The 143,763-nt window shown below is 38.8% G+C and overlaps 10 protein-coding genes and 2 pseudogenes across 15 annotated transcripts; 6 read left to right on the top strand and 6 right to left on the bottom strand.

The window, feature by feature from the left end:
* Positions 1-4,604: 4,604 nt before the first annotated feature.
* On the bottom strand, positions 4,605-6,173 carry LOC117288864 (UDP-GlcNAc:betaGal beta-1,3-N-acetylglucosaminyltransferase 9-like). Its single transcript, XM_033769719.1, has one exon. It carries the CDS (start codon positions 6,171-6,173, stop codon positions 4,605-4,607), a length of 1,569 nt encoding a protein of 522 aa, XP_033625610.1.
* A 3,392-nt stretch (positions 6,174-9,565) lies between these two features.
* Positions 9,566-17,426, top strand: LOC117288863 (alkaline phosphatase-like). The gene is made up of 9 exons (XM_033769718.1): positions 9,566-9,790; positions 10,631-10,805; positions 11,363-11,535; positions 12,179-12,386; positions 13,056-13,196; positions 14,182-14,373; positions 15,241-15,378; positions 16,575-16,876; positions 17,307-17,426. The coding sequence occupies exons 1-9, from the start codon at positions 9,677-9,679 to the stop codon at positions 17,424-17,426; spliced, it is 1,563 nt and encodes a 520-aa protein (XP_033625609.1). The 5' UTR covers positions 9,566-9,676.
* Positions 17,427-18,523: 1,097 nt separating this feature from the next.
* Positions 18,524-27,628, top strand: LOC117289337 (neurotrypsin-like). The gene is made up of 7 exons (XM_033770417.1): positions 18,524-19,614; positions 21,160-21,495; positions 21,639-21,793; positions 23,103-23,286; positions 24,391-24,564; positions 25,659-25,823; positions 27,031-27,628. The coding sequence occupies exons 1-7, from the start codon at positions 19,467-19,469 to the stop codon at positions 27,561-27,563; spliced, it is 1,695 nt and encodes a 564-aa protein (XP_033626308.1). The 5' UTR covers positions 18,524-19,466; the 3' UTR covers positions 27,564-27,628.
* Positions 27,629-28,884: 1,256 nt separating this feature from the next.
* On the bottom strand, positions 28,885-37,435 carry LOC117289589 (phosphatidylinositol glycan anchor biosynthesis class U protein-like). The gene is made up of 11 exons (XM_033770783.1): positions 37,306-37,435; positions 36,450-36,514; positions 35,923-36,057; positions 35,447-35,550; positions 34,652-34,752; positions 34,235-34,338; positions 33,466-33,626; positions 32,184-32,327; positions 31,476-31,600; positions 30,447-30,589; positions 28,885-30,123 (listed from the first exon to the last, which is right to left on the bottom strand). The coding sequence occupies exons 1-11, from the start codon at positions 37,433-37,435 to the stop codon at positions 30,010-30,012; spliced, it is 1,326 nt and encodes a 441-aa protein (XP_033626674.1). The 3' UTR covers positions 28,885-30,009.
* A 249-nt stretch (positions 37,436-37,684) lies between these two features.
* On the top strand, positions 37,685-42,563 carry LOC117288754. Its single transcript, XM_033769583.1, has 2 exons — positions 37,685-37,863; positions 42,253-42,563. Exons 1-2 carry the CDS (start codon positions 37,827-37,829, stop codon positions 42,540-42,542), a joined length of 327 nt encoding a protein of 108 aa, XP_033625474.1. The 5' UTR covers positions 37,685-37,826; the 3' UTR covers positions 42,543-42,563.
* Positions 42,564-43,505: 942 nt separating this feature from the next.
* On the bottom strand, positions 43,506-48,043 carry LOC117288862 (annotated as a pseudogene).
* A 5,047-nt stretch (positions 48,044-53,090) lies between these two features.
* LOC117288861 lies at positions 53,091-58,639 on the bottom strand (annotated as a pseudogene).
* A 305-nt stretch (positions 58,640-58,944) lies between these two features.
* On the top strand, positions 58,945-69,805 carry LOC117289468. Of its 2 annotated transcripts, XM_033770605.1 has the most exons (5): positions 58,945-59,068; positions 65,879-65,919; positions 66,674-66,876; positions 68,239-68,432; positions 69,394-69,805. In XM_033770605.1, exons 1-5 carry the CDS (start codon positions 58,962-58,964, stop codon positions 69,659-69,661), a joined length of 813 nt encoding a protein of 270 aa, XP_033626496.1. In that variant the 5' UTR covers positions 58,945-58,961; the 3' UTR covers positions 69,662-69,805. The 2 variants fall into 2 exon arrangements, with proteins under 2 accessions (XP_033626496.1, XP_033626497.1); XM_033770606.1 differs by lacking the exon at positions 65,879-65,919.
* Positions 69,806-69,986: 181 nt separating this feature from the next.
* On the bottom strand, positions 69,987-78,307 carry LOC117289770 (cytochrome P450 2J6-like). The gene is made up of 6 exons (XM_033771036.1): positions 78,245-78,307; positions 75,212-75,532; positions 73,786-73,931; positions 72,183-72,990; positions 71,442-71,599; positions 69,987-70,657 (listed from the first exon to the last, which is right to left on the bottom strand). The coding sequence occupies exons 2-6, from the start codon at positions 75,436-75,438 to the stop codon at positions 70,467-70,469; spliced, it is 1,530 nt and encodes a 509-aa protein (XP_033626927.1). The 5' UTR covers positions 75,439-75,532; positions 78,245-78,307; the 3' UTR covers positions 69,987-70,466.
* LOC117289771 (centrosomal protein of 290 kDa-like) lies at positions 75,787-81,052 on the top strand. The gene is made up of 7 exons (XM_033771037.1): positions 75,787-75,902; positions 76,609-76,748; positions 78,258-78,374; positions 78,871-78,961; positions 79,582-79,726; positions 80,166-80,245; positions 80,343-81,052. Exons 1-7 carry the CDS (start codon positions 75,870-75,872, stop codon positions 80,514-80,516), a joined length of 780 nt encoding a protein of 259 aa, XP_033626928.1. The 5' UTR covers positions 75,787-75,869; the 3' UTR covers positions 80,517-81,052.
* Positions 81,053-81,661: 609 nt separating this feature from the next.
* On the bottom strand, positions 81,662-93,863 carry LOC117289615 (ER degradation-enhancing alpha-mannosidase-like protein 2). The gene is made up of 10 exons (XM_033770819.1): positions 93,696-93,863; positions 92,564-92,674; positions 90,973-91,118; positions 90,341-90,466; positions 88,675-88,886; positions 87,742-87,883; positions 86,651-86,775; positions 85,392-85,536; positions 84,607-84,728; positions 81,662-83,540 (listed from the first exon to the last, which is right to left on the bottom strand). The coding sequence occupies exons 1-10, from the start codon at positions 93,800-93,802 to the stop codon at positions 83,112-83,114; spliced, it is 1,665 nt and encodes a 554-aa protein (XP_033626710.1). The 5' UTR covers positions 93,803-93,863; the 3' UTR covers positions 81,662-83,111.
* Positions 93,864-94,027: 164 nt separating this feature from the next.
* On the top strand, positions 94,028-143,034 carry LOC117288859 (protein NDRG3-like). Of its 5 annotated transcripts, none has more exons than XM_033769715.1 (13): positions 94,028-94,091; positions 108,262-108,535; positions 109,200-109,299; positions 110,313-110,433; positions 118,327-118,389; positions 123,691-123,751; positions 124,573-124,659; positions 125,213-125,290; positions 128,473-128,576; positions 129,626-129,743; positions 130,242-130,377; positions 132,079-132,084; positions 136,255-137,155. In XM_033769715.1, exons 2-13 carry the CDS (start codon positions 108,302-108,304, stop codon positions 136,353-136,355), a joined length of 1,209 nt encoding a protein of 402 aa, XP_033625606.1. In that variant the 5' UTR covers positions 94,028-94,091; positions 108,262-108,301; the 3' UTR covers positions 136,356-137,155. The 5 variants fall into 5 exon arrangements, with proteins under 5 accessions (XP_033625606.1, XP_033625604.1, XP_033625605.1 ...); XM_033769713.1 differs by lacking the exon at positions 94,028-94,091 and adding an exon at positions 106,955-107,414; XM_033769716.1 differs by lacking the exons at positions 94,028-94,091; positions 136,255-137,155 and adding exons at positions 106,958-107,414; positions 142,907-143,034.
* Positions 143,035-143,763: the final 729 nt, after the last annotated feature.

The following is a 143,763-nucleotide window of genomic DNA, read 5'->3' as shown; positions in this document are numbered from 1 at the left end:
ATAAATTCATCCCCACCCTCTTTCAACTCAGTAAGGTTTGTATTCTTCAAAACAATTTGATGTTATACGAGTGCTCTCATGTTAAAGCAATCGCACAACATCGATAAATAGTATTGTCCAAAGGCCCACACTTCTTGTATCACAACTTATATATAAAATAACAAACATGTGAAATTTAGGCTCAATCGGTCATCTTAGACGGGAGAAAATAACGGGAAAACCCACCCTTGTTTCCGCACGTGATGCCGTGTCATGACATGTGTTTAAGATAAATCCGCTATTCTCGATATCGAGAATTGATAACTGTTTTAATGAAAAAGTAAAGCATATCATGGAATATATTTCAAGGGAAGTCTTTCACCATTACCTTCTGTAAACCCTGTAAGTTATTTGTAAATCTTTGAACATTTAATTTTTGTTCTGTTCAGAAAGTGTCCAATGGCTTTAAAGGTACTAGACACTATTGGTAATCACTCAAAATAATTGTTAGCATAAAAACTTACTTGGTATCGAACAATGCCATGGGGAGCTGTCGATAGTATAAACATTGTGAGAAAGGGCTTCCTTTGAAAGTAACGTAGTCTTTGAGAAAGAGGTTATTTCTCACAGAAATATTAAAGACTTCAGGCCTGAAGCCTTTAATTATGCATCTGAAAGCACACAAGTGGCTGCCACAAGGGTGACTTATGTTCTCTTGCAACCTTGATGACCAATCAAGTCCAAATTTTCACAGATTTATTTTTTAGGTATTTTGGGATACATCAAGTGGAAATACTGGTCTTTGACAATTACCAAACGTGACCGTGTTCAGTGCCTTTAGAAGAAGTGTTGTAGTATTTGTGCTCAGTACTCGTACTGATTTCTATTCTTACCCGTCCTATGCATAGATCTATCTTAAACTTTCCACTGCTTTCCATCCTTTGTCCTTTTGCATTACCGTCATTAGGTGAACCCATTCTTGCATACATTTAGAGGATTTTACATCTAATTCAGATGTTTAATTCTCTAGTGATTTTATAATTGATTATGGGGAAATTTTCAGCCTTCGTTTATTGACAATTCTTTTTTTCCTTTCTCCCACAGGCACAAAGAAACATACTCAGTGTACTGGCAAGCAGAATGTATGAAGGAATTGATGGCAGAAAAATAATGAATTCAAGACTTGTCCAAATTTGTAGCTACTTTTTTACTCTGCACCCCATGTCCACAGTCACTGCATTTCAGTCCTGTCCATTGCACATGTAAGTAACTAGTAACAACGTGTGGGCAACACCCATAGTTCATTTCATACCAATCTCATATAATTGAGGAATGGAGACATTGTTTTTGACTTTAAAAACATGTGTTATTGGAATTTATCCTGTAATAAGAATATTGGATTTCTTTCAAAAATATCAAGTATACATGTAATTAAACACTTTTAAATTGCTGCTCTGAAAAACCGATAAAGCTTCATTGAATTAATTTATTGTAAAATTGGTTTAATTTTTTGTTTATTTCTCTGAGATATTTCCATGATACAGTTTAGTGTTATTTTTTCTATTTTGCAGAAGATAAGTTATTTGTAGAATTTTATTTAGGGTTACACTAGGAAATGTTTTTTGAGTGCAGTGCATTTATGAAACTACAGATAAAGACATATTTATTAGTTGATATTATCAGCTAGTAAGAGCCTTTTATTCTGTACTTTTGGTTTGAGAAATCAGGGGAAATTTGTTTCTTGTATAAATTGTTTGATAAAGAAGATATGGGGCGTCTTAGAGGGCACTATGGTTAGGGAACACAAGTGAAGTTATCTTTTCATAAAAACTCTCACTGGGTCAGTGGTGCTCTCTTTTGCAGACTTTACAGAACTGCGTAAGCCTCCTTGAGGTATGGCGGACGTGATAGGAGTGTACCGTTTGGTTTGGGTGTATACACACAAATTTACCCAAAACCTTATAGTGTTGTAGCATTGTGTCCGCCATGAGGTATGGCGGACGTGATAGGAGTGTACTGTTTGGTTTGGGTGTATACACACAAATTTACCCAAAACCTTATAGTGTTGTAGCATTGTGTCCGCCATGAGGTATGGCGGACATGATAGGAGTGTACTGTTTGGTTTGGGTGTATACAATGTACACACAAATTTACCCAAAACCTTATAGTGTTGTAGCATTGTGTCCGCCATATCTCAAAAAGGCTTATTGTGAGAGAATCAAAGCCATTGGTAAAGGCCATTATGAAAAACCCATGAAAAGCCCATTTTGGGGCATCGGGGCCATATCTATAATTACAACAAAACAAACATAATAACTACACAACTGCACTGACCTTACAATTTCTCAACATATTCCATATATTAAAGGTTCTGAAACACTTGAAATTTATGAAAATCATGATACAAATCAATATATTTCACGACGATTTGTTTCTTTAGAGTGTGCTACATGTAGGCTTATTTATTCAAACGCCTTTGTTTTAAACTCTTTTACTGCATTGATGATCGCTTTAAATCTTGTTGAAATATTGTCTCTTTTAAAACATATCTTTTTTTCCGTTACTTTACCTTTGTGTCATATAGTTAATGTAAATATTGAATCTATGCAAGAGTTTTAACATTTAAACATTGGTTTGGAAGTTTGTTTTGGTGAGTGCCGAAGTACATATGTAACCATTCTCCATTGTCGGCCACTTACACAGATGATCTTCCTGGCAAGGGAACTTGGCAAACTCACACAAGGGGATGTAAACGCCAAGCTATAGCAACAGCAAAACTTTAAAAGGACACGTTTTTGACTCCATAAAATTTTCCACCGTGTTAGTGCGCACAGAAAAAGGAAAACCAAGCAGTTTCAGGGCATGTTTGTGTGGATCATTATATTCTACTTTTAAAACACCTTCCTAACCATATTGATTTTATGTCAAACGGTTTCAAACGCTTCTTATGGACCAACTCAACCGATCCAAGGCAACGTGTCCCTTTAAGAGAACATAAATACAAGTGTAGTTAAGCTATGTTGTATGTACCTCTGGACGTATTATCCGACATGCTGAGATCATGATGTAATTAACTGCTGGGTGGTGACATTAATAGAAGTTGTCAACATTCTAAAATAACTAATCTCGGAGTAAGATGTCTTCCCAATATTTATCATCTTTAGATGTCGACATCATGAAAGTTTAGTTACATGTGGACTTAATTTCAGAGAAAAATTTATTCAGAATGATGACCTCCTGAACGAGGATGCCGACTTCCCGAGATGATTCATCTTGTGATACTAACATCCTTATTTGTTTTTCTCGAGAACCCGAGATAAATTATCTTGGGAAGACATCATCCCATCATCAGGATGTTGTCATCCGGAGATAAACTGTATCTGAAAGACGACCTTCTTTCAAGAAGTCGTCATCCCGAGATTTAATCACCTCATGATGGCATCATCTTAACATATGATGGCATCAGGGCCCAATTTCATAGAGCTGCTAAGCACAAAAATTGCTTATCATGAAATTTCTTCCTTGGTTAAAACAGGATCACCAACCAAATTTCCAATTGATGCATATTGCTTGTTGGAATTCAGCTGCTGTTTGCTCATCCTGAAAATCATGTGGAAATTTAGTTGGTAATCCTGTTTTTATCGAGGCAGAAAAATCATGCTAAGCAAATTTTTGTGCTTCCGCAGCTCTTTGAAATTGGGCCCTGCCTGTAATAAATTATCTCAGAATCTCAAAAGATGAATGGCACTGACAGAGCTCCGTAGCTTGTTTGCTGTTGTGTTAAATCCCACTTCATAGTTGAGAGTCACAAATTTAGTTTTTGCTAAGCTAAAATGTCATAACTTATTTTGAGTAGTTCCCCTTAAATGGTAATGAAACGACATTCAAGATTGTCCATTTATTTGGTTATTCTTAAAATGTTATCTGTATGGTGTCAATTATAGTTTCATTCAGTTTTGTGAAGTGTAGATTATTTGTGAGAGAATTAATAAATGTATTATACAAAAAGACACACATGCTCAGAGTTTGTTGAAACTTAATAGTATGTGTTCATTTCGATTTGTCAATGGGATCCTTTCAGGGACGATAGAGGGCAGCAGACTTACCGGGTAAATCCATTGTTCTCAGAATTATGCGCATGTTCAGAACTACGTAAACAATGGAAATTTACCCGGTATGTCTGCTGCCACCTAGCGTTGGAAAGTCTCCTATTGATTTCATTAAAAACATTCGGACAACATTCTCGCGAATTTCAGACTTTAATATTGTGACTTTTGTTTTACACAATTACACCCTAGAAAAATCCTCAACATTTTATTTAAAACAAGTTTCCGGGACAACCTGACCCAGAAATTGACCAGCCTCCCCGAAATGTGTTCCCGTTGGCTTTTAGAACGTGTCCATTCTTACGGACGCGTATTGCCGCCACATGAATACAAATCTCTATCGTATTGTGTATGTACATAATAACTTATTATGTACGAACATAATAATTCCAAACTAGCCGTGTACGTACACGATAAGAGATTTTGTTATTTATGTGGCAGCAATACGCTACTAACAGTATTCTACATGTTTTTTTTTGTTGGATAAAAAATAAAGAACCTCATAAAATGTTTATTGTTTTATGATTGCTGCCACTGCTTCCACAATATTCGACTTTGTTTCGGTGTTAGTCCATCCAACACGTAGTACGAGCGAAGGTGGAAAAACACCTTAGATTGGTTCACAATAACATCACCTTCAAATATCCCGTCTCCTTTAAAATAATAAAAGTTGCGAATATCACGCGGGATAATTCCTATTTGCTTGAGTAAGATGCCAACGAAGACGTCTTCCCATGGGAAGAGTTTGGTCAGGAGAGATTGGAGATAAAGTCTATTCACCACGTCGGAGGACATGATGTACCCGAGACCTATGCAATAATCCGGGTAGGTCGACGGCGCGTAGATGTCGCCCGGGACGTAGAATTTCTCGGAGGGATCTCGCACGACCGGGAAGGCCTTTGCCAAGCGGCCGGCGATGTAAGCGTGCTGGGGCTCTTTGTGCAGGAACGCCAGTAGCCTGGGCATGTTTATGATCATGTCATCGTCGGTCTTCATGACGAAACGGGCGGTTTGGCAGTGCCGACTAGCCCACTTGAGTCCCATCACGGTCTTGAGGGTCAGGTTCAGATAGGTGTCCAGAAACTCCTCTACTATGATGTCATTGTGGTCGTTAACCTCCTTCTGTAAGCTCTCGCTGAGTTGTTGCCCACCATTGCTCTCCAATGATGTCACGCCGAGTAGGAACAGAACGCGTACGACCGGCATCGGTAGGGTGGGTTTGACGCTCCCGCGAGCCCCCCACGTCTCCCGGATGACATCACGCCTCTCGGAGTGGTCCGGGTGAGACGTGACGAGCACCAACAGATCAACCCGTTTATCGCGTCGCCCGCCGGTCGTGCAAATGTTGAAGCTAGGGTTGACCAAGTATCTGTAGTTGTGGACATCTCTGAAGGCTACCCAGCGTGTGTTGTTCATGATGCCAGGTTTCGGAGAATGCCGTGCTTTCAAGACTGGTTTCTTGGCAATTGACTCCACACGGTGTTTTCTGTTGTATATCGGTTTGCTCAGTTCGGGTGGTGCTTCGGGTATCTTAGGGTCTTCCTCGTTAAACACACTCTGTCTATCAACACCATGTTCCCTTTTGACTCCAGCCCTATCTTGCCCGGACGCGTCTGATGTGAAGTTCTCCCTCCTCATAAACACAGCTTGCGCAGTCAGCATGCCCATTGACCCGTTTTTAAACCTATCGAAACAAACTTTGGAGAGTCCATTTTGTGTCTTGTTGTATCTGCAAGATAATCTATATTGCACATGCTTGTATTTCTCCTTCAGTGCGAGTATGTACTCCTGAGGAGATTTGGTGGCGTGACGAGTTTTTCTGTCCGCCTTTTTGAAAATTTGATCGTCATCTGGTTTGGTTTTATGTGAAGAGAGCAGAATTCCCTCGCTGTATTGCGTATGGTTGTCAAATAGACCCTTTGATTTGGTAGTATAGTACGAATGACCCTTGACCTTAGCAGGAATCCCCAGAGAGTGTGAACTTGGTGATGTTTTATTGAGGCTGGAGACCACAAAATACAGTTGGACGGTCACAGTGAACGTCAGTACCATCAGAGTGACGCCACGTCTACGCCTTGATATTACCATTACCAGTTTTTTTTAACTGCTGTTGCATTCGTGGATTTTAAGAAAAAACATTTGGTCCAAGAAATGAACTTCAACGACGAGTCATAATGGTATTTGAAAACTGGTGTTAACTTTGAGCGTAGGTGTTAAAAATGATGGGCCCGAACTCGGGTGCAGGCTACCCATTTTACGTCTGTGCAAACTTGTGCAGTCATTGACTTTCGAAGTGGTATACATTTTGCTGGATCTGGAAAAAGAACACACGGGAACTTATTTTAAGTGTGAGCAGTTTACGCCGGGGCAAACCTAACTACAAGTTACTAAACACAACTTTTAAGACACTATTGGTTATTACGTCAATTAACTGTTAGCTCAAAAACTTACTTGCGGGGTATTACGAGCGATGAAGAGCTGTTGATAGTTTGAGACGTTGTGAAAATCGGTTCCCTCTTAAGTGACGTAGTTTTGGAGAAAGAGGTAATTTCTCATTTTAAATAATAAAATACTTCTGCAGCCGTTTTATTATGCATCCGATGACAGCAACCAAAGTAATGCAACAAGCGTGTTTTGCCTTCATTGTGATACTCTTGCAAATTCGATGATGACCGATTGAGCCCAAATTTCCACATTTTGCTATGCATATGTTGGAATACACCTAGTGAGAATACTGTTTTATTTTACAGTTACCAAACATCTCTCGTCGAAGTCAACTCACCCTAGTGGTATCTCCAAGTTCATCTCCATATCTTGGTCTTTCCCCGAAGCATCCGCTGGTAGCCTTGATCTGCCATGTTTAGAAACAAACTCTCTTCACTGCTGAATATTGACCAACATAGCTCATCCACTAATTTGGGTGAAGCATCACACACGGTATTGTATTTCGATATAAGGTAGTCGATTATCAGCCATTGTGATGTGGGTGATCGATCCCATCCCTCACAAACTAGGGGTAATTTCGATTGTTCGATACTTATGTTGTACATCGTAAATAATTTGGACTTAAACCATTGTGCTCCATTGTTTCTTTGTGGTAGATGCCCCCAAGGGTGGGACAGTGATGGGAGGGAGGAAGAGTGGGAAAATACGACAACTTCAACATCCGGACGCGGACAATAGTATCTTCATCTGTCTTTATTCTATTTTTAGACAGCTACCACCGTTCGGCCCCTTTGAACATCAGTTCTTTCTAGTTCGTTAGCTCAGTTCACTATTTACTTTTTTTTTACTGGGAACATTTTCATGTATGTTTATGACCCGAAAATAAGCTGAACACAAGATATTTCATGCCACAAAAAGCTTTGACCAGTTTTGTCTATCTTTCCGCCATTTTGGTGTCATAATATGAGATTGTGGAGTTATTGCTTGCGTACTATGCTATAGTGGCTTGAAATTGGGTTCATATCCTTTTGTTGCAGGAAATCCTTCTAACAAGAACTTTTTATGTATTCTATCATTATTGTATCCATCCTATAATAATATTTAAGAGACAGATTCTCATGACGTCATCACTGAAAGTACGATCTTGGTTTTTCCGTTTTCAAAAATTAGATTTTCGTTATGTCACTGGTGTGGGCACTTTTGCGCTTAATGGCGATATGCGTGCGATTTATTACGACAGATGCCCCAGATGCCCCAACCACCTTTTGCTTGGCTTGGCAAAAGTATTTTCTGTTAGAGAAACTGGGGCCAGGATGATAGAACACCGCAGTCTGACGTAACTCTTTGGGGCTCGTGAGTAACGCCAGAGACCGGCCTTCATCAAGTGGTTGAACCGCTGGGTGCGTTAGTGGCGATCGTAACCAATATGTTTTGGATTGGACACTGCTTAGATGAAATAAAAACATGTCTTGGCTACGACTGCCAAAACGAACCCCTTGGGCTTGCACGGCAATAACTGTATTAAGAAATTAGCCAAATGAGTTGGCCAGTTTCCGCCAACATACACATCGCAAACTATGCACGAGAGCTTCAATGAAGACTTCTAACCATTCATAGCATAGATGTTGGAAATACGTCACTTCGGTCTCATCCAATAAAACCACCTAGTTTGTCAGGCCGGTACCCCTGTTTGTATCGTAATGGACAGTGAACATTTCTGACATACACAGGCCGCATGGATGTGACGTCAGTGTGCAAGGGACATCCAATCTTCAAAATGGTTCGCTCCCGACCTCCCCGTTTATCCGGATTAAGATAATGAAAGAAAATGTAAAGATAATTTTGTTTACTCATAAAACAAAAAGCTCGGTCATTCAAAATGGCGACTGCAGTGTGCATTATAGTTTCTGTGTTGTTGATGGTAGCTATGCTGAGTGCAGGACAAGGTATTGGTGTAACATGTTGTTTTCCTTTAATAGTTTTGCATCAAGGGATCACGAATAACATTAAGGTTTTTTTTTTAGCATTACACCGATGTGTTTAAAAGCACCGTATTCTCAGTACTAAGTTGATTTCATGTGTTATGATCGTGATAGCAACCTGTTACCAGCGTCTCTGTTTGGTAGTGCAATAAATAATTGTGCTTCATTTATTTCACTGTTGTGTTTCAAATACAAATCCTGTACCATACCTCGATATGTAATCGTAAAAGTGTAGTGTGACTGGTGGGTGCAACAGATCATTTGGGTGTGACACTGACTGTGCACACCAAGGTGCACCGATGTCTGTAGTCTGGTCGCCTCAGTCAAGGGGAAGGGATGATATAGGGGCGACGGGACATACATGTTTAAGGCATAGGTTCCCATACATTGAGATTCATTTTGCGAAATGAATAGGTGACTTAACAGTATTCAACTGTTGTTTTGACGGTCTGAATTCATTTTATTACGCCCGTCGACGACCAAGTTATCTCGAAAGCATATACTATTTTGTATGGTTGGCGGTTGGGGGTGTGGCTATGAAGTTGCGTATGGCTCTCCACATAAAGAAGGGGGAAGGAGTTAGCTTGCTTTCCTTCCTTTCTACCTTTCATAATTGAAGATAGTCGCACTGCCAGACACACCGGGGGGAACCCATTCTCTTTGAGATAGGGTGGGGGTGTATACTGAAGTATTCTACGAGCGTTGATGACCAACAGTTTTTATAACAACACACGGGACCCACAGCTTTACGTCCCATCCGAAGGACGATTGCTAAAGGACAATAGTGTCACGACCGGGACTCGAACCCATACTTTGCTGATCAGAGTACATCAGTGCGCGAGTCGTGCTCTTAACCGCTCGACCACACGACGCTTCCATAAATGCAATTTGTTTCTGGAAAATAGCAATCATATAGTTATATCCATTCAAGCCACAGGTGTCAGTTGTTAAATAACTTTCACCAGGTGTTAGTGCAAATTTACCTAATGGACGTCCTGACGTCCTGACGTCACTCTGACAAAACGTACCGTGATTGTCATTTGAAATGCAGAGCCAGACTATTGGAACCAACAGGCGAGGGAGACGTTACAGAAAGCACTGAATGCCGCATCACAACACAATGAGAACATCGCACAGAATGTCATTCTGTTCTTAGGGGACGGGATGAGCATACCAACGGTGACGAGTACCAGGATATACAAGGGTCAGAGAGAGGGGAAGACTGGGGAAGAGTCAACGCTAGTCTATGAGGAATTCCCACATGTGGCTCTTTCAAAGGTAGAATGAAAAGTGTTATTATTATATCATAGGCCTACGCTTTTGTTAAAATGCTGTCTACATACGGTAGTTAAGGGTGCGAATGGACTTTGTTTTCAAATCCTTTTGGATGATGGAATTGCATTTGTATATCCAATACGAGGGTAATGAATCGTTAGAACGCCAAATGCAATAAACTACATAATAAAAACCTGCAAAACCCAGGTATTATAATAATAATAATAATAATAATAATAATAATAATAAAGTCTTATAATATAAGCGCACGTATCTACAAAACAAGGTACTCAAGGCGCTGAGTATATACAAACTTTCAGAAATATAGGTTATTGCAGTGATGAATGCTGAGACCATATCATTTAGCACCTCATAAGGGTTTACAAGGTGCTACGGTGCATACAGCAGCCACAGCCAGGATTAGCGGGGCGAACCCCTTCTATTTTCGATAAGTGTACTGTTATTTTTTACATGCGTTACACAACACATTGGACCAACGGCTTAACGTCCCATCCCCAACCGATGGACAAAGCATGCACAAGTGTCACGGCTGGGGATTCGAACCCACACTCTGTTTATCAGAAACACCAGAGTTTGAATTCGGTGCCTTTAACCGCTCGGCCGCGACACTTCTACGTTATGTGTCGTCTTACCAAAATTTACACCGTGCCGGTGTTAAAATAACACTGCCAACACAAATACAATGGTGTTTTTTGACACCCTTTGATGTTAATTTTCATTCTCTCTCGGTATGTGATTTTTGTTTGCAGTGGATGCCTATATATCGACATAAGATGCATAATGTACATCTGACTCTCATTTTATCGTATGCACTTGTAATAGACATACAACACAGATTACCAGGTTCCCGACTCAGCAGGCACTGCTACAGCCTTCCTCGCTGGTGTCAAGACGAAACGAGGCCTTGTTGGTCTCGATGATCGAGCCATACGGGGCGATTGCGCCTCTGCCCAGGGCCACGAAGTGCCCTCAATTGTGAAGATGGCTAAAGAAGCGGGTAATGTCAAAATACTTTTTTTCAATCTGTAAAAGAAAAAAGTAGTCAAATGTAACAAGTATATATTTATCATTCAAATGATATACTATAATTATGTGTGCCCCCCCCCCCCCCAGATGTAGCTTGGTGTGCTTTCTGAAGTCTGTTATAATATTGACTGATTTGTTCAATTTATTTAGATAAAGGTACAGCAAGAACATGCCAAAAATACATACACAACAACATGAGAAAATACAGTGAAACAAGATAGACCAAAATAGAACACAAAATAGAAATACTGCAGAAAATTAAAAGAGTAACCCCCAAAACGCAAATATATCAGTTTTTCTATCGGGGTCCTCTCTAATGAATATTTGAGTGTGAAATTACCCTTTTCGAAAAAAAAAAAACCTGTATGTTACTTCAGAAGGAGCCGTTTCTCGCAATGTTTTATCATATCAACAGCTTCCCACTGCTTGTTACCAAGTAAGTTGATAATGTTAACAATTATTCTTTGTAATTACCAATAGTGTCCATCCAGTGCCTTTAATATAGGTCTCTCATGATTTTCGCTATAGGATTCGCCGTTGGTGTAGTCACTAATACAAGACTTACCCACGCCACACCCGCTGCAGCCTATGCGAACTCACCAAGCAGAGATTGGCAATCAGATCTAGATATACCCGAAGCACAGAAGCCCTTTGGATGCAAAGACATCGCACTGCAGTTTCTTGAAAACTTCGAAATCGATGTAAGAAGAGTATTATGTTTGCTTCGTTGTTGATATCCCCTCCTGAGCTCAAAAACTCGCTAAACACAGAAAAGTATGCTTATCAAAATCAGGATACCACCCCAAATTACCTGAAGTTTGCATTGCTGTTGCTCCATGCTGTGGCTGGTGCCCGTTTCAAATTTTGCTTAGCAAAGAGATTTGTCAAGCAGTATTTTCTGCTGAACAGCTTTATAAAATTTGGCCCTGGACATTCTTATGGCCGTTACGTGGTAGACCTACACATCCATTAATTGTTTTATAAAATGTTTTTACCCTTTCAGTCCTCTTTACAGTACTCTGGAAATTGGTGTGCCCTCACAAACTCAGCCAATCGGATCCATTGGGTCCTGCTAATGTTGTTAAAATATTAACGGGGTCCAGTATTCCATTGTGTAAAATACCCCACAAGGACACCCCGAAAGCTCATCCACACCAACATGGCTCTGTGTTGTAGACTCAGTGGACTTCCTTTGCTATATTTTGTGCCCAGGTAATGGTTAAAAAGCAGGACAGGAAGTCACCCCGAATTACGAAAATCTACTCCGCGGTAAGGCAAGACATTGACAGTCCTCTAAAGAACAAAATGTATTACTCACCTCTATCTCTTTCTTTTTGAGAAAAGGTTGCTATGGGAGGAGGACGATCAAGCTTCATGCCGACGTCCAAAACAGACTACGGAGGAAATCCACTTCTTAGAGGCATCAGACAAGACGGTCGTAATCTTATAGACGAGTGGCGGCTAGCCAGGGCTAAGCTTGGAAGGGCTGACTTTGTCTGGAACAAGGAACAGTTCGACAACATCGATCCCAACAGTACGGACTACATACTCGGTGAGTATTCAAAGCCCGGTTCATACTTCCTGTGAATGCGATTCGAACTTCGACGTCACAAATTCGCAACGAATACTTCGCTTCAGTTGAATTGCGGATAAAGACAGGGGACCAGTCTACCATAGCCGCACTTCCGAGGTGTTGGTGGACCTCCCACAACACGATAAGCAGCCGGTAATATTCTGCTACTGACAAAGGAAGACAACTTTGTGCCTTAAAGAATAGCGTAGCCCGAGCCATCCGCCCTACTGGTGGCACACGACGAACTTATTTATGTGTGTACATTTTAAGTTATTCACATGGCGCAGTCTTAAGTTAACAAACTGCGCCCAGACGTGGAAAAAAGGAAAAGGAACATGCAGAAGTGGGGGTACTCCGAAGCTGTTGCAGACTGTGAGTGCGGACAAGGGACCCCAGACTGTGGCTATCCTGGTCGCCGTTTATATCAGCAAGATCACGGGCCTCGAAGTGTGACGTCAAAAGTCCAGTGTGGCTTGCTGCATATAACACCTGCACCATGGAGGACCTTGCAGAGAACAAAATGACAATTGACTCCAAGTTGCCCAACATTGGCGAGACAGTTGTGTGATGACAATGTTGATGATCGTAAGGTAGATTTTGTTTTCAAAGGTTATAAACTTGAAATGTCATCCCACTTTATGATTACAGGGCTCTTTAACTACGAACACATGAACTACGAGGCGCTAAGAGATGCTGGTCCTGAAGGTGAACCGAGCATTATTGAGATGACTGAGAAGGCAATCAATTTACTGCGGAGGAAGAAAGACAGATTCTTCCTTCTTGTAGAGGGTAAATAAGTGGGCTTAATGAAAGGGAAGATACACGTTTGGTAATTACTTAAAACAAACATGACTTGGTAACGAGTAATGGGGAGAGGTTGATGGTATAAACATTGTGAGAAACGGCTCCCTCTGAAGTAGCATAGATTTTGAGAAAGAGGTTATTCCTCACTAAAATATTAAAAGACTTTGAGCCAGAAGTCTTTTATTCTTATCTGAAAGCACACAAGCTCGTCAAACAAGGGTGTTTTTTCTCTCATCATTTTCTCGCAACTTCGATGACCAATTTAGCTAAACTTTTCACTAGGTTTGTTATTTTATGCTTATGTTGGGATACACCGAGTGAGAAGATTGGTCTTTGACAATTACCAAACGTGTACCTTCCCATTAAAGAGGTTTTAGTACCTTTTGTAGATCAAAGTTTAGTCCAGGACATGAATCCCAACACTTTAAGTGAAGATGTCTGTAAAACAAACTTACCCACAGCTGCATTAGTCGTCAAGTTTTTGATAAAAAAAGGTGAAACTCACAGAGCAATGTTTTTAGGACAGACGCACCGTAAATCCATTGCACATGCTGAAATAATTTGTGTGCAGTTTCTATTGTTTAACTCTTTGTCAAGTAATTTCTGAAGGGAAGCTTTCTACCATTGTTTAGGTTAGATCTGTGGTCGTTTTTTTTTTCTCGTTTTTTAAATTTTCTTACCAAAGGTACCCAAACCCTTTATTTTGTATTATACAATAACATTAACCCGTGTTCAATTCGTATAAATTTACATTATTATCCCCGATCATGGGATTCATTTAGACCTTTTACATTAGATTGAAAACAATTACATACAAACATAAAGTTTCCAAAGTTGGACTGCCGTTTTTGAAATATATTGCTGAAAATACAGCGGGGTTTTATGCCCACCCGTAATTAAGAACACCATGCAAACCACTGCAAAATTTCCCGCATTTGTTTTAAAAGTGACTTATTTTGTTGCCATGCAGGTGGCAGAATTGACATGGCGCATCACACAACCCGCGCAGGTCTCGCCCTGTCAGAATCCCTAGCCCTGGAACAAGCTGTCGCTAAGGCCATTGAGATGACAGACGACCAGGACACACTGATTATTGTCACATCTGATCACAGTCACACGATGTACATGGCCGGCTACCCAAGCAGAGGAAATCCGATCCTAGGTGAGAAACCTGATGCCTCCACCAGAGCTTAATTTCATAAAGCTGTTTAGCAGAAAACGCAGCTTGACAAATGTCTTTGCTATAATATGCAAAAACAGTCCTGGTAAATTGTTTCTGTTTGAATAGCAATACTTTTCTGTGCTCAGCAAGTTTTATGTTCTTGTTCTTTTGAGAACTTGTCATGCTATATAGGCCCTTTATTAAAGTATCTATATATATATTTACCAATAATATCTTCCTGCCTCTGAAGAAGGTCCGGTTTGGATCGAAAGCTAAAGCCATCTACCCTACTCACTATATTAACCATTAAACCAATAGATAGACGTCTGATCAGTGTGCTCTGATTGTCTTCAGGAGGAGAAAGAGCATACTGATCGTTGAGTCTTTATAACTACCGGTTCTTCTCCGTTTTATAAAGCTCTTTTGGTCTTGTTTGTGTTGCAGAGTTCTTGTTAAATGCTGTTTTTGTTTAGTCCAAGTGTGTACATGCGTTTGTGTTCCTTTTTGTGTGTGCTGGTGTGGTGTGTGTTTTGCCAAAGGTGTGTGGTTGCTGTTTAATTTTATTCCCCTTTTTGCTTGTGTATTTTATATAAAACATTTTTTGTATATTAATTGTTGTTCTCTTAATGATGTCCTTTTAATCTTTTTAAAATATTGTATCATAGTTGAAATTCAGTTTTTATGCTGTGATGGCTATTGTCAATAAACCTTTTATCTATCTATCTATCTATCTAGAACCGACACTACTCAGAAATATATAATTCAGATGGTGTTACCGCATAGTTTATACTCCCACCATGCAAAGTTTCAAATCCTGTAGGCAATACTTACCTATAAATTGACTTTTTTTAAATTAATTGTTTTCAGGAATAAATGACAAAGACTTGGGACTAGACCAGCTCCCATACACAACCCTTGGCTACGCAAATGGCCCGACTGCTGCCCTCTTGGCGTCGTCATTCTCTGAAACGGGCAAACGACCTGACATCACATCTGATGACACTGGTAGGTTTATTAGACGTCCAGCAGTAGTCGTAGCCGTGAGCCATAGCCGCCGAGTCGGATTGTATAACACGAGTTGCCATGACGCGCAAATTGATTGACGTGTTTGCAAATAATGGTTATATACGTTTTACATTTACTTTCGAATTAAGCGTTAGAAACTTGAAGGATATATAGTATGTTTTTTAATAAACATTTCACTATGTGCTTGATTTTTTTTTTTTTTAAATGAGATATCTCCTAAGATCACAAGGCCAGACGTGTTCTTCAATGTGATGGCTACACTTAAAGGCAGTGGACACTAATGGTAATTGTCAAAGACTAGTCTTCACAGTTGGTGTATCTCAACATATGCATAAAATAACAAACCTGTGAAAATTTGAGCTCAATCGGTCATCGAACTTGCGAGATAATAATGAGAAAAAAAATACCCTTGTCACACGAAGTTGTGTGCGTTTAGATAGTTGATTTCGAGACCTCAAGTTCTAAACTTGAGGTCTCGAAACCCACTTCGTGGAAAATTACTTCATTCTTGAAAACTATGGCACTTCAGAGGGAGCCATTTCTCACAATGTTTTATACCATCAACCTCTCCCCATTACTCGTCACAAAGAAAGGTTTTACGCTAATAATTATTTTGAGTAATTACCAATAGTGTCCACTGCCTTTAACTGATTTGGGCTGTTGACAAAATCCAACTACCACCAGGGACAGGTTTTCCCCCTTTATTACAGGACGAGTACCCCCATTTTAGGCAAGTTTGTGATGTATCATCCACTATACTACAGGAGCCTGGCTGCTGGTAGAGCAGAATGCACCACCTTCCCACCTTTAGTTTATATACGAAGCAATTATGGTTATTAAGCGCCTTGCTCAAGGGCACAAAGTGTCATGATCAGGATTCGAACCCATACTCTACTGCTGGCAACACCAGGGCCAAATTTCATAGAGCTGCTTAAGCACACACAAGTAGATAAGCACAAACAAATTATGCTTAGCACAATAATCTTACCAGTGAGTCAAACAAAAATTTCACATGCACAATTGTGACTGGTATCCTGCTCATTTTTGTCCAGCAGAAAAATGCTTAAAGCACTATTCTTTGCTTATTGCAACCCTATGAAATTTGGCCCACAGCTTCAATTATTTGAGCTTGCTTTATTTTTCAAGAGCCATGTTTCCATGTTCCACTTCTACAGAAGATCCACAGTACACCCGGCAGTCCCTCGTCCCCATGCTGAGCGAAACGCACGCCGGGGACGACGTTGCCATCTTCGCCAAGGGCCCCATGTCGCATCTCTTTCACTCAGTGCACGAGCAGAACTACATCATGCACGTCATGCAATATGCGGCTTGTATCGGAGACTACACAACCCAATGCCACACACGGAGAGGGACAACTACGACTGGTAGTGAGGCTACACTTACCGATGAACAGGGGGAGCCAGTGACGTCAGAAATCACGAGTCCCTTCTTGTCAACGGTTGATGTGGATGATGACGTTATAAACGGAGCGCCGTTACAATTATTTTCTGTCTCGTTGATTTTTGCAATGCAAATATTGTGCATAAAACTAGTTCAACATGTATATTAGATTTACAGAGAGTGATTGAACAAACATTTACGAATACATATACACAGGAGCGACATCGGAGTCAGTGACGTCAGAAATCATGATTCCCTTGTCGACGGTTGACATGGGTGATGATGTTTTAAACGGAGCGCGTGAGTGCGCCATTTTCTGTCTTGTTGATTTTTTTTAACGCAATTATGCATAACACTTTGTTCAACATGTTCATTAGACTTGCAGAGTGCTTGATCAAACATTTGCCAATAACACAGAAGCGACATCGAAGTCGGGAACTGATGAAGGGACCTCCCGGGGCCTTTTTAGACCAGTAGGTGTATTGTATACGTTATTGTATTATCAGGCAAGCATGCTGATCGAAGAAAACGATCAGAGTGTTCCGTTGTCCCAGGGAATTCTGTTCGCCGTAGATTCGTCCCCTATTAATTTTTATGGGAAACAAATATGGGCTGGAGGAGGATGATTCAAAAGAGGGCGCTATCAGAAGAAGGTTGTACACAGTTTGTGATATGGGGGTGGCGAGGGGGGGGGGGGGGCACACAAAATCCCGGGGGAAGGGGGGGGGGGGGGACACCGTCCGGACGCGTCCCAACCTTGTCACAACTGTAGTTTAGACATGTCCCATTGAGTTCTACAATACAGGCTATATATTACTGGATATCGTTATTCACTCTGAATTTGTATCTTTTTTTTTTAAGAATAAGAAAGAACTTATTGGTAAAATGTATGGCAACTAAAGAAAATTGATGATGCTACTCATGTTGCTTCAAAAGCCCCCCCCCCCGTGTTTTATAGCCCCAACCCCTCCCCTCCCTCGTAATTCTGGTGGTCTCTTCACCCTTTATTTTAAGAGCTTTATAAAATGGTGTAGGCCTACATTATTATTATTATGCAAATTTGTGCATTACTAATTGTAGACAGCAAATATATAAATAATAAACATTTCCGTAGCAACTTGCATCTCTTAAATTGTTTGAGGTTAAAGGAACTGGACACTATTAGTACTTACTCAAAACACATTACTAAAAAAAGGGTGTTTTTTTCTTTCATTATTCTCTTTCAACTTAGATGACCAATTGAGTCAAAATTTTCACAGGTTTGTTATTTTATGCATATGTCGGGATACACCATTGAGTGAGAATACTGGTCTTCGGTATGTTAGTATTAATCCTAGCGTTTCGTGAAACCGGCTGCTGTGCTCATTCAGTGGTCCCGCCACTGTATGTTGCCACCATTTTATCCCTTACCAAAAGTCAATATAAAGCTTTGTACAGCTTGGTGACGCAACGGGTTTACAAAGGGCCGGACTGATATCGACCTAGCTTATAGCCTTTTCGTCAAGGCCTTCATAATAAGCCGCAACTGGACCACACGCGCGCGAGTCGAGTGGCGAACCCAGTCACTTGGGAAAGAGGCTCTATTAACCCCTTGACAAAAGGCTACACCCAGCTTATGGCGGGTATCCACATTACAAAAAGTAGATACCTGAAAGGATTCCCCACGACAAAAGACCCATTCAAGCATGACGCTAAACAACTTGGAAACGGTATACAACTCGTCGGCCATGATTGTTAAAACACAACGTACGGTTGGTCTAGATGGAAAACATCAATAAAGCAAAATGCATTAGCCGAATTTGTTTACTACGGATGATTTGTTTGAACGTTCGTTTGAACAACTGAAGATACATTTCATGGATATTTAATGGAATAATGGAGCTATGACGGAACAAACTAAAAATTGAATTTTGTATCAGTAAACGTTTTTGTTTGTGCTCTAAAATGTGACCGACTTATAAGTAGGTAACACGAATGAGGTGTTCCGTCTGTGTGAAGCAAATGTTTATTACCAACGTGCTTGAGTGACTGCAATGGGTTCGACACAGCCACAGTTAATAACACCAAGTACGAGAGCTTAACCATACACGGAGGAAATTCACCTGAATAATGGAGTTGCAACTTTCTACATTGGCCGATATTTAGCTCCATGTTCAACATTTGTAATTTGACGAGTCTTGGGAACATAAATGACAGGATGTGCATAGGCATTGGAGATGACACACAGACGAAAGCAACACTCTGAGATGAGCTAGCGCAGTGAAGGAATTTGAACATTCAAATATTAAATACTGCTATTTTTAGCAATTGACCCATATTTTTGCTCCATGTTCAACATTTCTAATTTTACGAATCTTTGAAAGACAATGAAAAGACGTTTCGTGCAATGACATTGAAAATGACACACGCAACACCCTGAGATGAGCTAGCGCAGTGAAGGAATTTGAACATTCCTCCAAATAATAGTACTATTTTTAGCCATTGACCCATATTTTCTCCATGTTCAACGTGTCTAATTTGACGAATCTTTGGAAGACAATGACAAGACGTTTTATAGTGCAACGGCATTGAAAATGACACACAGACGAAAGCAACAGTCTGAGATGGGCTAGCGCAGTGACGGAATTTGAACAGTTCCTCCAAATAATAGTACTATTTGTATCATCATGATTCTGGCGGGATTCCTTCATGGTTGGACGTTCCCACCTCGATTAAAATTTAGACATGGATATGTGACGGTTCTTCTTGCCATATTCTTCAAAAATGTTGACATGTATTCATCTGATTATTCATCGAGTGTCGTCAATGGAGACGGTAAGGACCAAGGGCCAAATTTAATTTCTTAAAGCTGAAAATACTGATTGACAAATTTCGTTGCTGAGCAAAATATAATAGTTGGGCACCAGTCACAACAATGTCAACTTAAAGTAGTCTTGCCTCTGGTATCCGATAACACAATATACTGCATATACTTATTGGTTTGCGCTAAAATGTGTGTTAAATTTGCATCGGGGATATGATCCTCAAAACCGATGTATCGCGATGTGTACAAAGCACTGTCAGTATAACTTTCTCCAAGTTCTGCGGGGAAAAAAACTCACAGATATAATTTACTCGAATCCCACCGAGTGTGTAATGTATGCTCAAAATACCTCCATGATATAACAAAGAGGATTGTATTTAGTGACCTCGGGGGGGGGGGACTTTGGGGACGGGAGGGGTTGTCTGTTTTGTAGGGCGGGCTGGGCGTGATGGAGTGTGACGTATATGCCCCATTGCTCAGTGAAAGCTCAGTGTATTAGAGTTAAAACAAAAAAACAATAACAAATTGCGTGAAGTTAAACCGGCACAGAGTTGAACCCCTTTCCGATTAACTCACCACAAAGAGCACCACGTCAAAGCTTTGAATCTTCTCTAAAAAATTGTCACAGTTATGAAAAAAAACACACAATTCATCTGAAACACTGAATCTATTAGGAAGGTTTAATCAACCGTTTTTGATTAACTGCTTCTCGATACTATTTGTATTCATTATACTGACCACATTATCAGGTAACATTTTTAATCAATCGCACTATAAAATTAATTCGTCATTCGTGCTTATAATTATTGGTCAAAGTGAATAACCTTGCCCAGGTATTTGACTTAGTGCAGTTGTATGCTCGGTGGCTAATTTATACTTTGCAGTGAATTTGAAGAGTCTTGAGTTTTGTAGTTTGTCTTGCCTGGTCTATAAAGACTTCACAATTAAGATAACTAGAGCTCCGTTTTTTCCGTATCGGTTCTCCCGTCTATTAGATCAGAAAGTTGACACTTCTCACAACAAATAATTATACCATATATAAAATCGTAATAATCATGCCATCGAAATTCGGCTATGACATTGGTATCTCCGCTGTTTTGGTGATGCATTAATACCACCAAGAGATCTATATGTTGATATCATGTAACAAGTTCAGATAAACTGTGTTTCTATAATGATCATAATAATGTCATCTGTGTCAACCAAGCGCAAGAAATGGTGGTTTTCAGAAGAATCAGTGATGAGATGGGTTTCAACGTTTCGAACTGTCGGGAGAATGTCTGTCACTCGTAGGTTCACGTAGGTATAGGGTCCCCTCCGTGCAGAGCTTTAACATTTTTTGTTTTTTCCTTCGTTATTCAGACCTTCGAAAGGTTTAAGTACGTATATTTATCGCTTTCCTTCATTTTCAGACCTTCACAAGGTGTTTCAAAGTATGTTGTATAATTATAGTATATGCCTACTCTTTCCTTTGAAGAGATTCAACAAAAATCGTTCAAGTACGTGATACGATTTTCTTTATTTTTACGTAATACGATTTCCTTTATCATTTTCAGACCTCTATGCCGTCAGGTTAGTAGACGGTTCCACAATCTACGAAGGGCGAGTAGAAATCAACAGAAACGGCGTCTGGGGACGAGTCTGCGATTCACTGTGGGACATCAACGATGCCTACGTCGTCTGTCGTCTGCTCGGCTACGGCACGGCAAAGAACGCCACGGTCGGGGTTCACTTTCCCCCTGGGTCGGGGGAGTACTGGTTGGACAATGTGTGGTGTGGAGGATGGGAGTCGAGGCTGTCAGACTGCGCCTTTGACGGGTGGGGAGTGATCAGCGGATGCGGAGATGGGAACTCTGCTGCTGGGGTGATATGCCAGGCCTACGAACCGACAGGTATGTTGTGAAATGGATGTACAAAACATGTAGTTCATAATGTGGGCCTATCATGGCGATTGCTACAATTTTAAAGTCTGCTAATTTTTCTTTGAGAAAATAGTGACGGATCTTTTTTAACATTTTGAAACTAAAAATTACAGATGCGGTTACAATACGCCTTTCTGGAAGTTCCTATTCATTTGAGGGGCGTGTCTCGCTCTTTAAAAGTGGGGCGTGGGGTACAATATGCAAAGACAACTGGGATCTGGAAGAGGCACAGGTGGCATGCTTACAGCTTGGATTTGAAGGAGCTCAGGTAGTGATGCAATAATGTACATGTATCTATACCTATTTGTTTGTTATATTATTTTAAAGTTGGCTTTCCATTTCTTTTGTATGTGGGTCATTCCATGTCAGACCAACACACTTTTTTACCTCATGTCTTCTGATTTTGATAAAAATTGCTGTGCTTGTGGTCCTAATGAGCAATGAATGCACACCAATTTTTAGCCCGATCCGACTTACCATGTTGTCGGGGCAGAAACCACTCAAATCTGACATTTTTAGGGTAAAATACCACCTTTTTTGGTAAAAATATGTTACATCCATGTCAATTTTCATCACATAAACTATAGAAGTTGAGATGTCGTAGCTTTTGTGTCTAAACCGGACCTTTTTCAGAGGCATAAACAAGCACACACATAAACCTATCCATTTACATTATCAAAAGGAGGAGCAAAGGATTAAAGGCAGTGGACACTATTGGCAATTACTCAAAATAATTATTAGCATAAAACCTTTCTTGGTGACGAGTAATGGGGCGAGGTTGATGGTAAAACACATTGTGAGAAACAGCACCCTCTGAAGTGCCACAGTTTTCGAGAAAGAAGTAATTTTCCACAAATTTGATTTTGAGACCTCAGATTTAGAACTCGAAATCAACCATCTAAACGCACACAACTTCGTGTGACAAGGTTTTTTTTCTTCTTTCATTATTATCTCGCAAGTTCGATGACCGATTGAGCTTAAATTTTAACAGGTTTGTTATTTTATGCATATGTTGAGATACACCAACTGTGAATGCTAGTTTTTGACAATTACCAATAGTGTCCACTGCCTTCAAGAGGGTATCCATAAAAACAAGCGGGGAATCATAGAGGATGTATTTGCTAACAACCTCTTGGTGTCAGCCTTTTTCATGTTCTAATTTTTACTCGATGTCATTTCGTTATGGCTGGAACACGATTTCCTTCTTTGTTTCGGAAATTGTTTGCATTGTTAAGTTTTTTTGCATGTATAATTTGTTACAAGTTTTAATATTTAATGCTATTAACATTGTTGTTTATAACACTCTAGTAATTTAGCCAGTGGCCACGACTGGGCCTGTAAATAAACCAATGCCAACATATATCTATCCGTAAAACCTACCGTCGCTGAACCTCGTGAGCAGCGTCCGCCTTGACTCATAAAATTTGAGATTGGCGGGATAAAATAGGCTCGGATTGGGTCCAATTTTAAATGACATTTTCCTCACTGTCGTTTAAGAAACACTAAACATAAAAACAGTCGGTTCATCGTATCCAATGTGGATTTCTCTAAATTCGTCTTATGGGTGTATTTTGCAGTTGGCCGTCGATGCTAAGATCTGGTCAAGCGGGTCCCACAATAATCCCGTCTATCTGGCGGGTTTGCACTGCCAAGGGACTGAAACAAATCTAGCACAGTGTGCACGTGACGACTGGACGGATGATAGATGTAGCGGTTACCATGGTGATGCTGGAGTGATCTGCGAATCAGAGAATACTCCTGGTAGGTATTCGAATCCCGGTATGTGTAGGTTCGAATCCTGGTATGGATGTAGTGAACATCAGCATTTCCTTAAACAGTGGTTCTATCACCATATGGAACAGTTTAATATTATACATTTAGCGGTGTTTTTATAAAAAAAAATCACTTCATCCATCAACCTTGATAAAACAAATCACCTGAAGGAGACAAAAATAACAAACTTTTATTTACCAAACGTTAAAGACATTGGACACTATTGGTAATTGTCAAAGACTAGCCTTCACAGTTGGTGTATCTCACAACGGGAGCCGTTTCTCACAATGTTTGATACTATCAACCTCTCCCCATTACTCGTTACCAAGTAAGGTGTTATGCTAACAATTATTTTGAGTAATTACCAATAGTGTCCACTGCCTTTAAAGTGGACAGAATTTCTTTGAGGGTTTAATTTCACAGAGCTGCGCAAGCAATAAACAGTACCGGTAGTACTTTAAAGACACTGGTCACGTTTGGTAATTGTCAAAAACCAGATACATGTATTCTCCTTGGTGTATCCCAACATAACAAGTCTGTGAAAATGTTGACTCAATTGGTCATCGCCATCTCTCCATTGCTCGTTAATACCAAGTAAGTTTTTATGCTAACAATTATGTTGAGTATTTACCAATAGTGTCCAGTGCCTTTAATAGTACAGGGAAATAGCTTTACTGTCATGAACAAAGCAGGTATGGTATTCTTCCTACTTTTTAGTAGATTTCCGATTTGTTTGCCCTTGGGAAAAGTTTGTAAAATTGTGATGAAACAGCCTGGAAAGTCTTAATAGAGCCTACACTCTTGTACATGTAGGTCAGGCCTTGAACTCAATCAAATAGGAGACTTTCCAACGCTAGGTGGCAGCAGACATACCGGGTAAATTTCCATTGTTTACGTAGTTCTGAACATGCGCATAATTCTGAGAACAGTGGATTTACCCGGTAAGTCTGCTGCCCTCTATCGTCCCAGAAAGTCTCCCATTGTCTTGTTTTTTCAATGAATCATTATCATGACAAAGATATGTTTGACTCATTAAAAACAAAACAACAAAACAAAAAACGAAACAAAAAACATCTTTCGATGACATTTCAGCGGAGGGTGACCTAAGGCTAGCCGGGAGTTCGACCTCGGGAGCCGGCCGTTTGGAGGTCTACCATCACGGAATCTGGGGGACAATCTGTGACGACAACTGGACGGACAATGAAGCCAGGGTGGCTTGCAGGCAGCTAGGATATGATGGTGTCACTTCCACATTTGATTATACGGGTGAGTGGCGAATTACACGCCTGTTTATTTTATTGATATCAGATAGCAGAACCATATGCAAAACAATACAGAAACTTCTAACTATCGTTGGAAAATTGGCAAGCAGTATGTATGTTGACGTATAAATATAAATCTTTGTTCCTTTGAGAAACTTTACGTCTTGCTTTAATATTTCACTACAGCGGTCGAGTAGACTTTTCGGAATTCGGGAGACTAGTTAGTTCTGAAATAAACTACATGTACACAATGTGTACTGCTTTTTAACTATACCTAGGCGGAACGAAATGAAAAGGGGCCAATTTCATGGCTCTGCTTACCGTAAGCACAGAATCGGCGCTTACGGAAGCAGGGAATTCTGTGCTTACGGCAAGCGTATTTCACTGGTTAGCGGCGAATTTGGGCTTCTGCGCGTGCGTACTTCACACGTTACTAGGCATTCTACGCTTACAAGGCTAGCGCAGAAATTCGGCGCTTGCACGTAAGCGGGGAATCGGGGAAGCGCTCTACCAGAAGCAATGCAAACTCACTGTTAACTGCCGTGCAGCCATTATAGGGATCACAGCCAAATTACGATACGAACTTGGAAGCGGCAGCCAGGGGATCACCGTTAAAGGGATGCGACTCTTTATTTCAGATACCAAATTGTTTAAGACAGTCACTGGACACTTGGTAATTGTCACTGACTAGTCTTCTCACGTGGTGTGCCTCAAAGTATGTATCAAATAACAAACCTGTGAAAATTTGAGCTCAATTGGTCGTCCAAGTTGCGAGATAATATATGAAAAAAAAAACACCCTTCTCTTGTCAAGTTGTCACCCAAGGTTGTGTGCGTTTAGATGGTTGATTTCGAGACCTCCAAATCTAATTCTGATGTATCGATCAAACTCGTGGAAAAATACTCCTTTCTCGAAACTACGTTACTTCAGAGGGAGCCGTTTCTCGCGATGTTTTATACTATCAACCTCTTCCCATTGCTTGCTGTACCAAGTAAGGTTTTATGCTAATAATTATTTTGAGTAACTACCAACAGTGTCCACTGCCTTTAACCATGTCCATTTACACACATCTTTCTGTGTTTGTTTCATCCACATCAGATTACGGACGGAGCACGTCCAGCATTCTTCTTGACAACCTGTTTTGTACTGGGCGGGAAGCAAGACTATCCCAGTGTCCACACAACGGCTGGGGAGAGCACAACTGCAACCATTTAGAAGATGTTGCCATCGCATGCAAGACATCTAATGATGAGGATCAGAATGGTAAGAATTACGTCGTCACTTACGTCATCAAATACTTGTACACTTGATTTTTTTAGTTTGCCATGATAATGCTAAATGTACTGAATAATCTGGGTTATACAAAAAGGATCCACTTACACATTGTAGAGTTAACCTTCTTAGGAAAGCCCGTTAGTGCCATATTTTGTTTTTGAATGTAATAATTTATATTTTCGATTCATTTATTTATATTTCCAAATCGGGTATTTGTTTTTATTTTCAATGCAGCTAGATATATTTTCAAGAGCAGTTAAATTAACTTTCAGGAAATTATGGAAACAAGTTTGGGTCGCGGTCCTTATTAGTACAATCAAATACAGACCTAAAAGTGACCCCGTTTCACAAAGGCCGTAGGATGTGCAAACTATTTTAAGTAACTTTTGGCTCTGCATTTACTTATTTGGCGAGTGCATTCAATTATGTTTATAATGCATTTTATTTTGTTTTCAATGCATTTATTTCTGTTTCCAATGCATTTATTTAAATTTTCCACGGCATGTACAAGGCATTTATTTATATTTCCAGTGAATTTAACTATAATATTTAAATTCACTTATTTAATTTTTCATTGCTTTTATTTATTTTACCAATGCATTTATTTACATTTCCAATGCATTTATTTATTCTCTCATTGTATTTATTTGTATTTCCAATGCATTTATGAAAATTTTAATAGCATAAGTATGTTTATGATTTCAATGCATTTATTTATATTTTCAAATTAATTTATTTAAATTTTCATTGCATTTATATATACATATCCAATTGCCTTTTTAAATATTTATCTCAAATATATTTTGCTTGCAGTTTACCTTGCAACAAAATATAGTTTTTGTTAACTTTCTGAACACTCGGGAAATATCTCCCCTGTCACGTGGTCCTCCCTATAATCGTCTCACTATGCATCCGCTAGTTTAATTTCTTTAAAATTAGTTCATTTGATCTAGATACTTTTTTATTTTGCAATGACAAACCACATTTATTTAAATTGCCAGTTTTTGTTAATTTTCTGAACAGAAAACATCTCCCCTTCGATGTGAGTACTGTGGTCATTCTTACCGTCTCACTATGTATCCGCTAGTTTAAATTCTTTAGAATTAGTTCTTTGATGTGTATATTTTCGATTTTGCAACAACAAGCCATAGTAAGTTAAATTGATTCCCTGTGTTTCGTCAACTTTCTGAATCAGGAAACATCTCCCCTTCGATGAGTACAACCATAGGAGCCATCATAACATGCCTCGTGGTCATCCTATTCGTTTCACTATGCATCCGCTACCTCCACCAACGCCAAAAAGCATCCCACGCTGCCCGACAAACAAACCGAATCGCCAACGCCGACTCCGAGACCACCCCGAGCCCGCCACTCTACCCCCGGGCCAACTCCGGTCTCTTTATAGTCAACGGGATCCCCATCGACCCCAACCTCCCGCCCCGTGATCTGGAGCCTCCGGACTACAGCAGCGGGCAGTGGAAGCCTGCCGGGGTACCCCACGAGCCGCCCCCGTCCTATGAGGTGACAGTCGCCCACTACCCCGACGCTAGAACTGAAGGGGTGTCATCGCCTCGGCCTCCGGAGTATACCGATGTTTCCCGAACGAACAATTTAATAATAAGTACGAGTCGGCAGAGTGACTATCCTAATTATACAGATCCAGCAGATCTACCTGGCTACATTGGTACTGAAACGCCACCAAGTAGCCCACTGCCACCTGCAGAATAAAGACTGTGGACACTATTGGTAATTGTCAAAGACCAGTCTTCTCACTTGCTGTGTTTTCAACATTATGCATAAAATAACAAACCTGTGAAAATTTGAATTCAATTGGTTGTCGAAGTTGCGAGATAACTATGAAAGAAAAACACCATTGTCACAGGAAGTTGTGCGCTTTCATATATTTGAATTCTAAATTTGAGGTCTCGATATCAAATTCTTGGAAAATTACTTTTTCAAACACTGCAAACATTGTTGACATTTTTTGTTTTTATTTGTTTGACTAGCTGTACATCTTGTAAATTTTAGGGTTTTTGAGTTAAACAATCATTTGTAGGCGAATAATATTGTATATAATTTTTTATTCAAAAGAAAGTTTTCTCAAATATTTGATAAAAATCCCCACAGGGTCGTTTTGCACAATTCAACTTATACCAACGAATTCTTGTATGAAAAGTATTAAATATCAAACAAAAGGTTCTTGATTGTTGGCCTTTCCTTCTAGGAAGTCCAGCCTAGTCCTAACACATGGGTAATGAACAAAATACGCTCAATCTTGCATATGAATTTAGTGTGACATTACTTCTTTACAAGTGGTTTATGGTCTTTCGTTTCAAGCAATACTAACAGGCAATCTCCAATAAGAGAAAATCCATGCACACTTAAGTTTTCTCCATTTTCTTGTGGATACATGTAGTAATTAACAGCTAGAACATTTTGTTCATTTGGTGACACGGTTGGCTTGTAAGTAAAGGGCTCGATTTTCGCCATGGCCATATGTGAGTTGAGTTGTGCAATGGGTCTCTGCTGTGCCACAAGGGTTTTCCAGACTATCCGGTTTTTCGCCCTCTGGAAAAATCAAACACTTTCTATCTTGGCTGTGCTGCATGGTCGTAATGGGTTGATGTGGCTGGCAGCCAAAGGCGCCCTTGCATGCTTGCTTCTCGAACACGCTGTAGACGCGTCCTTCGCAATTCAGCTCTTAGCTGCGAGTGAGGATGATTAGCCCCCCGAATTATTATTATAAGATTGTCTCTTGTGCACACAGTGCAGTAGTCTAAGAGGGTGCTCTAAAGCGGTTTACAACGAGTGCAGTACACTATCCACTATCAATCTCTGACGCCTGGGGCCTAGACCACAGCACTGTGTGCAAAAGAAACACTATGGCAGTACAAGAGAGAATCTCTAGCTGTAAACTACTAGTATCCCACAAATTTGAGAAAACTGAAATGTGTTTGCCTCCTAGTTGCCAGGAAAATGAAAACAATGGATAACTTTCCGTATTGCGCCACCACTTTTTCACTCATTTTTACAAAAGGGGGATATCTCATTGAGGTAAATTAGATACTTTATTATTTCATATCGAATGAAAAAGTGGTGGCGCCATACGGAAACTTTTCCGAAACAATTGCCCCATGTGACAAAACCTTTAAACAATTTTTAGATGAAAAACGTCATCAAGTCTTTCTATAATAATCATATCATACTTCCATAACTAATATTGGTAAAGCACATTCCCTGTTAGTTGCTACTGCACAATTTTTTTTCTTCAAATATCATACAAACTGTGTCAGAAATACTACAAACTCTTTACAAGAAAATCCGTAACTTTATACAAAAAAAACGTGTACACTAAGTTGAGAGTACCATTGCAGGTGGCCCTGGCAGCCTTACACTTTCGTATACAGTGACGCCCTGGATATCAGGGTACATTTCTGGGGCGGACAATTTTCAAATCTTACCTGCAAGAAGACACTAATTTCAAGAGATTCACATTCCATCTGCGGTGGGTTTTGGTTTTATATTTTCTTCACAAATTTCGTCATTTTCGTGAAATAATGCAGCTCCCAGTGTAAACAATTCCCGTTTATGATCGTATTCTCACAGTCTGCCGTGCGTACGCACAGGGCGCAGACTTGCGTTGCGTTTGCCTGTTAACACTGTGCAGTCAGTTAGAGATAGTGACCGAGAATTAAATGAGTCTTTCATCTTGCGTCTTGGACACGAATGTATACGCATACGCACAGCAGCATACAACACTGTGAGAGTACGATCAAAACAGGAATTTTTTTATGTTGGGAGCTGCATTATATCACAAAAAATTGTGGATTTGTGAGGATTGTATGACGACCCAAACCCACCGCAGAAATAATGTATGCTACCATGGAATGTGAATCTGTTGAAATAAGTGGCTTCTTGCAAGTAAGATTTGAGTTATGAAGCTTTGAAAATTGTCCGCCCCAGAAAAAGGCCCTAATAGTTAGGACTCTGTATCTGTGCACAGAGGAAGAGTCCTATATAGGGCTACATTGCAGGAAACATTTACAGGCATAGCCAATTTATTTGTTTTACATGCCTCGTTGAGCACTAGCTCCTTATCCACATCAAGTCTACAAGGTGCAACATCAAACCATCAGCTACCTGAGACCATATCAAAAGCTGTAGGCAACACAGTTCACTTTAGGGCTACTTCTTTTAGTTTACCATTGTTGTCTACTGGTTTCATGCCATGAACCAGAGCAAACTCCCTCTTGAGGAATGCAAATAGCACATCAGTCAGCAGAAATATCTGTGTGATATGAGGAACAAATAGAAACATAGACAATAAGAAATGGCACAGTTTACAGATCAAGTGGAAAGGTTGGGTACAATACGGTACGGCAATAGTACGTTGGGCTGGGAGAACCTTTAAAGAACCTTTAAAGAACTTGTCAGATTTGAACAGTCTCCCAAATTCTGAGGCAGTATAATTTGATGTCAAGTCAAGCTCTAAATTTTTTTTTTTAGTTCCACACACCTTGCATGAAAAATACAGTGCCTTTTGATACACCCCTTAAGAGTGTGATAAAGCACTATAAGAACCGAGTAGTACGGTATTATTATTGTTATCACCTGAGCAGTGTTGTACACCAGGGTGAAGGCAAAGAAGAAATTGGCATTGGCGCTCCCTGAGTAGATCCAAAGCTGCCATAGAATAGGTGCCAAGATGGATGACAAGATGAACATCACACCGACGACCAAGCTATTACGAAGATCTGAAAGACAATTATATATTTAAAGGCACTGGACACTATTGGTAATTACTCAAATGATTGTTAACATAAAAAATTACTTGGTAACGAGCAATGGAGAGCTGTTGATAGTATAAAACATTGTGAGAAACGGCCTCCCTCTGAAGTTACATTGTTTATGAGAAAGAGGTATTTACTCATTCAAATATTAAAAGACTTCAGGCATGAAGGCTTTAATTAGGCATCTGAAAGCACACAATTTGGTGCAATAAGGGTTTTTTTTCCCCCATTATTTTGTTTGCAATTCGGATGAATAATTTAGTAAAAATTTGTTTAGTTGTGCATATGTTGGGATACACCAAGTGAGAATACTGGTCTTTGACAACAAAGGTGTCCAGTGCCTCTAAGGGTGTGTTTACTGCCTCTAAGGGTGGGTTTCTCCCTATGGTAACATTGGTAAGTTTGCGATAATAGCGTAATAATGTTTGAAACCAAGAATTTAAGGGGCTAAAACCTAGCATTACCTGGTAATCAGTCAGCTATTTTGCATGTATATTGGCAGCACCCACAATGCATTTGTATCAGTAACAACCCAACATGTTGCCTTAAAATTACCTTTGTGAAAGTTCAAGTTATGGATGAAATCATGTTCGGGAAATCACTTCAAACTGTGTATGCTTAACTAAAATTTAATTTCTGTGTCCAACAGCCGATTTCACAAAACACTAGGGTTAATCCTATCTTGAGTTAGGATGAGTAACTCCTCCTAACTTAGGACGGGTTCAATGTATCCCAACGTCCAAGGATACAAAACTGTACTTGTTCTAAGTCCTCAGATAGTTAGGAAAAGTTTGGTGAAATCAACAGAGGACTTGTAAGTAATCGTTTATTAGAGTAGTGCAGAACTCACAGCTGAATGAGTGATACCAAACAGGTAGGAGGGCAAGGTAGACGGACGTATCTCCATAGGCTGGATAGGACTTGAAGATAGCTATAATAGCACACTGAATGTACATCACAAACAACGGATGCTTCCTACGTGTAAAAAGAGAACAACAATTAATACCAACACAGTTAAACATTTCAATTGTTTTAATTTGGACAAGCACAAAGAGTAGGGCCCAATTTCATGGCTCTACTTACCGCCGAATTCTGCGCTTACGATCACGATTCCTTGCTTACATGCAAGTGCCGATTTTCGCTGCACTAGCCTTGTAAGCAGAGAATGCCTAGTAACACCGAGTACGCACGCTAACCCGTGAAATACGCTTGCCGTAAGCACAGAATTCCCTGCTTCCGTAAGCGCCTATTCTGTGCTTACTGTAAGCAGAGCCATGAAATTGGGCCCGAATTTAAATCTCATTTGTATTTATGGGTAAGAATTCTTCAATATTCAAGAGGATTGAAGGAGATTTTTCAGACATTTGAATTAAAACACAAGACCTGTACTTGTGCAGTCATGAGTTTTCCAGCCCATTGCTAAAATCACTGACCATGGGCCTGGTGTCCAGTGTAAATGTTGAGCCCTGGTAATGCAAAGAATGAGAAACTCATAATATGGAAGTTTTGGAGGCAAGTTGGAGTATGCAACTATAGATATTGGAAAGGACGTCGTTACCATAGCTTGATTACTAGCGGTGCAGTGTAGATGAAGACATTGATTTGATAAACCCACAAGAAGAAATGACGAAAGTGTTCAAACATCTCCGTGAAGAAATACCAGAAGAGTCCCATGTTTGGCGTCAGATTCGGTACGGTCAATCTATGAACAAATAAAAACCTCCACATTAGGAAAGTACTGTATGCTAGAGCGCCTTGAGCGTCACTGAGTGTTGGATATGCGCACTGTACCAGAAGTATTACCACTGGCCTTGGTAACCCTATAAAAGTTTCAAATAAGATTTGCAAAATGCAAATGGCCTTGCCCTCACTTAGATGAAATTCTAGTCCTGCCACATTCTAAAACATTTAAAGCCATTGGACACTTTCGGTTCAGAAAAAAAAAAAAAAAAAAGTTCACAGATTTACAAATTACTTACAGGGTTTACAGAAGGTAATGGTGAAAGACTTCTCTTGAAATATTATTCCATGAAATGCTTTACTTTTTGAGAAAAACATCAAAACAATATCAATTCTAGATATAGAAAATTACAGATTTATTTTAAACACATGTCATGACACGGCGAAACGTGCGGAAACAAGGGTGGGTTTTCCCGTTATTTTCTCCCGACTCCGATGACCGATTGAGCCTAAATTTTCACAGGTTTGTTATTTTATATAGAAGTTGTGATACACGAAGTGTGGGCCTTGGACAATACTGTTTACCCAAAGTGTCCAATGGCTTTAATCTTCGTACAAACTCTATTTCAGATTTTTTTTTATATTATTTTTTTTGACAATGATTGGCTCAAACAGTTGGATCAGATTAAATTTCTCAGCATTATAAAGAAAATGTTGAGAAAATCACTAGACTGGTTCTCTATTGACAGGTATTGGTTTATACAAATGTACGTCGGTTTTAACTGCGAAACTCCAGAACCACCAAGGCCATGTGAAATGATGCGAGGTCAAAAGGTGATTATGGACGATTTCTGGAGTAATTCACAAGCCGCGAAGTGTGTGTCAGATGTTCAGGCTGGAGAATCACATACTCAGGATCAAAACTGGTCCCTAGAGGGCGCTATTTGAACTCATGTAAGTGCCCTACTCAACAAAAAGCGTTATTACAAAGAAGAGATTTTCACCAGATGTGGGGAGGCAGGTCTATGGACCACAGTAATTATTTGGCTTTTGTTTCTCCTAGCCCATCTGGAAGTATTTTTTTGTATGGTCATGTATTGTTGAAATGGCTAGATAAATAATAATAATAATAATAATAATAATAATTTTCAGATACTTACATACAGCCATAAGTTGAAATGAGGTAGTCCCATGAATCCAGCATGAGGAAAGATATTCCATGCAAGCAACCCAGCCAACCAACAAACATAGCAGCTATGGTAGCATGGGAGCGCAGAGCAGATGAACTATAGTAAGATATATTGGAAGCTGCTATTCCTTCCTGCAAAATAAAACATAAACAATAATAATAACAACAAAATAAGATATTTAGTAAAAGAATGCTCTGAACAATGGATAGCGCATGTTTTCAACAGAGAACAACAAGAAAACCAAACAAGATAAGGTTTAGAAAGGAAAGTACTAAAAGTCAACAAGTTTGTTAAAAAACAAACAGAAAGGCACTGGTATTGACAGTACCGGTACTTTTAAGAATTTTCCTTTTTTTATTTTTGAAAACTGTGGGGCATTCTGGACCAAAATTTGTCATACATGGCCGAGCATGTTGAATTTGAATCAAGGTCTTCGGACTGTTTTCACTTGGTGTTTATCTCAGTTTTAAAAGCCCTACTGTTCAATCCGGAGCATTCCATATGCTTTTCTCGTGATGTTTTTTTTTTTTTTTTGTCATTTAAAAATTTGTGTTTGCGTATCGGCTTACTACGAAGCAATTCTTGTTAGGACCTACAGTCCTCATTCCTCCAGATTCAGACAACTCCCTGAAGATTTTGGTCAGCAAGTCATTCATTTGTGTTTTAAGAGGTAGAAGCATTTATGAGGTGCTTCCCCATTGGACCCAAGCCCTAGAAAGCGACTTAGAAAAGATCTCACCTTTACGATGAACAAATGCATACAACAAGGCACAATCATCATAGCTGGGTAGAGAGATTGATATGTTGCTGCTGCTAAGGCCAGCGTGGCAGCAACCCTGTACCCTGTACAACAGTGGGAAATAAGAAAGTTACTCCAGAGCTATTCCAGGGTTAATTGAGCCAGTTGCAACAACTTGCGAAAAGAAGCCATTTTGTGTACAACTAAACGCGAATACTGGGTGCCAGACTAGTCTGCCCAGTTGGTTGTGCTGCATTTTAAGCAGGGGGGGGGGGAATGGGTTTGTAAGTGGTTGGTGGTCATGCTTTTATTTTTGAAGGGAGATGCTTAAGAGGGGGGCACCATCCTCCATGTTCTTGGTAGTAATCACGATTACGATCGTTCACTACATCAGATCGAAATTCACGTCAACTTTACCATTTGAAGTGAAAAAAAAGACTGCAGCTACTGCCAGATGTGTGACTACCAGCGTTGACTGTCCCACACAGGTGACTATAGTGTATGGATTCAACAGGTAACTACAAAGAAACAGAGTACAACAATAGTTCTTTGAAAATCAACTATAATACATAACATTTTAAACCCTCCTACTATCCAAGTTTCTCGGTGACTGGTGCCCCACTCAATCTTTGCTTAGCCAAGAAGTATTTTCTGCTTACCGCATTATGGAATTGTACCCCGCTCAGCTGCTAAATGCAACTGAATTTGAGCCACTGTTGGAAGAGATATTAGGTTTACGACCTCTGTCAATTTCTGCTGTGGCAATGTGTGGCACTGATCAACCAAACAAACAAATACAATGACAGGAACGTATTGCATAGGTTTATACTTCGCCGTTGCAGGCAATGTGAGATTGTGAGGCATTATGGAGTATGCACCTGTTCATTTGTCTGTCAACCTGAACAAGCTCACTTTTTTGACACCCATTAGGATGCTACATCTTTCTATGTAAACGTTTCTATAACATTGCACTGTAAATGTTACCTATGAAACTAATAGTTTAAAAAACGTGATACAGACTTCAGTCAATGCAAGGTGTGTCAATCCAACTTAATAAGTGGTTAGACTAGCAACAGAGTGCAGAATTGCAGAATTGGAAACCTTTTCAGAGCCAACACTACTCACAAGATATGTACACATGTTGCTACCACAGACCTCGACTAATGGTTAGATATTGCTATATACAAAATGAATACGGCTTAGAATACTTACATAGAAACAACCAGCCTCGGCAAGTCAAACACATCTGATCTTTTGATGAGTAGTTTGTCAACATCTTTTGCATATTTCTTGCTTTCCTTTGACTGATTCACCAGCTGTGGAATAATGAATCAAAGTTGGCAACTAGTAACAGTTTGTAGAATTTTAAACTTTGCATGGTGAAAGTATCTAACTAAGAGAGATTTGAAGAAACACGAAGTGAATATCTCTTTTGAGTAGTGTTAGTTCTGAAAAAAATAAAACGGTGGTTAACAACTCAACGTTTCGATCAGCTCTAATCATCTTGAGGAGAAATGTTGAGTCGTTAACCACTAGTTCTTCTCAGAACCACCACAGCTCATAAAAGAGATTTATAACATAGCGCCTCTGCAAACCTCACTCGATACCTGGACTTAATTGGTGACTGTGCAAACATCAAATCTTATGAGGAAGAAAAATTCATGGAGGTAGAAATAAAAGAAACTTACAAGATACTTGAGGCAGTTTCCTGCACTCTTGTACAGTATCCATGCTGTAACAAGATCCAATGACACAAACACCACAGGAACAAGCCAGGAAGCTGCAGACAGCACTTGGTGGAAGAAGTACAGCACAAGTGGCGTCTGAAACATATACAACAAGTTTTAGACAAACTTTGCGAGAGATTTTGTAAAAAAAAAAAAAAACGATACTATTTTCCATTTTTTTCATGAATGACTACACTTTGATTCTATAAGTATGTAATTGTCTTTCAGAAGAGTAGATCAATTCCCTTCATCAAATAATAATATAAAAAAAACATAGGAACTATTATAACTAGTTGCGATAACGTAACCCTCCTCCCGCCATCGGGAGGAGGGTTTACGTTATCTCAACTATATAATCACAATCTGTGGAAGTTTTCTCAAGTTCACGCTCAGGAGGTAGGAATTCTTTTTATGTTTTATTATGTTGAATAAAATAAAATAAATTGTAAAGTAAAAAAACTTCTTCCTTAATTTTGCTACTAACTTACCTCATGAAAGACATCACCAGAATAAGGAGAAACTCCATTTTGCAGCAGTGTTATTCCTTCGATCACTTTTAAAATTAAAGGTAAACAAAGTACAAAAACCCATAAATATTTTTAATTAAGCATAAGTTTGTGTTTCAAGGAAAGATCAGTAAGTTTAACTTCTTTATTGGAACATCTTGTACTTTTGTGGGAAGGGGTGGCGGTGGTAACCACTGACCACAAGATCAAGTCGGGGGTCAAGAAAAAAAATCCTCTGATTGAACCGTGAAGGTACAAATAGATTGAACCACTCATTTGCTTATTTCTCTTGATCACATTCTTTCACAAGGGTAGTAAGGGTTAAGGAGATCTCCTGCCCCCCTGCCATATGACACACCACATACATGCAATTGCACAGATTAACCAAAAATCTACGAACAACTTTGTGATTCATCGACGACACTTTTTTACTCACCTCGTTTTTACAAATAGATAGAACAGGGAATGCCAATTGTGATGTGGTGTGGATAGGGAATGGGAAACAAAATCAACCCCCCCAAAAAAAAAAAAAAAATAATAAATAAATAAATAAATAGTAATACATTAATTTCTTCAAAATCAATCATTGTCATTGTGATCTAGACCCAGTTAACTCAACTGGGGCGAGCTGTATTCCTCGATTAATAATAGGGAAATAATAAAAAACGGCACTTGGTTTGGCTTTGGTTATACACCCTCCCCTTTTCCCCGCCCCCTCCGTTTGTTGTGCGCTTTGCCTTGGTAATTGGTTTGGTTGGTTGGTGTCGACGCTACGATACAATCGAGACATCGTTTAAATGTAGTTTTTGAAAAAAAAATAGTTAAATAAACAGCATACCTGACTTCCATGATGTAAGAGGTGTTGAGATTTCTACTCTGTCTTTCAACCAAGTCGATATCGAAGAGTTAAAAAGGAAAAATCTTACAATAACGCCGAGAAAAATAGTAAACAGCATGGGCGCCGCCATTTTGAAAGCCGACCAGCATTTGTGTACACCGTTGAAATAAAAAGAATACAAAATTAAGTATTTTGCATAAACAAATTTGAAATAAATGTTTTGAAACTGATCATAATACTTTTTAATGTAATGTATTAAAATATGTACATTAAAACAAAGAACAAAGGATTATTATAAAGATTTACTTTGACAGAGGATATTGTATAGTCTGGTGCATTTTAAAGAACCATGCCTAGACTTCACCAATCCTTCCAAAAACAAAACATCAACACGTGTTTTGCGTGAAACCGGTCCGGTGTTTTTAAAAAACGGAGGAGCCGAAACTGAAGCATGTCGGTTGATGTCGAGAAAGATCAAAGAGTTAGCAATTTAAGATTTCTTTGGGCAGCTGGGATTTTGTATGCAGAGACAAATCCCCAACTTTCAAAGCACTTCATGTAAGTTGGATAGTGTAGAGTTGTTTTGTTTAAACAAATTGGTTGTAGTTTTCAATTCATGAATTGGTTGTAAAAAAATGTAAACTTGTTATGAGTTCTAGTTGGATATTGGTTAAGTGATGTTTTTTAAACGTGACTTCCGTTTGTGTGGCATACAAAGGTAGTATGATAAGTTGCAGTTACCTTGCCATCCAATAATTAATACTTTAAATGTGTGTGTACAGCCTAACAAACTTGTCCCTTGTCCTCATCATGGAAATGTGGTTGTCCTTTCTTTTATTTAGGTTCTCTGCTAAAATTATTCAGATAGAGCAGATGAAAACGCTATTTATTGTTCGTTTTTTTCCTTCAACGACAGATCTGCTTTTCTTATCCTTAAACCTGCTTGTGTCTACTTCAGTTCAGTGTTGTTCATTTAATGTATGCTTTGAGGTTGCTTATGTTGAGATGTTCCGTCCCAACTTCCTAATCGTCCAACTTGAGTGTTAAAGTTGGGGCGTCCCAACTAGTGGACGATTATCAAGTTGGGGGGGGGGAGGGGCAGAACATCGATATTCAGTTTGCGGTAACAAGATCGTGTGAACAACTTGATTGCCGTGTACAATAGATGTTTATCTTTGGGAAGTGGGAACTAGGTCATGTTTGTTATTCTACTACCACGGAATTCAGGAGACTACTTAGCTTAGTTCTGAAAAGAACTGTCTTGCTTATGTTCCTATTGGGTCGCCAATTTCCCCAGAAGCGAACATCTGTTATGGAAGATTTTGATCAGAAACCCCATGTGAAATGAGAAATCCCTTTGTTCCATGAAGAAAACTATTGCTGTGTACATCAAAATGGAGGTAGCTGTGTATGTACGCTTACCCCGACCTGTTTAAAACAGTACAAATTTGGGTCGGCCTCAGGTCGACCTTGAGTCAACAAAAACAATCGGCGATTGGCTTTTTAGGATCACAATGCGCCTGAGCTAAGACCATCGGGAATAATCTGAAACAGTCGCCGCTCGAAAAAAATCAAGAGTCGCAAGAGTAGACAATTTCAACTTGTACGACGTGACCCCGACGGTCGGGAACCAATCGCACGATTTCTCAGTTGTTGTGACCTGAGCATAGTCTGCGCGAATTCGGGTCATCTCGTACCCAAGTCAACTCGTACCCAAGTCAACTCGTACCCAAGTCAACTCGTACCTAAGTCAACTTGTACCCGAGTCAACTCGTACCTGAGTCAACTCGTACCCAAGTCAACTCGCACCAAAATAAATGTTTACAATTTTTTTTAGCTATTCATTGTTACAATGATTTTGTTTTCTTGGTTTGTTTTCATGTTGCAGTTTTTTTTTACTTAGGCCCTACGGTGGGGAAAATTAATCAGAGAACTTTTTTTTAATATAGGCTTGTTAGAATGATTTTTTGGGGGTTTTTTATTCGGAAAAAGATTATAAGAATTTACGCAAAGTGTTTAGGTTGGAAAAAGTGGAACAGTATATTTGTTAAAATGTACTTGTTATCGGAAAACGATAATCAGAACATAACGCAAATGAATGAATTGAATGAATTCTTACCATGAAATTTTCTTTTGGGAACACTTTAACAGGAAAAACACCAAGGTAAGGTAAACATGAAGGGTTACGTTTTATACATAGTATATTTTTTCATTGAAAATAATTGGTCTCATGAACATGGAGGTCGAAATATACGAAGAACTAGTATGCATCTGATCTGCTCAACGCCTTTCACGGCGACCCTTCAACACGGGAATTTAAAAGAAACCACAATGGATCTTAATGAATATCCTAGCGGAAAAAAGGCAGAAATGAGATGAACAAACATTATTAAAAACGAAATTCGTGAGATTATTATTAATAAAAAAGCTCCATATGATGGTAGAACATCATTTTATTTCCTATCGCTTACAAAATCACGCCGCACGGAAATTCTCCGTTTCGGCATACAACGTACGTTGTACGGTACGAGTTGACTTGGGTACGAGTTGACCTGGGTACGAGTTGACCTAGGTACGAGTTAACTTTGGTACGAGTTGACTTGAGTACAATATTTTGGGTACGAGTTGACTTGGGTACGAGTTGACTTGGGTACGAGTTGACCTGTTTCGGTCTGCGCGTTGCCGACGGTTGCCGGCGCAAGAAAATCGTGAGTCGAAGCGAGGCTTTAGAACTCCCCCTTCCACTTCGTAATTATCTACTTCCATAGGAAAGTATCTTCTTTCACGTGCATTGTTGCCACCCACAAACAATAGATACAACTTATTATCTTCACATACAAATTCCAATTGAGCGCAGCAAAACACATGTTGTTTTTAGCAAAAGAAATTTGATGAAATTATAGGATATTTTCCTAAGTTTGACAATTGAATGTAAAGACACTGGACACTATTGGTAATTACTCAAAATTATTGTTAGCATAAAACGTACTTGGTAACGAGCAACGGAGAGTTGTTCCGTTGCTCGTCTGAAGAAACGTAGTTTTTGAGATAGAAGTATTTTTCTCACTACATTTGATTTGAATGTGAGACCCCAGCTGAGGTCTCGAATTCAAGCATCTGAAAGAAAGCACACACTTTGTGCGACAAGGGTGTTTTTTCTTTCGTTAATCTCTCGTTATTTTCTCTCAACGTCGACGACAAATTTAGTGCAAATTTGCACAGGTTTGTTATTTGTATGCATGATGTTAGAGTGAGAAGACTGGTCTTTGACAATTACCAAAGGTGTTCAATGCCTATAAGTTTGTCTGGTTATGACGTTTCCACCAAATGTGTTCAACAGGCAATATGAACATGTGAAACATAGAAAATCGTAAACTCTACGGAAATAGAGTAGTTTACGGCTGGCAACTATAACTTAATCTCTTCTCTTCTAAGAATATACGTTGATTCTTTCTTGTGTTTAGAATGATGATAGAATTATCATGTTTTTTTGTGGACCACAAGCCATACAGTTGGTCCTTTCTCTGTAATGCACAAAATATCTACTTTTCCCCTTCTATTCCCCATGCAAGATGCAATCCCGCGGACCTGCTCATTCATCGGGCCGGTCCCTGTTTCTCAGAAACCTTTGTGTATCTAATTACCAAGCATCTCAGATAGCGCCTGTGTTTCGCACTGCATAAGAAAGGCGTTAATTCGTCGGCAGTTCAAAGCCACTAACGCCCGCTACCAGCTTGTCTTTGAAGTTACGGCTTTCTATGGCTGAAAAGAACTGCGTTGCGCTGTGCGTGGATGTATGGGTATGCCCACCAAATCAGTTTGTACCATCTCAATCGGTATCACTTGCCTCAGGAAATCATCCAGGAAAAGACACCAATTTCTAACTCTCTTGTGTACGGTACGTCATGGCTCTGTTTTCTCCTGTCAAAGAAGGTTTTACCATGAGCCCGTTAAAAGATGGCCCTGTCAGAGCCCTGTTTTCACCGATCAAAGAAGGTTTTACCATGAGTCCTTTAACGAAGAAATTGACTTGGACTGGCTCTTCGAAAGCGACGATACCAGCAGCCCGAGCCCTTCATCCGACCTTGACTGGCTCTTCCAAAGCGACGATGACAGCATCCCGACTCTTACGGTTAACCATGGAGGTAGATTACCTCCATGGGTTAACAGACCAGCGAAACAATATCCTTGCGACTGCAGACACAAGTGGTGTGCTAAGCAGTGGTCCATCACCACGTGGGATACCGTCGATGCTAACTCGAAAGCGTCCTACAGGCGAGGGTTACTCTTATCAAGATTTCCAGAGATTCTGCCGGAAATCCAGAAATATGTGAGGTATTGCATTGAGAGAAGGCGCGATAGTCATATGAACTGGCTGGTCGACATCTGCGGTGCTACTGTTGGGAAGGTTCGACAGCATCTGATCGAGTCCGTCGAAGGCCTGCGAGAGGTTGCGCCTAAACTAGGTAATATCATCATTAGTTTTAGTTTGTGTTGTTATGATAAAAGGACTGAATTATGAAATGTAATAGGCCCTAATAATACGAAATTAATAAACATGCTGCAGTTGAACAGTAAACGTGGATTCTGTCTGAAATGTCAAATTATTTGGAGTCTACATGTATAACGATGTCGGTCACTTCGTACCCAAGTCACCTCCTACCCAAATTGTCGTACCCAAGTCACTTCGTACCCAAGTCATTTCGTACCCGAGTCACTTCGTACGTACCCCAATTGTCTGACTCTGGCAGAAGTGGCCGGCCTTCATTATTTTCTGTCATGTTCTTCATTCATTCTATGTGGATAACATAACAAGCATACACTGCCAGCAACTGTTTTGATAGAAGAAAACAATTCTGTAATGTTCCTTTCAGTACTTTTTTTTGTATAGATTCGCTAATAATTTGCTCATGCTCATCACATTTTTTATATATCATCTTGTTGAAGCTATTACTACAGTTCGCAAATGGATGCATCTACTGTGGGACCTCGAGCCAACCCACTGCCCCAGACATGTTTCAGCAACCAGGAACCCTAAGAAGGCGGATAAGTGCGTCTTCCACGAAGAAGAGGTCCACCTACCAGCTCCTTTCACCTTCTCCGGAGTTCACTTGCTCCCGTCGGTCCGTGTACCGAAGAGACCCACTCGGCGGAGTATCAGGAGGTTCTTCAGGCACCCTTCTTATCGGCGTCTACTCTTCCCTACCCTTGGGACGCAGTGTTTGACGCCCATGTAAAGAACCTTCAGTCTGCCCATCGAAAACACTTGCATGTCGTAACGGCACAGCCCGAGATTTTGCCAGTTGGAAAACTATGGAGAGCCATAAATGCAAAACAAAAACAGATTCCGGCGAAGTATTTAGTAATGCCACACAACTATTCTAAAATTGAATTCGTTGAACAGTGCACTAAATCGGTAATTTTGCAGAAAATTTTGAATGAAGTCACAATATCTGTCAACACATATCTACATGTATATAGATTCGTACAACTTCTTGCAATCGTTTATATTATTGTTAATAACACCGTTTGATAAAAAAAAGTATATGTATCCACCTTGAAGAATTTAGTATTTATTTTACTGAGAACTTGAGATAGTAACTGTATAGTTGAAATGGTAAATAAGTTTGTAAATAGTAAATGGAAACTTCTCTATACGTAATTTATTTAAGAATATTGATTGTTTTCGTTGGGTCCTGCGTCAGCATAGACTCCTAGTTGTACTTCCCAAAAATAGACCAGGGCCAAATTTCAAAGAGCTGCTAAGCACAACAATTTGCTTAGCATGACATTTCTTCTTTGATAACACAAGATTACCAAAATTACATAAGCTTGTTACTGTTATTCAGCTGTTGTTTGCTTATCCTGAAAATGTTGTCTCCCGATGTGGCGAACTGTACACAAACTTCTTCTGGGAGCGCCCTCTTTTGAACCGTCTTCCTGGGACACCAGAACCGGCTCAATTCTGACCATTGATAGCTTTTTTATTTAGAGGGTAAAATGTAAAGTCTCATTATGGGGTTTAGTGAAACAGTTTCAGGAAGATTATCGATTGATTGTTGCTAGGCGTGCCCTGTTCGTTCTATTGTGGAGGAAATGTTACGGGTCCACCCGCCGAACCCATTGTCTCGAAATTGAGCTTCAATAATGTGAAACAACAATAGAGCATCTTGATGTCGTATCCATTTCAAACTGATTTTCTATGGGATAACCCGCGGTACAGCAGCCTGTTCATAATGCCAACATTTTGGTATGATAAAAGCTACTACATGTATAACAAAGCCTAATGTGAAGTTGAAGTTAAAAGTATCAAATTGTTTTACCAAAGACCCCAATGTTTGTACATGTATATAGGCACTGAAGTTTTGTGGGAAAATATATAATAAATTACCAACGTATGAAGTAGATCGTTAACCTGTGTCCGAATGATTGTTTAGGTGATGTTTCTACATGTCCGTGTATTTACTTTTTACTCGCTTCACTTCAGAACACCATCGATCATGCGGGGCGGGTTGGAATTGCATGACATGTCGATTGTCATCATTTTCTTGCTTGAAAGTTGTGTCTAATAAAAGACTCCGGTAGTATACCAAGGTATACTGCGGAACTCTGCGGTACCTTTAAAAGAGACACTTGCCTTGGATCTGGGCCCAATTTCATGGCTCTGCTTACCGCCGAATTCTGCGCTTACGATCACGATTCCCCGCTTATACGTGCAAGCGCCGAATTTATGCGCTAGCCTTGTAAGCGTAGAATGCCTAGTAACGTGGAGTAACGTTGAAATGAGGTAGTCCCATGAATCCAGCATGAGGAAAGATATTCCATGCAAGCAACCCAGCCAACCAACAAACATAGCAGCTATGGTAGCATGGGAGCGCAGAGCAGATGAACTATAGTAAGATATATTGGAAGCTGCTATTCCTTCCTGCAAAATAAAACATAAACAATAATAATAACAACAAAATAAGATATTTAGTAAAAGAATGCTCTGAACAATGGATAGCGCATGTTTTCAACAGAGAACAACAAGAAAACCAAACAAGATAAGGTTTAGAAAGGAAAGTACTAAAAGTCAACAAGTTTGTTAAAAAACAAACAGAAAGGCACTGGTATTGACAGTACCGGTACTTTTAAGAATTTTCCTTTTTTTATTTTTGAAAACTGTGGGGCATTCTGGACCAAAATTTGTCATACATGGCCGAGCATGTTGAATTTGAATCAAGGTCTTCGGACTGTTTTCACTTGGTGTTTATCTCAGTTTTAAAAGCCCTACTGTTCAATCCGGAGCATTCCATATGCTTTTCTCGTGATGTTTTTTTTTTTTTTTTGTCATTTAAAAATTTGTGTTTGCGTATCGGCTTACTACGAAGCAATTCTTGTTAGGACCTACAGTCCTCATTCCTCCAGATTCAGACAACTCCCTGAAGATTTTGGTCAGCAAGTCATTCATTTGTGTTTTAAGAGGTAGAAGCATTTATGAGGTGCTTCCCCATTGGACCCAAGCCCTAGAAAGCGACTTAGAAAAGATCTCACCTTTACGATGAACAAATGCATACAACAAGGCACAATCATCATAGCTGGGTAGAGAGATTGATATGTTGCTGCTGCTAAGGCCAGCGTGGCAGCAACCCTGTACCCTGTACAACAGTGGGAAATAAGAAAGTTACTCCAGAGCTATTCCAGGGTTAATTGAGCCAGTTGCAACAACTTGCGAAAAGAAGCCATTTTGTGTACAACTAAACGCGAATACTGGGTGCCAGACTAGTCTGCCCAGTTGGTTGTGCTGCATTTTAAGCAGGGGGGGGGGGGGGGGAATGGGTTTGTAAGTGGTTGGTGGTCATGCTTTTATTTTTGAAGGGAGATGCTTAAGAGGGGGGCACCATCCTCCATGTTCTTGGTAGTAATCACGATTACGATCGTTCACTACATCAGATCGAAATTCACGTCAACTTTACCATTTGAAGTGAAAAAAAAGACTGCAGCTACTGCCAGATGTGTGACTACCAGCGTTGACTGTCCCACACAGGTGACTATAGTGTATGGATTCAACAGGTAACTACAAAGAAACAGAGTACAACAATAGTTCTTTGAAAATCAACTATAATACATAACATTTTAAACCCTCCTACTATCCAAGTTTCTCGGTGACTGGTGCCCCACTCAATCTTTGCTTAGCCAAGAAGTATTTTCTGCTTACCGCATTATGGAATTGTACCCCGCTCAGCTGCTAAATGCAACTGAATTTGAGCCACTGTTGGAAGAGATATTAGGTTTACGACCTCTGTCAATTTCTGCTGTGGCAATGTGTGGCACTGATCAACCAAACAAACAAATACAATGACAGGAACGTATTGCATAGGTTTATACTTCGCCGTTGCAGGCAATGTGAGATTGTGAGGCATTATGGAGTATGCACCTGTTCATTTGTCTGTCAACCTGAACAAGCTCACTTTTTTGACACCCATTAGGATGCTACATCTTTCTATGTAAACGTTTCTATAACATTGCACTGTAAATGTTACCTATGAAACTAATAGTTTAAAAAACGTGATACAGACTTCAGTCAATGCAAGGTGTGTCAATCCAACTTAATAAGTGGTTAGACTAGCAACAGAGTGCAGAATTGCAGAATTGGAAACCTTTTCAGAGCCAACACTACTCACAAGATATGTACACATGTTGCTACCACAGACCTCGACTAATGGTTAGATATTGCTATATACAAAATGAATACGGCTTAGAATACTTACATAGAAACAACCAGCCTCGGCAAGTCAAACACATCTGATCTTTTGATGAGTAGTTTGTCAACATCTTTTGCATATTTCTTGCTTTCCTTTGACTGATTCACCAGCTGTGGAATAATGAATCAAAGTTGGCAACTAGTAACAGTTTGTAGAATTTTAAACTTTGCATGGTGAAAGTATCTAACTAAGAGAGATTTGAAGAAACACGAAGTGAATATCTCTTTTGAGTAGTGTTAGTTCTGAAAAAAATAAAACGGTGGTTAACAACTCAACGTTTCGATCAGCTCTAATCATCTTGAGGAGAAATGTTGAGTCGTTAACCACTAGTTCTTCTCAGAACCACCACAGCTCATAAAAGAGATTTATAACATAGCGCCTCTGCAAACCTCACTCGATACCTGGACTTAATTGGTGACTGTGCAAACATCAAATCTTATGAGGAAGAAAAATTCATGGAGGTAGAAATAAAAGAAACTTACAAGATACTTGAGGCAGTTTCCTGCACTCTTGTACAGTATCCATGCTGTAACAAGATCCAATGACACAACACCACAGGAACAAGCCAGGAAGCTGCAGACAGCACTTGGTGGAAGAAGTACAGCACAAGTGGCGTCTGAAACATATACAACAAGTTTTAGAAAAACTTTGCGAGAGATTTTGTAGAAAAAAAAAAAAAAACGATACTATTTTCCATTTTTTTCATGAATGACTACACTTTGATTCTATAAGTATGTAATTGTCTTTCAGAAGAGTAGATCAATTCCCTTCATCAAATAATAATATAAAAAAAAACATAGGAACTATTATAACTAGTTGCGATAACGTAACCCTCCTCCCGCCATCGGGAGGAGGGTTTACGTTATCTCAACTATATAATCACAATCTGTGAAGTTTTCTCAAGTTCACGCTCAGGAGGTAGGAATTCTTTTTATGTTTTATTATGTTGAATAAAATAAAATAAATTGTAAGTAAAAAAACTTCTTCCTTAATTTTGCTACTAACTTACCTCATGAAAGACATCACCAGAATAAGGAGAAACTCCATTTTGCAGCAGTGTTATTCCTTCGATCACTTTTAAATTAAAGGTAAACAAAGTACAAAAACCCATAATATTTTTAATTAAGCATAAGTTTGTGTTTCAAGGAAAGATCAGTAAGTTTAACTTCTTTATTGGAACATCTTGTACTTTTGTGGGAAGGGGTGGCGGTGGTAAACCACTGACCACAAGATCAAGTCGGGGGTCAAGAAAAAAAATCCTCTGATTGAACCGTGAAGGTACAAATAGATTGAACCACTCATTTGCTTATTTCTCTTGATCACATTCTTTCACAAGGGTAGTAAGGGTTAAGGAGATCTCCTGCCCCCCTGCCATATGACACACCACATACATGCAATTGCACAGATTAACCAAAAATCTACGAACAACTTTGTGATTCATCGACGACACTTTTTTACTCACCTCGTTTTTACAAATAGATAGAACAGGGAATGCCAATTGTGATGTGGTGTGGATAGGGAATGGGAAACAAAATCAACCCCCCCCAAAAAAAAAAAAAAAATAATAAATAAATAAATAAATAGTAATACATTAATTTCTTCAAAATCAATCATTGTCATTGTGATCTAGACCCAGTTAACTCAACTGGGGCGAGCTGTATTCCTCGATTAATAATAGGGAAATAATAAAAAACGGCACTTGGTTTGGCTTTGGTTATACACCCTCCCCTTTTCCCCGCCCCCTCCGTTTGTTGTGCGCTTTGCCTTGGTAATTGGTTTGGTTGGTTGGTGTCGACGCTACGATACAATCGAGACATCGTTTAAATGTAGTTTTTGAAAAAAAATAGTTAATAAACAGCATACCTGACTTCCATGATGTAAGAGGTGTTGAGATTTCTACTCTGTCTTTCAACCAAGTCGATATCGAAGAGTTAAAAAGGAAAAATCTTTACAATAACGCCGAGAAAAATAGTAAACAGCATGGGCGCCGCCATTTTGAAAGCCGACCAGCATTTGTGTACACCGTTGAAATAAAAAGAATACAAAATTAAGTATTTTGCATAAACAAATTTGAAATAAATGTTTTGAAACTGATCATAATACTTTTTAATGTAATGTATTAAAATATGTACATTAAAACAAGAACAAAGGATTATTATAAAGATTTACTTTGACAGAGGATATTGTATAGTCTGGTGCATTTTAAAGAACCATGCCTAGACTTCACCAATCCTTCCAAAACAAAACATCAACACGTGTTTTGCGTGAAACCGGTCCGGTGTTTTTAAAAAACGGAGGAGCCGAAACTGAAGCATGTCGGTTGATGTCGAGAAAGATCAAAGAGTTAGCAATTTAAGATTTCTTTGGGCAGCTGGGATTTTGTATGCAGAGACAAATCCCAACTTTCAAAGCACTTCATGTAAGTTGGATAGTGTAGAGTTGTTTTGTTTAAACAAATTGGTTGTAGTTTTCAATTCATGAATTGGTTGTAAAAAAATGTAAACTTGTTATGAGTTCTAGTTGGATATTGGTTAAGTGATGTTTTTTAAACGTGACTTCCGTTTGTGTGGCATACAAAGGTAGTATGATAAGTTGCAGTTACCTTGCCATCCAATAATTAATACTTTAAATGTGTGTGTACAGCCTAACAAACTTGTCCCTTGTCCTCATCATGGAAATGTGGTTGTCCTTTCTTTTATTTAGGTTCTCTGCTAAAATTATTCAGATAGAGCAGATGAAAACGCTATTTATTGTTCGTTTTTTTCCTTCAACGACAGATCTGCTTTTCTTATCCTTAAACCTGCTTGTGTCTACTTCAGTTCAGTGTTGTTCATTTAATGTATGCTTTGAGGTTGCTTATGTTGAGATGTTCCGTCCCAACTTCCTAATCGTCCAACTTGAGTGTTAAAGTTGGGGCGTCCCAACTAGTGGACGATTATCAAGTTGGGGGGGGGGGGAGGGGCAGAACATCGATATTCAGTTTGCGGTAACAAGATCGTGTGAACAACTTGATTGCCGTGTACAATAGATGTTTATCTTTGGGAAGTGGGAACTAGGTCATGTTTGTTATTCTACTACCACGGAATTCAGGAGACTACTTAGCTTAGTTCTGAAAAGAACTGTCTTGCTTATGTTCCTATTGGGTCGCCAATTTCCCCAGAAGCGAACATCTGTTATGGAAGATTTTGATCAGAAACCCCATGTGAAATGAGAAATCCCTTTGTTCCATGAAGAAAACTATTGCTGTGTACATCAAAATGGAGGTAGCTGTGTATGTACGCTTACCCCGACCTGTTTAAAACAGTACAAATTTGGGTCGGCCTCAGGTCGACCTTGAGTCAACAAAAACAATCGGCGATTGGCTTTTTAGGATCACAATGCGCCTGAGCTAAGACCATCGGGAATAATCTGAAACAGTCGCCGCTCGAAAAAAATCAAGAGTCGCAAGAGTAGACAATTTCAACTTGTACGACGTGACCCCGACGGTCGGGAACCAATCGCACGATTTCTCAGTTGTTGTGACCTGAGCATAGTCTGCGCGAATTCGTGTCATCTCGTACCCAAGTCAACTCGTACCCAAGTCAACTCGTACCCAAGTCAACTCGTACCTAAGTCAACTTGTACCCGAGTCAACTCGTACCTGAGTCAACTCGTACCCAAGTCAACTCGCACCCAAATAAATGTTTACAATTTTTTTTTAGCTATTCATTGTTGCAATGATTTTGTTTTCTTGGTTTTTTTTCATGTTGCAGTTTTTTTTTTACTTAGGCCCTACGGTGGGGAAAATTAATCAGAGAACTTTTTTTTAATATAGGCTTGTTAGAATGATTTTTTGGGGGTTTTTTATTCGGAAAAAGATAATAAGAACTTACGCAAAGTGTTTTGGTTGGAAAAAGTGGAACAGTATATTTGTTAAAATGTACTTGTTATCGGAAAACGATAATCAGAACATAACGCAAATGAATGAATTGAATGAATTCTTACCATGAAATTTTCTTTTGGGAACACTTTAACAGGAAAAACACCAAGGTAAGGTAAACATGAGGGTTACGTTTTATACATAGTATATTGTTTCATTGAAAATAATTGGTCTCATGAACATGGAGGTCGAAATATACGAAGAACTAGTGTGCATCTGATCTGCTCAACTCCTTTCACGGCGACCCTTTAACACGGGAATTTAAAAGAAACCACAATGGAGCTGAATGAATATCCTAGCGGAAAAAAAGGCAGAATTGAGATGAACAAACATTATTAAAAATGAAATTCGTGAGATTATTATTAATAAAAGTGAGCTCCGTATGATGGTAGAACATCATTTTTATTTCCTATCGCTTACAAAATCACGCCGCACGGAAATTCTCCGTTTCGGCATACAACGTACGTTGTACGGTACGAGTTGACTTGGGTACGAGTTGACTTGGGTACGAGTTGACCTGGGTACGAGTTGACCTAGGTACGAGTTGACTTGGGTACAATATTTTGGGTACGAGTTGACTTGGGTACGAGTTGACTTGGGTACTAGTTGACCTGTTTCGGTCTGCGCGTTGCCGACGGTTGCCGGCGCAAGAAAATCGTGAGTCGAAGCGAGGCTTTAGAACTCCCCCTTCCACTTCGTAATTATCTACTTCCATAGGAAAGTATCTTCTTTCACGTGCATTGTTGCCACCCACAAACAATAGATACAACTTATTATCTTCACATACAAATTCCAATTGAGCGCAGCAAAACACATGTTGTTTTTAGCAAAAGAAATTTGATGAAATTATAGGATATTTTCCTAAGTTTGACAATTGAATGTAAAGACACTGGACACTATTGGTAATTACTCAAAATTATTGTTAGCATAAAAACGTACTTGGTAACGAGCAACGGAGAGTTGTTCCGTTGCTCGTCTGAAGAAACGTAGTTTTTGAGATAGAAGTATTTTTCTCCACTACATTTGATTTGAATGTGAGACCCCAGCTGAGGTCTCGAATTCAAGCATCTGAAAGAAAGCACACACTTTGTGCGACAAGGGTGTTTTTTCTTTCGTTAATCTCTCGTTATTTTCTCTCAACGTCGACGACAAATTTAGTGCAAATTTGCACAGGTTTGTTATTTGTATGCATGATGTTAGAGTGAGGAAGACTGGGTCTTGACAATTACCAAAGGTGTTCAATGCCTATAAGTTTGTCTGGTTATGACGTTTCCACCAATGTGTTCAACAGGCAATATGAACATGTGAAACATAGAAAATCGTAAACTCTACGGAAATAGAGTAGTTTACGGCTGGCAACTATAACTTATCTCTTCTCTTCTAAGAATATACGTTGATTCTTTCTTGTGTTTAGAATGATGATAGAATTATCATGTTTTTTTGTGGACCACAAGCCATACAGTTGGTCCTTTCTCTGTAATGCACAAAATATCTACTTTTCCCCTTCTATTCCCCATGCAAGATGCAATCCCGCGGACCTGCTCATTCATCGGGCCGGTCCCTGTTTCTCAGAAACCTTTGTGTATCTAATTACCAAGCATCTCAGATAGCGCCTGTGTTTCGCACTGCATAAGAAAGGCGTTAATTCGTCGGCAGTTCAAAGCCACTAACGCCCGCTACCAGCTTGTCTTTGAAGTTACGGCTTCTATGGCTGAAAAGAACTGCGTTGCGCTGTGCGTGGATGTATGGGTATGCCCACCAAATCAGTTTGTACCATCTCAATCGGTATCACTTGCCTCAGGAAATCATCCAGGAAAAGACACCAATTTCTAACTCTCTTGTGTACGGTACGTCATGGGCTCTGTTTTCTCCTGTCAAAGAAGGTTTTACATGAGCCCGTTAAAAGATGGCCCTGTCAGAGCCCTGTTTTCCACCGATCAAAGAAGGTTTTACCATGAGTCCTTTAAACGAAGAAATTGACTTGGACTGGCTCTTCGAAAGCGACGATACCAGCAGCCCGAGCCCTTCATCCGACCTTGACTGGCTCTTCCAAAGCGACGATGACAGCATCCCGACTCTTACGGTTAACCATGGAGGTAAGATTACCTCCATGGGTTAACAGACCAGCGAAACAATATCCTTGCGACTGCAGACACAAGTGGTGTGCTAAGCAGTGGTCCATCACCACGTGGGATACAGTCGATGCTAACTCGAAAGCGTCCTACAGGCGAGGGTTACTCTTATCAGATTTCCAGAGATTCTGCCGGAAATCCAGAAATATGTGAGGTATTGCATTGAGAGAAGGCGCGATAGTCATATGAACTGGCTGGTCGACATCTGCGGTGCTACTGTTGGGAAGGTTCGACAGCATCTGATCGAGTCCGTCGAAGGCCTGCGAGAGGTTGCGCCTAAACTAGGTAAATATCATCATTAGTTTTAGTTTGTGTTGTTATGATAAAAGGACTGAATTATGAAATGTAATAGGCCCTAATAATACGAAATTAATAAACATGCTGCAGTTGAACAGTAAACGTGGATTCTGTCTGAAATGTCAAATTATTTGGAGTCTACATGTATAACGATGTCGGTCACTTCGTACCCAAGTCACCTCCTACCCAAATTGTCGTACCCAAGTCACTTCGTACCCAAGTCATTTCGTACCCGAGTCACTTCGTACGTACCCCAATTGTCTGACTCTGGCAGAAGTGGCCGGCCTTCATTATTTTCTGTCATGTTCTTCATTCATTCTATGTGGATAACATAACAAGCATACACTGCCAGCAACTGTTTTGATAGAAGAAAACAATTCTGTAATGTTCCTTTCAGTACTTTTTTTTGTATAGATTCGCTAATAATTTGCTCATGCTCATCACATTTTTTATATATCATCTTGTTGAAGCTATTACTACAGTTCGCAAATGGATGCATCTACTGTGGGGACCTCGAGCCAACCCACTGCCCCAGACATGTTTCAGCAACCAGGAACCCTAAGAAGGCGGATAAGTGCGTCTTCCACGAAGAAGAGGTCCACCTACCAGCTCCTTTCACCTTCTCCGGAGTTCACTTGCTCCCGTCGGTCCGTGTACCGAAGAGACCCACTCGGCGGAGTATCAGGAGGTTCTTCAGGCACCCTTCTTATCGGCGTCTACTCTCCCTACCCTTGGGACGCAGTGTTTGACGCCCATGTAAAGAACCTTCAGTCTGCCCATCGAAAACACTTGCATGTCGTAACGGCACAGCCCGAGATTTTGCCAGTTGGAAAACTATGGAGAGCCATAAATGCAAACAAAAACAGATTCCGGCGAAGTATTTAGTAATGCCACACAACTATTCTAAAATTGAATTCGTTGAACAGTGCACTAAATCGGTAATTTTGCAGAAAATTTTGAATGAAGTCACAATATCTGTCAACACATATCTACATGTATATAGATTCGTACAACTTCTTGCAATCGTTTATATTATTGTTAATAACACCGTTTGATAAAAAAAAGTATATGTATCCACCTTTGAAGAATTTAGTATTTATTTTACTGAGAACTTGAGATAGTAACTGTATAGTTGAAATGGTAAATAAGTTTGTAAATAGTAAATGGAAACTTCTCTATACGTAATTTATTTAAGAATATTGATTGTTTTCGTTGGGTCCTGCGTCAGCATAGACTCCTAGTTGTACTTCCCAAAAATAGACCAGGGCCAAATTTCAAAGAGCTGCTAAGCACAACAATTTGCTTAGCATGACATTTCTTCTTGGATAACACAAGATTACCAAAATTACATAAGCTTGTTACTGTTATTCAGCTGTTGTTGCTTATCCTGAAAATGTTGTCTCCCGATGTGGCGAACTGTACACAAACTTCTTCTGGGAGCGCCCTCTTTTGAACCGTCTTCCTGGGACACCAGAACCGGCTCAATTCTGACCATTGATAGCTTTTTTATTTAGAGGGTAAAATGTAAAGTCTCATTATGGGGTTTAGTGAACAGTTTCAGGAAGATTATCGATTGATTGTTGCTAGGCGTGCCCTGTTCGTTCTATTGTGGAGGAAATGTTACGGGTCCACCCGCCGAACCCCATTGTCTCGAAATTGAGCTTCAATAATGTGAAACACAATAGAGCATCTTGATGTCGTATCCATTTCAAACTGTTCTATGGGATAACCCGCGGTACAGCAGCCTGTTCATAATGCCAACATTTTGGTATGATAAAAGCTACTACATGTATAACAAAGCCTAATGTGAAGTTGAAGTTAAAAGTATCAAATTGTTTTACCAAGACCCCAATGTTTGTACATGTATATAGGCACTGAAGTTTTGTGGGAAATATATAATAAATTACCAACGTATGAAGTAGATCGTTAACCTGTGTCCGAATGATTGTTTAGGTGATGTTTCTACATGTCCGTGTATTTACTTTTTACTCGCTTCACTTCAGAACACCATCGATCATGCGGGGCGGGTTGGAATTGCATGACATGTCGATTGTCATCATTTTCTTGCTTGAAAGTTGTGTCTAATAAAAGACTCCGGTAGTATACCAAGGTACTGCGGAACTCTGCGGTACCTTTAAAAGAGACACTTGCCTTGGATCTGGGCCCAATTTCATGGCTCTGCTTACCGCCGAATTCTGCGCTTACGATCACGATTCCCCGCTTATACGTGCAAGCGCCGAATTTATGCGCTAGCCTTGTAAGCGTAGAATGCCTAGTAACGTGGAGTAACGTTGAAATGAGGTAGTCCCATGAATCCAGCATGAGGAAAGATATTCCATGCAAGCAACCAGCCAACCAACAAACATAGCAGCTATGGTAGCATGGGAGCGCAGAGCAGATGAACTATAGTAAGATATATTGGAAGCTGCTATTCCTTCCTGCAAATAAAACATAAACAATAATAATAACAACAAAATAAGATATTTAGTAAAAGAATGCTCTGAACAAGGGATAGCGCATGTTTTCAACAGAGAACAACAAGAAAACCAAACAAGATAAGGTTTAGAAAGGAAAGTACTAAAAGTCAACAAGTTTGTTAAAAAACAAACAGAAAGGCACTGGTATTGACAGTACCGGTACTTTTAAGAATTTTCCTTTTTTTATTTTGAAAACTGTGGGGGCATTCTGGACCAAAATTTGTCATACATGGCCGAGCATGTTGAATTTGAATCAAGGTCTTCGGACTGTTTTCACTTGGTGTTTATCTCAGTTTTAAAAGCCCTACTGTTCAATCCGGAGCATTCCATATGCTTTTCTCGTGATGTTTTTTTTTTTTTTTGTCATTTAAAAATTTGTGTTTGCGTATCGGCTTACTACGAAGCAATTCTTGTTAGGACCTACAGTCCTCATTCCTCCAGATTCAGACAACTCCCTGAAGATTTTGGTCAGCAAGTCATTCATTTGTGTTTTAAGAGGGTAGAAGCATTTATGAGGTGCTTCCCCATTGGACCCAAGCCCTAGAAAGCGACTTAGAAAAGATCTCACCTTTACGATGAACAAATGCATACAACAAGGCACAATCATCATAGCTGGGTAGAGAGATTGATATGTTGCTGCTGCTAAGGCCAGCGTGGCAGCAACCCTGTACCCTGTACAACAGTGGGAAATAAGAAAGTTACTCCAGAGCTATTCCAGGGTTAATTGAGCCAGTTGCAACAACTTGCGAAAAGAAGCCATTTTGTGTACAACTAAACGCGAATACTGGGTGCCAGACTAGTCTGCCCAGTTGGTTGTGCTGCATTTTAAGCAGGGGGGGGGGGGGAATGGGTTTGTAAGTGGTTGGTGGTCATGCTTTTATTTTGAAGGGAGATGCTTAAGAGGGGGGCACCATCCTCCATGTTCTTGGTAGTAATCACGATTACGATCGTTCACTACATCAGATCGAAATTCACGTCAACTTTACCATTTGAAGTGAAAAAAAAGACTGCAGCTACTGCCAGATGTGTGACTACCAGCGTTGACTGTCCCACACAGGTGACTATAGTGTATGGATTCAACAGGTAACTACAAAGAAACAGAGTACAACAATAGTTCTTTGAAATCAACTATAATACATAACATTTTAAACCCTCCTACTATCCAAGTTTCTCGGTGACTGGTGCCCCACTCAATCTTTGCTTAGCCAAGAAGTATTTTCTGCTTACCGCATTATGGAATTGTACCCCGCTCAGCTGCTAAATGCAACTGAATTTGAGCCACTGTTGGAAGAGATATTAGGTTTACGACCTCTGTCAATTTCTGCTGTGGCAATGTGTGGCACTGATCAACCAAACAAACAAATACAATGACAGGAACGTATTGCATAGGTTTATACTTCGCCGTTGCAGGCAATGTGAGATTGTGAGGCATTATGGAGTATGCACCTGTTCATTTGTCTGTCAACCTGAACAAGCTCACTTTTTTGACACCCATTAGGATGCTACATCTTTCTATGTAAACGTTTCTATAACATTGCACTGTAAATGTTACCTATGAAACTAATAGTTTAAAAAACGTGATACAGACTTCAGTCAATGCAAGGTGTGTCAATCCAACTTAATAAGTGGTTAGACTAGCAACAGAGTGCAGAATTGCAGAATTGGAAACCTTTTCAGAGCCAACACTACTCACAAGATATGTACACATGTTGCTACCACAGACCTCGACTAATGGTTAGATATTGCTATATACAAAATGAATACGGCTTAGAATACTTACATAGAAACAACCAGCCTCGGCAAGTCAAACACATCTGATCTTTTGATGAGTAGTTTGTCAACATCTTTTGCATATTTCTTGCTTTCCTTTGACTGATTCACCAGCTGTGGAATAATGAATCAAGTTGGCAACTAGTAACAGTTTGTAGAATTTTAAACTTTGCATGGTGAAAGTATCTAACTAAGAGAGATTTGAAGAAACACGAAGTGAATATCTCTTTTGAGTAGTGTTAGTTCTGAAAAAAATAAAACGGTGGTTAACAACTCAACGTTTCGATCAGCTCTAATCATCTTGAGGAGAAATGTTGAGTCGTTAACCACTAGTTCTTCTCAGAACCACCACAGCTCATAAAAGAGATTTATAACATAGCGCCTCTGCAAACCTCACTCGATACCTGGACTTAATTGGTGACTGTGCAAACATCAAATCTTATGAGGAAGAAAAATTCATGGAGGTAGAATAAAAGAAACTTACAAGATACTTGAGGCAGTTTCCTGCACTCTTGTACAGTATCCATGCTGTAACAAGATCCAATGACACAAACACCACAGGAACAAGCCAGGAAGCTGCAGACAGCACTTGGTGGAAGAAGTACAGCACAAGTGGCGTCTGAAACATATACAACAAGTTTTAGACAAACTTTGCGAGAGATTTTGTAAAAAAAAAAAAAAAACGATACTATTTTCCATTTTTTTCATGAATGACTACACTTTGATTCTATAAGTATGTAATTGTCTTTCAGAAGAGTAGATCAATTCCCTTCATCAAATAATAATATAAAAAAAACATAGGAACTATTATAACTAGTTGCGATAACGTAACCCTCCTCCGCCATCGGGAGGAGGGTTTACGTTATCTCAACTATATAATCACAATCTGTGGAAGTTTTCTCAAGTTCACGCTCAGGAGGTAGGAATTCTTTTTATGTTTTATTATGTTGAATAAAATAAAATAAATTGTAAAGTAAAAAAACTTCTTCCTTAATTTTGCTACTAACTTACCTCATGAAAGACATCACCAGAATAAGGAGAAACTCCATTTTGCAGCAGTGTTATTCCTTCGATCACTTTTAAATTAAAGGTAAACAAAGTACAAAAACCCATAAATATTTTTAATTAAGCATAAGTTTGTGTTTCAAGGAAAGATCAGTAAGTTTAACTTCTTTATTGGAACATCTTGTACTTTTGTGGGAAGGGGTGGCGGTGGTAACCACTGACCACAAGATCAAGTCGGGGGTCAAGAAAAAAAATCCTCTGATTGAACCGTGAAGGTACAAATAGATTGAACCACTCATTTGCTTATTTCTCTTGATCACATTCTTTCACAAGGGTAGTAAGGGTTAAGGAGATCTCCTGCCCCCCTGCCATATGACACACCACATACATGCAATTGCACAGATTAACCAAAAATCTACGAACAACTTTGTGATTCATCGACGACACTTTTTTACTCACCTCGTTTTTACAAATAGATAGAACAGGGAATGCCAATTGTGATGTGGTGTGGATAGGGAATGGGAAACAAAATCAACCCCCCCAAAAAAAAAAAAAAAATAATAAATAAATAAATAATAGTAATACATTAATTTCTTCAAAATCAATCATTGTCATTGTGATCTAGACCCAGTTAACTCAACTGGGGCGAGCTGTATTCCTCGATTAATAATAGGGAAATAATAAAAAACGGCACTTGGTTTGGCTTTGGTTATACACCCTCCCCTTTTCCCCGCCCCCTCCGTTTGTTGTGCGCTTTGCCTTGGTAATTGGTTTGGTTGGTTGGTGTCGACGCTACGATACAATCGAGACATCGTTTAAATGTAGTTTTTGAAAAAAAAATAGTTAAATAAACAGCATACCTGACTTCCATGATGTAAGAGGTGTTGAGATTTCTACTCTGTCTTTCAACCAAGTCGATATCGAAGAGTTAAAAAGGAAAAATCTTACAATAACGCCGAGAAAAATAGTAAACAGCATGGGCGCCGCCATTTTGAAAGCCGACCAGCATTTGTGTACACCGTTGAAATAAAAAGAATACAAAATTAAGTATTTTGCATAAACAAATTTGAAATAAATGTTTTGAAACTGATCATAATACTTTTTAATGTAATGTATTAAAATATGTACATTAAAACAAAGAACAAAGGATTATTATAAAGATTTACTTTGACAGAGGATATTGTATAGTCTGGTGCATTTTAAAGAACCATGCCTAGACTTCACCAATCCTTCCAAAAACAAAACATCAACACGTGTTTTGCGTGAAACCGGTCCGGTGTTTTTAAAAAAACGGAGGAGCCGAAACTGAAGCATGTCGGTTGATGTCGAGAAAGATCAAAGAGTTAGCAATTTAAGATTTCTTTGGGCAGCTGGGATTTTGTATGCAGAGACAAATCCCCAACTTTCAAAGCACTTCATGTAAGTTGGATAGTGTAGAGTTGTTTTGTTTAAACAAATTGGTTGTAGTTTTCAATTCATGAATTGGTTGTAAAAAAATGTAAACTTGTTATGAGTTCTAGTTGGATATTGGTTAAGTGATGTTTTTTAAACGTGACTTCCGTTTGTGTGGCATACAAAGGTAGTATGATAAGTTGCAGTTACCTTGCCATCCAATAATTAATACTTTAAATGTGTGTGTACAGCCTAACAAACTTGTCCCTTGTCCTCATCATGGAAATGTGGTTGTCCTTTCTTTTATTTAGGTTCTCTGCTAAAATTATTCAGATAGAGCAGATGAAAACGCTATTTATTGTTCGTTTTTTTCCTTCAACGACAGATCTGCTTTTCTTATCCTTAAACCTGCTTGTGTCTACTTCAGTTCAGTGTTGTTCATTTAATGTATGCTTTGAGGTTGCTTATGTTGAGATGTTCCGTCCCAACTTCCTAATCGTCCAACTTGAGTGTTAAAGTTGGGGCGTCCCAACTAGTGGACGATTATCAAGTTGGGGGGGGGGGGCAGAACATCGATATTCAGTTTGCGGTAACAAGATCGTGTGAACAACTTGATTGCCGTGTACAATAGATGTTTATCTTTGGGAAGTGGGAACTAGGTCATGTTTGTTATTCTACTACCACGGAATTCAGGAGACTACTTAGCTTAGTTCTGAAAAGAACTGTCTTGCTTATGTTCCTATTGGGTCGCCAATTTCCCCAGAAGCGAACATCTGTTATGGAAGATTTTGATCAGAAACCCCATGTGAAATGAGAAATCCCTTTGTTCCATGAAGAAAACTATTGCTGTGTACATCAAAATGGAGGTAGCTGTGTATGTACGCTTACCCCGACCTGTTTAAAACAGTACAAATTTGGGTCGGCCTCAGGTCGACCTTGAGTCAACAAAAACAATCGGCGATTGGCTTTTTAGGATCACAATGCGCCTGAGCTAAGACCATCGGGAATAATCTGAAACAGTCGCCGCTCGAAAAAAATCAAGAGTCGCAAGAGTAGACAATTTCAACTTGTACGACGTGACCCCGACGGTCGGGAACCAATCGCACGATTTCTCAGTTGTTGTGACCTGAGCATAGTCTGCGCGAATTCGGGTCATCTCGTACCCAAGTCAACTCGTACCCAAGTCAACTCGTACCCAAGTCAACTCGTACCTAAGTCAACTTGTACCCGAGTCAACTCGTACCTGAGTCAACTCGTACCCAAGTCAACTCGCACCAAAATAAATGTTTACAATTTTTTTTTAGCTATTCATTGTTACAATGATTTTGTTTTCTTGGTTTGTTTTCATGTTGCAGTTTTTTTTTTACTTAGGCCCTACGGTGGGGAAAATTAATCAGAGAACTTTTTTTTTAATATAGGCTTGTTAGAATGAATTGTTTGGGTTTTTTTATTCGGAAAAAGATAATAAGAACTTACGCAAAGTGTTTAGGTTGGAAAAAGTGGAACAGTATATTTGTTAAAATGTACTTGTTATCGGAAAACGATAATCAGAACATAACGCAAATGAATGAATTGAATGAATTCTTACCATGAAATTTTCTTTTGGGAACACTTTAACAGGAAAAACACCAAGGTAAGGTAAACATGAAGGGTTACGTTTTATACATAGTATATTTTTTCATTGAAAATAATTGGTCTCATGAACATGGAGGTCGAAATATACGAAGAAGTAGGGTGCATCTGATCAGCTCAACGCCTTTCACGGCGACCCTTCAACACGGGAATTTAAAAGAAACCACAATGGATCTTAATGAATATCCTAGCGGAAAAAAGGCAGAAATGAGATGAACAAACATTATTAAAAACGAAATTCGTGAGATTATTATTAATAAAAAAGCTCCATATGATGGTAGAACATCATTTTTATTTCCTATCGCTTACAAAATCACGCCGCACGGAAATTCTCCGTTTCGGCATACAACGTACGTTGTACGGTACGAGTTGACTTGGGTACGAGTTGACCTGGGTACGAGTTGACCTAGGTACGAGTTAACTTTGGTACGAGTTGACTTGAGTACAATATTTTGGGTACGAGTTGACTTGGGTACGAGTTGACTTGGGTACGAGTTGACCTGTTTCGGTCTGCGCGTTGCCGACGGTTGCCGGCGCAAGAAAATCGTGAGTCGAAGCGAGGCTTTAGAACTCCCCCTTCCACTTCGTAATTATCTACTTCCATAGGAAAGTATCTTCTTTCACGTGCATTGTTGCCACCCACAAACAATAGATACAACTTATTATCTTCACATACAAATTCCAATTGAGCGCAGCAAAACACATGTTGTTTTTAGCAAAAGAAATTTGATGAAATTATAGGATATTTTCCTAAGTTTGACAATTGAATGTAAAGACACTGGACACTATTGGTAATTACTCAAAATTATTGTTAGCATAAAAACGTACTTGGTAACGAGCAACGGAGAGTTGTTCCGTTGCTCGTCTGAAGAAACGTAGTTTTTGAGATAGAAGTATTTTTCTCACTACATTTGATTTGAATGTGAGACCCCAGCTGAGGTCTCGAATTCAAGCATCTGAAAGAAAGCACACACTTTGTGCGACAAGGGTGTTTTTTCTTTCGTTAATCTCTCGTTATTTTCTCTCAACGTCGACGACAAATTTAGTGCAAATTTGCACAGGTTTGTTATTTGTATGCATGATGTTAGAGTGAGAAGACTGGTCTTTGACAATTACCAAAGGTGTTCAATGCCTATAAGTTTGTCTGGTTATGACGTTTCCACCAAATGTGTTCAACAGGCAATATGAACATGTGAAACATAGAAAATCGTAAACTCTACGGAAATAGAGTAGTTTACGGCTGGCAACTATAACTTAATCTCTTCTCTTCTAAGAATATACGTTGATTCTTTCTTGTGTTTAGAATGATGATAGAATTATCATGTTTTTTTGTGGACCACAAGCCATACAGTTGGTCCTTTCTCTGTAATGCACAAAATATCTACTTTTCCCCTTCTATTCCCCATGCAAGATGCAATCCCGCGGACCTGCTCATTCATCGGGCCGGTCCCTGTTTCTCAGAAACCTTTGTGTATCTAATTACCAAGCATCTCAGATAGCGCCTGTGTTTCGCACTGCATAAGAAAGGCGTTAATTCGTCGGCAGTTCAAAGCCACTAACGCCCGCTACCAGCTTGTCTTTGAAGTTACGGCTTTCTATGGCTGAAAAGAACTGCGTTGCGCTGTGCGTGGATGTATGGGTATGCCCACCAAATCAGTTTGTACCATCTCAATCGGTATCACTTGCCTCAGGAAATCATCCAGGAAAAGACACCAATTTCTAACTCTCTTGTGTACGGTACGTCATGGCTCTGTTTTCTCCTGTCAAAGAAGGTTTTACCATGAGCCCGTTAAAAGATGGCCCTGTCAGAGCCCTGTTTTCACCGATCAAAGAAGGTTTTACCATGAGTCCTTTAAACGAAGAAATTGACTTGGACTGGCTCTTCGAAAGCGACGATACCAGCAGCCCGAGCCCTTCATCCGACCTTGACTGGCTCTTCCAAAGCGACGATGACAGCATCCCGACTCTTACGGTTAACCATGGAGGTAGATTACCTCCATGGGTTAACAGACCAGCGAAACAATATCCTTGCGACTGCAGACACAAGTGGTGTGCTAAGCAGTGGTCCATCACCACGTGGGATACCGTCGATGCTAACTCGAAAGCGTCCTACAGGCGAGGGTTACTCTTATCAAGATTTCCAGAGATTCTGCCGGAAATCCAGAAATATGTGAGGTATTGCATTGAGAGAAGGCGCGATAGTCATATGAACTGGCTGGTCGACATCTGCGGTGCTACTGTTGGGAAGGTTCGACAGCATCTGATCGAGTCCGTCGAAGGCCTGCGAGAGGTTGCGCCTAAACTAGGTAAATATCATCATTAGTTTTAGTTTGTGTTGTTATGATAAAAGGACTGAATTATGAAATGTAATAGGCCCTAATAATACGAAATTAATAAACATGCTGCAGTTGAACAGTAAACGTGGATTCTGTCTGAAATGTCAAATTATTTGGAGTCTACATGTATAACGATGTCGGTCACTTCGTACCCAAGTCACCTCCTACCCAAATTGTCGTACCCAAGTCACTTCGTACCCAAGTCATTTCGTACCCGAGTCACTTCGTACGTACCCCAATTGTCTGACTCTGGCAGAAGTGGCCGGCCTTCATTATTTTCTGTCATGTTCTTCATTCATTCTATGTGGATAACATAACAAGCATACACTGCCAGCAACTGTTTTGATAGAAGAAAACAATTCTGTAATGTTCCTTTCAGTACTTTTTTTTGTATAGATTCGCTAATAATTTGCTCATGCTCATCACATTTTTTATATATCATCTTGTTGAAGCTATTACTACAGTTCGCAAATGGATGCATCTACTGTGGGACCTCGAGCCAACCCACTGCCCCAGACATGTTTCAGCAACCAGGAACCCTAAGAAGGCGGATAAGTGCGTCTTCCACGAAGAAGAGGTCCACCTACCAGCTCCTTTCACCTTCTCCGGAGTTCACTTGCTCCCGTCGGTCCGTGTACCGAAGAGACCCACTCGGCGGAGTATCAGGAGGTTCTTCAGGCACCCTTCTTATCGGCGTCTACTCTTCCCTACCCTTGGGACGCAGTGTTTGACGCCCATGTAAAGAACCTTCAGTCTGCCCATCGAAAACACTTGCATGTCGTAACGGCACAGCCCGAGATTTTGCCAGTTGGAAAACTATGGAGAGCCATAAATGCAAAACAAAAACAGATTCCGGCGAAGTATTTAGTAATGCCACACAACTATTCTAAAATTGAATTCGTTGAACAGTGCACTAAATCGGTAATTTTGCAGAAAATTTTGAATGAAGTCACAATATCTGTCAACACATATCTACATGTATATAGATTCGTACAACTTCTTGCAATCGTTTATATTATTGTTAATAACACCGTTTGATAAAAAAAAGTATATGTATCCACCTTTGAAGAATTTAGTATTTATTTTACTGAGAACTTGAGATAGTAACTGTATAGTTGAAATGGTAAATAAGTTTGTAAATAGTAAATGGAAACTTCTCTATACGTAATTTATTTAAGAATATTGATTGTTTTCGTTGGGTCCTGCGTCAGCATAGACTCCTAGTTGTACTTCCCAAAAATAGACCAGGGCCAAATTTCAAAGAGCTGCTAAGCACAACAATTTGCTTAGCATGACATTTCTTCTTTGATAACACAAGATTACCAAAATTACATAAGCTTGTTACTGTTATTCAGCTGTTGTTTGCTTATCCTGAAAATGTTGTCTCCCGATGTGGCGAACTGTACACAAACTTCTTCTGGGAGCGCCCTCTTTTGAACCGTCTTCCTGGGACACCAGAACCGGCTCAATTCTGACCATTGATAGCTTTTTTATTTAGAGGGTAAAATGTAAAGTCTCATTATGGGGTTTAGTGAAACAGTTTCAGGAAGATTATCGATTGATTGTTGCTAGGCGTGCCCTGTTCGTTCTATTGTGGAGGAAATGTTACGGGTCCACCCGCCGAACCCATCGTCTCGAAATTGAGCTTCAATAATGTGAAACAACAATAGAGCATCTTGATGTCGTATCCATTTCAAACTGATTTTCTATGGGATAACCCGCGGTACAGCAGCCTGTTCATAATGCCAACATTTTGGTATGATAAAAGCTACTACATGTATAACAAAGCCTAATGTGAAGTTGAAGTTAAAAGTATCAAATTGTTTTACCAAAGACCCCAATGTTTGTACATGTATATAGGCACTGAAGTTTTGTGGGAAAATATATAATAAATTACCAACGTATGAAGTAGATCGTTAACCTGTGTCCGAATGATTGTTTAGGTGATGTTTCTACATGTCCGTGTATTTACTTTTTACTCGCTTCACTTCAGAACACCATCGATCATGCGGGGCGGGTTGGAATTGCATGACATGTCGATTGTCATCATTTTCTTGCTTGAAAGTTGTGTCTAATAAAAGACTCCGGTAGTATACCAAGGTATACTGCGGAACTCTGCGGTACCTTTAAAAGAGACACTTGCCTTGGATCTGGGCCCAATTTCATGGCTCTGCTTACCGCCGAATTATGCGCTTACGATCACGATTCCCCGCTTATACGTGCAAGCGCCGAATTTATGCGCTAGCCTTGTAAGCGTAGAATGCCTAGTAACGTGGAGTACGCACGCGCAGAAGCCAAAATATGCCGCTAACCCGTGAAATAGGCACAGAATTCCCTGCTTCCGTATGCGCCGATTCTGTGCTTACGGTAAGCAGAGTCATGAAATTGGGTACTGATGAGTTAGTCTATGGAACCGTTTGTTATAAAACGATGTTCAGAAAGATGTTTTAAAAGGACCATAAATCGATCCACACAAACATGCTTCGATATTGCGTGTTTAACCGTTTTCCTTTCATTTTGCGAACTAACACGGTCGGTCATTTTGTTTGACTCCACAACACAACATAGTGTGCCGTGTTAGTTCATGACTAAAAGGGAAAACCGTGCAATTTCGAGGCATTCTGGTGTTGATTCTTATACATATATTCTCCTTTTGATACATCTTTCCAACCATTTGCGTTTTTAAAACGAACGTTTTCAAACGCTTTTCATTAGACCAACTCGCCCGATCCAAGGCAACGTGTTACATTGTATATGGAATGGTTTTACGTTATTTTATGATGTTTGGAGAATATGGTATTGGGGGACGCCGTTTTTTTCAAATGTGAAGTCCTGGCATGACAACGTATCATTTTTCATTATCTTGTAGATCTAAATTTCACGGGTTGTCGTCCATTGGCACACGTATTGGTAAGTTGAAGAGGCTATTCATAATAAGTATAAATGAACACCTTTCCCCTTTTTTTGAAACCAATGAAATCATTGATACACAGTCGATCCTCGTTAATAGCAGGATCGAGTTGGTCTTTGAAAGGCTTATGTAACTATTTGTTATAGAATGCATATGCTTAGAAATATATTTTTAAAGTAGAATATAATGATATACACAAGTATCACTCGAAATTGCGTGGTTTTCCTTTTACTTCGTCGAAAAACACGGTCGGCCATTATGGGAGTCAAATTTTTGACTCTCATTAATGGCCGACCGTGTTAGTTCGAAAAGTAAAAGGAAAACCACGCAATTTCGAGGCAAATGCGTGTGGATCATTGTATTCTACTTTTTAAACATTCCAACCATACTATGCATTTTATAACAAACGGTTACAAACGCTTGTCAAAGACCAACTCAACCGATCCAAGGCAACGTGTTCCTTTAAGTTGTTTTGGAGGAGAAAAGCAACACAAGCAGAAATGAGATTATTTTGTGGTTTCTGAATGCACGTTTTGTGAGCCGAACCGAAGCAGAACCTCTTTTTATGTATTGAGGGTAGTTGCCTGAACAGTAACAAAGCCAATAAGATTGTGAACTTTTATCATTGCATACCTGTACACGCAAATTTTTTCGGCGTCCCTGTAACTCAACTTCTTTCGTTTAGTTTTAAGGCTACATTTTACGATCACGACAAGTTACAAATTAACGTTAACTAATATTTATTCTTAAAAGATGACCAGCCTGCTTCCAGTCTATACTGTCTACATTGTTTCAACCTACTGAGACCCGGTAACCACTACGCCCGAGTGTCACCCAAGTACCACATCACCAACGTTGCTAAACTCGAACGGCAAATTCGTAAGGATGGGTTTAGGCGTGTGAACACCCGAAGAAGAATTCAACTTCAACGATGGCAAAACAGTAGGACGAAATTGGTATGTGTCATTCAAAGGGATGTGAAATTTCAGACTTGTTATCTTATTTAATGTTTTTTAAAGTATACCCGGTAAACAAAGAATGTTGTATTTTTCTTCAAATTAAACGAGACAGGCTCTTTGATCTATTTCTCTAGAACGCTAATCCAAAAGCTCTATAATTCCATAGGTGACCAAAGGTCTAATATTCATCATTTCTTTTTCCTTCTAAGATGTTGATATCAGACTTTTTCATGAGCAATGGCCCTCAACCCTAAATTCAGAAAATAATAACAATCTAGGCATTTATATAGCGTTCTTACACACACACAAAAAGAAAGGTACCACAACGCTTTACAACAAAATAACAAGCAATCAAAAAAATTACAATATAGTGAATTAGCATGACGTATTTGATAAGGAAGAGTGTTCCAAAGGTTTGGTGCTATTGCATAAAAACCTTTGGATGATGAAGTGTATCTGGAAAAAAGGTGTCATCGGTGGTTGGGCATTACCATAATTGAATGAATTTGCCACTTCAAAAACCTTGGACTATAATCAAGCTTTAAAGCCATTGGACCCTTTCGGTTCAGAAAAAAAAAAAAAAAGTTCACAGATTTACAAATAACTTACAGGGTTTACAGAAGGCAATGGTGAAAGACTTCTCTTGAAATATTATTCCATGAAATGCTTTACCTTTTGAGAAAACAGCAAAGCAATATAAATTCCCGTTAACGAGAATTACGGATTTATTTTAAACACATGTCATGACAGGGCGAAACGCGCGGAAACAAGGGTGGGTTTTTCCGTTGTGTTCTCCCGACTCCGATGACCGATTGAGCCTTAATTTTCACAGGTTTGTTATTTGATATAGAAGTTGTGGTACACAAAGTGTGGGCCTTGGACAACACTGTTTACCGAAAGGGTCCAATGGCTTTAAGGAGGCTTATGACTTCAATGCCTTAAAGGCAGTGGACACTATTGGTAATTACTCAAAATAATTATCAGCATAAAACCTCACTTGGTAACGAGTAATGGGGAGAGGTTGATAATATACAACAATGTGAGAAACAGCTCCCTCTGAAGTAACGTAGTTTTCGAGAAAGAATAAATTTTCCACGAATTTGATTTTGAGACCTCAAGTTTAGAATTTGAGGTCTCGAAATCAAGCATCTAAAAGCACACAACTTCGTGTGACAATGGTGTGTTTTTCCTTCATAGTTATCTCGCAACTCCGACGACCATATTGAGATCAAATTTTCACAGGTTTGTTTTTTTATGCATATGTTGAGATACACTAAGTGAGAAGACTGGTCTTAGACAATTACCAATAGTGTCCAGTGTCTTTAAAGAGTTCACTGTAAACTTCTCTTCCCATTCCAGTTGGTTCATTGCAACGATTGCCAGGAACTCGCAAAGATACCATGCAGCAAGCGGCGCACCGTACAACATCAGCCATTAGGTTTTAAGAATCTTGCACGACACCGAGCGAGGCTTGAGGTGGAGCAGGAAAAGTCCAAGACGACAGCCACCGCGGCAGCTACAGTGACACATGGGACTGGGTATCGCTCTGGAAGGTTGGTCCAATCTTTATGCTGGTCATTAAAGGCAGTGGACACTATTGGTAAATGTCCAAGACTAGCCTTCACAGTTGGTGTATCTCATCATATGCATAAAATAACTAACCTGTGGAAATTTGAACTCTATCGGTCATCGAACTTGCGAGATAATAATGAAAGAAAAAACACCCTTGTCACACGAAGTTGTGTGCGTTTAGATGGTTGATTTCGAGACCTCAAGTTCTAAACTTGAGGTCTCGAAATCAAATTCGTGGAAAATTACTTCTTTCTCGAAAACTACTTCACTTCAGAGGGAGCTGTTACTCACAATGTTTTACACCATCAACCTCTCCCCATTACTCGTAATCAAGAAAGGTTTTATGCTGATAATTATTTTGAGTAATTACCAATAGTGTCCACTGCCTTTAAGTACATTTATTCCAGGCATGATTATTCTTCATACTATAGTCCCTTATCGATATTTTGTTGCCATTGGAAGAATCAGACAAATTGTGACTAAAAGCTATAACTTGTCAGTAGGTCAACCATTTACTCCTACCTTTTTTTCCAGGGACCAAAATATCATGCCCGTTTGTCACAAAGCCCATTGGTTATTGACACACTGAGCCTTTTCAGACAGTGACAATGTACATAGCGATGTTTCTTACGGTCTCATAAAATCACTGCATCTGCTACATGGTCAAAATCGTTTCAAGTTTTTAGGTTTTCTTTATAATTTATAGTTTTTTCATTTACTGTGTGCAAGTTTCAAAACATTATGTTCAGACGCGCATTACAAAAAATATACGAATGCATGTTGACGAAGTAAAAAACAAAAAAGGCTCATTGTGTGAATTGCAGAATACATGTATATACCTTTTCCATTAATATCATAACGGGTATGAACAACTTAATTGCGAAATACAGAATAAACATGTGATGCCGTGTATATTGTGTCTCTTTATTTGAACATCTACAGCAAAATGTCTACACAAAGTTTCAGTCGAACACCACAACGCCCGACACCACAACACCCCACACCTCAACTCTCCACACCTCAACACTCCACACCGCGGTTCAATGTCAGCGTCACACCCAGCGGAACTCCGGCGTCGGCCAGAAAGGCGCGAAGCTTACAGAAAAAGGGAAAACACAATCAACTTCAACTTCAGATGATGCTCGCAGGCGCTAAACAGGAGAAAGCTAATGCTAAGTCGAAGTTACAAGATTTTCTTGTGTCACTGTGATTCCAAACAAAAATACAGTTATTTAACACATGTCGTCATTGAACAAATAGTTTTCTAATATCTAGCCTATTAATAGTTAAAGGCAGTGGACACTATTGGTAATTACTCAAAATAATTATTAGCATAAAACCTTTCTTGGTGACGAGTAATTGTTTTTGAGAAAGAAGTAATTTTCTACTAATTTGATTTCAAGACCTCAAGTTTAGAACTTGAGGTCTCGAAATCAACTATCTAAAAGCACACAACTTCGTGTGACAAGTGAGGTTTCTTTCATAGTTATCTCGCAACTCCGACTCAAATATTCACATGTTTGTTATTTTATGCATATATGTTGATACACACCAAGTGGGAAGACTGGTCTTTGACAATTACCAATAGTGTCCACTGTCTTTAACACATGTCATTGAACAAATAGTTTTCTAATATCTAGCCTATAAATAGTTAATACAGCTGTTCTGTTCTCTGATGAGTTAAATGAACAACATTTTCTTCCATGAATCTAAAGAGAGACTGTGCGATATCGAATAAATTATCTTCAAATCAAACAAAGTTCCCAAATTTTGATTTATTTTAAAGTTAATTCCACTGTAAACCACGCCCACTGATTTCCAGAAGCCCATAATAGGAATTGCATTGAGGTACCTTTTCTGTGATATGATTTATACAATCAAAACAGATATGGAAAGCACGTTTATCCAATGAAATCATGGTACTGTGTATACGAAGAAATCACTGGTTTTTGCAAAACTAAAACCTGTCTTTAATATCGTGCGCTGTGATGTAAAAACTGTGAACATGAATATTTTCAAGTCGGTAAATTTCGTTGAACTGCGCACAATTTGAAATCCAACGGCGCCCACGTGCCGCCGGCTATTCCCTTGAATGAGACGGGAGGAGCACCCGGCGGATTCTTGAGAGTGAATTGATGCAACAGGAAGGTGAAGAAGATGAAGAGTTCCATCTTAGCAAGATGTTCACCGAGACAGATGCGGCGACCTGGAGAGAGAGAAGGAAATGCATAGTGTTACAGCTTGATTGACTGCGTAATTAATTCGTGTGTAAGAATTCGTGACGCACCGATGTTAAAGGCAGTTGACACTTGATTATTACTGAAAACAATTATTAGCATAAAACCTTACTTGGTAATGAGTAATGGGGAGAGGTTGGTAGTATAAAACACTGTGTGAAACGGCTCCCTCTGAAATAACGTAGTTTTCGAGCCACGAATTTGATTTCGAGACCTCATAGAATTTGAGATCACGAAATCAAGCCTCTAAAGCACACCACTTCGTGTGACCAGTGTGTTTTTTCTTTCATTTTTATCCCGCAACTTCGACGACCAATTGAGCTCAAGTTTTATAACTTTGGGTTATATTGCAGTGGTTTTTTCAGACGACATTAACGGGCCAAAAGGTGGAGATTAGCTAAAATGTTGGTCTCATAAAAAAACTTTCTGCTTTAGAAGAAGTGCAGATTTAAATTCAATACGTATAGACTTACTGCGCATAAGGCAAAACATGTTCAATATTCATGTAGTTCTTACTGGTATATGGGTGGAGCTATTGTTTGTTAGCCCACAGCCACTGCCGGACCTGTTGTGTTTGATGCCCAAAGTGTGTTTTGAGAGTTGACAGAAAAACCGGTTCTTTTCAGAACCCACCCCATCTCAATTAGAAATTATCACTACATGAAGTAACCGAAAACCTTACAAAGTCATAATTCCACCACGCAAACTTTCAAATCAAAACTTAAATTGTGTTTACATTAATTTGTATTTTACCAATGCCGAACGGAGTGAACTCCCGGGGACAAGAAAAGTTGCCGTCCTTGTCCAGAAATCGCTCCGGTAGAAACTTATCAGGCTGTTCCCATACCAGAGGGTCGTGATGTTGATGCCATAGGTTGGATATGACAATTGTTCCTTTTGGAATGTTAAACCTGCAGAAAAACGGACGGTTAGAGTGTACGTCATGAACATAACGGGACCAAAACTAGACGAAATGTTGAGCAGGCACTATTATAGACATTTATCACGCTGTCTCCATCTTGGTCGTGTTATTACTTCCATCGAACAACAATAATTAAGGCTAATACATGTATTAATAATCATGTTGCAATTATAGGAACCAGACTATTTTGTTCTTTCAGCCTCGGTTTGGTTACATTGGTGTTAATGGGAAAAACAAAATCAAGATGGCTGCACCACCATGATAACTTTAGGTATATTGCCATCAGTCGCACCAATACACGAATGAACAAGAAAAAATTGTTTTGTTGTAACCTAAAAAGTACTTTCGACGTTATTCTCCAAACCTTATAACCTATAGAGATGAATGAAATGGGCACTGGGTCAAGATCTGTGGAGAACACTAAAGCCTCGACTGCTAAAACAATCGAAGAATCTTGCCGCAATAGAAGAATGTTGCTGCACAAAGGGAGAATGCTTTCCGGTCCCGGAAGAATTCGTCCATCCCGGTGTTTCCTTTATAATATTGATTGGATGAAAGTGGTATCATCTTACCCGCTTAGTGTGGTGTCCTCCGATGAATAATGAGGCACAGCGAGCGGCACTATGGTGCTACACCGCTGAATCTCGCACAGAACCGCCTCCGTGTACGGCAGCTTCGGCTTGTCGGTCGTCTTCGGCAATCGATTCCCGAGGGTGACGTCATCCAACTCTTTCTGTACACGGTGTTGTACATCTGGATACGCCATCATGTACAGCATGCTCCATCGTAGAGTAGTGTTCGTAGTCTCACTTCCAGCCACGAAGAGGTCGCCCACTACCGGCCTTAAATTCTCAATCTTGATCGCCCCTGATTCAACTCCTAGACTTTGTTTCGAGTTGATTTCCTTCAGAAACATGTCAATGATATCGCGTGGATTCGCTGCTGAGTCATAGTCTCGATTGTGCTCGTCAATCAGCGATAGCATCTGCTCGACGAGTTCGCTAACCGTGTCCACGTATCTTCTCACAAAGGGTATAACGGTGAGTTTGGAGACTACGGGTGAGAATTCAACGATTCCTCCCGATCTCACACCTTCCATGACGCGCCCGGTACACCTGAGTATATCGCGAAAAGCCGGGTCGTTATACTGAAATCTCTTCCCGAGTACCACCGAGCAAATGATGTTTAAGACGGCGTTACCAAGAAGGTATTTAGGGTCAAACGGAGCTCCTTGCTCCTTCCTCATCTCCGTGATTAAGACGTGGGCTTCGGTGGCGATGTTCTCCTCGAAGCTTCTCTTCCCGACCCCTAGTCCTCTTAGGACTGTGGTGCAAAAGCGACGCAGCTCGGACCAAGTTTTACCGGAAGAAGATATCACTCCTGTTTGGAAGAGGGAAGTTAAAGTGTACCATCTGGGGAAAAAATTACTACTTCTGGTGTAGAACACAAAATAAGCGCATCAAATTTTACATGCTGTGCCGTTATTAATCTGTCAATAATCGGGGCAGGGAATGGTCTATTAAAACTCATTCCATCAAAACCACTCATACAAAGACGCCTTCTAAACCGCCTTGAAGAAGAAGCATCTTTAAACATTTAAAAAGCTGACATCCATTATTTGAAACGACTTTTGCATTATAAACTGTCTATAAAACTGTGATGCAGCACCCCTGCCCCATGTCTACCTTCCTTGTCCCGTCCACCAATTTTTGATGATTTTATTGGAGATACCTCACTTTTGGGGTGACGTCATTGTTTTCGTTCATGCACTGCGGACCATTATTATGTTATTATTGTTTGCAAAGAAAAGTGTGCGTGATTTTCGTCGACTAAAATGAAGACAGAGTGACGAGTGTATAAAGAGATTGCATTATGATGGCCGGCCTTATGCAATAAATGGTGAGTTGAGTGTATGGAAAGTCCAGGCTTATGTTAGATTATAATTTATTATAGACTTTATGCACATGACGTCATTTTAGATGGGCGCCCTCACCTAGAGGTCAAAAGGAGGTTGTTCATTGGTCAATCTTGTGCGTCGCGCGTACAAATCCGTGCGTTTCGATTATTTCGTCACCATTTTCCCACTAAGATGGCCGCTGGGTGACGTCAATGCATAAGGTCTATTGCTGAGCAAAAAATAGTATTGCCGTCAAAGAAATAATTTACATAGCATACCAGATCCAGGGAACATCTCTCCTCTGACGTGAAGTGTTGGTCTGGCGTTGAGCTGGTGCTGGCTAAAGGCCTCCTTTATCGTGTCATAGCCATGCAGAAACACGAACAACTTGCCTGCAATATTGACACTGACGACATTTCCGTAACTGTGCGATAAGACAGATTTGAACAAGATTCAGAGTGACATCTTACAATAATAATGGTTTGACGGAAACATTAATTTCGAATGGACACTATTAATAAAATCACAAATTCGAGGACACAAAAGATGATTTATACAGCAAAGTGACAGATATTAATAAGGAAACAAATTTTATTGACAGGTATAGCGAGAAACAAAATCTGTGAACGGAATAAACATGTCGAGTATTTTAAGGGAGTGCTACGATTTTGTTTGAGCAACGAATACTGTAGATTCAATTAAACTCTATAGGGATGTGGGAACATAGGAATATACAAGTGAGAGGGTTCGTAGACAATCCTAATGGGTTTTTTGTTCGGATATAGTGCAGTCACCCCCGTTTCTGGCCTTGGAACCATGGCAGAAGAACCATCTGAACCTTTATTTCGATGAAGTTTCATTTTCAACGGCCATGCACACAATGGAGCTGTATTTGGGAGCTAAGTTGTTAAGTTTGGGGCCCCAAAGAGGATCACGCGTGGGTTAATGTCCTTCAATTCCGGAGATTGTATCTCCGCTCGGTCACCATTTCACAAAAGAGAAAGCAAACTTTACATGCTGCACTGCCCCGGGGAGGTTATGAGCACCGTTGCAGACAATGAAGCTATGACAATGAGGCACGCAGGCGTTTATACCACCAATTTCTTGTATTTACTTCACTAAAAGAGAATACCGCAAACCCTTCTTGCGCACAAAACAAAAAAATCAAGCCAATGGATCGTTTTGATGTTCCCTTGAAAACATGCAAGGTTCCCAGACTATGTTATGGATAAGTGACATTTTTTGCACAAAATAAAAGGTTGAAATGGAGCAGCTAGCAACGGTGTGTTATGGCCGAGTGTACCAATGCCTTTTTTAATAAGTATTGGTATTATTAATGTGGTATAAGAACTTCTACATCTCGTCTCGCCATTATTTGTTGTATACTGCAGCGGCCATGGCTAGTTATAAAGGATGCACGGTGTCGGTTTCAGACTGAGTAGTCCCTCGAACTCCGAAATCACGCAGAAGAATAGGTAGAGCAAAACAAGTTCACAGAGAATACGATCAACACATGGTGTTACCGCAAACCGACATGGTGGTTTATTTTTTGTTCCAAGAACATTCTAGCTGATAAAAGAATTCCATAATATGACTTTTATAGTAAGGATGTTACCATGTCCCCATGCTTATGGGGTTCGTTCCAGTTTCGGAACAAAATAAATAGAATATGCCTACACACACAATGGTATATAAAATACCTACATTTTTGTCAACCTCGAAAACTCCACCTGTGGCTCTTGTCCCGCCATAGCCATCTGCGGCAGGTAGCCCAGGAGTGGCCATCCAATGGGTCCCGGTGGTAGATTACGTGGTCGGCGAATCATGTAAAATAATACAAGTAAAGTGAATAACCCGATCAGAATCGACTGCAGATTGAGCACGAGAGAGACGTTGGGAATGCTTCCAACCAACTCCATTTTTGTTGTCATACGAGGTTGATCAATGGTGGTGGTCCAGGGTCAGTCACTCAACCTCCCCTCCCTGCAGAAGAGCAAAATTCATTGGTGTGCTTTGTCAGTCTCCCTGCAAACAAAAATATATAATAGTATTATTTTACAGTTATCCTAAACAAAAAACCTGCAAAATATCAATTTATTTGTTTTTGTTTTAAATGATTAATGATTATGATGGTGAATCCACAAAATTAATGGCATGTAGAAAATAATGAGAAAACCCGCACACTCCCAACTGCCTAAACCGAAATTTTGCAGGGAAATAAGCAACAGCGCCCCCTTGTGTTGTGACTGTGCAATTTTAAAGATTGTTTACGGCGGAACTTTCAAAGAACTTGGCAGTTCTTCAACAAACCACACATATTTTGCAGTTTTAAACAACCTCCAGCTAGCTTCAGATACCAAGAATGGACATCCCTCCTGTCCACCACTGTTTCATGGTACGTATTTTTTGGAAATATTTGTCAAAATATAAGCCATGGTTGGGGTTTTAATAATTTTGGTTGGAACGAGTTTCGAAACTCTCACACTATAATAAATTCATCATGATCATGATCATGCATTCATGAATAAACTTTTTGTATTCAACTACATGCTGCATTTTCTGTGCATTTGAAAAATAGGGCACCGGCAATAGTATAATTAGATGTATTTATATTATTAAGAGCCTTATTTCTGTGTTAAGATGTATAAATAACTAGCTATAGGTTGTATCATTGATCGCAGGTTACCGTAAACAAGTGCTGTAAAACTAAAATGCAATCCATCTAAAAAAAAGTGCAAAGAAATTTCTGAATTGAGTTGAAATCCGTGGGCACTCTAGTCTAGCTATAGTCTAGAGTTAACAATTACAATTGTATTCGTATAACTTAGAAGACGGGTATAGGCTACTCCTAGAACTAAGGGGTTCGTTCGGCTACGGTTCGCGGAGACGATAGCCAAACGAACCTCAGTTCTATTACTAGGTAGTAGTAAGGTATAGGCATGCATAGGTCGTCATGGCCTCTGTTAATAAATTTATACTTGTAGGCAGGCCTACCCAAAAGAATTAATCCAGCATTTAATTAAGTTTTCGGTTCTCATTTTCAATAAATACGCAAGGCATAATAACATGTATAATTTTCAACCTTTTCATTGATGATAAAGCTCTCAGCTCAGAATGAGAAAATGATGAAGAAACTCAAGAAACTGAAAAGACGCAACACATCCTTAGAGCTGGAGTTAAGAGATATCAACGAAAGGCTGCAGAGAGAGAAACTTCTGAGAGATCATATCCACAACAGAAGGTAGGCAGGCAAATATTAACAGTTAGTTTCAAGTTGGAGCCGAGACTGAGAGGCAAATATTGGTCTCTGGGGCAATTGTCTGTACAGTAGAATATAGTTATTTTATGATATCTTCCTAAAATTTTGAAAGTTGCGATTAAAGATGTAGTGTTTTCCCCTATGTTTTTCCATTGAAGTGTCATGGCCGAGCGGTTAAGAGCACCAAATTCAAACTCTAGTGTTTCTGATCAGCAGAGTGTGGGTTCAAATTGCCAGTCGTGACACTTAGTGTCCTCAAGGCAAAACACTTACCATTGCTTCGTCCTTCGGATGGGACGTAAAGCCGTAGGTACCATGTGTTTTGTAACGCATGTAAAAAGAACCCAGTGCACTTATCCTGGCTGTGGCTGCTGTATGCTGTAAGTTTGTGTACCTTGTGGTACATGTAGATACGTGTGCTAAATAAGACTTTGATATTATTAGTGGTCCGGCCGCTAGCCAAATGCTAGTTAAAACACCTGAGGACCAGTCCAAGACTCCCCAAGTGGTCTGCAGCAGATTTCACGAAACGCTAGGATTAATCCTAACTCGAGTTAGGAGTTCTAACTCGACAAGTAACTCGTCCTAACTTCGGATGGGGTTAATGTGACCTATGTATTTAGATACGGAACTGAACCCGTCCTAAGTAAGTTAGGAAAAGTTTGGTGAAATTGACGGCAGGCTGGCTAGTTCAGTGTTGAAAGTCATCCAAATATCATTGACTAATGAAAAAGTTTGAACATTTTTTGATATGACAAGCTGGAACTAGTCTGCTAGCCAGTCACTTAAAAATTAAAGGAACACGTTGCCTTGGATCGGACGAGTTGGTCTATAAAAAGCGTTTGAAACCATTTGTTATGAAATGCAAATGGTTAGAAAGAGGTTTTAAAAGTAGAATACAATGATCCACACAAATATGCCTCGAAATTGCGTGGTTTTCATTTGAGACGAGGAGAAAGGAAAACCACGCAATTTCGAGTGATACTTGTGTGGATCATTATATTCTACTTTTAAAATATCTTTCTACCCGTATGCATTTTATAACAAACGGTTACAAACGCTTTTCAAAGACCAACTCGACCGATCCAAGGCAACGTGTTCCTTTCAGGCAAACTCTGAAATAGCATGAAAAAGTCTACACCATGTGTACATGTCAGCCCATACTACTTGACCAAATTTTCCCATGTTTCTCTTAGGGCCAAGTACATCACGCCTGCTACATATTAAAACTTATAGGGCTCATAGCACCTTTTGCTCTAGGGCACTAAACAAAAGGCACTAATTCGTTCAAAACTAAGCAGGTACAATTGTATAGACAAATTAAAATAAGTAACTGAATTGTAACAGTCAAAAGTCATGTAGAGAGATATTGGGGCGTGGAGATCTATAAAATGTTTGTGGAGAAATGTTTTGTCCCCTTTTTGAACCCCCTTTGCAAGTAAGATGTAAATAGTAGAAGGGATGATAACGTACTGTACCCTTGTATTTAAGTGTTGGAGTCCAGACAGATCCACCGGGCTACAGATCGTCTTATTTGAAGCCTTTACAACGCATCCCACCAGCTAATAATAAACAAGACAAGACAGATGAACAGAAGAGAGCTGACAGGTATAAGCTCAGTTTATTTTTGATTCTATTAATTTTATCCACTTTGTTTTCAATAGATCTGGTCTGGTCTTTGACTTTGTGTTCCTCGAAAAAAAAACTTACTGGATACACACAATCCTTTATCCCCAGTGCCCCATTTATTTAATGCATTCAGCTGTACCTTTTCATTAATGAATTTAGGCGTGCCTTGTATGTTTGTTTACTGCAGGTGTTTCCCCTTCATTGTAAAACTTTGTATCTTGTCTCGGATATAAGAACTCGGCCAGCATCCCCACAACTACATATATCCTGCACTCCAGTGTTTTTTTCAATAACATACTTTTGAATGATTCACTGACCAGTGTTAAAACTTTCAGGCTTTTAAATTCCAAACCACAAGGTTAGCTAATACAATAGTTATATGAGTGGTGGAGTGTTTCTTAAAAATGTGAGCCCTGGACAGGTATTGTGTTTTTTTACTAATCTTTTATTTTCTAAAATGATTTATATTATTCAGGTTACTGACAATGCACAACAAATTAATGAAGCGTTATGAGAAAGAATTGAGGACGAATACAGCAAACACAGAGACCATTGCAGCCTTAAATGTAATCCTTCTTAGTTTTTTGTCTTTTAATTCATTTGTTATTTTACTGTCTTTGTGGGTGGGGGGGGGGGGAGGTCAATTTCTAAGCTGCTTACCATTAAACTGAACTGCTAAAGTAGATGAAGAATGAAGGAGAGCTTAAATCAGTTGTGCAAGGCAGAGCTGTGTAGCGCATCAGACTTGAGTTCTGTGTGCAGGTCATCAGGGTATTGGGTTCGAATCCAGGGCCCATTTCAAAGAGCTGCTAAAATTATGCTTCTTAAATAAGGTTACCATCCAATCTACCGTGTCGCATTTACTATTTTGTGACTGGTGCCCTGCTCATTTCTGCTAAGCAGATAATTGTTATGCATTATTTCTGCTTAAGTGCCCCTGTGAAGTTGGGCTCCGCAGCCGATTTCACTAAACTTTACGCAACTGAGTACATGTAAGTCCACTTGTGCAACATTTATATTTAATTGCTTGTTAATTTGTTGTAAAGCGTTGTGGTACCTTTTTTGAGTAAGAACGCTATATAAATGCTTAGATTATTATTATTATTATTATTATTATTAATCTTGAAAATGGCTCACACCATCGCACTCAAACCACACAATGTCCTGACTTCTTTTCTAATTTCAGCTCAGAATTCAAGACTTGGAGAGACAGTTGACACGATCAAGAGAGCAGGTCCAGCGACTGGAAAGGTCCATGACCCCTAGAGGTCACAGGAGGCGTAGCGGAAGGAGCAGGTCGCGCAGCGTCTCTCCGTACATTGACAAACAAGGTAACTGTCTATTATTTCGTAAGGCTTATTTGCATTGGACTTTAAAGAAGGGGCTCCAAGGTCATATTCAGTTTTGTAATTTCATTTAAAGGCAGTGGACACTACTGGTAATTACTCAAAATAATTGTTAGCATAAAACTTACTTGGTAACGAGAAATGGAGAGCTGTTTGTCTTTAATTTGATTTATTCTGGCTGTGCATCTGAGGACTAACCAAAAACCAAATTGAGAGAAGACAAGGAAGGAAGTTTCACTTTTAGATGTGGGAGGAAAACCACAGTGAACTATTCCAGGGAAAAACCCACGCAACCAGATATGAACTGAAAAACCAATCCACATCTGACCCCGGGATGATTCAGACTGGGTTCTATGCAAATCCGACCACTTTTCCCAATAGATACTCTGACGTCTTCTGAATATGTTTTTTTTTCCCCCTCCAGTGCAGCAGTTGAAGAAAGAAAGAGACCAACTCGCAAAAGAAAAGAAGAAACTGAAAAAGGAACTGCGTGGACTTGATGAGGTAAGGTTCTCGATCACGTTCAACATATAACCACATTAATAATAAAATTGGAACGTTGTGAAACTCTGAACTGAGTCAACGCTCTCATTTTTTCTAGGGCTTTTTTGAGGAAATCGAGGACCTGAAATATGCACTTCAGCAGTCTGCCAAACTGAACAAGGAGTACGAGAAAGCACTTAGGAGAACATGTGATCAGTTTGGTGTTCCTTACCCAATGATGGGTACCAATGAGGTGCAGCAGCGTCACAATGCTCGCTCTACCTCAAGATGACGACATAACACCGGGAACTCAATCATGAGGAATAACGACTGAATGATCATTAATATTGTAGGCCTGATTTCTCATGGAGGGAACGGAAGCGATTTCCTCCATGCACTCTGCCCTAAAAACGCTCCAGTAGAAATTAGCAATTTCCTCATACATGTAGGGTGCCCTTTACCGAGGAGAAAATGCCTTGGTGCCCTTGCCCCTTTACAAAAACGAACCATGCAGGCCTGTTATTGCCAACTTGACCTTAATATTCATGGGGTAATGATTGAGCAAAGCACGCAGCCTGTCGATCTAACCGTGGGGATGGGGTTGTGGAGAATAATGTGGCACCCTCTTTCCCAGGATTTGTAATAAATCAGATGGCTGGTTCTAATAGGCAAGCTACAGTATCTTATGAGGTAAAAATGTGGCAAGCTAGTTTGGCCGTTCATGCTTTATAATCAAAGTTGCATCATCAGCTTTAGAATTAGAGGTTCTCCGAAACTAGACAAGTCAACAACAACATTGTTTCACAAAACAGACATCTTTTTATTGAAACTTTGTCTCCTTCTCAAAATACTTTGAGATTTTATTTATTTGTATATAATTTATATTTAACATTAGAAATAAAGTTGGTAAATATTTTCAATAATGTGAGTTGCACTGGTCTTCTTCCTTATTTTCTTTTCTTCATCGGTATTTTGAAGTAAATAAAGGTTATTATTTGACATTTTAAAAATTAACTCCTGTAAAATTGCACCCTCAATAACTTGACCCGTATAGTACTTGAATTCCATGTTGGAGTGAAAGTCAAAGTTAAATTGTTTACAAAATTATTTAAAGTATTTTACTGTTTTTAAAGGCAGTGGACACTACTCAAAATAATCACAAATTAGCATAAAACCTTTCTTGGTGATGAGTAATGGGGAGAGGTTGATGGTATAAAACATTATGGGAAACGGCTCCCTCTGAAGTGCCATAGTTTTCAAGAAAGAAGTAATTTTCCACAAATTTGATTTCAAGACCTCAGATTTAGAACTTGAGGTCTCGAAATCAACCATCTAAACGCACACAACTTCGTGTGACCAGGGTGTTTTCTTCTTTCATTATTATCTCGCAACTTTGATGACCGATTGAGCTCAAATTTTCACAGGTTAGTTATTTTATGCATATGTTGAGATACACAAACTGTGAGGGCTAGTCTTTGACAATTACCAATAGTGTCCAGTGTCTTTAACCAAAGATTTATAATAGAAATAGAGGGGGCACTCTATTTACACACAAACAGCGATGGCCTACGTTGGGCTTAAATCACTATAGGTTAACTACATACAACGTTCCCCTTGCAGAATGTTGGTAGTGTGACCTGCGTTATATAAATGGTCGGCACCATTTTCCCAAGGGCCAAAATTATTCCTGTTGGGCTGCGTCACATGGATTTGTTTGCCCTCTAGTTATATTATAAATAATTGTTTCGGTTTCAAATAAAGTTTGAAAGTTTCTCCAGGCTTGCGAGCTACAGTGATTTATTTAAATCAGGTACAATAAACAATTAGTAGTTACAAATCAAAATCAAAGTCCGATAGCACAAAATTCCATGACAAAATGAAGCATTTTGAGGTTTGATCGTTGAAAGCATTGGTGCACTTGTTCATTTGTTAGGCAGTAGAAATTAATTTAACTAAATTATAGAACTGTTTTGAAGAGATTGTACTAATTTCTCCTTATTTTCACTTAGATTTTTTTTTAAATATTTATTTTAAATGAACATTTCACCACATTATAATTTTGGTGGGAGAGAAACCAGAACAAAGTTGCAAAGCACCCTTCATTTTTTTAAAAGTATTTAAAGAATGGTAAAAGATTAGCTCAAAGAAATCTTAATTTATTGCACAAATACTTTGATCGAAAAAAATTATGTTTTCCACCAAGCATCAAGAGGTGTGCTGATTTTGGTCTCTAAACTTTTGACTTAAGATATCTTGATTCTTTCACTTGACCTTTGTCCGTCGGTAACCAAAACAAGGCTGAGAGCTAAATTCACACAGCAGCAGGAGGGGTCTTGTCAAAATGAATCGAGGACAGGTAGTCGGATAAACAAATTGCTGATGTAAAATATTTGTTGGATTTTCGATCTATGAGAGACGTGGGCTTACTTGCTGTAAGTTACACAGTTCTCCGGTGCACTAAAGACAAGCCCCTTGCCAATGTACCCCTTGGAGTGCTCCTTGGTTTGACTGGCTGATTAAATGATGTATAACAACTGTACAGATTTGGAGCGATCTGGAAGGTTTTGAGGTCATTGCATTTGACAAATAAATGTAGTGATATTTTTAATTGAGACATTTATCGACCCTTGCTTGTTTACCAGTAGATAGTGATCCAGGCACTTTGAACTTCTACCATGTTTTCTCTGAAACCCAATTTCAAACAAGGTGATACAATGTCAGGCAAAATTCTTTGTCTTGGGCTATATATATCCATTGGTTGTCCTGGACTTACTTTGACAAGGTCCCTAAATGGCAAGGATGTCATTTGTAAATGGATCTACGGCTTTGCATGATTGAATAGATAGCAAAGGGATAAATTTTAATTTTTAATTTTGTATGAATGTGATCATGGGTCCATCATCTCCCCCATTAACGACCACCTACTTCCGAAAGATTTCACCGAGCAATTAGCCACCTCAGGTAGTCCTTCAGAGCTCCAATGCACAGCTTTTTTTTCTAAATAATCCGTCACAAATTCAAACTTTTCACGGCGTCCGTGTAAGGCCTCTAGCATTGTCTCTAAAACATTGACGTCTTTTGCCCGGTGGCAGCAGTCCAGAGCTGCCACGTCGATCGGGTGAGCCTCCGTGTTGAAAATATAACCGCCGGCGTTGAGGACACATTCTCCGTGGGGGGTCTTGATGACATCTCCGTGGTTACCGTTGTTATGCAAGAAGTTGTCCTGATCGAACAGGAGGTAGAGGTATTTTGTGGTTTCGGAGAGAAAGAACGACTCCATACGGTTATCGAGCTTGTGATTCCGGACGTCTTTTACCTGCAGCAAACAGTTGTAATAATGAGATTAGAAAAATGAGATTGCAATAGTAATACACTCTTCTAAATATTGGGCATCAGACCAAAATGGCCACATGGTTAATGTATACCTCAGGATTTAAGGCTTTCAGCTGATCAGGGTTGTTTTTAGATACTTACAAAGAACTGTAAAGCACAAAATTGCATTGGCAGCAGGCCTAGAATTAATCCATACCATGGCAATTGCCTGATGCCCTGTGCTCTTGCTGTCGACCCTTAGGTAGGTTCAAGTTATAGAGCTATATATATTGACTAGAGCGCTAACACCCCGATATACACGCACTAAGGTTTTGAAGCCGTGTGGGCGCATCCATGATTATGTACAAACCAATACAAAGCTTGAAATTTTGTACGGCAATTGTACGGCTATTTGCATGATAGTGGGTTTGTTCTTTTATTTGTGTCATCGAACCAAAAAATGCAGCAAATGTAAACGCACAATCCGAGTTGATGAGCGTACAAACTGCGAGCGTCATGTGCGTCATGTTTAAAAGGCGCGTATACTTTTTTTAGTACGTCAATCAAGTCGAACTTACAGTTTTCATAGCGCGGAAGTACGCAAATGGACAGTCGCGTATGTAAGCGCCCACGCCGAATGTAAAAAAAAATCGCGGCAATGTGTGTTCTCCTAAAATTAAGATCGTTCTGTAATCACACAACACATCAAACATGTCTGCGCCCAGGGTGGCTTCAAAACGCAGAGCAAGTTAGCGCTCTAGTCAATATATATAGCTCTATGGTTCAAGTACAAACTTATATTTCCCACATTGAGTGCCCCCTTACCAGAGGAAAAATGCTGTCTACTAAAATTCATTGTAAGATAAATTGTCATAGCGATTTAAATTGTGACATTTTACACTTTACTTAGCAACTAGGGTTGATTTGCAGCTAAGATCAATCTTAGCTTTTTGTGAAATCGGCCCCTGGGCCCAGCTCTTTAGGAAACATTGCCCACCTGAACTCCTCTCTTTTGCTTTGTTGAGTGCAATAGACAACTGAAAAACACAAAGTTTTGGTCTGTTACTTACACTTGTGTATCCACACGGTGTCCAAGCACTTGTCTCTATTGATGTGAGGATGTCTCGTCCAACTTCTAAAAGATATGGATCTTTGGTTGCTTGGTATAGGTACATCACACTCTCTATTAGCTCTGCATTCGAATTCAATAAAGAAAGATGGATAATGATGATCAAAACTAGTTCTTGTATAGCGCAGGTTACAATTATGTACCAATGTGCTTTACATTAGCGCCCAGTGGTTAATGTCACACAGAGAGTTAGGTTAGGACTTGTCCTAGGATATATTAAAAACTTTCCTAAGACGAGTAACACGCCCTAACTCGAGATAAGACTAGTCTTAACTCTTTGTGAACTCCACCCCTGGTCATTGGGTCGATAACATTCCTGTAATCTTTCTCAGCACCCTGGGGAGTACACAACCCCTTGGCTGCCGTGGCTCTCCGAATGCTTTTTCAAACACAATATCAACCCCTAACCTCACAGGTACCTGTACATACCCCTAGGTGAAGAGAAACAATTAAAGCAAAGCATCTTGCTCAAGGACACAAAGATACAAAGAAGATGTGCCTTTGTATGTTCAATAAACAACTCAACTTTAAACTTGTTTCATTCACTCGTATCTCTTGATGCTTAGCCTTCACAACTCTTGAACCAAAGAAGGTATCAACATGGGGTTTGAACAGCATTGAAGCAAAGATTATGCTCTTTTCAAATTTAGAATTGTTTTTAAATTACCTGGGTCGACAAATAATTTACCGTACACATACGTAAGTACACATATTTCCATTTTATACCTGGCCTCAGTGGGTAACCTTCTCTTTTATCGATAGCTTTATTTGTAACAATATTGAAGAACTCCGGAGTGAATCCCAATTGTCGCCACACTTGATGGTAATTATGCAAAGTCTTCATGGCCTCATCTGTTTTCCCTAAAAGGCTCTGTAATCAATCGGAACAAAAGATTTCAACTTTAAGAACATACTTTTAAAATTGTTCAATTGTATACATAACGACTGTCAACGTAGTCACTTATGCTATGGAGCATGTGTACATATTAGATTAGATAGATAACTCTTGAAAGGTGATGGCTCCTCGGCAGCCAAACTAGTCTAGTGGACAAGTTGTGAAAGCAGTCGCACGACAACGGTAAACAGTATTGTCCAAAGGCCCACACTTCGTGTATCACAACTTGTATTTATAAAATAACAAACCTGTGAAAATTTAGGCTCAATCGGTCATCGGAGACGGAAGAAAATAACGGGAAAACTCGCCCTTGTTCTCGTCAGTTTTGCCGCGTCATGACATGTGTTTAAAACAAATCCGTTTTTCTTGATATCGAGAATTGATAATTGTTTTAATGTTTTCTCAAAAAGTATTTTATGGAATATTATTTCAAGGGAAGTTTTTCACCAATACCTTCTGTAAACCCTGTAAGTTATTTGTAAATCTGTGAACTTTTAATTTCTGTTCTGTTCAGAAAGTGTCCAATGGCTTTGAATGTTTGTCGCGTTGATGGTGATCCTTCTCTCTCTCTGTGATTCCAGGGACACTAGTCTATGGGAGAGTAAGTCTGCAGCCACCTACTGTCCCCAAAAGGTCTCTCATCGAACCAGTGATATTTTAAATTCTGAAAACCCTAAAATAGTATTGATAATTAACAATAACTTGGGAGGCTAATCATCCTTAATCGCAGCTAAGAGCTGAATATGCGAAGGACGCGTCTACAACGTGTTCGCGAAGCAGGCATGCAAGGGCGCCTTTGGCAGCCAGCCACATCAACCCATTATGACCACAGAGCACAGCCAGAGATCAAAAAGTGTTTGATTTTTACAGAGGGAGGATACCCGGATGGTCTGGAAAACAATTGTGGCACAGCAGAGAGCCAACGCACAACTCAACTCACATATGGCCCTGACCGGGTATCGAACCAGGGTCACCTTGGTGAGAGGCGAGCGCTTTACACACAAGCCAACCATGAAGGCTAATTGATTATAATTAGCAAACTTTTTCTGAGAGATTTCATTGCATAGTAATAGTTGTATGTTAACGTTACCTGCAAGCCTGGCCAGTAGGCTTCCAGTGACTGGAATACAGGCATCGAGATTTGACCTTTCTTCATGTTGACCCACATGTACCAGTCATCTCGCTTCATGAACTGCTTCGTCAAGTTTTCATACTCTGAAAAAAAAGAGTAGGGGAACACCAACTTTCAAATCTTACAATAAGGCACTTTGCAACATCATTATCCCTGTTCATCAGGCACACATGTAATTAAAGCCATTATACACTTTCGCTACAGAAAAAAAAGAAAAAAGTTCACAGATTTACAAATAATTTACAGGGTTTACAGAAGGTAATGGTAAACGACTTCTCTTGAAATATTATTCCATGAAATGCTTTACTTTTTGAGAAAACATTAAAACAATATCAATTCTTGTTAGCGAGAATTACGGAATTATTTTAAACACATGTCATCACAAGGCGAAACGTGGGGAAACAAGAGTGGGTTTTCCCGTTATTTTCTCCCGACTCCGATGACCTATTGAGCCTAAATTTTCACAGGTTTGTTGTTTTATATATACATGTACCTTGTGATACACGAAGTGTGGGACTTGGACAATACTGTTTACTGAAAGTGTCCAATGGCTTTAAACCAATTCCTCAAACTTTCTCATCTGCCTGGGTGCATATAACCCCAAGCTGCTTAAATGAACCAAGAGGCTATAGGCAGTGGACACTATTGGTAATTACTCAAAATAGTTATTAGCATAAAACCTCACTTGGTAACGAGTAATGGGGAGAGGTTGGTAGTATAAAACATTGTGAGTAACGGCTCCCTCTGAAGTGCCATAGTTTTCGAGAAAGAAGTAATTTTCCACGAATTCGATTTCGAGACCTCAGATTTAGAACTTGAGGTCTCGAAATCAACTGTCTAAACGCACACAACTTCGTGTGACAAGGGTGTTTTTTTCTTTCATTATTATCTCGCAAGTTCGATGACCGATTTAGCTCAAATTTTCACAGGTTTGTTATTGGCTAGTCCCAGGAATCTTGTTTCATATTATAACAAGAGTAGTCTGTTGACATAATAGTAAAAATAATAAGAGAAAGAAGATTTTTTGTAGAAAATACTAAGGAATTTACCCCAAAACATGTCAAGTAATTCTGTATTCCCAAGCAGCAAGCTTCCCTTGACGAGATACTCCAGCAGTGAATCTACCCCTGCACCAATCCCTGAATCCAATGCTGTCCACTTCCTTGTCAAGACATCAATGTGGTTACCAAACTGTGGGGTTAAACAGAAGGTACACGTTTGGTAACAGTAGTAGTTGGCAGACGTCTGTCGCGGACGACAATGTCAAGTTTAGATGTATCCATCAATGACATCTTCCTCTCCCCACTTTGTCAGTTTGTTGGTGATCGTGTCTACAGCATAGACCTCCAGCTGGAGCGGTGGCTAGCCAACTCGGGCCATGACCTAGGGCCAATTTCATAGAGCTGCTTAAGCAGCTTGCTTATTTTACACATGTTACTGGCCAAAATTCCATGCCATATACATTGCTTGTGACTGGTATTTAGCTGTTGTTTACTTAGCATAACAATTGAGTGAAGTCTTGGCTGGTAATTTGATTTTACTAAACAAGGATTTTTTTGCTTAAGCAAAATTTTTGCTTAAGCAGCTCTACGAAATTGGGCCCAGGTGGGGTTGTTGAAGTCTACCAAATCTCTCTTCAAGACATCTTTGAAGCGTAGTTTTGGACGTCCAATGGGTTGGTCTCCATTTTGTTTGGCAACAAGTCTTGCAATTAATAACTATTGGTTAGAAGCCTACAGCAGCTTTCGATTGTATGTATAGCATTTTCAGAAACATTTCACGAACGCAGTCATGTGACTTTGTACAATGTAAGAAGATAACAGTTTTTATGCCCCGAAATTTCAATCTGAAAAGCGTTAACTGCAGTCAACGCTTCTGAAAGAAAAAACATTGGTCCGGATATTTCAAAAATTTAATCAAACAGAATTTTTAGGGGAAATCCCGGCAATAGGTAGTTTAGAAAACAAAAATATTGGACCTACCAGTCCAATATCAGATCGTGATTTCCATATTGCAGTGAGAGCCCGGAGTGCTGTCTGTTCAAATACAGGATCTCCGGTCAGGCGACTTAACGTTCCAAACTCGATGGCGTACGTTCCTACACACGCTGTACACGTGACCGGAGTCTCTCCTGCTGGTACCCCGTGGGCTAAGTTGACTGTACCATAGGGCATACCCGTCGGTGTGTTAAAAGCTGGTAACCAAAATTAAAAAAAAACAGCATAAATTCTTCTATTTATAAATATGTGAGAAATGCGGTAGCGCCATTGTGTAAATCTCTTTTGAGATGTGATGATTCGGAAAAGAACTCGGATGTTTTGATCAGTATGCTCTGATCAGCTTCAGGAGAATGCTGGACTCTGTTGCTAGATGCTGCCTTCTTTTTGTGATTAATTCAATTCAATTCAATTCAATTTTGTTGGTCCTACCATGGAGGAAATTCGTTTTGAATACATGCAATACAGACAAAATTAATAAAGCACAATCATAAATAAACTACTGGAAATACATAATATTAATTAAATATTAAAATCACGGAGTCACTATATTTCTTTCTTTGCAAACCATTAAAGACATTGGACACTTTCGGTAAACAGTATTGTCCAAAGGCCCACATTCGTGTATCACAAATTATATATAAAAATAACAAACCTGTTAAAATTTAGGCTCAATCGGTCATCGGAGTCGCGAGAAAATAACTGGGAAACCCACCCTTGTTTCCGCACGTTTCGCTGTGTCATGATATTGTTTTAATGTTTTCTCAAAAAGTAAAGCATTTCATGGAATAATAGTTCAAGAGAAAACTTTCACCATTACCTTCTGTAAACCCTGTAAGTTATTTGTAAATCTGTGAACTTTTGTTTTTGGTTCTGTTCCGAAAGTGTCCAATGGCTTTAATGAGGCCCGTCTCTTCATGTTCAAAGCAGGCCTGTGGTTGTAAACAAAGTTATGAACTTTAACCCAGTGACTTCACAGGTTGTGTCAATGGTATCTTTTCCTGCCTTTCACCTCTGTGGACCCCGGTTTGAATCCCGCCTCAGATCAGAGCCTTGCATGTGGATCGGGTTTTCAGTCCCAACCAAATTGCTTGAGTTTTCCTCCGTTGGGGTTTTTCTCCCACATCTAAAATTTTACATTTCTTCATGTTTCCTATTCATCCTGTTATTGGCGCTATTATTGTGCTGTTTGTAATCAAAGACAGTGGACACTATTGGTAATTGCCAAAGACTAGTCTCCTCACTTGGTGTATCTAAACATATGCACAAAATAACAAACCTGTGAAAATTTGAGCTCAATTGGTAGTCGAAGTTGCGATATTTGAATGAAATGAAAAACACACTTGTCACACGAAGTTGTGTGCTTTCAGATGCTTGATTTCGAGACCTCAAATTCTAAACTTGAGGTCTCGAAATCAAATTCGTGGAAAATGACTTCTTTCTCAAAAACTATGTCACTTCAGAGGGAGCCGTTTCTCACAATGTTTTATACTATCAACCTCTCCCCATTGCTCGTTACCAAGAGAGGTTTTATGCTGATAATTATTTTGAGTAATTACCAATAGTGTCCACTGCCTTCAAATACAAATAAATAAATATACACAAAAGTGAATTCAAATCCTGCCAACTCTTCGACCAGATTCCTCCCTACCTGGTAGAATTCTCCTGGCTACCTTTTCAGCCATGGCCAGTAGGGGTCCAGTGCAGGGCCAGCCTGGCTCCAGATCTTCACCAGCTCTCTGGGACAATAGGTGCGCAGATAGCAATCCTCCAATAACTATGTAAAAAAGGCGAGAGGTGTCAAAATGACATCAACAGGGCAACACAAGGCATTATTGCCATTATGAAAACTTAGAATTAATGATCATACAAATGTATGGTTAGAAGCCTACAGCAGCTCTCATTGTATACATGCAATTATTTCACTTTGAAGTAATGTAGTTATTTAAAAAATAAAAAGATTTTATGCCCCTAAAAAATGGAATAAAAGAAGTGTAACATTTCTCAAATAACTGTCTATTCCTAGCTGATAAAGAAACAGTTGTTTATTGACGACACAAACCCAGCACATTTTATTTCAAACTAATTTAAACCTCTTTTTGATTTTATTTATCAGGAAGGAAGTTGCCATACAAAATGACATATATCTGGCATTTTAATTTAAAATAATAGTTTTGAAAATTTCACCCCTGTTGGCCTACTTCAGCTTGCACCGATATCCTCATTTAGTAATGCATACAAATATTCACATTCGATCAGCACAGACATTGTTAAATCATTTACCTCTGATATTCGTTTCAAACACAGACACGTTGATGTCTTCAGAGAAATCCAGATGGTTCCCAAGCAGTTTAGAAACTCTCCTGAACTCGCTGTAGTTACCCATGATGGCCAAGGTATCCAAGGCATCAATAAGTGTTAAAGAATAGCTGGAGAAAACAGAAAAATGGGTGTATCATGTAACACCTCTGTGTACAGGGCCCAAATTCGGTAAACAGTATTGTCCAAGTCCCACACTTTGTGTATCCTAACTTAAAATATAATAACAAATCTGTGAAAATTTAGGCTCAATCGGTCATCGGAGTCGGGAGAAAATAACGGGAAAACCCACTCTTGTTTCCGCACGTTTCGCCATGTCATGACATGTGTTTAAAATAAATCCTGGTTCTAGCTATCGAGAATTGATATTGTTTTAACGTTTTCTCAAAAAGTTAAGCATTGCATGAAATAATTTTTCAAGAGAAGTCTTTCACCATTACCTTCTGTAAACCCTGTAAATTATTTGTAAATCTGTGAACTTTTTTTTTTCTGTACCGAAAGTGTACGATGGCTTTAAAAGCAAAAATAATACCACTTAACAATTTTATGCTCAGCAGAAAAGAGCAGGATACCAGACACAAATTGTAAAAGTGACATTTTATTTTGGTTGTTAACCCTGTTCTGGTAAGTTCATTTATTTTGTGCTTAATAAATGTACTTTTTGTGCTCCAGCAGCTCTATGAAATTGGGTCCAGGGCTCGAAATTAACACTGGGTGGTGCAGGCCAAAGGCCAATGTGTTTAGCATCGGGTTAGTAGAAGTATGACTTGACAAGTCCGGCAGTCTTGCGTGATTGAATAATATACCTTTTTTAAATTTTTTAAAATTATTATTGGTTTATTAAAAATCAAACGTAGCAGCCAAAAGGCTGAATTGCATTTAGGTTTACAATATAAAAATACATCCACCTGTCACCTTATATTCAAACAAATTGTATTCAAATGTAAAATATATGATGCTTTGTACAAATGTTTTTCATTTTGATTATGATCTTGTGGAGATTTTTCTTGTCCAGCTAATGTTTTGAGTAACAAGCACTACAGTCTTGAGGATTTCCCCAAACAAATTTGTGCCCTCTCATCATGTTTATACTAATTTGCTAACTTGTTAGAACAAGAACTACAAGTCAAGTATAGGTATAAAGTAGTTATGAAGTCCAAGCGATTTTATCATGATCATAGCGTGGGGTGCGATTTGGTGGTCATAACCACTCACTGTTTCGCTTGAACTTACCATCAGTTATAATAACCACTGGCAAGTGACCGAAACAGTTATTGATTACAACCGCCAAATCGCATCCATGGTTTTGGGAAAACTTACAATCATTTGCGATTTGAACAAACACTGGGACAAAGACTTTTTCACAAGAGAGCTGTTAATTTGGAAAAGCCTAAAGGCGAATTGAAGTCATGACTTATTTTTCAATGCAGAGTAAATAACGATTGTAAAGTTTCCTTTTGTTTGCTTGGAATATCTGTTTATGTGTCCAAGCATCTTGAAACTTCAACGCACGCACCAACACTTTCTTCGTTCTATAGCCATTAAAAAAACTAACCTTCCCCATGAGTCTACCCCGTCGCAGGTCAAAGGTCGAAGTTCATCATAGGGGAAAGCATTGTTTAAATAATTCTCGTAGCCGTGGTAGAACATTGCTCGCACTCTCTCTCTGCACAAAAAGAGCAAACGACACAAACAAAGGAATTACATTAATCCAAAGGATTTCAGGAAAAAAAGCTCCAACTTCACTTGAAATTAGCGGAATGGAATAAAAAAATATAAAAAAATGTAAACAAGAACTCCGACTCGGATTCGAAAAGCTCCTCTCTGTAACTCTGGTTTGGTCATACGAGGATGGATAGTTTCGCTGGGCCAAGCTGTGAGCATGGTGAGTGAACGATAGCGGATAACCATTTACGAGTGCAGTACACTATCTGCTAATATTCACTGACGTCTCTAGCCTTTGTTGTTGGGTCAAGACTTATATCAACAAGTTACAACCATCCATCCGCAGCAAGGTGCCCTCTGTTTTAAATGTTGTACAACTACCGGTAACAAGCTCTATGAAAAGAAAGATGGTGACCATTACTAGTGACCAACATCTATGGATGCTGCTTTAGAGATCATCATTTTGCATGAAAAAGAAAAATCAATTTTAATAAATTAAAAACAAAACAAATGAAAACCTCACTAAAAACCAATGAAAATTCTTCTTTTTAATTTGAGTTAGCCCAGACATTTAAGTTCATAAACTGTCACTCTCTTGTAGATTTAATTGTAAATTGGAGGTTTTTTGTGGTGTCTTGACGTTACTGTTCGTGTTGATGGTGTATTGACGGTAATTAGTGAAGCCCTCACCCTAAAGCCCGGTTTATACTTCCTGCGAATGCGAATACGAAGCGAATGTTGGCGTCACAAATTTGCAACGAATAATTCGCAGCAGTTCAACTTTGCTCAACTCACTTACTTGCGAATATTGCTGCCAAAGGAGGGTTGTGACGTCAAATTCACGTCAAATTTGCTTCGCATTCGCAGGAAGTATGAACCGGGCTTAACACATGCCTAACTACATAATATTATTAATAAACTAATGAAGGACCCAAATAAAAAAATGGTGTAAATTAAAAAGGGATCCTGTAAAAAAAGTAAGTAATGCTGACCCGGGTCCTTCTTCTAACTAAAGTTCTTACCTGTATTGTAATAGTTCATTGTCTGTAAATGTTGCGCACACAACCAGGCCGACACAAACTGTTAGCAATATTTTTACTGGCAAGGCTAATTGAAGCAAATACGCCATAATCTCAGAGACAGTTTCAAATCAAGCTATGTTGTTTATGCGGATTTTTATTGTTTACACGTTAAACAATTATTATAACGTTAAAAAACATTAGTCGGACATCCGAACATGAGTGTCTGTTTTTATATTACTTTTTAGGCAGACGACATAGGATACCAAACAATATTTTAGAGTTCACCTTTCTCTGTAAAAACGCTAGAGGGCGACATTTCCTCCGCCGGTAAACTGACTTGCAGAACTTCACAAAGTGTGCGAGGTGTGTGGCGCAATCAACTAAATTTGTGCATTGGTGAGTCTAAATTTAATGTTTTTATCAATTAATTGATTGGGATGTCGACCTTAAATTGATATATATGATGACATTATGTAACTCTGACTTGAGGTGTAACATTCTTGTTGAAAACTTTAGTTAGTTTGTCTCAAAATCATCATCGTCATTTCATTTTCACCACTCACTGACTGACTCAGTGATCAGTCTCAAAGTCGGTTTGGTGTGTTGTATCATGGAATTCCGTATTATAATTTGTACATCACTCAGACATTGTAAATTGCACTGTAATTCAGTATTTCTCCCACTGGTTTTAGAAAGTCCTTTCGTCATCCAGTCCTAGTGCTGGTGGTACCTAACCTTCCAGTAGGCTCCGCCCACGATGCATGTGTGAGCAAGAACACGTGACGTGGGGTTCTCCAACGCCTTGCTGCACAACTCTGCCACGCGCGGCAAGACACGCGCACGCATGTCGGACCTTATTATTTGTCGAAACCTTCGTTGCGTTGTGATTGGTCAATACGTAAGTCAGAATGGGGCAGAGCTTAACGGATCAGTCTATTGCTGTACAGTGTATCTCCTCCACCATTCATTCAACAAATTCAAAGTCAAAGAAGAGACATTGTTCTGTTTCATCAATTAATTTTTATTCAATCGTGTAAAAAAAAAAACAATGTTTTTCCACAATTAATCATTTTTATCCTGATGCAAATTTAACATCTTTTATAAATCTACTTATAAATAACAGTTAAAATGGGCTGAATACTCACGGAATGTTTGCGCACCTCCATTTTATAAAATTAAAAAGCAATGCGTTTTGCATAGTGGGTATTTTGTCAATGGTCACAGAAGATGACCATTGACAAGTTACCAAAATGTATCCAAATGTATCCACGCTGACATCGTGAACAGACTGCATACCATAGGTTCTAAACTCAACAGTAGAGTCTAACGTTAATTTTGTTATTGATGTTACCTTGGAATTTCAGTTTTTGTTTAGCTTTGTAATTTGTTGATTTTTATATTGTTTTTAAATCAGCCTGTCCTGTAAATAATCAAGTGCTAACTTATTGTGCACTTACTTCAGATTGTGCAAATCCGTAGAATGCACTCATCGTCCAGATCGTCCCACAATTCATCAGACAGGCACAGTTACCTGTTTGACCCTGATAATACTTCAAAACCATGAGTGATGGTTGCATGATTTTGGTACGAAAATAAAGATTGAGTTGGAGTGCAGGAAGTGACTTGAGTAAAGAGTACACTGTTGTCCAGACTTTTCCATGCTGAAAGAAATGGGTGAAATTTAGATAATGCTCAAATTGCGTAACCCTCTGGTCAGGGACAATGTCGGTTATGATCACAACAACTAGAACTACATACAGTATACTAGTTGCGATAACGTAACCCTCCTCCCGACGGCCACCAGGCCGGAGGGTTACGAAAACGGTTAATCTGGTCCAACACATACAATTTCTACAGCTAGTCACCAGATTTGCCCCATTTTTACCACTTTCAAAAATCATGACACAAATTCTGAGGGTACAAACTTAATCCGCAATGTCTAATGCAGCCTGCCATAATACTCAAAACACCATTGAGGAAATATTTCGAAGAAAAATTGACAAAAACTTCCCAGATCCCGGAGCGAATTCCCAGGTTCATATTTTGAACCTGTCGCATCGCTTTGCAAATGCATTATTTTGTTGTTGGGCTAAACCATTCTGTAAAAGGGGTGTTACAATGTTTCAGTGCGTGTGCGCGCTGTCCGTTTGCATTGCACGCCGTTCACTCATAATGGTGCATGCACTGCAGCACTGCAACATTGTAACACCCCTTTTACAGAATGGTTTACCATGATACAGAAACCTTTCCATGAGAAATTTCAGACTTTCATCTGAATTCAGACTTTTTGAGTCTGCCTAATGAAGAAAATCGTTTTGTGTTTTCTTCATTTTTGTAATAAAAAAAAAATACTGCTCTTTTTAAAAATCTATTTACTACATAATATAATATCCTAACATTAGAACTTGGCAATGACGCTAACCCCTGTTCTTTGTTAATATTACGCACTGTACAGTGTATAGTACAATGTAGAAAATGAGTAACAAAATAATGAGAAGGGCTGCTAACAGTTGAATTACAAGTACATGTACAGTAGGCTTGGCAGCAGAAACCTAGCTCAAAATTTTGAAGAAAAACCCTGCAAGTTCAGCTTACGTACAGTAAGGCAATTTTCATGAAATTTACATAAAGTCTGAAATAATTTGTTACAAAAAAACCTGCAGAATTCGGTCGGTAAGGAGAGCCATGAAATTTGGCCCAGTAGATTTCCTCTTTTCCTCCTTGTGTTCTAGTAGAACTTCTACATAGTTTCTCCTGCTCATTTTACATGGAAATGTACATTACATGACACCTGTTAAAAGTTTGTTGAATGTAAAATGGCAATGGAATTCATCTGCATTGTATTCCTGTAAACAATAGGCTCAGTAATAACCTACATTTAGTTTACACATCAACACATTCAGGGTATTGCCCTACCCTAAACACAACTTTAATTCCATGTAAAAAAAGCTCTAAAACAAATATAATGGTGTTCATGTACACAATACCTTATAATAGCAGCCTGGACCATGCATGGACTTTGGATTTGTTTATCATAAACCTCTGCAGTATATAACGGGTTTCACCTTTCACCAGCTTACTGCGCATTGAACCTTGCACACTGACAGTGCTGTGTGTACCAATGTAGGCTTTTTAGGTCACAGATGATGTGCAATTTAGTATGTTACTTTATGGAATTGGCTTGATCCCATGTAGACCATGGGATGGGTATTGAAAAGGGGCCTATTTTGGGGGTTTCGTGGTCCCCATCTCCGGACTGCATGAAATTTGACGCACAAGGGTTTTCAATGGTACTGAATCCGAATTTGGTTGTTGCTAAGCTCTTAAACTGCACAGTTCGTGAACAGACCAATTTTTGGGTCATTTTAGGTCAAAAACAGTATTTTTTGATAACGTCTGTATTCACTGGGACTATTTACCAATCGTTCACGGCAGTGCAAGAACCTTTTCCAAGTGTTTAATGTGAACGATGTAAATTTTCCCCTTTTCTGTCCGATTAACATGCAAGGGCCTACAACAAAAACCCATGATTTTTATTGATTGGACATCAAGTACAATGCCATTTGTTTTTCGTTGCTACGACGTGCATGTGTTACATTTTTATTATCACGCGCGCGGCTGAGTTAGATGTGGGACGCAGACGCACTATTTGTTCGTATTCCACTCGCGCTTGTTTGATAACTTGTAGTTTTGTCGAACGAGCCTGTGAATCGGCATCCTTTTATTCAGGGGTTTGAAGAAATACTCTGTATGTTATAATGGTACAGTGTAGGAACGAAACACGATAATGCTTCGAATGACATCACCCACATCGCAGGCTTCCGAGGATTTGTAGATCACTATTTGTCGCCGTAATTGTTTCTTTTCGGGATTCGGTGCAGGATTTTCGCCAAGCAACAGCAAGTAATGGATTTGCTGTATTTTATTTCTTACCTACATACAAACATTGCGTGGTCCAAAAGTGGGGACTACGGTTTTGAACAATTCTAGCGATCATCCTATGGTCTAATGCTGAGTATCTGCTGCCACCAATATAAGTTTGTTTGTGTGTTTGTATGTCTGTACTACATTTACCGTAGTGCTTGTAAAACTAAAGGTCCAAGACTTCGTGTTATTCACACAACAGGAGTAACTGGGCTCCCTTGCTTAATTTTAGCAGTGTTGTAAAATACACTTTATAATAGATATTCGACAAGATTTTCAAGAGAACTTGGACAGTAGAACAAAATTGTTGTCCTTTCACACGAGGTACAGCAATTATGCTCTGATTTAGCAAAGGACCCTTGCTAAATTGCTCTCGTGTGAAAGGGGCTCTAAGTCTAATGGACACTCTGTGTCTTACAATGTACGTCCCATGTAGATGTAAGCAACAATAACAAACAATCACTCAATGTGCCTTTTTGTTTGTATTCCTAGGGCCTACTGTATCATCAGCGCTGTTCATTGCTGCTGAAAAGTCTCTGACTTAAACTTTTGAACTTGGCTATCAATATTTATGTGAAATTTTCTGTTGGCTTCTCAATCTCAGGCCTACTGAGAGAAGATTCCTCAATTTTATTATTGAGAGATAATACACACTGTACTAATTTAAAAAAAACAACAACAATAGTCATTTGTTTTTTCAATTGAACTTGGAACTTGTTTACAAATGTAGTTCATCATTGGTGTTATTGTGTTTGTCCACTTCAAAATGATCATCATAGTGATATTGATATCAGTTAGAATATTGAAGTAGAATATTGTTTACACGACATCATTTGTATTTTACACTCGCTTGCAATACATGTACTGTTTATTTACAGACCCGGTGCAGTATTGATTTAATTTTATAGAGAGTTCATTGGAATTTGGCGCTTGAAGTGGAATTTTTTTTTCTTTTCTTTTTCTTCTGAAGTCATAACAAATTTGAATAATTTATTCATTTTAATGGCAGATTTTGAAAAATGAAACAGCCCAGACGGCCAACTAAATTATCTTTTTAAAAACATTTAGCCTACCAAAAAAAACACGTTTGTTTCTTGAGACATGCTGGAAAGAAAAAGGGTTGATGTTTAAGGAAAGAACGTTATTTTAAAAAATAATGTTTTTGTAGAAATAAAGTTCATTGACCACAGGTGAAACATAAAAAAAAATACACAAATTTTGACTTGCAGTTCTTTGTCCTGAATTATGGCAGTAGTGTTTGTAAATAGATGACGTACAAAACCATGTGGCCAGCCTGAAAAAAGCCTTTTTTGGTATTTCAGTAAAAAGTGCCAACACAACCAACATTCTGTACACTTGTACTACATGTATTTATAAGGGGAACATGCGACCAACTACAGTGTACAAGGCAGGTATTGTAGTAGCCCTGTTCCCCTTATTTACTCTATGTACCATAAAAAAAAATTGTAACCAAATATATTTGGTAAAAAAAAAAATGATTGAAAGTGGAACAAACATGTGAAGTGAAAATCATTAATGTTGTACACACGTCACACGAGTGTACGCGTGTACAGTTGAATGCACGCAATGTGTATATCCCACTCTAGGCTATGACTGACCCAATTTCTAAACTGGATTAGAACTGCATGTACCCCCTCAAACAAGTCAAATGAATAGGTTTTTTTTTATTGTATTGTGTGCACTATCCAACAAAACCTCATTGCATTACTCATTTGTGATCATAATGACCTTGTTTTGGGGGTAATACGCCTGGAATTCCATCTTTGAGAGGGCAAGGCCATTTTCACTTTGCAAAGGGCATTTCCATTGGATAAGATAATGGGACCGTCACTGAAGATGTCACGTGGCACCAAGGCCAAAGGGCATTAGAGGCAGGTGCCTCTGTGTAATATCAGGCCTGCAATTCGGTAACAACATTGCAAGTTCAGCCTGCTTAAAGTTTTTCACCACAAACGGTCGCCCACATCACCAGTGATTGCCCACTCCGTCCTCGGGCCTGGAATTTCACATAGGCCATGTCCTTGAGCTCGCTTTCTCGCGTTAACACTTTCACACTTTAAGTAACCTTTCAGGCCTGTATGCTTCTTTTTTGAAAGGGCAAGGGCACCAAGGCATTTTCTCCTTGGTAAAGGGCACCCTATGAGGACAGTGAAGATTTCTACTGGGGCATTTCAAGGGCACCAAGGCAATGACGCAAGGGCATCAAGAATTAGTATCGGCCTGCCCTTTGCAAAATGAAATTTGCCTTGCCTGAAATTCCAGGCCTAGGTGATCAATCCGTACAAATTTACATACATTTTGTACCCTGGTGAGGAGTCCCCTAACTAGGCAATCTAGATGCACATTGGCTAACTGGGCCGGGAACCAATCTTGCCCAGGCAAATTTACACAGCAAAATAATTGGACTAAACAAGTTTTGTGCAAACTGAATGCTAAATTGATGATTTCTGTGTAGCAACTGATCACATTTTGTGCCACAGCAATTTGCTATGCTATCGGCGAGGGAAATCATTCGCTGTATCTGTCACCAATGATACAATGCCTTAAAGACAGTGGACACTATTGATAACTGTCAAAGACCAGTCTTCTCACCTGGTGTATCTCAACATGCATAAAATAACAAACCTGTGAAAGTTTGAGCTAAATCGGTCGTCGAAATTGCGAGATAATAATGAAAGAAATTTAGCACCCCTGTCACACCAAGTTGTGTGCTTTCAGATGCTCGATTTCGAGACCTCAAATTCTAAATCTGAGGTCTCAAAATCAAATTCGTGGAAAATTACTTCTTTCTCGAAAACTACATTACTTCAGAGGGAGCCGTTTCTCACAATAATTCATACCATCAACCTCTCCCCATTACTCATTACCAAGAAAGGTTTTATGCTTACAATTATTTTGAGTAATTACCAACAGTGTCCACTGCCTTTAAGTAATGTTTTAATAATTAGACATCCGCATGTATGTAGTTCAGCTGTATTTTTTATTGATTTCAAAATTAAATAATTTCATAAACTATTTCAAAATTTCTTTTAAAACTGATATTGTTTCATTTGTAAAAAAACAAAATATAAAAAAAAACACACAGAATACGTGTACATGTGTTAAGTTTTCAAACAACACCAAACTACAAACATGGTAAAAAATATATTATCAATTTCTTTTTTTACACTGACAAGGCATCTTACCTCGGCATACATGTAGTGTTACAAGCACAAGGAGTAAATAAGTGACTTGTCTAATGTTGACATGTTCAAACCAGTTTAGAAAGACTTAAAGATACTGGACACTATTGGTAATTGTCAAAGACCAGTCTTCTCACTTGGTGTATCTCAAAATATGCACAAAATAACAAAACTGTGAAATTTTGAGTTCAATTGGTCTTCGAAGTTGCAAGATAATAATGAAAGAAAAAACAACCTTGTCACACGAAGTTGTGTGCTTTCAGGTGCAAGTTGATTTTTGAGACCTCATCTAATTCCAAGGTTCGAAATCAAATTCTTGGAAAATTACTTTTTTCTCGGAAACTACATGTATGTTACTTCAGAGGAAGCCATTTCTCACAATGTTTTATACTATCAACTTCTTCCCATTACTCGTTACCACGTAAGGTTTTTTGCTAATAATAAGTTAAAGTAATTACCAAAAGTGTCCAGTGCCTTTAACAAAAAATCATATGCTGCTTACATGTAAATATTAGTATCAGTGAGCAGAAAACATGCTCCAAGCCAAGTCTATTTTGCCATGCAAAAATGCTGTCATATGAAATCATTCCTATTGTACAGTATAAGATCAATAAGTACCTTTAAAACAGTTTTTCATTTTGCTCTTTATGTACGCTGGACCATCAAATTAATTAGAACGTTTTATTATAATTCTGACCAAGTTCATTTGTTTATGAAACAAACAAAGTTCTTTCACATGGAAGATATTTAATATTAGGATTACACGTTGTTTACACCTTCCATAGATGTTGATAAATATTGGAGATTTCACACCTGGTGAGACATAGAGATATGAATTGATTCCAGCGTGGATGGATGGCTTGCGCATAGCCATGGGCAGGTTCTGTCTGGGTCTTGAGGTTGGTGTTATTGTACGTGTAGGGGGTGCACCCCATTAAATTGGAGAACACAGAGCGTCTTCTCATTAACGACACCATGATTGAGTCATCCAAACTGCTTTAAAGGTGTTTTGAACCAACTTTTTTTTTAGTGTGGGGTGGACAAGTTTCTTTATCTACTGTTTCTATTTTGTGTATCACTTGTGAAAACAAAATTGAAGTGAAGGCATTTCATTTGTGCATTGTCACAGAATAATCACTCTATGAAATCTGGCTTCATGTATTCCATTTCACACGGTGAAGGAATTTCACCCAACGACCGTATCACTGCAACATTACGCTCATTGTATACTCCTTACATTTGAAAGACCTATTAGCTTTCCCACCGTCACGCTCAGGGCAAACTTTTAATTAATTTCTAAAGATCCGCTTACACTATTTGTCTCCTGTCTCTCGGCTCGTGCACAAGCACGGTGGATGGAATAACAAGCCATCAGTAGACCGATCATAGAGCTGTCGATGGTCTGACAATGCATTCAAGACATGTTCTCGTTGCAGATTTGCATCATGCCGCGACACTCCCTTGCCCCTAGGGGGGTTCGAATCAGAAGACCTCATTTTGTGGACTGGTTCCCACTAGCAATGTGCTGTTTGATATTTGCACAATCATTGCATTCCCATTCCCCGAGCCTGGAATTACATAGAGAGTCCATAGTCTCTGTTGCCCCTTCGCCTTGCAGGGCACTGCCCTTTCAATACATTTCCTATAGACTTGACAATTTTCCAATGAAAGTGCCCTTTGCAAAATGAAAATGGCCTTGCCCTCTCAAAGTTCGTGGACTGCAACCCCCCCCCCCCCCCTTCAATGTAGTTTTTTCATGGGATCCTAAAAAAGGGTTGTTTAATTTTTGTATTATGTAATTTAACAAGCCATCAGTAGTCCGATCATGTAGATTAGAGGGTGGTCTGAAGCATTTGATAAAGGCAAAGCATACCGTTGGTTGTTGGAACCATTCGATTATCAATCGTCCATTTCTGTATAATTACACAATAAAACAAACTGGTCTGCAATTTTTTAATTTCAATCGTATTTTTTGGGGAGATATCGCCGAAGAATTACCCCTAGATATAAATACAATCTGAGAAATGTTACTGAACTTTGGGGCATAAAAAACTGACATCTTTTTACATAATTTTTTTAAGTGATCTAATCAAAAGCTGATGTGTATACATGTACATGTAGGCCAATTCTTACCAAAAGTTTGATTGCCGTTAATTTTTAAGATTTTTGATTGCCGTTAATTTTTAAGAGTGATAATATGAAACATGTACATATTACTTCCCTTTCGTTCAAAATAAAAATCGTTGCTAATTTTTGCTAATCTGATTATTGATTCATGTACATTACCTTTGTGTATCCTCCAAATTCCTGAGTGATGAATAGCCATAAGAGTCGATTGCATTCCATCTCTGCAGTTCCTTATTGATTGAATTGTGTCTGTTTCGCCCTTGGCCATGTTGGCCAGTTTGCCCGTTTCCACCTCACTGAATCCATATCAAAGAAAGTTCAGGCCTGAATGTGGATGTGTAATTTCATTGATTACTAATAATTATAAGCTGCATTCTTAACATTTCACCTGTTGAGCAGTTCTTTGTTGGATTTGTTATTACAATGTTTTACTATTAAAGCCATTGGACACTTTCGCGTAAACAGTATTGTCCAAGGTCCACACTTCGTGTATCACAACTTCTATATAAAATAACAAACCTGTGAAAATTTAGGCTCAATCGGTCATCGGAGTCGGGAGAAAATAACGTGAAAACCCACCCTTGTTTCCGCACGTTTCGCCGTGTCATGACATCTGTTTAAAATATCGAGAATTGATAATTGTTTTAATGTTTTCTCAAAAAGTAAAGCATTTCATGGAATAATATTTTAAGAGAAGTCTTTCACCATTACCTTCTGTAAACCCTGTTAGTTATTTGTAAATCTGTGAACTTTTAATTTTTGTTCTGTACCAAAAGTGTCCAATGGCTTTAATGGGGTGTGTAGATAGCTTGGCCATGTTGGAACTAATTACTTTTATAATGAAATTGAATGGGTTGGTAATGTGCAATGTACACGATCAAAAGACGAACGAACGCAAACAATGCGCATCTGTGGTCTCAAACAAATAATGTGTACATATGCAAAGTAATGATAACAACATAATTGCATGCACGCAATGAACAAGAACATGTAATTGAACAGTGATTGATTGTCTACTCATCGAGCTCTGTAGAAATTTACACAGAGTGCAGGCCTGTATGCTTCGTTTTTGAAAGAAAAAGGGCACCAATGCTTTTTTCTCCTTGGTAAAGCGCACCCTACACACTATGTATGAGGAAATTGTAAATTTTTACTACAGAGCATTTAAGGGCACTGAGGCAATGACCACTGGGGGGCATGAAGGCAATCGCCTTCGTTGCCTCCGTTAAGTATCAGGCCTGAGAGTGTTTCACCGTAATCACAAAGAATGTACAAGTAGGCCTACGATCAAAAGTTTTGTAATCACAAAGAATGTACAAGTAGGCCTACCATCAAAAGTTTTGCAACCAGCGAACCCCCACACCATAAAGGCTTCCAATACGTAGCTCCACCCCCACCCCATCTTCAACCTTCAATTTTCAATGTTTGGGAACGCTGCTTACGAGACCATTTTGTTAATAACAAGACAAGAATTAAGAAGTATTTAAAAGTAAAGTAGATCGAATATTAAATTTACAACGCAAGACTATCGTGTCATAAACTACATACTGGCAAGACGCTCAAATCACTTGCCTTGTATTGGGCCTGTGGTCCAGTGTAAATTTTGAGCCCTTTTAGTTGCTGCGATGGAAAGAGGTGGAAGAGTTCCATACTGTAGTACGTACATGTAGCTGTATTACAATAAGGGAATCAGTGTGTGGTGAAGAGGTTTTCAACTACTGGTTTAATCCCAACGAGGCCTGGTTCTTGATAATTTTACCGAGACAAAGTCGAGGTAAGTTTTTAAGAACCAGGCCTCGGCGGGTTTAAACCACTAGTTGAAAACCGATTCAACACACTTTGATTCCCATTCATTCGGTCAAAAACATCAATACTTTTTAGTCGATAAGTAAAATAAATGCAAAAATTATAATTGTTCAATGATTTCTTTCAACACAACACCCCTCCAGCTATGAAATGGTAAAGCCCTCCGCCGCCCCTGGGTAAACAACTCCTTATAAGGGAATGCTGTGCGCGCCGCGTGTATCGCGTGATGTGGCACAACTATTTCAGCCGTTGCTCTCGACCAATAGGAATGAAGAAACTGTCTTATAAGAACCTGTAGGTGCATTAAGCTCGCGTGTCACGCCCATGTTTCAACACTTTTTACTGGTGTTATATCATCCGATCAAACATCCCCACGTGATGCCCTCTCGACCAATCAGAATGGATTTAACTGTCTTAGGTATTTATGAATGTACGTTAGCTAATGTAAAAAAAAAACTTGTACACGCAATATATACGTTTTGAACACAGATTTTCCCAAAGCCATTTCAGTATAAGAACAACAAAACGCGTCTTTCCTTCGGCAAAGCTTGTATGAACTCTTAGCTTGGCCACTGGTTGTTATTTTTTCTTCATGTTCCATATAGAGGGAGTAGGGCGAAACAATAAAAGAAATTATCTAAAATAAACACTTCTGGGAATGAGAGAATGCCAATGCTGTAATAAACAACATTCCATGTGTTTACGCTGTGTAGATTTAGGGGGATGCCGTTAGCGCTGATTGAATTTGCTGCATTTCCCTATTTGTACTGATTGAATTAACACGTCCCGGCCCTTAGTTCATCCGATTATTGAGTTCATCCTGGTTTGTACAGGGCGGTTAAAAGGCCAAATAAAAAAAAAAAAATGTGAAGTGTATCCGCCCGCTTCCTTTTCAGAGGTCGCCTCCTTTTTTTCGTTTTCTCTTTTATTTTATTTTCTCTTTTATTTAAAAAAAAATGTTTATGTCAATTTCTAACGAAAAATTGATAATATTTACAACTTTGCTCGCCAAAACATTAATTCTTTTTCCCAAAATTGCTCAGCCGTTGGTCTTAAATAATTTGTCGGGCAGCCATTTACAGAAAAAAAACACAAAAAAAAACCATCCCTTTTTTTTCCTCAAAAAGGAGGACGCTAAACATGTTTTTTACTTGTTTGGCCTAATACAGGGTTTAGCGCACAAGGAAGTGCAAGATATCACCAGGTTGGATTGCCGTGATTGCTGAGGGCGACGGCGCAGGGCATCGCGGCTCCGAGGGTTGTACGGTTTTTAAGTGCCAAGTTGGAGGAAGGGGGGGGGGGGCTTTTTTTCCCTTCATTTCACAGAGAAGTTGTTTTGCCCGTAGCTTTGTTAATAATTTTACAAGATTAAGAGTCTGGAAAACCATGTACAGTAGGCTATGTTCACAATTTAAGTATTGACATTTTATGATAAAAGAGTAAGCAGAGACTGCTAACTCTCCCCGATTTAATTGGCAGAAAGTTCCCTGAAAATAAACTAATCTTTCCATTTGTTCTGATGAAGTACATATAGTTGTTGCTACGAAAGCTACATGTATGCAGTTTTTCTAATATTATTAGTTAGTCTTTAAGTGCTGGTTTAATCAATTATAAAAGGCAAAAGCAGGCCTGTGTGTTTCGTTTTTGAAAGGGCAATGGCACCAATGAATTTTCTCTTTGGATGAGGAAATTGTAAATTTCTACTGGAGCATTCAAAGGGCACCAATGGGCAATGACCAGGGGGCATGGAGGTAATCGCATTGGTTGCCTCATTGAAATATCAGGCATGCTTCCTGATTATGGAAACTTCATTCCTTATATTGAATTTCTTTCTAAACATCTCCCTGGTTATAAGACAAACGCAGGCTGATGCTTCGTTTTTGAAAGGGCAAGGGCACCACTTGAGGGAAATTCTCCTTGGTAAGGGTACATGTAAAGGGCACCCTATGAGCATTTCAAGGGCACCAAGGCAATGACCAGGGGGCATGGACCCAATCGCCTTCGTTGCCTTTAAGAAGTGTCAGTCCTGCAAAAGAAAAATGTGTTCAGCTGATGCCCGAACACTTAAAAAAAAAACCACATCAGGCAATGCAGCTTTAAGACTGGAATTGTGTTCCACTATAAAGAGCCCACTCTTCGTGCATGATATACACGTGCCGCACACCACACACAGTATCCACTCACTGATCTTACTACACAATGTAATTTCACAGTCAGCGCTATCGTGTCTGTCGTCTGGTAAACAGTTTGCGGACAGTGCATATCTGCAGTGCACAACCATTCGTCTTCTGCATTGTTGGAGAGGTTGTGCTGACTGTAAACACCTTCTCCTCTAGGCAAGGGGGAGTCTCGGATTTTCGAAAGGGGTGTCGGAAATACATGTACATGTAGGGGCATCGGAACAGTGTAATCGGAGGATCCAGTTTGCAGTGCTGTCCTCATTGAGCTTTTGCTCAAGTTCAGTGGATGCCTTTGCTCAAGTTCAGTGGATGCTTTTGCTCAAGTTCAGTGGATGCTTTTGCTCAAGTTCAGATGGAAGTTTTTTACCTGCTGAGTTAAATACTTTATCTTGTTAATTGATGGCCAGTTTCATGGTTCAGCTTAAAAGTGTATCTGTCGGACAATAGCAGACAGTGTTTGTTTGAAGCTGCTCTAAGATGTGAGTAAAGCACATTTAAAATAGTTCAGCATACAGTAATCACAGTGGTTTATATGCAGTTATCAGTCCTGTAGTGTAGTGACTATGTAATCGATTGCCGTAAACAATCTGGCAAAGTTATTATTTGGTGTTACAAAGGCAGTGGGCACTATTGGTAATTACTCAAACTAATTATAATCATAAAACCTTACTTGATTATGTGTAATGGGGAGAGGTTGATAGTATAAAACATTGTGAGAAACGGCTCCCTCTGAAGTAATGCAATTACTTTTCCTCGAAAAAAAGCAGGATGTTCCATCGCCATTATTTTGTAAATTGAAAATACCTGTACAACAATGACTTACATTTTATCAACCGCAGAAAATATGTTGCCTCACAGAGGAAATGAGCGATTAAAAATAAGCAAACAAGACATGACTTCGAGATAAAAAAAACGCAAGATTAAATCACACGACTTGATTAGCTTACATGCTGTCTTTGTTTACTTTGAACCATTGTTTCCCGTTTACATTGCGTCATGTGCGCTGCCATATCTTCATCCCCTAATGATTAAGTTCATCGTGCTTGGTGGATACACATCATTGCTTTACCTGCACAGTCTCGAAGGTAACTAAACAGAATTTGCAACACAAACATTTCTTCCAGTGATGCCATTTTGATACAGTGAGATAAATGTAAGATGTATACTCGAACGAACGGCCATTCCACTGCTATAGGTTCCAATACAAACTTCTCCATAAAAGTGTCCCTTACCAGAGGAAAACTGTTGTGCCTCTTACAGGAGCGAACGCTTGAAATTGTTTGAAGATACTTTTTACAAATATTTTTTCTCCATCCCTTCACCCAGGTCAAGACGTAAAGGAGAACCCTCGTCCGTCCAGCAGAAGATGTCTTACCAAAAACTCTCTGGCAACGAGCCTGAGAACGACGTGGAACTTAGCAATGTCCAGGCCACTGAGCCCTCGGACAACTACCATAAATTAGGATCAGACGAGCCCGACGTGGAGGGATTCGACGGCATTCAGATCTCGGATGTCAAGGCTCGGGCGTTTGATGGATTTGACGACACACATAGGAGCCCTCTTCTGAAGGGGCCGGCCGGGGAGGAAGTGAAGTATGAGGTGTGTTCCTGTTCTGTTTTTGTTTTGCTTTAAAATGAAAATCACAGCTTACATTTTGGGGTCAAGTAATTCTCTTCTGATGCAGAATTTGTTTTAGAAACTTTTCGACCAACTACATTGTAATTGTAAGTTCCTGTGAAAATCCTGTATTGAGTGCTCATTTTGGCAATCATAAAAAGATTTTGGGTTGAACAGAGAAAAAAATCTCTTGAGCGGGATTTGAACCAATGTTCTTGCAATTGAGATAATTGTCGCATCCCATAAGGTTGTCCACTGGGTGTTGTTTCAGAGGTTGTATCCAAAACTTGGGTGTGATCCCTGGCTACATGGCAGTTAACAGTTGAATGGCTACTGACTGGCCCCCCTTGAACAAAGATATTGGCTGGAAAAGGAGATCACCAAAAAGGGCTAGATTCATTGGATTTGTTAGTAGATCTGTTGGTCTGCATGTTAAACTAGAGGTACATGTAGTTGGTTCAAGCCATGCTAGGGTCGATTGTCCCTTTTTCAACACCAAACTATAACAATATCACAGTAATGAGTTTTAGACAGACAAAAAATATATTTTTGTTAAATTGTGGTGTGTGCTCACAGTACATTCAGAAAAAAAAAACAATAACAGTGAACAGAATATAATTTGTTTTCCATATGTCTATTTTCACAGCTTGACTATGTTGCCGACGACAATGGGATTATGTTAGTCGCTGTACAAGGAGATCGATCTAAGCCAGCCATCATCACATACCATGATATTGGATTGAATCGTAAGTGCTAGCATTAAGGTCCTTCCTAATAGAATGTCGGACAGCCAATTTCAGATTGCTCAGTGGGTTTATTGTTTTTTCCAGATCCTGTTTAAAGAGAGTTAAACCAACGGTTATTTTCAGAACCACCCCAACTCATTTAGAGAATAGTCATTACATGGTGTTACCGCAAACTCTTCTATAGATCCTGTTTACTTATCAGTGATCTTTCGCTGCTTGCTTTGTCAGTTTGCAGTCTGTGTAAATTGTACTTCCATTAGAAGTTTTTGACATTGCACCACCTCGCTGAGTTTATTAGCCAATTTCATTTAATTTAATTTATTAATTCTGGTCATGAAGCCATGGACTTTCGGTAAAGCAAACTTTTTTCTCTGTACTAGCCAAGAACCCAATGGAGACAAAGAAGGAAGTTTCAGTTTTAGATGTGGGAGGAAAACCCCAGAGAACTAATCTAGGGAAAACCCAAGCAGTCAAGAAGGGACTGAAAACCCGGTCCACATATGGAAACATCCAATGGAAACACCCAGTCTAAGGCCGTGTCCGAAACGGCGACTTCGGCTACAGCTACGGCTAGATCGCGCGCGTCTGCCTATTCTTCAACACTGGTAGACGCGCTGATCTAGACGTAGCTGTAGCCGAAGTCGTCGTTTCGGACACAGCCTAATTAAGCAACATTTATGGATTAGAAGGCGGTAGCTGCTTATATTTGGGCAGCATTTAGGGTTACTCAAGTTCAAGAAACTTGAGTGCAATATTCAAGTCTTTCATATTACATTTATTGTACAAAAGTTATTATTGTTTAATGATGGGCCACAATTTTGCTTCGGAGGGACTGGGAACCTATACAGTTTGCTCAAGTTTGGGTTGTGGCTGAGGGGGCCGGCTCATGGTACATGTACAATGTAGGAAACTCACAGACCCCAGGAAAATGAGGCGTAAAGTTTCCCTTGCATTTCGCTGCACTGCTGCCGAGTTCAAGATTTTGCATTGAATTGTTTTGTTTTTCTTTCCAGATGTGACCTGCTTCCAGGGATTCTTCAACTTTCCTGACATGGCACCCATCTTGAAGCAGTGCTGTGTGTACCATGTGAATGCACCAGGACAGGAACAGGGCGCTGCACAGATACCCGAAGGGTAGGCCTGTCTGTTTGTCTGTCTGTCTGTCTGTCTGTCTGTCTGTCTGTGCTCACAAGATGGACATTGTGGGGTTACATACACACATGTATATTAGAAGCACTTAAACACTAACTTATGTCATAAAAATTGGGCAAGCTTTTGTATGTAACAACAACTACTTCATCTACAAACTTCTTTGTTTTGTTTTTACTTACAAAAGCTATAGCATTTTAAGCAACAAGTTTTCAAGGGAAGTTTTTTATTGTGACCATCTTCAGGCATATTGACCCCTTGCATGCGCGTCACACGCGGCGACTGATGCCACGCTCACCATGTTGGTGGTCAATAGGCTTACATGTTACGTGTAAACGCCGCGTCACCTAAAAATGCGCACTTCACTGAATAACACACGTTGACATTGACCACCAATATGGCACATCCAAGATTATTCTGATGATGACGTCAGGTGAAATGGATCAATATCATGCAAATTGTGAACATTTCTACTTCAAATTTTCCAGTGTCACCCCCATAGGTGTACGTAATTTTTTTTATTTTCGTATATTTGAAATAAAATGCTATCCTTGGCTGCCCTTTTTTTAGGTTGTATGGTAAACTTATGATCCCTGGCCAGTCGGTAGTTTTTTAGTTTTAATGGCTTCTGACTGGCACCTCTGATATTGACATAAAAAGTATTCATCTCATTACAAAAAGTAATTATCTGCTTCTATTTAAATAACCAAGTCTATGATACAGGATCATATTTCCTCTGACTTAATCTTTGATGGTGTGGTTCTTCCCCCCCCCCCACCTGGGGGGCATTACTGAACCTTCAATATTGACCGGTCAATATTCACTCACCCGGCCCCCCTGGGCATTTCCTACTCAATAGTATCATGGAGGTCGAAAGTATCAAGTTCTATGCATTCTTAATAAATAACCCCATCGTCTGCTTTCCTCGCATAGAGAAACTCTACATGCATGTAGCATGTAATTAACTCACACACATCTAATTTTACTTCCTGAGATAACAGCTTGAAAGACTAAAAGGTTTTCTCAATTGTACAGAGAAAATGTGTCGTAGCAGTGACATTAATTGGGGCTGTCTAGACAGTGCAGTGTATGGGTGGTGGTTTAATAAACTAATTAATGGCTGCAAAATACAATTGAATTCATTAAATGTAACATGTTTTTTTTTACACTATTGTAATGGGCTATTGTAAATTTCTATCAACAGAAATTACATCAGCCAGCCAAAGACCACATAAAAAACTTATATTTAAATACTTGTTATTGAACTAATTAATAACTGCAAAAACAATTGTATTCATTTCAATAGTGTACTCATAATAATAATAATTATGGAAGTTCCAGGTTAGTGTTTGTGTGTGTTTTTGTGAAGGGACACTTTTTCAGTTTTAAACGCACTCCAAGGCAGTGAAGTAATATAATGAGAAGTCCCCTCGATGCACTTTAAAACAAAAGTAGTGGTCCCTGCCAATTTTCTTACCATCCGCCCAGGTACAAGAAGTACTTTTACTAGGGAGGATATTTCTTTTCTGAACTGAGTAGAATTCCGAAATCTACTTGACGACAGTAGAATAAAAGTAAGTGTTATAATACCCAAAGAACAAAGTCTACACATCAAAGTAGTACCCAGGGTGTTACCGCAAGCCAAATACATACTGTACATGTGTACCTCACCATGCAATGCCTCAAAACATTTAATGGGCAGGAGCTGTTAATAGTATAAAACATTGGGAGAAATGGCTCCCTCTGAAGTAACGTAGTTTTTGAGAAAGAGGTAATTTCTCACTAAAATAATAAAAGACCTCTAGCTAGAAGTCTTTTATTCCTATCTGAAAGCACACAAATTCGTCCAACAAGGGTGTCTTTTCTTTCATCATTTTTTTGCAACTTCGATGACCGATTGAGCCCAAATTTTCACAGGCTTGTCTTATGCCTATGATGGGATACACCAAGTGAGAACACTGGTCTTTGACGGTTACCAAACATGTACAGTGCCTTTAGACACTTAATTGATTGTTGTACACGAGAAAATAAAACTGGCTGTTGCAAGTTAATGGCCTGACATTTCAACCCATGCGAAAAAAGGAAATTCTGATAAAGACTCTGCTAGGGGTGAAACGTCAACCCATTAACTTTTTTTTGGGCATAATTTGTTGTACAGTATGAACATTGCAGGCTTATATGTACTATAAAAAAATTTGTACATTATCCTTGCCTTTAACACTGTTTTGAAAGGTGTTAAAGATGTATACAAAGACTATCCAACTGGGCTCAGCTTCACAAAGCATTAAGACTCGTCTTTAAAACCATTGGACCCTTTCGGTTAACAGTATTGTCCAAGGCCCACACTTCGTGTATCACAACTTATATATCAAATAACAAACCTGTGAAAATTTGGGCTTAATTGGTCATCGTAGTCGGGAGAAAATAACGGGAAAACCCACCCTTGTATCCGCGCGTTTCGCCATGTCATGACATGTGTTTAAAATAAATCCGTAAATCCGCATTTCATGGAAAATTATTTCAAGAGAAGTATTTCACCACTACCTTTTGTAAATCTGTGAACTTTTTTTTGTTTCTGTACCGAAAGGGTCCAATGGCTTTATAATGGGTTGCGAGTATGACTGCATAATAATGTATTTTTTGACGACACACTCCCGTAGAACTTTAGAGAGCCACCGGTTTTCTATAGAAACTCTATAGTTAGTCTATAGAAAAAATTCTTCTATAGTATTTATATAGAATATTTTTTTTTATAGAATCTAACTTCTATAGGATGTCTAGAAGAAATATTTGCACTGAATAGAGCCTTGAGAATCTGTTTTCATCCTTACACCGATGTGTGACTGATCCATATTAGGATGGATACACAGCTTAAAGGCATTGGACACTACGGGTAAATACTCAAAATAATTGTTAGCATAAAACCTTTCTTGGTGACGAGTAATGGGGAGAGATTGATGGTATAAAACAAAGTGAGAAACGGCTCCCTCTGAAGTGCCATAGTTTTTCGAGAAAGAAGTAGTTTTCCAAGAATTTGATTTCGAGATCTCAAGTTTAGAACTTGAGGTCTCGAAATCAACCATCTAAACGCACACAACTTCGTGTGACAAGGGTGTTTTTTTTCTTTCATTATTATCTCACAACTTCGATGACCGATTGAGCTAAATTTTCACAGGTTAGTTATTTTGTGCATATATGTTGAGATACACCAACTGTGAAGGCTAGTCTTTGAAAATTACCAATAGTGTCCACTGCCTTTAAAAGCATTGGACACTATGGGTAAATACTCAAAATAATTGTTAGCATAAAAACTACTTGGTAACGAACAATGGAGAGCTGTTGATTAGCATAAAAAACTGAGAGAAACGGCTTCCTCTTAATTAATGAGTTTTTGAGAAAGAAGTAATTTCTCACTAAAATATTTGAATTGAATTCGAGACCTCAGCATCTGAAAGCACACAATTTGTGACAAGGGTGTTTGTTCTTTCCATTATTCTCTCACAAATTTGTCGACCAATTGAGTTGAAATGTTCGCAGGTTTGTTATTTTATGCATTTATGGTGAGATACACCAAGTGAGAAGACTGGTCTTTGACATTTACCAAAGGTGTTCAGTGCCTTTAAGATGAGTTGCCAGTATAACCTTACCATTGCTTAGCAGTTAAGATGGGTTAGCACTTTCGATCTTTCGAGCAGTCTCAATCTTGGCTGTTTGTGAAACTGACCCACTCGTAAACATCAGGGCCCAATTTCATGGAACTGCTGTTATAAGCAGAAAGTGTCGTACAAGATTGTATTCTGGCATTCTACACTGCATGTTGTGAACTGCTTTGTATAAAATGACACACGCATGGTGTAGCTTACATAGTATATGTATAGCGCAGTAGTCATGGGACGAAAAAGCATGGTGAATTAGTACGAAAATGCACAGGTTATGTCGTTTAGGCCATGTAATGGTTTGAATACAGGTACAGCATGACCCTAAGTATAAAACAACAACTTTGTTATGAAAAGTCTAGAAAAGTCCTTGTGCTCAGTAAAGATTTCAGAATGTAATACCCATGAACCTGTACAATAAACCAAGTTAGTTATCAACGCAATATTTGTTCCACCATTCCGTTAAAGGCAGTGGACATTATTGGTAATTACTCAAAATAATTATTAGCAAAAAACTTTAAGGAACACGTTGCCTTGGATCGGTCGAGTTGGTCTTTGAAAAGCGTTTGTAAGCGTTTGTTTTAAAATGCATTGGGTAGAAAGATGTTGTAAAAGTAGAATACAATTATCCACACAAACATGCCACGAAAATGCATGGTTTCACTTTTACCTCGTCTACGGTCGGCCATTTATGGAAGTCAATTTTTATGGGAGTCAAATTGTTGACTCCCATAAATGGCCGACCATGTTAGTTCGCAGAGTAAAAGGAAAACCATGCAATTTCGGGGCAAATTTGTGTGGATCAATTGTATTCTACTTTTAAAAGATCTTCCTATCCATGCATTTTATAACAAAAGGCTACAAACGCTTTTTATAGACCAAATCGTCCGATCCAAGGCAAAATGTTCCTTAAACATGGTAACGAGTAATGGGGAGCTTCTTGAAATAGTATAAAACTGTTCCTTCTGAAGTAACGGTGTTTTTTAAGAAGGTAATTTTCGAATGAATTTGATTTCGAGACCTCAGATTTAGATTTCGATGTCTCAAAATGCCTCTTAAAGCACACAACTTTGTGTGACAAGGGTAATTTTTCTTCATTATTCTCTTGCGACTTGGATGAACAATTTAGCTCAAATTTTCGCAGGTTTTTTATTTTATGCATTCTGTATGTTGAGATGCACCAACATAACCAAGTGAGAAGACGGGTCCTTGACAAAACCGATCGTGTCCAGTGTCTTTAAAACAAAACAAAAAAGAACTTGGCAGCAAAGAACATTTTTCACAAAATTACTTTCAATCTGGGAGACTTGTTTTTGGAAAGAGTCATGCTTGGTTTATAACTGTCGTTTGGAAGTCTTATAAATGTATATATTTTTTTAGACGTCTACAAATTTGCACTCCGCTCCTTTTTCCTCCCAGATAAATTTTCTGTCTCGCCGATTAGACTTTAGACCATCCTTGATTTATTTGCTGGATTTGCCTGGCTTTTTTTATTAAAACGTAGCCAGCGAAGAAGGCAAAGCATTCCTAACAACTTGAAATGAAACGAGGAGTGGAGGTTTTCTCGTGAGGGAAGTAATTTGCCAATTGACCTTTAGGGTGGTTTTTCCCTACTTTTTGTGCTGGTTAAAGGGAAGGTACATGTTTGGTAATTACTCAAAACAAATATTAACTTAAAAACTGACTTGGTAATGAGCATTGGAGAGCTGTTGATAGTGTAAAACATTGTGAGAAACGGCTCCCTCTGAAGTAGCACAGATTTTGAAATAGAGGTAATTTGCTCACTAAAATAATAAAAGACTTCTAGCTAGAAGTCTTTTATTCCTATCTGAAAGCACTCAAATTCGTCTAACAAGGGTGTTTTTTCTTTCATCATTTTCTCCCAACTCCGATGACCAATTGAGCTCAAATTTTTTCAGGTTTTTAATTGTATGCATACATGTTGAGATACACCAAGTGAGAACACTGGTCTTTGACAATTAGCCTTCAAATAGTGTACCTTCCCTTTAAGAATTTTTAAATTGGTTTGAAAATGTCAAAATTTTTGGTTTGAAAATGTCAACTTACTCCCAGTGCACATAACAGTATGCCTGGGTACGCAAGTATACAAGGTTCATTTAACTGGCCCCTAACAGCAAAAGCAACACATCCGTAAAATTAAAACAATTTCATAGAATAGGCCCAACCAAAAAAGTTTTACATTAAACAACAGAAATAAATACGTACATAATACAAACTGAATCTACAAAAGTGAAATTAAACAAAGTTGATGATGAAATAATTGAGATAAAAAGACACAAGGAATGAATTTATGAAAGTTTAATAAAATAATGCTAATAAATAATTAAAGTAAGAAGATAATAGATAGCTATTAAAATTTTAATAAAATAAGATAGCAAAAAAACGTACTTACAGAATAAAATTTGAATTTATAAAAATGAAATAACAGCAATTAAGAAATTATTTTGCATTGATGCAATTATTTATGCTTAAAAATTTTAAAAACACAAAAATACTGAAATAGATTAGCTGATGAACTTCTTGCAATATTAATTTTAAAACAAGCTTTTGCACACATTAACAAAAACGAGACACCCCATGTGTACGTGTGAAAATGTAGTTTTTAACTCTGTAAAAATTAATGCATCACAACATAAGTGTGACAGCTAATAACATTATGACGTGTGGTAAAGTACTTAAGCCACCCACAATGTGACACGCTCAATTTCATCTAGACTGCCAGAGCAAAACACGACTGCCAGATTTTTTTTAGACGTTCTTTATTTCTTTTGGTCTCCATCTCTGTTTTCCCTTGCCCTTATAATAAATTACCGTATGTGTTCCTGTTCAGACTTGTTTCACTGGGCGCATAATTTAAGTCACATTCATGTGTCACTGTGCGGACCCAGGGGAGCACCCCGCGGTGTAAATTTATCTGTTTTCTTATTTTATAAATCCGTCTTCGTTTTTCTTTGGAGACACAAATCCTCCGCCCGCCATGGGACATGGATACGTCTAGTGAATAAATCACTGTTGGATACATGAGGAACACCTTTCTTTCTCTCTTTTTCTTGCTCTAAATTCCGGATAGTCTGCGTGAAATTATGCTTGCCAGAAGAATGCAATAAATCTTTAAAATAGTTATCGACCGGTTTTATTTTTTCGATACTGTTTAAGTGTGTTTTAAGTGCTGCTGAAAGCGTTGAAAAAAATTGTTACCCACAAATGAATTGTTATTACATGTTTTTTATTGAAATTTAGAATTGGGTTTTTTTTTATTTATTTTTTTATTATTTATTTTTTGTTTTGGGGGGGTGGGGGCTTTTGAGGAAGACTCTGCCTGGGCCTAATTTCGTAGAGCTGCTTAAGCAGCAAATATTGCTTAGAGATTTTCTGCTGAGCAAAAAGAAGCAGGATGTCACATTCAGACAGTCACAAATTGTGTGTAATGTTATTTGGGCTTGTAACCTTATTCTGCATGTTCTGGTAAGCATAATTTAGTTGTGCTTAGCTACTTTCTGTGCTTAAGCAGATCTATGAAATTGGGCCCTGCCGTTGATTTCACCAAACTCTTCCTAACTTAGGATTAATCTTAGGACTAAGGAAGAGTTAAGTTCCTTTACTCGTCCTAACTCCAGATAGGATTAATCCTAGAGATTCGTGAAATCAGCTGCTGGGGTGTTTTCACACTATCAAGCTCCGATCCTTACTGGTGTAAGCGTATTTCACAGGTTAGCAGAAAAATTGGTCGGCCATATTGGGCGTTGACCATGGATTTGCATTGTGATGTCATGTATTTTTGTGCGATAAGCACCGGAAGGTTAGCATACCTTTTCGTGTGCTTACGGTTAGCAGCGCTGTGAAATGGAAATCGTGCAGTAAGCACAAAATTGGCCGCTAAGCAGCGCTATGAAATTGGGCCCTGGTCTATGGATACATTTATTAAGTTCTAATATTTAAAGCTAAACTATAAGCTAAAGTAGTAGTCCCAGCCTATTTTCTATACCATCCGCCCGGGTAAAAGTTGAAAAGCAGGAAGTCTCCTGAACACCTGATAAATCTACTCCACGGTATTAGAGTAAAGCAAGACGGTTCTCTAAGAACAAATTCTACCTGGCAAGTAGATACACATATGGTGTTACCGCAAACCAAATACATTTATAATAATTATAGAAGAGTTTTAATTTAACGTTTTCTCTTTCTCTCCTCTCTGTATTAACAGCAAAAAGTTCCCAGACATGGATATATTAGCGGAAATGTTGCTGTCGGTAGTTAATCACTTTGGGTAAGTCAAATCTAAAAAATTTAATTAGATGTGTCTTTCCTTTTCTTGTTGCTGGGCAGTCTCAACAATAATAGGATGCATTTCTCCAGGCTTGGAATTTCATATTTGAAAGCCATTTTCATTTTGCAAAGGGCACACCATTGGAAAATCCTTAAGCCTATGAGGAACTTCTGAAGGTGCACCAAGGCCAAGATCAGTGGCAACGAAGGTCATGGGCTTCGTGGCCTGCGTGTTATTCCAGGCCTGATTTCTTCATTTCTTTGTCCATCCGAGGTTGTCTCTAAGACCCCGCATTGATCTCCCAATTCGAGAAAAGGGCAATTAAGACCCCGAAAGGGTGATCGAAGGGAGATCAAAGAGAAATAAGCTCCAGTGGCAAGGCGAGGGCGATCAGGATCTGACCGTGCAATTTTGATCCTCCTTGGGAGTAGGATTAAAGCGAGATCTGATCGCCCTTGTGGATTAATGGGCGATCAAAAGTCTAGTGGGAACGCAAAGGGCGATCAGGCCCCGCAATTTGCTAGCAAACAGTGTTCTTTTGAACCCACTTCCGCTCCCGCGATTTTCACCCCTGCAACTAATCTTGTTGCGGGATCCCGATCTCGCAATTGTGGATCCATTGGGAACGCGGTCAAAGTGCTCATTGTTATAAAACCATGTACCGGTTTACAGTTGATATCATAACCTCTCCAGATTTTTGGTGATACATGTATCGTTTAAATGGTATCATCGTAAAACAATTGTACAATTAAAAAAAAACTAAAGTTATACAATGTAATTGCCTTTAGCACTCATCGGTCTATGGAGAAAACACCATTAATATTTCTTCTATCCCGTACAAATCCGACATTTTTTAAAGTAGCTCTTGTTTGTTTTTTCTCCCCACTTATATGAAGTCCGAACGCAATTGAACTATCTGACTGTCTGAACAATATCCACCGTACCAACAAACATAAAACAAACAACTATATCTAAATTAGATTGGAATCGATTAGATAAACACTACAATTGCTTTGCCTACATTTAAAGGGTTTGTAGGTAGTTTTTTTATCAATACATGTACGACTCAAACCACAAAAGTCCACAGATCTACAGGTTTTAAGATAATGATGGTACATGTAGAAAGATTCTCTTGGAATATTACTTGCTGAGGTGCTGTAGGTTTTGTGAGAAATTATTAAAACAATTTAGCCAAAATGTATTTCGTCTCATTGTAGTGAGACAACGATTATTTTAGAAACGGGTTTACGTGACTCTCCTGAAATAAAATCGCTGTGCGATTTTCACCTTTTTTTTTCTTTCAAAAATGAGACGGTTTATAAAGCTGAAACTTCTTTTACAAAGAAAATACTTCTAGGAAAATTATATTACAAACATCTTTATGCTCACTGAGCGGGGATATACAATGTTAGTCTTGACCAACAAATTTATCTACAAAAGGAATCAAAACCCTTTAAAGACTCTGGACACTATTGGTAATTGTCAAAGACCAGTCTTCTCACTTGGTGTATCTCAACATATGCACAAAATAACAAAGCTGTGAAAATTTGAGCTCGATTGGTCGTCGAAGTTGCGGGATAACTATGAAAGAAAAAAACACCCATGTCACACAAAGTTGTGTGCTTTCAGATGCTTGATTTCGAGACCTCAAATTCTAAGCTTGGGGTCCCGAAATCAAATTCGTGGAAAATTTATTCTTTCTCGAAAACTACGTCCCTTCAGAGGGAGCCGTTTCTCACATTGTTGTATATTATCAACCTCTCCCCATTACTCGTTATCAAGTGAGGTTTTATGCTGATAATTATTTTGAGTAATTACCAGTAGTGTCCAGTGCCTTTAAGCCTATAAGCCTTAGTCAAGTCTAGTTGTTACACAATCCTCAATCCATAACAGCTGTCTCCCAGTTGAGGAACCTGACACGGCGGTGAATAAAAACACGGCTTAGAAAAAGAGCCAACGCTAACCCGCCTGGAATGGGGGATTGTATCCTATGGAAGAGACCGGCAGTTGAGTTCTTCTCTTGAGGGTTTATTTTTAGGCCGGAAAGTGTGAAATGATAACTCGTCGTGGGCGTCCCGAGGAATGATGGTTGTCGTGTGGAGGGATCATCAAATTAAAGGGATTTGAATGAATACAGTTTGTTACTTGTTTCTTCTGAGTACCTATTAATATAGGCCTATTCCAGGCCTGATATTTACGGAGGCAACAAAGGCGTTGCCTCCATTCCCCCTGGTCATTGCCTTGGTGCCCTTGAAATGCTCCAGTAGAAATTTACAATTTTGTGCATAGGGTGCCCTTGGAGAAAGTGCCTTGGTGCCCTTGCCCTTTCAAAAACGAAGCATACATACATACATACATGCCTATAAAATGTGTGGAATAATTGAGCTGTTGGGCTTACTAGGCTATCAGAATATCTAGATGACTGTGTACATGGTGTACATGTAAGACATACTTGCCGGAATGGTGATGTGATAATGAATTTACAATGTCCTTACAATCCATTATAACTAGCTAATGAATTGATCTCCAGAGAGAGAGAGCGTTTTGTATACGTCTGCTGTCAAACCATAGGGCAAGGGTCAAACTCAAAGTCAAGAAGACAAAAAGACAATTTGAAGGCCCTCAAATCACTGAGTGCATATAAGGCTAACATTTCTGCAATTTGTTAGAACATGTGCTAAGAAACTATCAAATTTTAATAATAATTTAGGCCTTAAAAAGCATTAAAAAGTATAAGATTTTTTTTTTTTTAGGTCTTTAAGAAATGGATGAAAGGTGTAATGAACTTCTAATCAGTTGCCAAATTATTCTGCATGTCAAAAAGTCACATACATGTACATGATAAGTGTTAGTGTGAGTGTTTACTCTCTGCTTTATTAACATAATTTTGGTTTTAGTTTTTTTTTTTTTTAAAGGCGGCATTTAAAAGTTCGTTAATTAAAGTAAAAGATTTGACTTGTTAATGTATTCAGATACCCTGTTATTGAAAACTCGAAGGATTAGAATGAATATACTCATTCCAAAAACCAACTGGACACCTTTAAGAGTTGAGAAAAATATATGATGAATGCGTGGAAACTGTGCAATCGCTGAGCATTATCAAATTACACCTACTGTGTAGATGAGTATTGTGCAATCGGAACTTTGCATAATTCTCAAGCAAGCTTTAAAGCCATTGGACCCTTTCGGTAAACAGTATTGTCCAAGGCCCACACTTCGTGTATCACAACTTCTATATCAAATAACAAACCTGTGAAAATTTGGGCTTAATCGGTCATCGGAGTCGGGAGAAATAACGGGAAAATCCACCCTTGTATCCGCGCATTTCGCTGTGTCATGACATGTGTTTAAAATAAATCCGTAATTCTCGTTAACGAGAATTGATATTGTTTTACTGTTTTCTCAAAAAGTAAAGCATTTCATGGAATAATATTTCAAGAGAAGTATTTCACCACTAGCTTCTGTAAACCCTGTAAGTTATTTGTAAATCTGTGAACTTTTTTTTTTCCCTGTACCAAAAGGGTCCAATGGCTTTAAAGACAGTGGACACTATTGGTAACTGTCAAAGACTAGCCTTCTCACTTGGTGTATGTCAACATATGCATAAAATAACAAACCTGTGAAAATTTGAGCTCAATCGGTCGTCGAAGTTGCGTGATAATAATGAAAGAAAAACACAATTGTCACACGAAGTTGTGTGCTTTCTGATACTTGATTTCGATACCTCATTTGAGGTCTCGAAATCAAATTCGTGGAAAGTTACTTCTTTCTCGAAATCCACGTCACTTTAGAGGGAGCTGTTTCTCACAATTTTGTATACTATCTACCTCTCCCCATTACTCGTAATCAAGAAAGGTTTTAATGATGATAATTATTTTGAGTAATTACCAATAGTGTCCAGTAGTGTGTCCACTGCCTTTAAGTTATAAGCTCAGATGTTTATGTTTACACAGTAGAAGTGAAGCTTAACAATCTGCAGAGTTGAACTTTAAGGGCAAGTTACATGTACATGTACTAGGGGTTTTGGAACTGTTTGATTGTTTTAAAGGCAGTGGACATTGGTAATTACTCAAAATAATTATTAGCATAAAACCTTACTTGGTAATGAGTAATGGGGAGAGGTTGATAGTATAAAACATTGTGAGAAATGGCTCCCTCTGAAGTGATCTAGTTTTTGAGAAAGAAGTAATTTTTCCACAAATTTGATTTCGAGACCTCAGATTTAGAACTTGAGGTCTCGAAATCAAGCATCTAAATGCACACAACTTCATATGACAAGGGTGTTTTTTCTTTCATTATTATCTCGCAAGTTCGATGACCGATTGAGCTCAAATTTTCACAGGTTTGTTATTTTATGCGTATGTTGAGATACACCAACTGTGGAGGCTAGTCTTTAACAATTACCAATAGTGTCCACTGCCTTTAATCCTTATACAGTAAAACTTACCTGTGAACATTTGATATCAAAGGGTGGTACAATTTGCTGAGGTATTGCTGAAAATCTGGAGTGGTTACATACATGTATGTCCACGCAGGAAGAATAATTCGTATTTGGAAAGTCTGAGAAACATTCAACAATGCAGAAAGGATTCTCAGATTGACACTTTTTTGAATCCCTCTCTTTAAAGCCATTATACACTTTCGGTAAACAGTATTGTTCAACCTTATCAACAGCTGTGATGCTTTTACTTTATTACCTTTTAAAGTAACTACCAAAGGTATTGCCTCCCTTTAAAAGTTGATATTTGAAACGTTCATACTACATACTAGTCTCTTTTCCCAATGCAATTTTAAAACAATGCTGTCTCAACTTTGGAAGTGTTCTACGAACACGTTGCCTTGGATCAGTCAAGTTGGTCTTTGAAAAGCGTTTGTAACCGTTTGATATAAAATGCATACATGGTTAGAAAGATGTTTTAAAAGTAAAAAACAATGATCCAACGGTTACAAACGCTTTTCAAAGACCAACTTGACCGATCCAAGGCAACGTGTTCCTTTAACCTGCCTTTCTGATGTTTATGTTAACAGTAGAAGTGAAGACAGATCTCCCAAAGAAAAAAAAATTAAAGCTGCATTTAAAAAAAAAAATGTGCAGCAGTCTGCTGTCTGAATCACTTCAGATTAGAAACATTGAGACCAACGCGGTATATGTAGTGGAGTTAACAACTAGAATGGATAATAAAGCGCTTTGCAAACGACGAGGTACAATCAGGTTTATAAAGCCATGATATTGGTAACAAAGGTAATTATGTTCCATGTATTTATTTTTCATTTTGGTTCTATTTTCTTGTCCTTTCTCAGATTGAAACAATTTATTGGTTTTGGTGTCGGTGCTGGAGCAAATATCCTATCGAGATTTGAGGTGAGTTCATCATAAGAAGTGTTCAAAACCTAAATTTAACCTAAATTGAGAGTTTTTTTATTGCTTCTTTTAAAGACACTGGACACTATTGGTAATTGTCACAGACCAGTCTTCTCAATTGGTGTATAACAAACCTGAGCTCAATTGGCGTCGAAGCTGCGAGATAACATCTAGAAAGAAAAAATACCCTTGTCACATAAAGTTGTGTGCTTTAAAATGGTTGATTTTGAGACATTAAATTCTAGAACTGAGGTCTCGAAACTGAATTCGTGGAAAATTACTTCTTTAACAAAAACTATGTCACTTCCGAGGAAGCCGTTTCTCACAATGTTTTACTATCAACCTCTCCCCCATTACTCGTAACCAAGCATGCCAAGTAAGGCTTTATGCTAATAATTATTTTGAATAATTCCCATTAGTGTCCACTGCCTTTAATGATTACCCTTACCCTAACCCTAAGGCTATGACTCCAGCTCAGGCTCCATTTGGGGGCTAGGGTTCAAACAGGGGTTCGAGCCAGAGTCAAGAGCGAAGTCAAAGGTTTGAGAAGTGCTTACATATCTCTTCCAAAGTCAGGCTGTGTTCCAATTTAGCTGCTGTAGCTATTGCTCCTGACTGACTGACATCCTGAACAAAGATATTGACAAATGTAATAGACTGCCAGCACAGGGCTAGATAGCTCAGTTGGTAGAGCGCCGGCACGTTACTTTGGAGGTCGTTTGTTCAAATCCCGCTCTATACAATGTAGTCAACACATGGTCAATGTTTTTGTTTTCCCAAATAGTTTAAAACTAACTAATTTTGTTTGTTTTTTTCTTCAGTTGAATCACCCCAAGCTTGTTGAAGGTTTGGTTCTCGTTAACTGCACATCTAAAGCAGCTTCCTGGACAGAGTGGGGCCAACAGAAGGTATTAGAAATTGTACCAAGTTTAATTTGTGCTTCTAACGTTATGATCCAATTCACTGGGGCCCAATTTCATCGCTCTGCTTACCGCCGAATTCAGTGCTTTCGATCACCATTCTCTGCTTAGCGTGGAATAGCCGTGTAAGCCAAGAATGCCTAGTAACATGGAGTATGGTATGCCAACTGCTCGCACGTACGCCTGATTGTACATGTACAGCATCTCGTCGTTTGCAAAGCACTTTATTTATTCTCTCGTTAAAAAGTCTAGGCCAAAAGTAACAAACGGCCCCCTTTGCATCAAATTGTGTCTGGAAAGCTTGGAAAGATATCATTAACTGATAGTGTTTGCCCATACATGTAACGCTTCAACCCTAGAAATCCCAATTAATCCTTCCTCTTTATTCCGTATACTGTTGTCCTTGTTTCCCTTCTTGTTTGTTTGCCAGACTGACTTGCCCGCGAGACACAACACCCACGGGAGTTCAGATTAAAGATTAAGCTTTATAGAATAATTATCGACCTATTATGATGGGTTTTTTTTTTCTTTCTCCTGTCAGCTTTCTTCCTTCTACCTTCGAGGCAAAGGAATGACATCATACAGTCAAGAGTATCTTCTGTGGCATTATTTCGGAAGGGTAAATATATTTCTCAAATGTAGAAAAAAAAAATCAATACAAATAAATGACTTATAAAAGAAAGTGGGTTTGACAATGTTTCTGTCTGCGAATGTATTGATCGACTTGACATTTCCTCTCATATGTTGTGCCAGGTAATCATGGTAATGTTTATACTTAAAGATGCTATGACAGATTTTTGGCCCCAAACATTAAAAAATAGGTTTTTTTGAGTGAAGGGATTTCAAAGAGTATCACCCGCTCTAGCAAAAAAAAGTTTAACTTTTACTTTTAATGGTCAGGAACCATGACAAATATTTATCAGTTTCTTATAAAACACATAGGAATTGGTCACGTGATATATTGTCGGGAACCCGACAAAAATTTTGAGCACTTTATTTCACTGCTACTAATAATTGGCGGACTTTTTCGAGCAATGGCTCAAATGAAAGCTTGTAACTTTCTCGACCCTCATCAAAATACCTATTGAATTTTAAATCAAATTTTGGGGTCAAATCAGCCAAAAATCTGACATAGCATCTTTAAAGGTAAATAATACCTTTGGTGTTGTAACCGTTCGGTTGTTTCAATCTTATATGATTGTTTAAACTAACATGCAAGAGTTTCATTTCAAAAGGTGTTACCTATTTTGAGATAACATTGCCAAAAATCTGGACTAGTTACATGTATGTCCACACAGGAAGAATAATCTGTTGTTGGAACCGTACACAACCTTAGAAAACATTTTAAATGATTTTGAATTCTTATCTCTAACCTTTTAGAAAGATGAAAATTTACCCCTTAGAAGCTACATGTAGAAGCCGCAAATTACAAAAACTCATTTCAACCTTTATTGTTCACCCTCCCAACAATAGACCGATCCATTAGGCTCCGCCCACGACGCACGTGTTAGCAAGAACACGTGAGCCTCTCCAATGCCTTTCTGCGCAACTCTGCCGCGCGCGCCGAGATACACGCACGCATGTCGGACCTTATTTGTCGGACCTTCGTTGCGTTGTGATTGGTCAATACGCAATGGGGCGGAGCTTAATGGATCGTTCTATTGACAACAGCCCTGTTCTCAGGTACTTGCAAGTGGAGTTTACAACAAATCACAAATTGTTCATATAGAGCGTGTCACATATTTTTTCCATGTGAGTATTTTCAGCCCCTGACAACATTGTTGGCATGAGGTTTTAGACTTGAAAAAGGTGACTTGATGTTAAGTCAATTCTCAAAAAGTACTTTAGGGAAAACGCTTTTCCCGCTGATCTTGTGCAGTTAAGAGATCACTGGCCCATCGCCAAAACTTACTGCACTCCGGCCGGTGGTCCAGTGGGAATTTTAAGCAATGTATATATATATTTTGTCTCCAGGTTTTGCTACCTTTACTGAGATCAATGTCGTTTCCATTGCAAGTTTCCATTTGTGTTATTGCTGATTTATAACTGCATGTAGGTCTTGTTTATGTCTTTCAAATGTCATTGATATTTACAAGCATTTTATACATACATGTATTTTTTTTGTTCAGGTTTTCCTTGTTTTACAATGAAAAATGTTTTCATTATTTTCGATGCTGATTTATAGCTACGACGGTCTTTTCAATTTGATGGATTAGGCTCTGTATACTTTTCTGGTTGGGTTGTCTTTCTTTGAATTATGATCATTGCCATTTCCATTTTAATGTTTGATGACCGATTTATAACTATTTTTACTTGTACACAATAAGGTCTTGTTTGTGTCTTTTAAATACCTTTGATATGAAAAGTGTGATGTACATTTGTTTTTTCTCTGTGTCATCTTTCTTTAAGGGAACACTAACGAATTGGTTTTGCTAGCAAAAAGGTTGCGGGCAGTGTAAGCACTTAATGTAATCCACCATATACATAAACTGACAAACCTGTAGAAGTTTGAGATCGATCGGCCATCTGGGTTTCAAATTTTGCACTGCAGCGATGCCCCAAAAAATGAACAAAACGCTCAATGAGCAATAAACTCCAAACGCGAAATTAGATTATTTATTTCTCACTAAATATGACATTTCAGACAGAAATATTTCAAGGGATGTTTGTTACTATCATCATCATTAGACTGTGTAAGTTTGATGTAAATCTGTGATCTTCACGATTTTTTTTACTCTTACCAATTCTGTAACGTTCCTTTAAGACCTACATGTATGCTATATTATTTCATTTTCTTTTTATGTTGGTGTAAAACTACTTGTAGGTCTTGGATTTTTCATTGAACTTGCTAAATTGTATTCTTCATTTATGGATGTGTTGTTCATTACAGTGTTTATTTAAAACACATTTGTTTTCACTTTTGACCTAAATGCCGTTTTCTTTGCAGGAACCTGTTACTATTGAATTGAAACACATTTAATTTTTTGCATCTTTATCTTTGAATTGCCCATACTCTATTTATTGACTTAATTTTTTTAAACTTCACATTTGACTCCTTTGACTGTCTTAAACATGATTTTCTTTAAGAGTAACTATAAATATAAATATGAATAGTAAACTTGCGGACTGTTCAACAACCATGAGTAAAATCTCTTTTGAAGGCAGGGCCTGGAATTTCATCTTTGAGAGGGCAAGGCCATTTTCATTTTGAAAAGGGCACTTCCATTGGAAAATCTTAAAGTCTATGGGAATTTTTGAAAGGGCACCAAGGCCAAGACAAGGGCAACGGAGGCCATGGTCATCGTGGCCTCCTTGAAATTCCAGGCCTGGAAGGAGTGTTGGCTCTGATAAGAGCCGGTTTGGTCTCAACGTTTCCAACAGTATACTCTGCCCGTCTTCAGGGGAATGCCGATTTTGTTTGTTGTTATTTACATGTTTATTGATTTGTTTGCATATTTAGACCATATTGTACCCTTTTCTTAGAATCTTTTAAATATTTTATTGCAGTACATGTGTACATTAGTTAAAGTAAAGGCATAATGATAACAAATAATAGCAAACCAAAGAAGTAAATGTAGTATATCACTAGGATAAATAATCATTAAAACATGACATTATTTAGGCCTACTTAGGTGAAGTAAAAGATTTTGTTCCCATACCTACGGACAGACACTACAACAAACAAGCACACAAACACCCCAACAACACTGACTTTTAAACATATGTATAAACATGTAGGATCTATGACAAAACATCGTCTAGAACATGATCATAACATTTTCTGTCTTGATTCTTAAACAGAAAACCATGGAGAGTAACCACGATCTCGTGACCGTCTTCAGAGAAAACTTAGCCAGGAGCGTCAACCCGTTCAACCTGTCTCTATTTATTGATGCTTACATCAGGTATGGCGCCCTCATCCCGAGGAAGAACAGGCTCGCATACAGACCTGTAATTTGGCAGGATTCGTGCCAATTTCAGGATTTTTGGAAATGATTTTGTTTTGGACGAAGAACAATTGACTATTGCAGGCTTTGATTCTGTGACCTTGGGTTTGATCAGATATCTCGCTTTGCCTTCAACATTCCGCGAAAGCAGTATCTGGGGTGTCATGGCCGAGTGGTCTAGCATCAAACTCAAGTTCTGGTAGAAAGGTCTTTGAGGTACAATGTATGGGTTAGAATCCTGGTCATGACGCCTTCCTCTTTGATCACGTTTTTTAAAGGCAGTGGACACTATTGGTTATTACTCAAAATTAGCATAAAACCTTACTTATGAGTAATGAGTAATAGGGAGAGGTTGATAGTATAAAACATTGTGAGAACTTGCTCCCTCTGAAGTGATGTAGTTTTTTAGTTCGGAGTACTTTTCTACAAATTTGATTCCGAGACCTCAGATTTAGAACTTGAGGTCTCGAAATCAACCATCTAAACGCACACAACTTCGTGTGACAAGGGTGTTTTTTTCGTTCATTATTATCTCGCAAGTTCGATGACGGATTGAGCTCAAACTTTCACAGGTTTGTTATTTTATGCATATGTTGAGATACACCAAGTGAGAAGACCGGTCTTTGACATTGACCAAAAGTGTCCACTGCCTTCTTTAAGCTTGATGCTGTACTTCTTAAGCCATTTGCACATTAGATTTGAATGTTCTGTACAATAATGTGTTTGATCACAAGTTACCACTTCAATTTGAATTGAATATGAAGAGACAGTTGCTTTGCCACTTTCTTCGGGTCAAACTTTTGCGTAGAACCTACGCAAGAGACAGCAAAGTTTAGCAAGGTCTGATTCCAAGATCAAGACCCAAAAGTTTGAGAAAGAGTTATGTTTCTTACATTACATGATGAGTTAATATGTCTATTAAAATGAAATTTTGGAAATCCCTGACAGAGCAAATCATCTGATATTTGATTGTTTCCATTTTTTTTCTTTTTTTTTTCTTTTTACAGACGGACAGATCTTAAGATAAAACGTGAGCTGGATCCAGTCAAGAAAAAGGAGACGCGGACGCTCAAAGGCAACATCATGTTGATTGGTGGCAGTAACTCTCCTCATGTCAATGATACAGTAGGTCACAATCTTGTAACGATAGTAACATAGGCACTGACTTCAGTCACAAACACTAGAAGGCAACATCATGTTGATTGGTTGCAGTAACTACCCTCATGTCAGTGGTGATACAGTAGGTCACAATCTTGTAACGATAGTAACATACATGTAGGTACTGACTTGAGTCACAAACACTAAGGCGACATAATGTTGATTGGTTGCAGTAACTACCCTCATGTCAATGACACAGTAGGTCACACTCGTGTAACGATAGTAATATAGGTATGACTTGAGTCACAAAGACTAGAATTATCAAAACCATATTCCTTTAAAAGGAATCCTTTCTCAAAATAGTAAACACTTTCAACAGCTGCAGTGTGACTCGTCATGGTCCTGCCAATGTTTGTATGGTTATTCGTATTTGGAGAATCTACCAATCTATGACTCTACCTTTTAATTTCCAGCCTTGGGTACCTTTTTAAAAACAAATGGGAAATCCTTGATTTTGATCCGTAGGTTGATATGAACGGCAGACTGGACCCCGAAAACTCGACTTGGATAAAGATTTCTGATTGCGGCGGCATGATCCTGGAGGAGCAACCGGCCAAGCTGTGTGAATCATTCCGTCTCTTCATGCAAGGCCTCGGATATGGTGAGTGGTTTTGAGTTTTTATCAATGTGACGATGAGTGGTATGTGTGCATGCTGGGTACCTATAGAGGGCGTTGTTTACCACTAGAGAGTGCTGTTCACCTCTAGAGGGGGCTGTTCATGATTGATGCCGAAGAGTAGAAACCGGTTTTAAAAGTAAAAGCTGAAATTGAAAGTGTAAGTCACTGCATATTTTTTCCACTGATATCAATGGGCAGACCAATATGACCAAGGCTCAATTTTATAAAGCATGTAAGCACAAAAAACTTGCTAAGCAAAGAAAAGTATTGCTTAGACAGAAATAGGTTACCAGCCAAAATGGCATTTAGGTTTATTGTTGTGACTGGTACCCCACTCAATTTTTAAAAAGCAGGGAATATTGCTGAGCAGTATTTTCTGCTTAACCGTTTCATGATTGTTTTTCGTGCTTGTCTGTATCCTTGCGGGTAAAGACAGTGGGCGAGTCTGATACAAGTAGTCTTATCAAAAAAAAAACTTGTGCTTAATTGACATGTATACTAAGTTCAAATTAATGTTTTGAATATGTAGCTTTTTCTAACACACTGGTATGAATCTAAATCATGCAAGGATGTGTTTGTTACAAACATACGTATATGACCCTAAATGAAAACCTACCCAAACTTAGTGGCTGATAGCCAACAACTGAGGCATAAATTAACAGCGCCCTCTAGTGGCTCTACTTGGTAAATATTATTTGTGTTTACTGTTCTGTGCAATGTGTGCATGGTTAATTGACTGCATGATGTGGTGCTTGTGAAAGTAGATGATGTAGTAGGGATGAAACATAAGTGTCAAATGTAAGCGTGAAGTTTTAAAGAGAAAATTTCCAACATGGCGCATGCGGACATTGAAAAAGCTCCCCCCATGACTTTAGTATGGTACGACTTACAAATGAGAGCAAAGGGTCTTTAAACATAACATATTGGTTGTTCATGTCTTTACATTGAAGTAGAATTATGACAGTACTTGACTGATGGTGACTTTCTCTTTGTCAAGTATCCGTCTGTTATGAAGTAGCTGCTGACAGTCCCTCCGGGGGTGAGAAATTTCAGAACTTCATTCGCATACTTTTTAAAGTCTGCCTTGTATTCAAATAGGGCAGTATGTTTCTCCAAATTTACTTAATCCTGCCCTTTGATCTACTTCTCTAGCTCTTGGGAAACTGTTCCCAAATGCTCCTTCCCCCAGGGGTTGTCAAAAGAGGAACATGCCATTAATTACTACATTGTATGTTGTACCTGTTAAAATGTGGATCCTCGTTTCAGACAGTTTTGGTCATCAATGACTCTCACCCCTAGTCCCTTATTGCAGATGTGTATACGTAGTGACTCTTAGCCTTGCTCAAGGCAGTCCCATTATTCGCTCCGAAAAGGTCCCCTGGTCATTGCCTCGGTGCCCTTGAAATGCTCCAGTACAAATTTGCAATTTCATCATAGGGTGCCCTTACCAAGAAGAAAATGCCTTGGTGCCCTTGCCCTTTCAAAAACGAAGCATACAGCCCTGCAGCTGGCATTTAGTAACTGTAGTGTAAATGTCATAGTGTCTTCTGGACAGCGTAGGTGTCGTATTTTCTGTCGATTTCCACGCTCTCATTCATCTATTTCATGTACTTGTAGAAACTTGATTTTTATATTTCACTTCTTTCTGCATCCTTTCTCTTATCATTCTTAATTTGGGATTAGCTGATGGTGAGTCTTGGTGTCCATGTTAAAGCAGCATGGTGCCCGGCATGCTGTTGCATGTGCCCCCTTTGATGTTGAAAGTGATGATTCAGTTTCTTTTAGTTTGTGCAGTCTTATTTTTTCCCCGAGTTGTTTCAACCCCTTCTTTCCATGGAGCATCATTTGTCAGTCCAGTTTTTATTTAGGTTACTGACCATTTTACCTAATCTGCGTCATGCGTGTGTCAAGAGGCACTTCTACAGTGTATGAGAAAAATTATAATTTGTGTTGAAACCTTGCAAAGGTGACCAATGCAGTAAGCACAGGGCGCCACATCAATTGCTGAGGGTACCCTTAGGTAAATTGAGGCCTGTTAGTGTAACATGTTACTCGTATTCGTGTATAGCATTTTAAGAAAGGTTTATAGACGTAAAGGTCATTCTGTTTTGGCAGAGATACATGTAATTAGTGAGGAATGTTCACCTGTTCACTAGGCCAATAACCAGCTTTGAGTGTTTTTGTATTAGGTTGTTTCTCAATGGTATTGTTGTGTAATTATAACACACCTCTTGCTTGTTCTGTTTTCTGGTTGGCTGAAACACGGTCACGTGGGATGAACTAATATAGCCTTGTGATCGCGCGCCCGTGTGTTTGCGGGAACTAGTTCCCGAGCGGGCACTAGTCTTTGAAAATAGTGCCCTGTTACAGCGCCCTCTCTTGACTTGAGTCGTGAACATCAACTACAGAACTTCCTTTCTTTTCCAGATTTCTGTTCTTATTTCACATTTAAGACCGAGCTGTGCTATAAAACACATATTGACTGGCATGATTCGGTAACTAGTGTACGTCTATTCCCCCTCGGGCCTGTGAGTGACTTCGGCCTCGGGGAAATAGGTCGCTCTTCTGGTCACTCAAAGTCCCTCGGGGCAATAGACGTTCACTAGTTACCTCATTGCCAGTCAGTATGTGTATAATAGGCCTACAAGTTGTAAATGCCTTTCCCCCATAAGATATGATGCTGTAGTTAAAGTTACTGTACTTGTATTGTACATGTATCGGGAGTTTGTGAGGGCTACATGCATGTGGTTGTGATTGTGAACCAAAAGTGAATCAACCCGCTCTGTATTGTATCAGCATTATTACAGTAGTTTTAAAAGGTATACTCTAAAGGCATTTGGTGACGCATTGTAAAAAGTGAAGTGGGTGGCACTTTTGAATAAAGTATGGAATTTAATAACTGGACACATGAAGGTCTTAGGGGGGGGGGGATTTGATGCACTCCACTTGTTTAGGAAATGTTCCCAAGATGGAGATTTAAAGTTAGTTGAATGGTTTAAAAAGTGTGAGGTTTTCATCATCTCTATGTCTCTATTTGAAATCTTGTTCGCATCTTTCATGGTAAATGTTAAAGGAACGTTACAGAATTGGCAAGAAACAAAAATCGTGATGATCACAGTTTTACATAAAACTTACTAGGTCTAATGCTGATGATAGTAGAAAACATCCCTTGAAATATTTCTGCCTGAAATTTCATATTTTATGAGAAATAAACTTCCCATTTGGAGTTTATCGCTCGGTGAGCGTTTGATTCATCTTTGTTTTGGCATCGATGCAATGCAAAATATTTAATCTTTTTTTTCACTATTTTCTTGTGACCCAGATGATCGATCAATCTCAGTTGTCAGTTTATGTATATGTTGGATTACATAAAGTGTTCACACTGCCAGCAACTGTTTTGTTAGCAAAAACCAATTCTGTAATGTTCCTTTAAAGGCAGTGGACACTATTGGTAATTGTCAAAGACTAGCCTTCACAGTTGGTGTATCTCAACATATGCATAAAATAACTTACCTGTGAAAATTTGAGCTCAATCGGTCATCAAAGTTGCGAGATAATAATGAAAGAAGAAAACACCCTTGTCACACAAAGTTGTGTGCGTTAAGATGGTTGATTTCGAGACCTCAAGTTCCTCAAAACCAAATTCGTGGAAAATTACTTCTTTCTCGAAAACTATGGCACTTCAGAGGGAGCCTTTTCTAACAATGTTTTATACCGTTAACCTCTCCCCATTACTCATCACCAAGTAAGGTTTTATGCCAATAATTATTTTGAGAAATTACCAATAGTGTCCACTGCCTTTAAGAGTGTTTAACCCTTTGGAGATCACAACAGCCAGAAATGGCTTGTACCACAATCCACACTCAAACAAAAAAGGATGAGTTAAAGCTCACATCTTGAAATGACATTTTCCCATACGGGTTTCTTGTTAACAGTGTTAAGTCACTTTTTAACAAGAAAAATTGTGTTTAGAAAAAAGTCAACGATGATTACATAGAAATTATCAATATAAGGGTTAGTATAATGAGCGCGTCAATATTGAATATGCTGCATGTACAAGTCAAAATAAATCACTGTAATAGTTTCTTTCTGGTAAGAGTTATAAATATTTATATTCACTGTATCATATCCATGCTTTCTAAATTCCTCTATACACCAATCCAGGCGCGCAAGTGCTGGGCGCCGCCATGGGCGCCGCACGCCACTGCTGCGGTGTCTTTGTGCACAAAAACATGAGAAAATCGTTTTCCTTTTCAATTTTATGGGAATTGAATGTTTTCAAAATTATACAGAAAGTAAAATACTAAAATTCTGACAAAATACCTTGCATTTTAGCGACTATTATGAAGTTTCTGCTTCTTTGACCCCTAACTCGCCTAAGAAAAGCACCATTTTCAAGATGATTCAGTTTCTCTTTTGTTGCAAATATTTGTGGTCAGTGATCTACATTGGTACATGTATATCATTATGTCCTGTTAAGGAAATTGTAAAGTGTTGAGGAAAACATTTAATTTCCTTAAAGAGTGAACAGGAACATGATTTCCTCATATCTTTGTGCACAAAACTAGGCACATGTACACATGTACACTGCAGCAGTGGTGTTTGTGCGCCTTGTGCGCGTCGGATTGGTCTATACCCTTACTCACTGGATGACCAGGCTCTCTTCTGATTTGAATGATAAAATGGAATACTCAGTGCATGTGTGCTGTGGTTGCTTTGTAATAAGTATGGCAGTCTTGGCTTGAAACCCCCAAAAACCTGCTGCCTCTGTCTTCATGTCTTCAAACCCCAAATTCAGCCAAAGAGATCAAGTAACACATTAACATGTTAACGCTTCTTGTTTTATACTCAGCGAGGCAATGGTTTCTCTTCTCTTACCTCTTCAGTCTCCTGACGATGACTAGAGCAAGCTAGTCGAAACGTTGAGACCAATTTCAGAACTGACTCCGCGGCAGTACAGTTAATTACAATCCTATAAGCTAAAGTAGTAGTCCAGTCTAATTTCTATACCATCCGCCCTGGTAATAGTTAAAAAGCAGGACAGTTCTTTTCAGAACTGAGAAGTCCCCCGAACCTCCGATTATCTACTCCTCGGCAGTAGAATAAAGCAAGACAGTTCCCTAAGAACAACTCTACCTGGCAAGTACATGTAGATACACACATGGTGTTACCGCAAACCAAATAACCATTGATACCTCACCATGCAATGCCTCAAATCCTATATGGTTTCTAAATGATTCTACAAAGTTTGTTTTGATCAGACAATTAGATTCCCTGCATAAATCTGGATATTTATTTCTAAGTGAGCCAGCCCAAGAGGGGGTACGTAACTAAAGAGAGGCTAGATTGGAAAAAGTATTACGTCCACTGATTTGTTTGTACCTTTCAGTCATACATGTATGAATGGAGGCAAAATGAACATGAGTGTATTCTGGAATCCGTGTACACTTTGTGCTGCTGTGAATAATGCATAGTTGGTTAGAGTGATGATGGGCTTTGTTGTGGTGGTCGCTATCAAATGGCCAGTTGAATAACCAATGGCCAATTCATTCCTGCTCAGCTATTGGTTGTTCTCGTCAAAATGCACACAGGGTGAAAAGGATGCAATGAATATATGTGATGAATGGTGAAAGCAAATGCAGGGTTCATCAAGTTAACTTGTGGTATTTTTTTTTTATGAATGAATGCTGTGTGACCTTAAGTCCTCCTATCAAATGATAAGGATCTACATACTTGGGTTTATATAAAAAATGAAAAAATAAATGACAATAATCTACAAAAAATTATACTAAATATTTTGGCTAAATAAACAAACAAACCCTTGTATCATGTGTATTACTAATACCTGTTTGATTTCAGTGTTGAAATTACGATCGATGAGACCAGCCCACGGAGTGGAACAGTGCGATCTCCGTATCACCAACAAACCAAAAGGAGAACCATCGCCTGTGTTTGTCTAGTGAGGGACGACACCGTCACAGATTCTTGAAAATACCGACTAGAATTATGATACATCTCCTAGAAAACAGTGTTGCCTGTTATTATTGAGGCTCAAATGTCATGGCTCTGCTTACCGTCTGATTCTGTGCTTAAGATTGATTGTTCTCTGCTTACTGTGTAAGTGTTGAATTTCTGCACTGGCTGTGTTAGAGGAGAATGCCTAGTAACGTGGAGTACACACTATCTATTGCAAACAAGCAAAATTTTGTGGAATACGCTTGATGTAAGCATGGAATTCCGTTCTTCCGTAAGTGCCGACTCTTTGCTTACGTTAAGCAGAGCCATGAAATAGGGCCCAGATGACCAGGCAAAGAATCATGTATTCACCATTATACAACATTATGAGAGTTTGTTCTCGGAACAAATTTGATAGAAAAATCAACAACATATGTACAAGCGACATTAGCCCGGCAACGCATCATGTATTCACTGAAGCAGCTGCGCCAGACATTCATGGGATTGTTCTTATACAAATCAAAAGAGAAGACCAACACTAGTACATGTAGCTGTCTTAGATGATCGACTGTCCAAGACTAATTAATGTATTCACTAGGAAATAATAAGTACAGCCAAGAACAAACGCAGGATATAAGACTGGGACAGAGTTACTGGGGTGGGTGATAAATCAAATATTTAGGGAGTCTTTCAACAACTGGAAACTTCAGACTTCATTTCAGACTGTTCACTTTAGAGACACTGGACACCTTTGGTAATTAACATATGCAACAAACCTGTGAAAATTTGAGCTTGTCAAAGTTGCGAGATAATAATGAAAGAAAAAAAACCATCCTTGTCACACGAAGTTGTGTGCTTTCAATTGCTTGATTTCGGGACCTCAAATTCTAAATCTGAGGTCTAAAAATCAAATTTGTGGAAAATTACTTCTCTCTCGAAAACTACGGAACTTCAGAGGGAGCCGCTTCTCACAATGTTTTATACTATCAACAGCTCCCCATTACTCGTTACCAAGTAAGGTTTTATGCTCCAAATTGTGTTGAGTAATTACCAATAGTGTCCACTGCCTTTAAGGGAGAAAGGGAAGAAACTTGCCCATTCTCTTCCACTTTAATTATCTGGTTTTTATATGGGTGGGGTTTTGGTGATCAGTAATTGTGTGATTTTTGAGGCAAATCAATTTTAAGCGCAGAATGTTATGGTCATCAATATTCATGAGTGCCTCTCCTGTAATGAATTCTATTGGAGTAAAAATACCTAGATCCTCCCCATTGCATGCAAAGCAGTGAATATATTAGCATATATGTAAATTAATTGAAAATTGTAGGTGATGTGGTTGCTCTTGGCCCTCGCGAATGGCTCTCTATATACTCAAATTAAAAATTTGTATCTAAAGTAAATATTATCCAAGTTGGTAATTTGGCTGGTCACAGAGTAATTTTTGACCACATTTTGACATCCTAAAATATAATGTATAACCGGAAAATATGAATTAAGTGTGTGATTTGATTGTGTGCTTCATGATATAAAGCTATTTAGAGGAAAATGCTACTTATGGTAATTAGTTGTACAAGTTGATGGTCAGAAAATGTCAACAGTTTCAGCATTTTATTGCGGAGCTAAACTTCTTAAAGACAGTGGACACTATTGGTAATTGTCAAAGACCAGTCTTCTCACTTGGTGTATCTCAACATACGCATGAAATAACAAACCTGTGAAAATTTGAGCTCAATTGGTCGTCGAAGTTGCGAGATAATAATGAAAGAACAAACACCCTTGTCACACGAAGTTGTGTGCGTTTAGATGGTTGATTTCGAGACTTCAAGTTCTAAGCTTGAGGTCTTGAAATCAAATTCGTGGAAAATTACTTCTTTCTCGAAAACTACGTCACTTTTCTCACAATGTTTTATACTTAAACCTCTCCCCATTACTCGTTACCAAGTGAGGTTTTATGCTGATAATTATTTTGAGTAATTACCAATAGTGTCCACTTCCTTTAAGTGCTATGTAGCTGGAAAAAGTTACTCAGTGAAAGTACTTTAGCCAGAGGAATTGTGGAGCACCAGTCACAAATGATTGAAGTAGTCCTTTATTTTCGCCGATGACTTCGGTGAAAAATAGATTTGTGTGCTGCCAGCTTCATGTCTTTTGGCCTTTAAGGCCGTGTCACACAGAGCAATTAACAGGCAACCAGCTCCAAAAAGAAAAAAACTTCCACATGTTTACTTCCACATAAAGTGCTCCTTTTCCATCAGTGCAGTTAATAATAATAATAATAATAATAATAATAATAACAATAATAATAATAATAATAATGAAGCATTTATATAGCGCCCCACAAAGATTGGAGCGCTTTACAATTTACTTACAAACAAACAATGCAATGACAAAGATACAAAAAAACAGTACAAGCAGAAAAGTTGGTAGCCTGTAAAAATTGTCCTGCGGTCTGCCAAGGCCTTTTTAATAAAAATATGGTCAATTCGATTTATATGCCTTCACTACAAAAAGAGATTGTTGACATTTTTTGAGTGTCCTTAAAGTGCATGCATTTTGTATGACATTGTAAACCCTCTTCCCAAACTCAGTCTAGCGTGTGGTTTTGACTTCACACTGATATCCATGGCCTTTTACATGTGTATTGTGATTTTTGGGGGGTCAATGGAGAAAACAACGAGCTGCATTTTTCATTGCTCCTCAAGTATTGTGTGTGTGCATTTTGTGCGATGTATTTTTGTCGCAGATGCGTAGACCTTTTGTTGTGATTGCAGCCATCTTGTCTTGTCGTCCGAGGCTGTGTTCATGTTGGATGTGTTTTGTTCTGGGCTCTTACCAGGGAACAGTTATGGCATGAGGTCTGTTAACATGTAAAAACAGTTGTGTATGCTGAAACCTCTTTGCTTGACCATTTTGGGGAGTAACGACACACTACTTCGCTGACCCAATATGGCGGCTACGACTAAAGCTACAACTGTGTCTAAGTAAGGCTGTGTCCGAATTGGGGCTACAGCTAGAGCTACAGCTAGATTTGCACGTCATCGTGTGTTGAGATTTTGGACGTCCTGTGCAACACTCTTAGAAACAGCCATAGCCGTAGCTGTAGACGCCAATTCGCATGCGGCCTAAGGGTGCTGCTAAGGTAGTCCTGTAATTCAGCACATATCGGCCCGCAATCCAGCTGTACCTGTAGTCCGAGCCACAAATTGGGCAGGGGCTTATATATTGTGTAAGACGCATAGAAACCAGACAAATATGTCTGCTGCCATCTGTGTAATGTATTCAATAGCAATGACACGTTATGAGATGTGTTGTACAAAAAGAGACCAGTCTTATTTCTCCCTCCCGCTCTTTACATGTGCATGGTAATACAAGATGGCTGCAGTGTGACATAAAGGTCTATATCCAGTTGGTGCATTTATATTGTTCATATACTCCAAGTCTTCCTCCCGCTTACCACCAAAGATATTTTGTACCAATGTGTAGCTCGCTTTTCTGTCAACCAATAAAAAAGATCTGTGAAGCAACTGGAGAGCGTTGGGGACACTAGGTGGCAGCAGACTTACCAGGTAAATCCATTGTTTTTGGAAATGTTCGCATGCTCAGAACTAGACCTAAACAACGGAAGGTTTTCTGGTAAGTCTGTTGCCATCTAGCGTTTCAAAGACTCCTGTTTGATGGCACGGATCAGTTACATTTTTTTCTGTACAGTTGTGCATTAAGTACAGTAGGTCTCAGCTATCACATAAGATAAAATATGTATTGTTGGTGGAATTTGTTGGTTTTGCGTAAATCATTAATGTTTTGTATTCATCACTCACAATTTTGTATCGCGGTAATTTGAGTTATTTGGTTTGTAGTAGAAATTACACCATCAATTATGATTATTCACAAATATAGTTTGGGCTAAGCTTCCCTTATAATAATGTCTTAAGTCGCTGTGTGCCTGGAGAAAAGAGGTTGTAGGCAATTACTGTCCTAAGTTGTGTTTCAAGAAAGCTGAGTGTGGAAAGTTTGGGGTATTTTTGTGCCATTTATAAAGGACACCTCTATGGCCGAGGAGCTTTGGAGGCCATTGAAAGTAACTTATCAGTATTACTCCTAGCACTTTTCCTGACCGGGGTTTGGGATGGCATGGGAACTAGCTCAATCACAGGGGGACAAGTATGAGATTCGAAGCAAATGGGGACGAGGTTGTACTATTTCTAAAACCTTTCAGTTTTCAACTTTATTTACTCCTTTTATATTAACCATTTGATGGGATCGTGCTGTATATTGTTTAAAAAAATAAATGTTTAACACTATTTAATCACATGTACAAATGAGATTATATAAGGGTATATCTAACAATGACTTGCTCTTTACTGCGGGGAGGTGTGCGTTGCATGTAAAGTTTACCGCATAATTCAAACTATATCGAATATTTACTATTTTCAGCGTAATATGTAATAAAGGTGAATACTAGTAATATAATGTTGAACTTACCAATTGTTTACAGGATTTTAGATCAAATCAGCTTAAATTATTTTATTATTATAAGCAATTTGTACGTTAAATACTTGCTTTCAAAGATTTCTCTTTCAATTAATTTGCCTTTTTTGTTCTTTCTTGTGAACAATCTTTCAGAAAGATTTAATCAAAATTCAAATACAGTGGAGGCCAATAATCATTTAGAATTTATTGTAAATACCAAAACAAATTTTGATTCCACAACTACTTATGGTTATTTTTGTTTATCTATCGGTGAGTGTAGTGAAGTAGGTACATTTATTATGATTGTGAGGTTTTATATTTGATAAATTCAGAAATGAGGGAAAACTCTTTTTTATAGTGAAAGTATTTAATCGACATTTTGAGATAAAATCTATTGTGAGACCTTCATTTACAAGCAATTACTTTTTAGCAAACTCATCAAATAATGGCATATGTTTTGACATGCCTGTGATATTTTTTTTTTACAGGACTCGGGAAAGTACTGAGTATACAGTGCTAACACACATCGGTGTATGAGTAAAAAAAACAAAATTAATATATATTTTTTCCTTTCAAATGAAAGTTTTTTGGTGAGGAGTGAAGATGGCAAGTTTTCTTGTACTCTCGACTTGGTCTCGAAAAGTTGTGCTTGGCTTTGCTGTATAGCGCCACCACGTGTCAACTTATGGAAAGTCACATAGGTTGGCGGTTAGCAATTTTGTTTCTTCTGTACATCAAAATTGCCACTGAAGTGCTTTTCAATTGAGAATTTTAGTTATTCTAAATCGATTCACAAAAGGGAATCCTTAGAAGAAAAAAATCAGGAATGGAAATGCGATACTACAGACAAAAAAAACAAAAAAATGCTGGCGTTTAACGCTTCTGATTTTGTCGTTATCGTCTTTCCAAAATCGACCTGAAACGCAATATAGCCTCTGGGTGTATCAGGAATAATGTTAAACTTATGGGATACAACTCTGTACACTCTCAATATTAAAATCACGAACAAAATTAATAAGACATAGCGTACAGTATATTTCAGAAAGTTGGGCCCAGGCCTAGCCTAGACTCTTCCTCTGTACACATAATTATAATTCGAAAGTGTTAGGCCGCCAGGGCTAGGGCTAGGACCAGGCATACATTTTGGTGTAGTTTTCCCCTGAAAAAAATTACATGTCTGCCGCAAATTCTCTCTGAAAATAAGTGCCAAAAATGTCCGAACCATTGTCATTTTACGAGTGGAGGTTTTTCACATTATATATTAATTTAGTATAAATTTATGCGATTGTGTGAAGAAATATAAGTAAAATGAGCTGGTATTCCGTTTAGTAGGAAACTATTTGTACGCATAGGCCTACATGTAACTGCTAAAGAGAATAATTGCAATAAAAACCATATATGATTTGTATAATTTGGGGGCATTTTTCTTTGGAGTTCGTCAGTTGTTGTGTCTGTGATTTCGTTCTTTGCATGCATGAATTGTTATTTGTACGTGTATACTTTTTGTGCAGCAAAACAAATTATGTTCTTGCTTATGAACGTTGGTGCATGTAGTTTGCATGGATGTTAAAAATATGGTCGGTACTTTGTGATGTAGCATGCTCGTTTTTCTCACCGTATTTGATGGCATTTAGCTCCGAATAACGTAAGTGTAGTTAGTTTTTATTATTTATTTATTTATTGAGATTATTATATTCTTGCATATCACCTTAATTGTTTTCAATGGGCTATGTTGTGAAAAACCCGAAAGTTGTTATGCATAATAAAATGTTACACACAAACGAAAATAAAAACATCATCATACATTTTGAAAACAAAAACAAATCTTAATGTCGCCAAAGTATCTGAGATAGTAAATAGAAAAATAACAAATTCGATTCCGAAATTTAAAAAGAAACAACAAACTATTGCAAATTCACTTTAGGTTTTGATATCAAATAAGTGTCACGAAAAAAGATATTGAAACAAATTGTTTAATAATTACTGATTGCATATTTCCCTCTTTGTTGTATTGTCTTTATATCGTCTTCACATTCCTTTATTATTGATCAAACTTTCTTCATGTTTTCTTTCCTCTTTTGTTCAGTCATCAAACTTGGAATACTGAAGTCATAAATCAAGGTCATCCTGCATAGAACGAGGTTTTATTTCATTTTTTTTTTTAAAGGCACTGGACACTATTGGTAATTACTCAAAATAATTATTAGCATAGAACCTTACTTGATTACAAGAAGCAATGGGGAGAAACGGCTCCCTCTGAAGTGACGTAGTTTTCGAGAAAGAAGTCTTGTTTTGTCTTGTCTTGTCTTTGCTGCACAAACCGCCGCCACTAGGCTATAAACGTGCAGACCCTCAACTGTGACGGCTGGTCTTTGACAATTACCAATAGTGTCCGGTGTCTTTAAGGGGGTCTCCAAGGGATGTACTCATTTTCCAAATAGGTAAAGAGCCTCATGATGTAAGAAAACAGTCACAAATGAAACCTCGTACTTAAATAGTGTAAAACGTCATTTTATTTTACACTCTTTTATAGCAAAATTTTAAAACATGACGTCATTGGATATCGGCAACCATTAGTCTGTAGCAATTCAAAGATTTTCAAAAGGTCAAATTCAGATCTCTTTTGATTGAATAATATCATCAAAAGTCAGGATTGACACTAAGAAAATGACATAGAAATGTACAGACCTTTATGTTTGAAATATGACAAATTGTGGATGCTGCTAATATTCACACTTGAAGACTTTTGAGACGCTGGTGGCAGCAGACATAACGGATGATGAAACCTTGGAACACCCCCCCCCCCCAAGAGAGACAAAGGAGCGGTCTAAACGTATACAACTTATTGGACGATCATTTTAATAAAGTGCACAGTTTGGATGATGCTACACATAAGAGTCTAGATAAACTAAAAAACATACATAATGTATTAAATGGAAATTA

The sequence above is a fragment of the Asterias rubens genome, chromosome 4 (genome assembly GCF_902459465.1).
Source record: "Asterias rubens chromosome 4, eAstRub1.3, whole genome shotgun sequence".
NCBI classification, from domain to species: domain Eukaryota; kingdom Metazoa; phylum Echinodermata; class Asteroidea; order Forcipulatida; family Asteriidae; genus Asterias; species Asterias rubens.
Note: the sequence above shows the minus strand (reverse complement) of the source record. Positions and strands in the feature narration are given on the sequence as shown.

Bases quoted from the DNA above. Each gene is read 5' to 3' on its own strand.
- LOC117289770 (XM_033771036.1), bottom strand. From the start codon at position 75,438: ATGACAACAAAAATGGAGTTGGTTGGAAGCATTCCCAACGTCTCTCTC. The intron at 71,600-72,182 runs GTAAGATGATAC...GTTTTTCTGCAG, and splicing joins GAGGACACCACACTAAGCGG to GTTTAACATTCCAAAAGGAA. The intron at 70,658-71,441 runs GTAAAATACAAA...CTCTCTCTCCAG, and splicing joins GTTCACTCCGTTCGGCATTG to GTCGCCGCATCTGTCTCGGT.
- LOC117288864 (XM_033769719.1), bottom strand. From the start codon at position 6,173: ATGGTAATATCAAGGCGTAGACGTGGCGTCACTCTGATGGTACTGACG.
- LOC117289615 (XM_033770819.1), bottom strand. From the start codon at position 93,802: ATGGCGTATTTGCTTCAATTAGCCTTGCCAGTAAAAATATTGCTAACA. The intron at 84,729-85,391 runs GTATAAAATGGA...ATTCGAATGCAG, and splicing joins AGGTTACCCACTGAGGCCAG to AGCTAATAGAGAGTGTGATG. The intron at 83,541-84,606 runs GTAAGTAACAGA...TGTTTGCTGCAG, and splicing joins CACCGTGTGGATACACAAGT to GTAAAAGACGTCCGGAATCA.
- LOC117288859 (XM_033769713.1), top strand. The intron at 118,390-123,690 runs GTAAGTCAAATC...GTCCTTTCTCAG, and splicing joins TCGGTAGTTAATCACTTTGG to ATTGAAACAATTTATTGGTT. The intron at 129,744-130,241 runs GTAGGTCACAAT...TTTGATCCGTAG, and splicing joins CTCCTCATGTCAATGATACA to GTTGATATGAACGGCAGACT.
- LOC117289589 (XM_033770783.1), bottom strand. From the start codon at position 37,435: ATGGCGGCGCCCATGCTGTTTACTATTTTTCTCGGCGTTATTGTAAGA. The intron at 35,551-35,922 runs GTAAGTTTCTTT...ATTATTCCACAG, and splicing joins GAAACTGCCTCAAGTATCTT to CTGGTGAATCAGTCAAAGGA. The intron at 30,590-31,475 runs GTGAGTTCTGCA...ATTGTCTTTCAG, and splicing joins TTGGTATCACTCATTCAGCT to ATCTTCGTAATAGCTTGGTC.
- LOC117289468 (XM_033770605.1), top strand. From the start codon at position 58,962: ATGTCGGTTGATGTCGAGAAAGATCAAAGAGTTAGCAATTTAAGATTT. The intron at 65,920-66,673 runs GTAAGTTGAAGA...TATTCTTAAAAG, and splicing joins GTCCATTGGCACACGTATTG to ATGACCAGCCTGCTTCCAGT. The intron at 66,877-68,238 runs GTATGTGTCATT...TTCCCATTCCAG, and splicing joins AAAACAGTAGGACGAAATTG to TTGGTTCATTGCAACGATTG.
- LOC117289771 (XM_033771037.1), top strand. From the start codon at position 75,870: ATGGACATCCCTCCTGTCCACCACTGTTTCATG. The intron at 75,903-76,608 runs GTACGTATTTTT...TTGATGATAAAG, and splicing joins CTGTCCACCACTGTTTCATG to CTCTCAGCTCAGAATGAGAA. The intron at 80,246-80,342 runs GTAAGGTTCTCG...CATTTTTTCTAG, and splicing joins AACTGCGTGGACTTGATGAG to GGCTTTTTTGAGGAAATCGA.
- LOC117288754 (XM_033769583.1), top strand. From the start codon at position 37,827: ATGCAGAGACAAATCCCCAACTTTCAAAGCACTTCAT. The intron at 37,864-42,252 runs GTAAGTTGGATA...ATCTTGTTGAAG, and splicing joins CAACTTTCAAAGCACTTCAT to CTATTACTACAGTTCGCAAA.
- LOC117289337 (XM_033770417.1), top strand. From the start codon at position 19,467: ATGATTCTGGCGGGATTCCTTCATGGTTGGACGTTCCCACCTCGATTA. The intron at 19,615-21,159 runs GTAAGGACCAAG...TATCATTTTCAG, and splicing joins GAGTGTCGTCAATGGAGACG to ACCTCTATGCCGTCAGGTTA. The intron at 21,496-21,638 runs GTATGTTGTGAA...TAAAAATTACAG, and splicing joins CCAGGCCTACGAACCGACAG to ATGCGGTTACAATACGCCTT.
- LOC117288863 (XM_033769718.1), top strand. From the start codon at position 9,677: ATGAGCATACCAACGGTGACGAGTACCAGGATATACAAGGGTCAGAGA. The intron at 11,536-12,178 runs GTAAGAAGAGTA...TTTTGAGAAAAG, and splicing joins TTGAAAACTTCGAAATCGAT to GTTGCTATGGGAGGAGGACG. The intron at 14,374-15,240 runs GTGAGAAACCTG...AATTGTTTTCAG, and splicing joins CAGAGGAAATCCGATCCTAG to GAATAAATGACAAAGACTTG.